At 36.6% G+C, this 139058-nt stretch overlaps 13 protein-coding genes and 2 long non-coding RNA genes across 24 annotated transcripts; 6 read left to right on the top strand and 9 right to left on the bottom strand.

The window, feature by feature from the left end:
* Nucleotides 1–3614: 3614 nt before the first annotated feature.
* LOC140773121 (probable histidine kinase 3) lies at nucleotides 3615–9897 on the top strand. The gene is made up of 11 exons (XM_073115506.1): nucleotides 3615–4865; nucleotides 5079–5360; nucleotides 5999–6168; nucleotides 6273–6479; nucleotides 6561–6747; nucleotides 6873–6924; nucleotides 7035–7264; nucleotides 7373–7471; nucleotides 7564–8651; nucleotides 8855–9213; nucleotides 9395–9897. Exons 1-10 carry the CDS (start codon nucleotides 4437–4439, stop codon nucleotides 9117–9119), a joined length of 3009 nt encoding a protein of 1002 aa, XP_072971607.1. The 5' UTR covers nucleotides 3615–4436; the 3' UTR covers nucleotides 9120–9213; nucleotides 9395–9897.
* Nucleotides 9898–11617: 1720 nt separating this feature from the next.
* Nucleotides 11618–19104, bottom strand: LOC140773872 (CBS domain-containing protein CBSCBSPB1-like). Its single transcript, XM_073116647.1, has 15 exons — nucleotides 18957–19104; nucleotides 18562–18832; nucleotides 17204–17366; nucleotides 16983–17115; nucleotides 16727–16897; nucleotides 16459–16537; nucleotides 16229–16342; nucleotides 16068–16134; nucleotides 14462–14567; nucleotides 14326–14384; nucleotides 13405–13514; nucleotides 13193–13326; nucleotides 13018–13103; nucleotides 12818–12907; nucleotides 11618–11981 (listed from the first exon to the last, which is right to left on the bottom strand). Exons 1-15 carry the CDS (start codon nucleotides 19087–19089, stop codon nucleotides 11802–11804), a joined length of 1896 nt encoding a protein of 631 aa, XP_072972748.1. The 5' UTR covers nucleotides 19090–19104; the 3' UTR covers nucleotides 11618–11801.
* Nucleotides 19105–19905: 801 nt separating this feature from the next.
* On the bottom strand, nucleotides 19906–22081 carry LOC140773753 (uncharacterized). 3 transcript variants are annotated; one of them, XM_073116473.1, is made up of 3 exons: nucleotides 21472–21995; nucleotides 21043–21146; nucleotides 19906–20216 (listed from the first exon to the last, which is right to left on the bottom strand). In XM_073116473.1, exons 1-3 carry the CDS (start codon nucleotides 21833–21835, stop codon nucleotides 20196–20198), a joined length of 489 nt encoding a protein of 162 aa, XP_072972574.1. In that variant the 5' UTR covers nucleotides 21836–21995; the 3' UTR covers nucleotides 19906–20195. The 3 variants fall into 3 exon arrangements, 2 of the variants coding, with proteins under 2 accessions (XP_072972574.1, XP_072972573.1); XM_073116472.1 differs by lacking the exon at nucleotides 19906–20216 and adding an exon at nucleotides 20234–20732 and having other exon boundaries at nucleotides 21472–22000; XR_012106518.1 differs by lacking the exon at nucleotides 21043–21146 and having other exon boundaries at nucleotides 21472–22081.
* A 343-nt stretch (nucleotides 22082–22424) lies between these two features.
* Nucleotides 22425–31782, bottom strand: LOC140774354 (MADS-box transcription factor 8-like). Of its 2 annotated transcripts, none has more exons than XM_073117317.1 (8): nucleotides 31518–31782; nucleotides 27356–27434; nucleotides 23953–24023; nucleotides 23763–23862; nucleotides 23335–23376; nucleotides 23222–23263; nucleotides 22892–23013; nucleotides 22425–22754 (listed from the first exon to the last, which is right to left on the bottom strand). In XM_073117317.1, exons 1-8 carry the CDS (start codon nucleotides 31700–31702, stop codon nucleotides 22691–22693), a joined length of 705 nt encoding a protein of 234 aa, XP_072973418.1. In that variant the 5' UTR covers nucleotides 31703–31782; the 3' UTR covers nucleotides 22425–22690. The 2 variants fall into 2 exon arrangements, with proteins under 2 accessions (XP_072973418.1, XP_072973419.1); XM_073117318.1 differs by having other exon boundaries at nucleotides 22901–23013; nucleotides 31518–31779.
* Nucleotides 31783–32482: 700 nt separating this feature from the next.
* LOC140772924 (squamosa promoter-binding-like protein 16) lies at nucleotides 32483–39608 on the bottom strand. Its single transcript, XM_073115186.1, has 4 exons — nucleotides 39412–39608; nucleotides 38542–39162; nucleotides 33719–33849; nucleotides 32483–33277 (listed from the first exon to the last, which is right to left on the bottom strand). Exons 2-4 carry the CDS (start codon nucleotides 38967–38969, stop codon nucleotides 32619–32621), a joined length of 1218 nt encoding a protein of 405 aa, XP_072971287.1. The 5' UTR covers nucleotides 38970–39162; nucleotides 39412–39608; the 3' UTR covers nucleotides 32483–32618.
* Nucleotides 39609–43420: 3812 nt separating this feature from the next.
* On the top strand, nucleotides 43421–44557 carry LOC140774379 (uncharacterized). The gene has a single exon (XM_073117357.1). It carries the CDS (start codon nucleotides 43563–43565, stop codon nucleotides 44478–44480), a length of 918 nt encoding a protein of 305 aa, XP_072973458.1. The 5' UTR covers nucleotides 43421–43562; the 3' UTR covers nucleotides 44481–44557.
* A 1267-nt stretch (nucleotides 44558–45824) lies between these two features.
* LOC140773200 (uncharacterized) lies at nucleotides 45825–52232 on the bottom strand. 2 transcript variants are annotated; one of them, XM_073115648.1, is made up of 5 exons: nucleotides 52093–52232; nucleotides 51839–51958; nucleotides 51542–51741; nucleotides 47498–47727; nucleotides 45825–46414 (listed from the first exon to the last, which is right to left on the bottom strand). In XM_073115648.1, exons 2-5 carry the CDS (start codon nucleotides 51928–51930, stop codon nucleotides 46136–46138), a joined length of 801 nt encoding a protein of 266 aa, XP_072971749.1. In that variant the 5' UTR covers nucleotides 51931–51958; nucleotides 52093–52232; the 3' UTR covers nucleotides 45825–46135. The 2 variants fall into 2 exon arrangements, with proteins under 2 accessions (XP_072971749.1, XP_072971748.1); XM_073115647.1 differs by lacking the exon at nucleotides 52093–52232 and having other exon boundaries at nucleotides 51839–52079.
* Nucleotides 52233–53584: 1352 nt separating this feature from the next.
* LOC140773199 (TITAN-like protein) lies at nucleotides 53585–58255 on the bottom strand. Of its 3 annotated transcripts, XM_073115645.1 has the most exons (8): nucleotides 57887–58244; nucleotides 57686–57812; nucleotides 56809–57154; nucleotides 56647–56714; nucleotides 56092–56128; nucleotides 55571–55983; nucleotides 55099–55174; nucleotides 53585–54195 (listed from the first exon to the last, which is right to left on the bottom strand). In XM_073115645.1, the coding sequence occupies exons 1-8, from the start codon at nucleotides 58171–58173 to the stop codon at nucleotides 54179–54181; spliced, it is 1371 nt and encodes a 456-aa protein (XP_072971746.1). In that variant the 5' UTR covers nucleotides 58174–58244; the 3' UTR covers nucleotides 53585–54178. The 3 variants fall into 3 exon arrangements, with proteins under 3 accessions (XP_072971746.1, XP_072971747.1, XP_072971745.1); XM_073115646.1 differs by lacking the exon at nucleotides 55099–55174 and having other exon boundaries at nucleotides 57887–58248; XM_073115644.1 differs by lacking the exons at nucleotides 53585–54195; nucleotides 55099–55174 and having other exon boundaries at nucleotides 55181–55983; nucleotides 57887–58255.
* Nucleotides 58256–58354: 99 nt separating this feature from the next.
* On the top strand, nucleotides 58355–65417 carry LOC140773198 (uncharacterized). Its single transcript, XM_073115643.1, has 13 exons — nucleotides 58355–58576; nucleotides 59616–59870; nucleotides 60002–60130; nucleotides 60937–61029; nucleotides 61309–61388; nucleotides 62069–62182; nucleotides 63010–63083; nucleotides 63301–63377; nucleotides 63890–63973; nucleotides 64067–64159; nucleotides 64237–64344; nucleotides 64488–64562; nucleotides 64858–65417. Exons 2-13 carry the CDS (start codon nucleotides 59649–59651, stop codon nucleotides 65308–65310), a joined length of 1602 nt encoding a protein of 533 aa, XP_072971744.1. The 5' UTR covers nucleotides 58355–58576; nucleotides 59616–59648; the 3' UTR covers nucleotides 65311–65417.
* A 429-nt stretch (nucleotides 65418–65846) lies between these two features.
* Nucleotides 65847–69009, bottom strand: LOC140773666 (mitochondrial import receptor subunit TOM20-like). The gene is made up of 6 exons (XM_073116351.1): nucleotides 68774–69009; nucleotides 68605–68683; nucleotides 68350–68519; nucleotides 68218–68265; nucleotides 67053–67136; nucleotides 65847–66370 (listed from the first exon to the last, which is right to left on the bottom strand). The coding sequence occupies exons 1-6, from the start codon at nucleotides 68870–68872 to the stop codon at nucleotides 66248–66250; spliced, it is 603 nt and encodes a 200-aa protein (XP_072972452.1). The 5' UTR covers nucleotides 68873–69009; the 3' UTR covers nucleotides 65847–66247.
* A 931-nt stretch (nucleotides 69010–69940) lies between these two features.
* On the top strand, nucleotides 69941–74653 carry LOC140773197 (probable inactive purple acid phosphatase 27). Of its 3 annotated transcripts, none has more exons than XM_073115640.1 (12): nucleotides 69941–70248; nucleotides 70490–70584; nucleotides 70685–70754; nucleotides 70851–70970; nucleotides 71138–71230; nucleotides 72254–72383; nucleotides 72507–72588; nucleotides 72659–72791; nucleotides 73002–73207; nucleotides 73307–73432; nucleotides 73578–73887; nucleotides 74140–74653. In XM_073115640.1, exons 1-12 carry the CDS (start codon nucleotides 70045–70047, stop codon nucleotides 74443–74445), a joined length of 1875 nt encoding a protein of 624 aa, XP_072971741.1. In that variant the 5' UTR covers nucleotides 69941–70044; the 3' UTR covers nucleotides 74446–74653. The 3 variants fall into 3 exon arrangements, with proteins under 3 accessions (XP_072971741.1, XP_072971742.1, XP_072971743.1); XM_073115641.1 differs by having other exon boundaries at nucleotides 69942–70248; nucleotides 70493–70584; XM_073115642.1 differs by lacking the exon at nucleotides 69941–70248 and having other exon boundaries at nucleotides 70493–70598.
* Nucleotides 74654–74878: 225 nt separating this feature from the next.
* On the bottom strand, nucleotides 74879–75918 carry LOC140773201 (uncharacterized). Of its 2 annotated transcripts, none has more exons than XM_073115649.1 (4): nucleotides 75678–75918; nucleotides 75546–75590; nucleotides 75389–75454; nucleotides 74879–75303 (listed from the first exon to the last, which is right to left on the bottom strand). In XM_073115649.1, the coding sequence occupies exons 1-4, from the start codon at nucleotides 75722–75724 to the stop codon at nucleotides 74982–74984; spliced, it is 480 nt and encodes a 159-aa protein (XP_072971750.1). In that variant the 5' UTR covers nucleotides 75725–75918; the 3' UTR covers nucleotides 74879–74981. The 2 variants fall into 2 exon arrangements, with proteins under 2 accessions (XP_072971750.1, XP_072971751.1); XM_073115650.1 differs by having other exon boundaries at nucleotides 75546–75575; nucleotides 75678–75916.
* A 266-nt stretch (nucleotides 75919–76184) lies between these two features.
* LOC140774459 (uncharacterized) lies at nucleotides 76185–77289 on the top strand. Its single transcript, XR_012106597.1, has 2 exons — nucleotides 76185–76276; nucleotides 76411–77289. It is a non-coding gene; the product is annotated as an uncharacterized lncRNA (long non-coding RNA).
* Nucleotides 77290–79278: 1989 nt separating this feature from the next.
* On the bottom strand, nucleotides 79279–80586 carry LOC140774382 (uncharacterized). The gene is made up of 5 exons (XM_073117360.1): nucleotides 80501–80586; nucleotides 80370–80399; nucleotides 80229–80297; nucleotides 80005–80164; nucleotides 79279–79931 (listed from the first exon to the last, which is right to left on the bottom strand). The coding sequence occupies exons 1-5, from the start codon at nucleotides 80545–80547 to the stop codon at nucleotides 79554–79556; spliced, it is 684 nt and encodes a 227-aa protein (XP_072973461.1). The 5' UTR covers nucleotides 80548–80586; the 3' UTR covers nucleotides 79279–79553.
* Nucleotides 80587–93146: 12560 nt separating this feature from the next.
* LOC140774651 (uncharacterized) lies at nucleotides 93147–94734 on the top strand. Its single transcript, XR_012106624.1, has 3 exons — nucleotides 93147–93474; nucleotides 93587–93726; nucleotides 94489–94734. It is a non-coding gene; the product is annotated as an uncharacterized lncRNA (long non-coding RNA).
* Nucleotides 94735–139058: the final 44324 nt, after the last annotated feature.

Below are 139058 nucleotides of genomic sequence, written 5' to 3' on the forward strand. Positions count from 1 at the left end.
GCTTCAAATACCTTCCTTGTAAACTATAAACTGCTTCTAACTCTCTGGTAGCCTGGAGGCCCTCTAGAGTTTTAAGAGTTAATCTAATTTCCCAACCGATTGTTCGAGCAAGAGCAATTAATACCCCTAGTCAAAAGTGTAGCAGTGGTGGCATCTCATTGGTTCGAACAAAGTTGGAGGGAATTATGGGCAACCATTCCTGTCATAAACTGCTATGAAGAACCTCCTTAAGGCTTCTCCAGTGGGGGAAAACAAACTTATTATTAATAAGGGATACAAGGTTTAGTGATCTATTAGATAATGAGCTGATTCAAAATTTTAAATAGTTAGACAGTGAATCAATATTTTACATCGTATTTGTATGATAAAATTTACTATTAAGTATTCTGTATGTCATTTTAACAGAATATATTGGTCAACTTATTGACAAAAACTAGACAGCTGATAGTGATGAAGAATTTAAAAGCTTAAATTGTTAGGTATTAGATATGTTATTTTAACGACATACATATACTAGTCTGACTAGGAAATAGTGAGATGTTATATTCAAAGTATAATAGCACCAATAACACACAATGCCAAACTAGTGCTACAGATAATTGACTTCATAGATACACTAACAAATAACCTACAAGAAAAAGAAAAATATTTACACGAATGGCCCAATAACTAGAGGAGTTCTTTCAACATCAGACCGTTCGTCTCTCGTGCCAACTTGCGTTGCGGTAAGCTCACCCGCGCAGTGCACGATAAGCGCCTCGCTTGCGTTGCGGTTGCGGTGAGCTCACCCGCGCGGTGCACGTGCCGGGAGGAGGGGGCGGGGGGCATTTACGTCATCCCGGGGGACACGCGCGAGGGAGTCGCGGGGAGCGCCACACGCGGCATTAGGCACGTGTCGTATTTGGATCACTGGTGCAGGAACACGTGGACGCGTTGGTAGCCGTCCAATGCCGTCGTTGTCGGCTTTGGAGGGGGTGGGGGGTGATGGGCGGCTAATCATAGAGGGGAAGGTTATGGGAAAGCCAACCCCTTTCACGTAATTGCCATTGGATCGCCACTTTATTCACGTAATTGCCATTGGGGACAATTGGATGATTGCAATAGTCTAATGACCAAATTGCCCCTTCGCTAGTCCAACTTGATTTTCACGTCAACAAGTCTAATATTTAAAAATTAAAAAAAAAATCAGTCATATAGAATAAACTTAAGAAAAAAAATTATTATTACATTTTACACTCTTAAGTTAATTTTAACCTAATTATAACTAACAAAAAAATATTAAAAAAAAAACCCTCTATAATTTAATTAATCTATATGGTAATAGACATCTATAGAAATCATCACCACAGCATCTTTGAGACATAAAATGAAGAAATTGGATAATAAACTCATACTGAGTTGGTGTGATTGATAACAAAGGGTGATGTTTAATAAATCTCTCTGAACAAAAGTAAGATAGTCTTGCGTAATATTTATTAAAATAATCAAGAAAAAATAAGAACTTTTAGACCATTATGCTGGTATCAGCCATAGGATATACTTTCTTTTTTTTTCTTTGGTTTACTTTGGAGTTTGGACATCTTGAGAAGAAAGCATGGTAGTAAAAGTAGAACAAAAAAAAATTAAAATGAAAGTACAAGGATTACCAGGTCCAAGAAATTAACAAGTCAAAACCAACCAAGGTTTGATTAATCTGAAGCAAGAATTCCTAAAAGAATTATATTATATTGTGGAGTATAGCTAATACATCATCTAGAACTTTATTCCTTTCAAATTAAGCAAAAGTTATTAACACATACCAAAAATGTGAGTGCCTATTAATATTGTGTGGGTACTACTACTTATTCATACTTGTACTAAAATAATAGTAATTCTTTAGCTCTGGAAATCCTCCTCTTTCAGAACATATTTGTGAGAGAATACATTGCTATCCTTTTTAGCTACATTTGCAAAAGAATATCTCTTTATATATATATATCATATTTGTAGAGAGAAAATTACTTGAAGACTAGTTTTATCAATGATCTCTGAAAACATATCTAATAAAATAGGAATCAATTTGATAATTATCCTTCTTTTAGTTTTGTAAGAAGAAGCTAAGGATAGAAGGAAGTGACAGGAGGAAGGCTAAAGGAGAAAAGTCAATAAGTACTATTTCAAAGCTTGGATTGACAAAAGAAAACAGGAGGTGGTCACCATCGTCACTTTTGATTTGGACAAGAAAAAGCCATCAAACTTTGAAAGATTGGCATTGGATTAGTACTAATGAAAGTGGGCTCTGTTTCATTTACCAAAGTAATGCAGAGGGTTATCAATACCTTTAAACCATGTGCACCAACCAGCCATATCAAATATAATGCTTGAGAATGAGACTAAAGGAAAGCCATAAATGCTCCTCAATGTGGGGAAGTGGTGGGGATATATATAAATCTATCTATACTTTTTCTATGATTGCAGGCAAAATTATCAGGGTAGACAATAGTTGGGAATTGCACATAATGATCAATTAATTAGTCCCATAGGGAGTAGAAGCTAAATTTGCTTAGTACTAATATAAGATAAATGAGTCTACAACCTAGAGGGTTTGCCTTCTTTTATGCCAAAGATTCAACTCTAGAAAAGTATTTAAAACCCAATTAGCTCCTCAAGGTGGCAGGCCTATGAAGGAAGGGTATTAATACCTTATTATTTATGTAGACTAAGATTTGGAGATATCTATCTATACAAATAGACAGAGGACAACAGTTTAGGGTGTGTAATTATTGATAAAGATTTACTAATGTTAACATGATGACTTGCAGATTCCACAAATGCATCCAAGAATACTAAAGTGTTCCACACTAGTTAAGAGAATATTCCTTACCACATAGAAATAGAACAAAGGTCTCTCTCTCTCTCTATATATAAAATATCTATATATATAAATATCTTTCTCTTTCTCTATCTCAGCTGCACTCATAATTGGATTGGATAGCCACCAGTCAGTCTCTCCCAAAGAGTCCCCCCCCTCCCTCCCATATTCTCCTCCTGTGATTTACTCCAGAAAACCATAAGCTGTCCCAAATGGTGGAGCTTTATGGAGGCCCCACACCTTATCAATCCTCATCATCTTTGCATACCTATCCAAATTTCAAAAAGCAACTAAAACCCAACCCCTTTCAAAGAACTCCTTTCTCTCTCATAACTCATCTCTTTCTCTCTCTAGAAACCCACCTACCCTTTTGGCCAACCTTCTCCAACCCTCTTAATAGAGAGAGAGAGAGAGAGAGAGAGAGAGAGAGAGAGAGAGAGGCCCACAGTCCCACAACCATGTCCCTGTGAACTGGAACAGGCCATCCTCTTTCTCCACAGACGGGGAGGTATATTAGAGCAAAATAATAATAATAATAATAATAAAAAGAGGAAAAATAAAAAGAAGGAGAGAAGAAAAAGAAAAGGAGGCATTTTGGTCTTTTTTGACACAAAGGCTCGAGTGCCCCCACAAGAACGCAGAACGCTTGCGTGTAGGGCTCGTCCACTGCTCGGATTGTGATGGAAGCACACGAAGGCAAGTGATTTGTGCCGAGTGGAGAAAGATGGAATGCCCATCCTGACCTTAAGTGCTGTAGAATTCCTCTGTTTGCTATCTATGGTCTTCTGTATTTTTTTTTCTTCTTCTTTTGTTTCGTCTAATCGGGTTTCCTTTGGGTAGATAAAGGACCGAGCGAGGGGATAACTTCCTCCACATTATTCCCCATCATTCGCTCTCAGGAATCTCCTTTCCCACGGCCCATGAATCGGGAGTGGCTTCCATCATCACCTGCTCCTATTCATCCCTATTCTCCTTCCTCCCCTGGCATGGTCTTTTCCCTGTTTGATTCCGGGAGGTTTGGTGCAGGATTTGGTTGTTGTTGTGCGAGATTCCTCGATGGGTCTTCTCTAGATTATATTTCCTTGTGCTCCTGACCTTGCTTTGAAGTTAAAGTTTGGATCTTTCTGGATTTTTGGTGCCTTCCTCATCTGGGTTTTGCCTGGGGAGCTGCATCTGCAGAGCTGGGGATATGAACAGGGAGGACGATACTTGAAAAGGTTATTCTTTTACTCTCCTGGTGGGTGTGTTGGGTCTGCTTCATGCTTTGTAGCAGTTATGTAAGGAAAAAAGGAGGATTTTTGATTACTTTTGATATGTGGTCTTGGATGCGAAGCTAGTGATCTCGCCAATTTCTCCCTTTTAACCTTGAAACAGTTTGGCTCTCATGACCTGTTTTGACTACATAGAAATATTTGAGAAGGCCTGAGGGAAAAGTTGCATCTTTTTTGCATTGAAGGCTACAGTTCTACCCACCTTTCTGTTCTCCACAATCTAGTGTAAGATTGGTTAAGTGCTTCTTTTCTGCTTTGAATGAGATCTCTGCATGAATTGAGTTCTGGATGCAGTTTTTCTGTGCCTAGTCTTGATGGTATGTTGGTGGGTGTTCTCTGAGATCCCCATGACTTGGTTCATTGATGCTGAGATAATGGAGCAAAAGACTATATTTCGTGGCAGTAAGAGCGAACTCTGGGTGGGATTACCAGACAGATTCTCACTGAAGTCTTGGAAGAGTCATCTCTACAACCACTACTTCGGGTCGAAAAAGGTCAGAAAAACATGTTGGAGGAAGATTCTCTTCTTGTGGATTGTCTGGTGGTTAGCGTGCTCCTTCTGGATTTATTGGTTTATGAACTCCCAAGCTGTTGAGAAGAGGAGGGAGACCCTTGCAAGTATGTGCGACGAGCGTTCAAGGATGCTTCAGGACCAGTTCAATGTGAGCATGAACCATCTTCAGGCCCTAGCTATCATGGTCTCAACATTTCACCATGCCAAAGAGCCATCTGCAATTGATCAGGCAAGGACTTCTTAGTTTCTGTTTCATTCATAACGTAATTGTTCACGTCTTCTTGTCTTGCTATCAGGATGTTGAATACTAGTCTTTTAGTTAGATGATAACTGCGACCCTACTTCTGATTGGGATAATACCTGCTCCCTTATGATAGCATTATGCTTTTTCTGCTTACTCTCAGGAAACTTAACAATGTGATTGCCAAAACCTTGGTTGCAGATGACTTTTGCAAGATATGCTGAAAGAACTACTTTTGAGAGGCCGCTGACCAGCGGAGTGGCATATGCTGTGAAGGTGCTGCATTCTGAGAGGGAGCAATTTGAGAAGCAACATGGCTGGACTATAAAGAAAATGTATTCCTCTAAACAATCCCCAGGCCGGGAGAATGATGAAGTCCCTGAGATCCAGGAGATATCACCTGTTGCAGAGGAATATGCCCCTGTTATCTTTGCGCAAGATTCGTACAATCATGTAATATCTCTCGATATGTTGACTGGAAAGGTGGGTCCCAAGAGTAATTTTCCAAGTCTATCTTGCCTTCATTTAACTTTCATTGTTGTCATAGAACCATCGATTCAATTATGGGAAATGGTGCGGTGTGGAAATTCAACTAGTTATTATAGTACCAAAATTCAGTAACATTTTTCCAGCCATGTCCTGTGATGATACTCATGGTCACTGTAATGATACTTCATGGTAATCTTTCTTGTCATGTTTACCAGGAAATTTATATGTTTTGTTGTTGATCTGAGGACAGTGTTAGTCAGCTGGTCGTCTTTCCTCATAGTAATTTATTGACCATTTGCGAACTATCAAATTAATTTGCAACATTGTTTATCTTAAATGGAAGTATAAATTTTCTTGGCCTGCTTAATTTAACTTTTATTTTCTCATTAGTTTTGGAATTAATTGCACTACTTGTAAATGATATGGTAGAATATCTGGGTTGTAGAGTAGGAATTTTTCTGACTTCGACATGTGACTGATCGTTTAGCTTATTGATGAAGCAGTTGGTTCTTTTAGTATCATTATTTGGACTTTTGGAGGCAACATTGGTGGATAATTTGAAACCGCGCAGTAGGATTTTCTCGTTATCTTGTCATGCTTGATTATTGCTTCATAGATCTCTACTTATGCAGGAAGATCGCGAGAATATATTACGGGCGAGGGAATCTGGGAAAGGGGTCCTAACTGCTCCTTTTCCACTAGTAAAATCAGGCCGCCTAGGGGTTATACTGACATATGCAGTATATAATTCAGAGCTTCTTCCAAGTGCAACTCCAGAAGAACGAATTCAAGCAGCTATAGGGTCAGTTATTAACATATTTAAATATTCTAAGATAAGATGATGACAAGTTACTTGGATAAATGAGACAAAGGCAAACATAAACTCTAGTTGATTGTCTTAAACAGGTATTTAGGTGGAATATTTGATATAGAGGCACTGGTCGATAAGCTACTCCACCAGCTTGCCTGTAATCAATCCATTATTGTCAATGTGTATGACACAACTAATGAGCCGATCAGCATGTATGGTTCAAATGAGACTGGTGGTGGTATATATCATATCAGTGCACTTAGCTTTGGTGATCCAGTAAGACAACATGAGATGCACTGCAGGTACTTGATAGGATCCTTCTGTACAAATTATTTTAGAAGAATGAGCATGTACCAAACTACATGAGAATTTTGTTTAACTAGGTTCAAGCAAAAGCCACCTCTGCCATGGTTAGCAATAACAACATCACTTGGAACTCTTGTGATTGCGTTACTTATTGGTCACATATTTTATGCTACGGTCAACCGCATTGCGAAAGTGGAAGATGATTATCAAGAGATGATGGAACTCAAAAAACGAGCAGAAGCAGCAGATGTTGCTAAGTCCCAGGTACTTAATTGATGTTAATCACACACTATATATTTAATTGGCAGAATCTTGGGGCTTTGATTTCCAGAACTCTATTATTTTTCTTTCATTTGTAGTATGACAGTAATTCTCTTTCATGTCTTTAGTTCTTGGCAACTGTTTCTCATGAGATCAGGACTCCTATGAATGGTGTTCTAGGTGAGGACTCGACTTCTTTGATGGCCAAAGTAATTTATAAGAGGACTCAACTTCTTTGATGGTCAAAGGAATCTATACTAGAAGATCTTACCAATTTGTTTATTTTCCAGGGATGCTACAAATGCTTATGGACACCGATTTGGATATTACGCAACAAGACTACGTCAGAACTGCCCAAGCCAGTGGGAAAGCACTGGTGTCACTTATAAACGAAGTTCTTGATCAGGCAAAAATTGAATCCGGTAAGCTCGAGCTTGAAGCCGTCTCATTTGATCTGCGAGCAGTTTTGGACGACATCTTGTCACTTTTCTATGGAAAAGCTCAAGAGAAACAATTAGAGGTACATGTGACATTTCAACACTTTTTATCAAAATTATTTTATTTCTTGATCTTCTGATTCCATTGGAAACTTTTTCTGCAACCATACTTCTATATGCTGGGAGAGTAGTTGGCCATGTATGTCTCAGATCAAGTTCCAGAAACTCTTAGTGGTGACCCTGGAAGAATAAGACAAATCATCACGAATCTCATCGGGAATTCAATAAAAGTAAGTATCTTTCCTTCATCTGAATGAGAAAGAAATGAAAGAGATCCCGAAATTTGGAGGAAAAAAAACTCATCCTCATTCTTTTTTGGCAGTTCACAGAAAAAGGGCATATTTACCTAACTGTTCATCTTGTTGAAGAGGTTATGAATTCATTAGAAGTGGAAACACAAGCTCAGTCGACAAACACCTTGAGTGGATTTCCAGTAGTAGATAGAAGGCATAGCTGGGAGAGATTTAAGATATTCAATCAAGAGTCAGCTACTATCTCTTCAGATCAAGTAAACCTAATCGTAACCGTCGAAGATACTGGGGTCGGGATCCCTCTGGATGCTCAATCTCGTGTGTTCACACCTTTTATGCAGGTGGGTCCATCGATTGCACGCATCCATGGGGGAACTGGGATTGGATTAAGCATCAGCAAATGCTTAGTTGGTCTCATGAAGGGAGAGATCGGATTTGTGAGCAAACCTCAAGTTGGTTCAGCTTTTACTTTTACTGCTGTCCTCATGAGAGCTAGCACTAGTTCAGGTGACTACAAGTCTTCTGAATTTCAAGGCATGACAGCGTTAGTGGTCGATCAGAGACCAATCCGTGCAAAAGTTACGAATTACCATCTGCAAAGGCTTGGAATTAATGCTGAACTAACTACGAGCCTTGGTCAAGTTGTTCCTAGAATAGCTAGTGGTACATTAGATGTAAAAATGGTGCTTGCTGACAATGAAACCTGGCTGAAGGAGTCTAATTTCTGGCCTCATTTGATTAGCAAGTTAAGATCTGGAGGTAGAACAGATATACCAAAACTTTTCTTATTGACGAATCCGACCAACTCTATTAAGAGTAACTCACCTAGTACTGATGAATATGATTCAACTATAATTATGAAGCCCCTTAGAGCAAGCATGCTACAGGTGTGTCTGCAACGAGCTTTAGGTAGTGGAGAGCGGGATAATTTACGAAATGGAGGGCTTGCATGCCCATCATTGCGAGGCCTTCTCCATGATAAGCAAGTTCTGGTTGTGGATGACAATCTTGTGAATCTCCGAGTAGCTGCTGGTGCTTTGAAGAAATATGGTGCTGGAGTAACTTGCGTGGATAGTGGGAAAAAGGCAATAGTGATGCTGAATCCACCACACAAGTTTGATGCTTGTTTCATGGACATTCAAATGCCTGAAATGGATGGGTATGTCTTATTTCCATTTTATTTCTGCAATCAGAGTTGCAAACTAATGATTAATTGTCTCTCTTTTGTTTTATGTATGTTTATACTTTATATGACTATGAATTATTATATTTAAAGTTTTTCATTGTCATGGACTTTTTAAGACTCGCATATATTTTTGCTTTTCAATTTGAGCTGATGTATAGCAAGTTATCTTCTCTCAGATTTGAAGCTACTAAGAGGATAAGGGAGATGGAAACCAATCTTAATGATCGTATAAAGCATGGAGAAGTAGCCTTAGAGGCTTGTGGATATATATTGCATTGGCATATTCCTATACTGGCCATGACAGCCGATGTTATCCAAGCAACATATGAGGAGTGCCTAAGGTGTGGAATGGATGGATATGTGTCGAAGCCATTTGAAGGAGAGCAGCTGTACAGAGAAGTAGCTCGTTTTCTCAAAGCCACAACAAAATCCAGTCAGTAGATCAGTTACGCACTGTATGATACTAGAGGATGTTCGTCTGAGGTTCATCATTACAGCATTGCTGATCTCATTGAATGTAGAGTTGTTTCATAAAGTAAGCAATCATTTTAACTTGTCGGTTTCCTCTACCAGATATGCTCGTTATTCAGCTTAGATTTCCTTATGCACACAAGACGTAAGAACTGCTATCTGGATTTGCTGACATTTGTTTGCCTGCGTACCATTTATCATTTCAATGCCGCTACAATGGTGTGATATTTTTATTCATCTCTCAGGGATGAATTCTGAAGATGATTCCATCATCTCTAGAGTTCAAATGGTCCTCAAAATCAAGGAATGCAAAGGCAACAATTGCAAGATTTACCATCAGCAGCATCTCAAGGAAGATGCATTTGGCGAACCCACATCACTCACTCTGCCTATATCCTTCACCTTGTAGAATAAACACAGTTTGAATGCTTTTCCTCACAATATATGGAGTGTACAGAGAACGGACGTTCGTATATTCCTTTATTTATTGAATTTGTGATAATACCTGTTCTTCAGCGACGGCAGAATTCATGGATGCAGATTACATGTTGGAATAAGATCAGATGAAATGAAATAGTAAAAGGTATCAATCCTTGTCATGCTTCTATGTATGTTCTCATTTTGATAGAAGCTGGTGCCTTAAGTCCAGGTGGTCTGTCGCCATGGATCTTTCAGTTTGAAGTTTTGTACATTAAGCAGAAAGTGCACCTTCTAAAATTGCACAATATTATCTTTGAGAGTTTGAACATTTTTACTCGTCTATCCACAAATTATAGTTTAGACTTTAGTTAAAGCAAAACAGTTGTAGGGGGTTATTATTTTCACTCAGCAAATCTGAATCATATATATCAAATACTGGTATGCCAATATCGAAAGAGATTAAATCCAGGTTAAACTATATTTTCCATGGCTCCAAGGCATGGAAGGAGTAAGAGGGAGTAGGAGATGGAAGCTGGATCAGGTGGTTGGAGTGAATTATTTTTGTTATTGGACTAGAAATACAATTGATCTAGTAATAATGGACTGACTTGGAATTTAAACAGGGAAACAACTGGGTTGCTCATTTTTTTTTAAAATTTTAAAATTTAATTAGTTATCCTTGATATTCAACTGTTCAGCCTATTTATCATAAGGATATTTTAGTCCTAAAAATTAAAAGTGTAACTAAGATATAGTTTTGTACAGAGTCATATGTTTTGATTTACTTAAACCTAAATATTAGTTAAAAAAGATGAAATAAAGGAAGCACTACATTAAGCCTTTTACTTAGTTACATTAGTTACAATAAAATATAAGATAAGATCTAGGACATAAAATAAAATATATTAAGAAACATAGTCCTATCAGATACACAGACGTAAAGAAACTAAAGGTTAAATCAACCAAAGATTAAAAAAAAGAAGGAAAGGAATCATCAACCAACAGAATTAACCAAAGAAACAGAAAGAGAAAGGAACAATACATAGACCGAAGAGTAAGTGTGGCTAAACACCCAAGATCACAACAGTGGTCCTTCTATCCTTGTGGCAATCTTATACGTTGGACTCATACCTTCTTCTTCTATTTCTTTTTTTTTTAATTCTTTATTTTGTTTGTCTTAATTTTTCCCAAAGATGCTATCACAGACGATATAAATTGAAGCCTGATTTTGTAAGATTTGTGGGTCTTTCAACACTACAACTAAAATTTGGGTTTATTCCAATAGAAACAGTATGAATTCAATGCAAGAAAATACAGTGGAACCATAAAAAAAGATGCAAATACGATGGATCATTGTTGCTACGGAAAACATGCGCAATGGTGGCAGTTTGCACTCAATTGTCATATTTGTTTTAATTTTATTTTGCAGTCCTGAAATTTTACCTGATTAACCTGACTGGCATTTGCAGATTAAATTTGTATGATTAAATCTTTTTTTATAAAAGAGAGAAGTTAATAGTGCCGCAGTTAAACCGTTAGATATGAATCTAGGTACACTCATTCAATATGAGCCATTTCAACCCTTCAAGCACTACTGCATTAGCTATATGACTCATCTGATGTACTTCTACTGTGGATTTAGGTATAATCCAGCTCTTGTATCTTCTGATGAACTTTAATAATGCCCCAGAAGTCACTTTAACTATGATTCATATCTCCTAGCCTTAATTAGACTTGCAAACCCCTTAAAAAAAAAGAGCGAAGGCAAAAGGATCAATGGATTGTAGACATCATTTTTGCTGGTGTTAATGGAATCATGTAATCTTTTCATGTTGTAGGAACAATAGTAAAACATGTACATGAAAATAATGCTGCATTATTTCTCATTAGTTGAACCCAGCTAATTTGGGGCTTTTGATATCATATAATTGTCCTGTTATGGCTTTCCTTTGTAGCTAAATGTAGCGATGCCCCATGCACATACTGACACTGAAACGGAAAGGTTGACATTTCTTCATACAATCTCTACTTTGAGGAAGAGGTAGAGATGGAAAAGAAGAAAAGAAAATTCTTGCATTGATAGCATCCAAAGTACTGTGTGATGTATAATTTCCAGTCCTTTTCGGTTGCACCATTATCACTTTCACTGTATTAATTATACATTGCTGGAATGTCTATAAAATTCTCGGAGAGTATCAATGATTGATTACATGGAAGAAAGCATTGAGCAATCTATGAACCGGATCTCTTCAGATAAGCCATTACGCCGAGGCCAGCAACAAGTGCTGCTCCAGCAGCTACTGAACTGTATGCAGATGCCCATGCATCCCGCCGGGCATACTCGAAACTTCCAGATCCGCCATTTTTCTTACTCTGGCCGGGCCCCAAGTAATCCAAATGTAGCCTTAAGCTCTGCAAGCAAATAAGAGAAGTTAACAGACTGCCCCAAGTAATTTGATTAAACCAGCATGTGTGCAGGATTTGGCAAAGGTAAACTTATGCAAGATTATCAAGAGAGCAAGACTAGATCCATTAATATGTTCCGGTGAGCTTCAGATACTGTCCCGCGATTCTTTCTAATAACTCATACCTCTGGTTTGTCAGCTAATTTAATCAAATCAATCCATATGAATTTTATTCAAGTTAAAATACCCTGATCGCACAACAAGTCTACCATTTTATATGGCAAAAAGTTGGGACTCGATTTAGCTTCCCTACTCAGCATTTGACTTAGTGTGAACTTACTAAACCTTGCAGTTGTTATATGCAAATATTAGGAGAATCAAACGAATCAATTTACATTAGTAAAATAGTTCCTATCACCGTAAGATATATCTATATCATTGCCAACTTATATGGATTGAATAAAGTATCAGACTCTAACTACACCAACACAAACAAACAAGAAATAATTCTAGTAGAAATAGGAATAGATATAAAATGTTGATTATTTCACAAATTGTTGATCTTTTAACTCATCTTAAAATTTTAGCTATAACCATTTGTTTCACTTGATCATGCTAGCAAGAATAAAGATAATTAAATAAAACCAGAGAGCATTCCTCAAGTGAGCCACAAGTTTAACACGGTCACATTTCCGTCATTTAAAGCTTTAGATGAACTGGATCAAATCATTTTTAGTGTTTTCTAATGTTCAAGAATAAAATCGCATCCAAAAGAAACATTTTGAAATTAGTCACCAACACCTATAGAGAAAATGCTATCTTAAGAAAGTCTTAAAATGCTACCTTCCAACCAATCTGTCTAGCATGGTCAACAGCTGCTGTGAGGTCATTATCTGATGAAAGAATGACCTTGTCATGATCCTCATCTTCGTACTATGAAACACAGTCAGGAACCAATATCATTATACAACTTATTGATAGTTTGATGTAATACTAGTAACTATTCTTTATATTTCCATGCATAAGGAAAGTCACTTAGGTACCAGAATTTGAGGTAGATGGTTCCTATCAATGTCGTCACCAACTCTCTGGAGGATGCAAGCTATCAAGTCTGCTAAACTATGTGTCTCTGAAACAGGCAATACCAGGGACATCAGTTATTGCAAAAGAGCCATATGAGCTTATTAATCTGCAAAATGTTCTGTCGGACAAGCATACCACAGTTAAATCTATGCATCCTTCCTTGCTTATCCTGAAGCTTAAACCCAAAGGTACTAGATAAACCTGAAGCTGGATAAAGAGCAGACCTTCCTGTCTCTGTTGCTTCAGATGCATATCTTGTAGATCCTTCACTGGAACATTATTAATTTACCGTCAATAAGGGGAATCCATATTTAAGTCCAGATAGATAGTAGATAAGAGAATTTCACCTTCGAGAATCGTCATCATCATCCAGAGGTCCTATGGCCAAAGCAGAATCCCAGAACTTCTGCATCATGGAACTTGTTTCCTGACTTCCAACTCCTCCACTGCTTCCCACCTTAAGACATAATAAACATAGAGAAAACCAGGATAATTAGCAGCAATTCCAGGTAACAGGACTATACACATCCTTAATATATGCCTTGGATGAAGTTGGGAAATCTACATGATGACATAGGTAAGACACTGGAGTGCACAAGGGAAATGCAATAATTACTTCATAATTCATTCGTATTCCTTATTTAATTGACTGAGTCTGTTCTATCAAGGAAACCTTACATTGATATAAGAGATACATTAATCAACAGCTAAATGATTCTCCTTAAAATTTAGAATGCCACACCCAGAAATATCTGGAATCAAACACAGCAAATCATGATATGGATGCTAACTTAAAGTTAGAATGACCTTATAGTTTGTCTCAGCGGCTTCATGTCCATGACATCATTTTATTGAACCTTAGGTACATTACTTCTCTGAACAGGCAATGTTGGTTGCATAAAGACCACCTAAGGTATAATAGTGTTAATCTGTTTGCATCCAGGAGACAATGGCATTATCAAGCTTAGTATCAAGGAACCAATGATATTAAAATGATTATCAGCTTCAACTCTTACTCCTTACAAATCAAGCAGTCAAGCATCTTTTGCCTTCTGAATTCCCAAAACATGACTTTATACTTTATAGAATAAGTTAGAAAATTGAAAGGGGGTTAGTAGAAGTATAAAACTAGATTCAGCATGCTATACTATATATCAAACTCATTAGTCATTAGAAATTGTTACACAGTTTAAAGGGTCTAGGAAGACCAGGCATAGCAAACCATGAAATATCTTGTCAAAAGACTCAAAACTACATTATTAACTTACAGTGGCTATTGCAGCATGAGTTATGTGAATAACATCAACAACTGTGACAATGTTCCCATCTGTATAAAGCACAAAAGTATATTAATGACCACAGGGAAAGAAACATAAAAAGAAAAGCCTGTATTATTAGACTTACCTCTACCGACAACAGGAAGATGTAAAAACTTTTTATCATGCATGGTTTGAAGTGCATCAAGGATTGGCATGTCAACTGTTCCACATTCTGGGTTTGGGGTCATCACCTGTATTATGTGTTCACGGTTTAAATGTTTCAGCAAAAGTATTAGTATACTTTTCGCATATTTGAAGGCAACAGCTGTGTATAATAAAGTGGAGAGCAACATTGTCCAGTATATGGCACTGTCACGTTTACAACACAAGTTATTTTGCAGGATAACCAAATGCCAATTAGCTTCTCATCAATAATGCACCCGTTCTGAAGTATACTATGGCAAAAATTGTCATATTTCTCTTTCATCTATTCTTTCATTAGATGACCTCTAAAGAGGCACTACTTACCTAATCTAGAGGCAAGGAGCAAGCCTCAATAGTCATACCAAGTGATGTCCTCTACTTAGAGATACCTTCAAAGATTACAATCTACAAGCCTATTTCATTGCTTTATCGACATTCCTCTCCTAGAAACAGGCCTTTTTCTGCCTCATGTTAGGATTCTCCCTGCCCTTTGTGATGTTGTCAATCTAATCCATCCGCCTCCTTGTTGGAGCATACTTCTCCAGCATAAGTGGACAATTTGCATGTCCATTATCTGGGCCCAAATGGTTGTGACCATTTTATCTCTTTTTTCTCCCTTCATCCATATCTCTTCAAGAACTCTAGCAACAGTCAGAACTCCCACAGGCGGGTGATCGTTTGCTCGCATTCATGCAGCCTTGCCCCATCTCTTTGGTGTCATCTGCCTTTAGCAGCTCGGATTTTTGGGCCTTTTTCCTCCAACTATATCACAAGACATGTCACAGCTTGGATATCCTTAGCAAAAGCTCACACCGATTGACAATGTATTGATCAATTAAGCATTGAATTATAGCTAGGTTAATTTCATGTGAGATCCCTCTCTTACATCTGACTATTCCCTGGTCAGCATTTTCTGACCAAACCAAGAAAATCAAAAGATTTATAAGGTTGGTTCTGTTTAATAAAAGTAGATAGAATGAGAGACATGATATTTCACATGCATGGGCCGAGTTTTCTTATGAAAGATAACTACTTAAATTGTTAAAACCAAACTAAATTATTCAACTATGGATAGTATAAAGATTACTGCATTCAAGGCATACAATGGAAAGATGTTCAAAAGTTCATTGCATGGACATATTGGAAATCCATTCTCAAATAGAAAACCCCATCTCCAATACACTCCTTTTCTGAATCTTTTTCTGAACAAGATAATCAGATCCAGTTCAGCCTCATATGACCTAAGGATCTGCTTCACTTCGGCCTAGTATACAAACTTCAATCTAAAATAACATGACCTAAATATTGCTCAAAAGCTATACATAACTATCAGAACTACAAATTGTACTGAAACTGCAAGCGGAAGTAGATGACATTATGGAGAACAAAAAAGTAGTTGTATTGCCCACAGGACTTTTAATATTTGTTCTTTTATTTTCTGAAGACAACAAATAAAGACTATAACACATCAATCTCCTATATCATTACCTACGACAGCACACATTATCATATTGCAAACAATTGCAAGCTATGTGGCAGTAATGTACCTTCTCAACAAGTGTAGACTCAGGAGAAAGATTTTGTGCTACTACACGCATCAATATATCTCTGGGACTGAGGGAAAAAAAATAAGGTAAAAAAAAAGGACAGGACAATGGTTAAACCAACTGATATATGTAGTGCTTATCTATGAAATGAGGATCCTTACGTTATTATCCCTGTAGGTTTATTTTCAACTGTTACGATTGCTGAACTAATCTTGAATTCAAGCATTTTCTTTGTTGCAGTTAAGACAGAGTCTGCTGGTGAGACTGTAACAACCCTGGGAGAAGATGTAACCATCAAAAGATTAGTATATGACTATATTCTCAATATTCTATTCTCCTTTATAATAGAATTGAACTAACTATATATTACTTTAAATAGGATATTACCTACTTTGAATTCTCTGGAATAATGGTAGACAAAGATGGCCTAAACATCCTTTCTCGAAGAGTTTCAATAAATGTATTAGGACCTGGAAATAAGTTAAACTAGGTTTAGAGATAATTAAACAGATTTTAGAGACAAGTAATTCCACCAGTTATGAAACTAGGAGATACATAAGTAAAAGTCAAGTAAAGGTACAGCGAAAAGGGTCAAACTGTATTAGGTCAAGAAAAAAATGATTATAAGGGAATCATTTAACTAATATATGTCTACTAACCAGAAATTGATGTTCCCCAGTTCTTCTCCACCCCTTCAACAGCAGCTGCAATGGCTTTTCCCTTCTCAGCTGCTCTTTCCATCCGAGCAATAGCATCATAAAGGCACTTTGCTATGTCCAATAAAGCAATGACTTCACCATGTTCTACCACAGGTAAATGTCTGAACTTCCCTGAAACAGAAAAAATGATGGTAAAATGTTATTCGACTTTATCTAGACAATAGGGATATGCCCAAGTATTTGGATTCTTACAAACCTTGCACCATTTTCTGCAGTGCTTCTACAGCTAATGTGTCCGAGAGAACAAATACAGGATTCCTGGTCATGACCTTGGAAACTGGTGTTTCATCAAGCTTTAATTCACGAGCAATAACTCTTGTTGTTATATCCTTCAAGATAGGAGAACGTACAATCATCACTATGAACTCCACAACTAATACTAGTTCTTGTTAAGTAGCACAAATAGATGATATTCACCTTATCAGTCAGGATTCCGCAGAGTAATGCATTTGAGTCTGTTAACAACACGGCGTCAACTCTTCGAGCAGCCATCCTGCGGCAAGCCTCATATACTGTTGTACTCTCGGGTATTGTTAAAGCCTTGGATAATCGTAGTCTTTTTACAGTTCTCTCACCAGTCCTGCTTTCCAGAATGGACAAAGTAAATCACATAAGGGAATTGCAAACATAGTATCCAAAAATTTAATCATAGCCATAGGTATATTGATATGGATGTCAAAAATGGTCCACCAACTAAAAAATTTTCCCATTTAGAAGGATAAGAACTAATGACAAGTCAGTCAATAAAATACTTATTACTTATTAACTTAGTTCTACAAGTCTAGTATTATTCGACTAATGCTCCCAGCTGTGTGCATTTGGGGATAATTCACAGCAGTAAACAATCAATCAATCACATGAAAACAATCAAATGATTATAAAGTTATCAATAAGGTAAATGATCTAATATGTTAGGAGCTGTGAAGGAGAGTTTGCTAGAAATCTTTAACTTAATGTTGGCATTGGTACAGGAGAGCGGTTATGAAAGAGATCAGCATTCTGTCCTTCAACCAAAATAAGTAAGCAAAACATCAGTATACCTATCACATATCTGCATCAATAAGACTTCTACAGCAGAGGATGCCGATAAGCATGATATGGAACACTTGAAATGTAAAATAAAAAAATAAAAAAACAAGAACTAATGAACTCTTAGTAACCTTTTCCCATACCTTAATGAACACAAAATGGATGCTAACAATTGAGCAAGAATGTAAATATATTGCACTAGATTCTTTTGTCGAGCATCAAACTACTGATCTTAATATACTACCATTCAAAAGCATAAATATTAAATAACAACTCGGCCAATTTGATGCTAAGGAAGTCCCTTTATCCCATAATTAAATTTTCACTTAGAGAATTAAGGCCTCAAGCATAAAACACTAAACAAGATCAGAGCACTATCTATTGCCAACAAAAAAAAAATGTCCAACAAGAGGTCGGAAATTTGCTATTTCTCACCCTAGGCCATTCAGGAAGCCATCCTTAGAGGAATTAACCAAAAGAAATGGAAGTACACGAAAACCTCATCCACAAAGTAGAAAGAAAAAAAGAGTACATAAAGTCTTTTATTTGCAACATTCCTGGAGAATATAACGCATGGGCAAAAATGATAATTTAGAACAATCCCAAAAATGGAACCTAAATAGAAGAGATGTACAAATCTCCTCCTCATATTGTGAAAAGTACCAGCTTCAATAGGCTAATTAGGTAGAAAAGTAATGTAAAATAATTCAAATCAAGAAAAAAAAAAGTAGAATAGAGTATCATACGGAAGGCGAGACACAGTTGTCCTCCGTCTGGCATCGGAGCTCCCGTTCTCCGCCGTATTCCTCCGCCCCGCGACGCCGACACCCGATATGCTATTCCTCCTCGCTGCTCCCCCGCCGTCCATCTCCGATCCGACAGTCGAGAATTCCGCCGCCTCCGAGAGAATCGCAAAGATCGCCGGCGATGGAAGCGAACGATTGGAGGGTTGAGCTTTCTCTCTCTTTATCTCTTTCTCTCTCTGGGAGACACCATTTATATGGGAATCGAAGCCTCCTTAAACCGCAAAAATTGCCCATAATTTAGAAGGAAGATAATTTAAATTACCAGTCAGTCAGGACTCCGATTTTGACTCTCAAGGTAACAGCGAGACACGTCAGCCAGACAAGGTGGGCTCTACCTTTCCGGTCTGCGCGTGTTACTATTCGGGTTTGCAAAAAAGGTGCGTTGCTTGTTCGGCGAGTCCAACTAGAAGGGAGAGAGGACTCTCTGCAAAACTTGTGCAGGAATTTATTATGTCCACTACTTGGCATCACAAGGTTGGTGATCAGACGTTGTTAAGCTAAAGCTTTATGCAGTCCAGGGTGCAGAGGACCTCGTATATCTTGTAGAAGGGCAGTCTCGGGAAAAGGCCCTTTTGCGATGCCTTGTCGGAGATGTCCACACGTCCGCATATAAGGTTGTATAGAAGAAGCATTAGTTTCGGATGGGGCATCTGCCATCGTTCCAATTCTTTATAAGCAATTATTGACTAATTAAGTCATTAGTCGATTTAATAAAATAGGAGTAAGTCAACGAGGAAGAGAGTGATATACTAGAGAACTACTAATTTCTTTTGTGAATATGGGACCTAGAAGGTTGCTTCGTCCGCTATATTATTATCTGTTCAGAAACCCAATTCACAAAATTAAATGGGCTCTTGACTCCACTAATATCAGTTTCATTGCCTAATGCATATAATCAAGTAATCAACTATATCCTATTGAATTGATTTGGGAGAATTTGATGCCAGATTATAGAAATTGAAAGACTAAAAATTTTCAGAAATTCTGCACATAAGAGAAGCACCAGCTATAGTCTCTTGGATCCTCTCTTGCTGATTGTTCATCCTACTTCAAATTCACATCTAAGTTTAATGAGCGTAGCGAAGTTAAGAAGGTTCAAGACAATCAAACCTGCAACTGCATAAAGCCAAGAGATTGCTAATATTTGGATAATTTTTCCAACAGATCAGAGAAAGTTGGCTGATAGCAATTTAAATACTAACATGTGAGGACTACACAACACTACAATACTACAAATAATTTACCCCTTTACAGTACAGATATACAACAATAAGATTGATCACATTCCCGCAATCTGATTGGAGCAATTTCACTTTCGATATATGTAAATATGAGTTCCTTTTAGCAAATAAACTGCATATATACACAGCAAATTGTGAACAAAAGACGAGATCCTGTAAGGCAGTATAATACTGAGACCTGGTACAGTGTGTAATATAAGGAGGTAGATTAAAGATATAAAGTTATAAGCGAGTATCGGTTGAAGCAAAACTCCTGGCGTGCTAATAATAGAGCCTCGCAGTAAGCTTCTGTTGCTACATCTTCATTTGTTTAACTTCTCATTTAAATGTTTGTTAGCTTGGAAAAGAGCTGTTCTGCAGAAAAGCAATCAAGGATAGTCAAGTAAGCATGTGTTCAGAATAGCAGGAGGCATTCTATTGTTATTCCTATATAATTTCTGTCACCATACAGGGAAAATTGTACATGATTTTTGGAAACAAATCATAGCAAAACCTTTAACTCTGATAACAAAAGGAATTGGATAGATTATATTTAACTTTGAGATAAAATTGCATCATTGCCTCTGATGAAAACCCATATCCAAAAGGAATATTGTCGTTTGTCCCTATATAATTTCTGTCACCATATAGGGAAAACTGTACATGATTACTGGAAACAAATCATAGCAAAACCTTTAACTCTGATTCACAAAGGAATCTAAATAGATTGTCTTTAACTAGTCTAAAGGTGAAATGAAATTGCATCAAGCAAAGCACGTAAATTTATGATTAAACCTGTATGCCTATGCTGAAAACATGGATCACACAGCTAAACAGGACGGTCAAGGATTTCTTACTTCCGTCCTATGGCAAGACCAGTAATCTAACGTCCTGCCGACAAATGTTATAATTTACCAATAAGTCCATAATTTAAATTGTTGCAATGAGACGTAAAGTAACATCAATGATGATCCAACAATTCCAAGAATGAGGACAAGGATGCAAATATCACTAGAAATGATATTTTGTTTGCATTTCAATATGTCCCCATCAATAAAGAAAAATTCCACATAACTAGGAAATGCATGTTTCAACCCTCAAGAATAAGGCAACTAAAGCAAAACTTTCCGCATACAATTTTAGAAAGTTTTAGCTAACGTAACAAATAAAGTTTGGCAAAACAGAGAAATGAAAGACAAACCTTCATGACCTCCCAAGGAAAAATTACTTGATAGATTGACCCAATAAACATATCTCCTTTCCCACATACCCTACGGTGAGAGCTAGAGCTCATATAATCCATGTCTACACAATACCATATGTACTCAGCATAAATGAATACAAAAGAAATTTATATGGATATAATCCCCAACTCCCAAAGATATATTACGGATAATGAATGTTGAGGTCTAATGTAATAAAATCAAAGATTACCGGTGCGCAATTCATATGCAATCAAGAAAAAAAAACATAAAAAAACACTTAATTGCAAAACTAAACAAAAAAACGAACAAACAAAAGATCAATATGTAAACAATTATCCACATTCAACAACACAAAAAGTAGGGAATTGGACCAAAGTTTTAAAATTTAAGTGTAATTCGAAAAAAAGAAGAGAAAAAAAACTGACCTGAGGTTTCTTTTTCTTTAGGGGAGGAAGGGGGACTAGGGCAAAGGAACGCCCTCCCCATCCCGGAAAGGTACGAGACGATCCCGACAAAGTAGAAGAACATTACGAGGCCGATCACCCAAGGCATCAGTATGAATCCGACAACGAACGTCACCGATCCGCACAGCATCAGAGCCAGCGACACACCGAGGAGTAGGGACGCGAACCCCGCCGGAGACACGTGCGAGGCACGCATGGAGGACCGTGACCTCCTCCCCGGCGGCGGCGGCAGCGGAGGAGGAGACTCGGTTGGGGAGCGGAGGATGGTGAAGAGGAGCGCACAGAGCTCGTAGATGAGCCTCGATTGCTGGCCCTCGCTCCTCATCTCGGCGTCGAGATCTCAAATCCTAACCCTATCCCCCGAGAGAGAGAGAGAGAGAGAAGAAGCGGTGAAAGCGGAGGAAGGGAGGAGAAAGGAAAGAAGAGGTGGGTTTGGAAAATAAAATATTATACTTACCGGATAAGCAATACTATCCTACACGACAACGTACCCCAGAATACTATTTGCACGAGACTTATTTTGTGAATTTTTCGAAGCAAACCGCGGCTGCACGGGGAAATTCTATTCATCCATTATGTTTTAGGGAGAATTCGGAACGACGCGACGACAAAGAACTATTAATATACCTAGATGCTGTAGCCGTGGGTCCGGTGGATGGAGAGGAGGAACGAGAGATCGCGTGACGTGTAAGAATATATTTTACAGGTTCCAATGTCCGCATCTGGCCAGTGATCGAATTCTATTAGTTTACTTTATGACAAGGAATTATTAGAATATATTTTTGGGAGACTTTTTTTCCCCATAAATATATTTCATAACTCATTATTCTGCTGAAAAGATTAACCAAACAAAATTGATATTAATAACAATGAAACGGTGAGCATCCTAGACAAGCATAAATTATTGAAGCTAGTTTTAACTAAAGTAATCTTTGATGCGAGAGAATTAAGAAGATTTTGGAAGTATTAAGCCAAGCATTGAACTAAAATATTGCATATGAATAACGAGGTACATTTATTTAGCAGTCATGAGTCATGCTATCAGTACCATTAATTTTATATACTCAAAGATAGCTAGACATCAGTCAGTTAGAGGACGAAGTATAGTTGCACATGCGTTACAGAAGGAAAGCTGGGCACATCAAACAAACAGGTTGCAATTTCCTACATGCTTTTTGTCTCATGGTAACCATGCAGGCATGTAGGTGGTCACACTTGAGCCAGGCATTTGATCAGGCTGATACCTGCAAACCCAAATTAGTTGATCCAAATTAAACATGCTGACTTGGACCGAGTATACGTAGATAGGAGGACGTATGAAACTGGTAGTCTACAATGCAATATCCAGTAGATAAGAAGGTTTAGTGTATAAGAAACAAACATAGGATACCCAATCTGCAGAGTTGGTTCACACTCCAATGGGTGGAAGAATCCATTTCCATGTGGTGAATTATTACTTGGTTCCCAGACTTGCTGCCGAGGAACCGGATTGCTCTCATCAAGCTGCATTTTCAACATTAACATTGATTAATTGGTGAACTCAAACCTGTCAAAGCTTGCACATTGTGAAGCTCTAACAAGATTGAATCAATTAAAGAAATATGTTAGACAAAGGGAAACTGTCAACATTAGTAACTGGCTATCAACTATCACTTGCAATGGTTTTATTTAGAATATATAAAGGAAAGGAACAGCTAGCTGAACTTCTTACTCTTCTTTTAAGGCATTTGTTTGCTTCACTTAGCATTTGTTCCTGTTAAAATGAGCATGATCAAGTAGGCATGACAAGAGAGGATTACAATGAAGTTCGTGTTAGGATCATACCTTCCTCTGGAGATCTGCTAGTTCATCAAGCATGTGTTGCGTCTGCAATAAGATTGAAATTTACACAAGCACAGTATCAAATAGTCTTTTAGAGATGAATAGTGGTGTAAAGTAAAAAATGTGAACATCTATAGTTATAGCAGTAGTACTAAGACCATCATGCCAGCAGCTAAATGTTTTTTTTTTCCAATATTTGAAGTTTATCTATTCATGTAGTTAACCATATCAATTTAGTGCCAAGGTTGATACAAATCATAGGATGACAACTAGAGGTTTGCAATTGAATTGTCATTTCAGATCAAGTAGCTTCTTTTGCAGCAGGAACTTAAATATTTTACAAGACAGACATGGGGACCAGACAACAAGATCTCATGCCAACCAATATAAACTAGAACTCTTGGTTATGATATGAGGAAACTATTTATTACCCTTGTTGACCTAGTATATCTCAATGATGTATCAAGTTGTTTCTCAAGCTGCTCAAGCTCCTTTAGGCTCAATGATCCCAGATCATCACCGAGAAGGTTCCTGTAGTTATCAAAGATTAGTTATCGTGGATTACGATCAGTAATTTCTTTCTTCACGTTCTAGGTCCAGATATTTAAAAGTAGAATGTACCGTTGAGTTCGCTGTAACTGCTCCACACGAGCTTTTAGTTTCAGGTACTCTTGACGACTACTCTGAACCAACTGAAGAGCAAAGATACATTAATTTCTAAGCATCAGGTGTAAATATCAAACAATAAGAAATATTGGTAAGTGCCAACCAACTCAGATAACAATCGTAGTAGTTCTTTGTGGCTTATATTGTTATATATATACAAGCTCATTGCACTCGAAGGCAAACACAATTGCGGTGCCTATTTTGCTTCAAACATGCTGTTAGTTTCGGAAATGGAACTATCAAAATAGATTTCATGCAATAGTACACATTTTTTAATTACTAAAGGATGTTTGCTGAATGTAGTTGCACGATTTATAGTATGTATTATGAAGTTCAAAGTAAACCATCATATATCCCGTCTGGCTATAACAGTTTATTTCTGTGATACTACGTGGACTCAAAAGGAGTTTGTTATGATCATGCATGCTTGAAAGCTATCTATATCTTTCAATCAGAAAAGAGGAGATACATAAGTGAAGGGCTACGGGCTACCCCATAGATTCAAAGAAAGAGTTTTTGAAATGGATTCATCTCTTTATTTGGTATTTTCTTTACCAAATGTTATCCCCTTTTGTTTTAAATATTGTGATGGGATCATCTTGATTTTATTCTTCCTATTTGAATAATATCTTTTAATTTTAGAGTAAGATTATTGTTGATTTACGATTAGATTTGAGTGATTATTATGAGAATTGAGAAAAAGAAATATTGGGAGAAGAGAGGGTGGTACACGTGCAACCCGCTCCCCTCTCCCTCTTCGGTACTCGACAAGACGGCCGTCGAAATCTCGACGAATCCAAATTTAATTTAAATTTTGATTTTTGCTCTCGTGTCCTGTCGTGGACCTAGCCTAATTCAGTTAACTAAATTGGATTGGGCTTTTCATTTAAGTGCGTGGCTGGGTGGGCTGTGGGCCAACAGCCTAGCCCAACCGATTTGGTTTATTTTGGCTCGAATATGTAATAATTTTAGTTTTAAAATTTTAAAATCTTAATATCATTTAATTTAAAATTTTATTATTATTTATTATTAAAGGTGGTGACTTTAACACATGGACTAGAGATTAAAGATTTCAATTGTTTTACTTAGATAAGTGGGTTCACTCACATATTTATTTATATTATATTTCATCCTTTTATCAGGCCATGTAATTAATTGTGTGCAAAATTTATTTATTTCATTCTTTGTGTGTAAATTTATTTATTATCTTTTCTATGTGGATTTAATTATTATATTTAGTACATCACTATACTTCGTACAAATTACAAATTTTAGTATGAAAAAATATAATTAGTATTGGTATGACTTAGATAACTATCTCGGTATAAATCGCTTGCGACTTTTTATGTGACTCAAGTCTAATTAGAAGTCCAAGGGAAAGTTTTATTTCAGAACACTAAGGTGACTTTCTTAGGTGACTTTGGTGGAGTTAGAGAACAGTCTCAAGATATATCGAAAGACTTTCTGAGGTGACTCTAATCTCTCTCAATGGTTAGTAGAAAAAATAGGATGTGTTTATCATATAGTAACACATCTTGATGACTCTAACCGGATCAACTATAAGTAAAAGACCCTAACATCATCTCGAGATGACTTTTAGTTGATGTGGATTCACAAGGTAAAGACCCAATTGAGACAAATGATATTATTTTATTGAGAAAATTTTGGTACGTTGAAACTGAGCATGTTACGAGTTATAACTTTGTGTTATTATTATTGTCGTTATTATTATTATTATTATTTTAAGGACATGCTTAGTAGAATTGTTATTTCATATCGCTGAATTTGGATTTTCTTTTTAATGCTATAAATTCTAGATTTATTTGGCTTTTGAGTGGATTTCATTCACTGAGCTATAGTTGTTAGCTCATGAATTTTTTCTTTTCTAATATTTCAAGTAATAAACAGTATGCCGACTGAGCGAGATGCACCGGGACTCTACCTCTACTTAGAACTGATCCACGATTGACTTAAATTATATAAATCAAATTCTTTCTTTTATTTATTCTTGTCATTGTGTACTTAGAAAATATTAATAAGGCTTAGTGTATCTCAAGTATATTGAGATACATGACTAGTCATAATTTCGATTTTGGATCGTGACAATATTAGTATCAGAGTCTAAATTTTAGTCATCCTAAGTCACCCTATGGAAGAGAAGCTCAAGCCCTTCTTGATACCTCAAACTGATTCATGCTCACATTCTTTCGAATTAGGTGCTACTTTTATCAGATTGCCAAACAGTGGTGATGCTTTTTCCTCTAATTCAATTAATGATATTCAATAGGTCATTAGGTCTTGGATTAAAGAGCATCATAGCTTTAGTATTTTACTACTATTTTGTATACTAGCAGGGTTAATAATTCTTATGCCCATAATCTTGCTTGTTTGGCCCTCTCCACCCACACTTCTCCACTTGAGTTGGGTGCATCCTGTAATGCTTGACTCAATGAATCCTATGATTACAGTCTCTCTCTCTCTCTCAAAAAAAAAAAAAAAACAAAAAAAACAAAAAAAACAAAAAACAAAAAAAACAAAAAAAAGCCTAGAGAATCTATGTTAAAATTAAATTTTCCATATGAACTATGATTGAATTGAACCTGTTTTGACTTTTATAAATTGTTAATTAGTTTCATGACTGATCAAAATTGTTAGGGAATAACATGACAAAGTGATTAAAGTTGTGAAAATAATATGATTGATTACAATGGGCACATTATAAGCCAATTATCAATTATCAAATTATTTCCTATATATAACTATATACTCGGATGTGTTAATAAAATAAATAAAGAGTTGTATGGACCTCTTTTTTTGGTTGAGAGAAGTAAAAACCTAATAGTGTCCAGTTAAATTGATGGTGTTGGGATTCAAAACCGAGAACACTCATATAATATGAGCCAACCCTTTAACCATCGGAGCATCATTCAATTGGTGAGTTGCATGAACCCATTACAACTCCTAAAGATACAAAATCATACAAACTAAAGATATCCATGATTTTAGAGTTTTTGTTAGTCAGGGGACGCTGGATGCAGATATCGAATGGTCAAATCTTAAACAGAATACTAAAATTGTGGCCCTTAGTGCAAATTATAATATTAGAATATTAATCTTCACTGTAGTTTACTTGAAAATAGAATAAATATATATTAAACAATTTTTAGGAGTTGGTGACATTTAACAATATCTGATCTGAAGATAAATCTTCAAATAGATTGCCCATTTGAGAATACTGATGTGAACTAGAAGATGAGGTAACAATGTGCATGACAACAAAAGACTACAATTGGAAAGAGTAGTGTTGAAAGTGACAGTTAAAAGAATAGTAATATGCAACCAAGAAAAGTTCTTTTACCTGACTTTCTTTTGTTTGTGAAGTTGTATCTGGTGCTCCATAACTGCATTTTTGATACCTCTCAAGTGTTTTCAACATGCTACAAGTTTAAAGAGTAAAATTATACTTTAGAAATGCCAGAATATGTAAAAGCCTGCAAAGATACAAATAAAACTCCATAGGACACTTTAATAGTCGAAGAAAAGAAAAGGATGATAGACAATGGGAAAAAATGTAAGATTGCATAAAAGGATTCTTGGATTGCTTCTACTCTCTGGTAGATAAACTGAAAATTTAAGTGATAATAGACGATGGGAAAAATATGCTTCTTCACGGTTCTCATGCAACAAAATAAGAAGAAAGAATAAAAGACTTACCTTTAAGCATCAATTCGTTCCATACAACTAGAGACAAAGGTACTTCAAATCAATAAGTTCAACATACCAAAAGAACTATCTTGGAATAGAGAATGTTGTGCTACATAGTAGTTAACATTATAGAACTGTTTTATTATATTACAACAACGTTTCTCTTCTTAAATTCTACTATTAGGTTTTAGGTGTCAATTATGCACCACTAAGAGACCAGAAGAAGTTGCAATTTATTATTTTTCCAATTGCCACGTTGTAATATTAAGGATAACTAAAGTATTTTAGAAATACTAGTGAGTATATATAGGCATGAAACTGTGTAATTAACGCAACAAATATTTGTGATTCTTCGATATAAGCTGACCTGAGTGATACTACTAACTTTAAGGTTTCTCTCCATACTGTTGTTGGGACTGAGAATTTTATAAACTTCTTTATTAAACTACATGAAGAGTCTTTTGATTATCATAACTAAACTAGTTAAGCTTATGCTACCCATCTTTGCCTCGTAAGATAGAAACTGAACGTTGAGAGCTAAAAATTTCCAGAATTTGCACCACTAGGAATCTTGCAATGATTGGATTTTTAACCTTTGAACTATGGATGATTGCCGCATCATTGCACTTGAGAGGTTGAAAATATATAGATAAAAGCTGCTCCATTACACACACACAAACTGCTAATAATTGTAAATAGATCTTCATGGATGCAGTCTGAATTTGTAGTTATTGAATACTTATATATTTTTTTTATTTCCTAATTTTGTTATGTAATTCACAGTTATTGAATACAAGCATTTTTCTATTTCACAACTTTATTACTTAATTTACAGTTATTGAACATTTGTATTTTTCTAAAATTTGTAATTATTTTTCTTAATTCATAGTTTGTAGTATTGTTTGCCATGGTTAATTTACAAAATTTATAGTTTCACTTATATTATAGTGAATAGTTATTACTACGTGTGTTTTCCTGAGGCAAAAGTGTCATAATAGTATATTTTAGAAAAGTCAAACTAATCACAAAACATAAGTCACAATTATTTTATATTATTTATAGTTCTTTTATATATTATATAAATATTTGTGTGAAAGAGAGAACATATATTTATTACTATCTGTCCCTTTCTCAGGCAAAATAATAGAATAGTACAATTTACTAAAAAAAATTATGCTGTATTAAATATGTATATAGCAAACTTCTCTTTCTTCACAACTCAATAAAGGCAAAGTTGAACAAAGAAATATTAAAAAAAAAAACTGACATGCAAAAAAAAAAGTAATGTAAAATAGGCCGGAGACATGAAATTAAACGTGCACAGTATTTTTTTTCTGCAAATCACTTTAACTGTTAGAAATCATAAATCACTTTTTAGACATTGTAGCAGAATTACTTCACGCCCTATCATTTTAATATTCTATTCACACCCACGTTTCTACTTTGTATAAAAGCAAGATATATCTTTTGACCTTTTGATTAAAAAAAACACAAGTCTAGTCCAATTCAATACTATTGATACAAAAAAATTAGTAATATATTCTGTTTGCTTCAAATTTGTTTGCCTATTGTTGAAAATGCCACCTTTGGATTAGGTCTGCATTTATGAGTTGTCTCTCTAGGGGTTCATCCAATTCTATGAAGAAATTCTGTCTAATAGTTTTACCAGAAAATATATTCAGGAGAAAAACTTGAAAAATATGTCTCGACTGTAGAATATTGATAAAAAAAATGTAGGGTCTGAAGCATAATTACTCGACTCTCTCTTTCATGTGTATTGACTACTGATACAGTGATACTATTGGACTGATCTATGTTGATTTATAAATTAAATAGGCAAGAATTTTAGCATTAAATGACAGGAGTTCTATTACCCTCCCAAATGTACTGTGTCCTCAATTTGTTTCATTTTCTCAATCAGGTAACCTTTGAACTTCTCAAAAAGAAAAAGAAAAAATTACTGCAGAAGAATGTCGTATATACTGATCTGATATAACGTTTAAAAAAGGACGTCCTCAAGTGTAACTTAGAATTAATGCACTGTAATCTTTTCATTCTAACAGCCATGACCTCTCTTTCCTTCCTTGCATTCAAGAATATATATATCCATGCATATGCATGCATGTGAGGTATGTGCATACTTGTGAGTGAGAGAGAGAGAGAGAGAGAGGTATATATGCATTTGAATGGTCCATAAACAATTTTTCCAAGGACTGTTAAGGGCAATCAGTCTCAAAAATTTAAACTAAAGTTTAACAACTAGGGCATACCCGGACTTTCTGCCAGAGGGGATTGGTTTAGAAGTCATACTGTCATAGCTACCTAAAGCAAGCAACTGGAAGGCTGATCATATATACCATATGGCCTCTTCAATTTCTTCGATGTATCTTTCTTTATTCTTTTCTTAGAAAAGCGAGAGGATAAGAGAGCAGTTTCATAAGTGGGGAAACTCCAACTGATATTGTAAAAGAAAAAGAAATTCCATCTGACACTCTCAAGTATTAGGTTGGTACATCCTGACAAGACATTCTACCTGATAGGGCTTATCATGCTCAAGCTTAAGTTCGCAGCACAGCAAAACTAAAGGACAAGTTTGATGGAAAAGAACAAAGAGATACGATGATGGAGAGAGTACTTCAAGACGTTCGGAGCTGTCAGTGATTGTACCTTAATCTTATGCGTCCTTATATGATTGGACTTATTTTAAGATCAGAGTAACTTTTCTCCGTCAAGAAATAGTTTTTGAGACCAAAAGGTAAAGGAAAGAAAGTTCAAAGAACAAGATGTAACTTAAAGATAAACTCACCCAAAGTAAAGGAGAAGCAGAGGGTCATTCGATTCTCAAGATACAGTGATAGAAACTAAAAGCGATCAATTTTAGTTATATATCTACCTGGATAAAGTTAAAAGTAAACCGGAACTTATTTATAGTAGCAGTGGAGATGATATCACTTTGGTTTGAAATTTTGGTTCAGATCTTGGAAAGGGCTCAAATATTTTTCCGATTAAGTCATTCAAGGAACAAACTCCAACCTCATAAAACTAACTAAGCTATATAATTTTTTGAAAGATCATGCTATGATGATCGCAAAGAAATGGCCAAATGCGTATCTTTCTCAAATGAGCAGAAGAAGTCATTGATCGTAGAGTTTATCTCATATCAATACAAACAAAAGGAAAACCTTAAAAGTCAAAACAAAGCAAAGCCAAGTAAGATCTACAGCTTTTTGAAAGTTTTAGATCAGAGAAGTTGTTACAAATATAAACAGGTAATGGAATTGCCAAAAACTAAAACAGATTTGAAATATGCAAACCTAAAACTTGTATAAATCACATCACTCATCAAAACAGTTCCTCGAGACTATAATCTTCTTCTACCGTCGTTTCCAACATAGAAACCCTAACCCTAACCCTAAAACTATCTAAGCTCCATACTTTTTCGAAAGATCACCTACGACGACCGCAAAGTTGTTGTTTTTACCTGGTTATAGCAAATGAATCGTATACTACTTTCTGATTAATCACAAAAGGAACCCAAAGATCGATCTTTTAAAGAAAGAAAGAGGGGGAGTTTCTTCTTTTTTATATCACAGACTTCCTCCACTCACAACTAATCCAGGAAACAAAGGAAAAGCTACGAAATCCCCCAAAATAGTCGTCTCCTAGTCCACTGTATAAGATAGTTCTCTCTCACACAATCTTGTCAAAGATCCACCCATATATCTAAGAATTCTATATAGATCTCTCATCTTTCTGCAGATCGATCAATAGACAGACAGACAGACAGACATAGAGGAGATCAAACGAGGGCTCACCTGGAGCTGCTGCAGAACTCGTAGAGCTTCCCACGGTTGGAGAAGACGATGAGCGCCACCTCCGCATCGCAGAGCACTGAGAGCTCGTACGCCTTCTTCAGCAATCCATTTCTCCGCTTCGCGAACGTTACCTGCCGGTTTATCTTGTTCTCGATCCGCTTCAACTCCACTCTTCCTCTCCCCATCTCTCTCTCTCACCCTCTCTCTCTCTCTCTCTCTCTCTCTCTCTCTCTCTCTCTCTCTCTCTCTCTCTCTCTCTCTCTTTTTCTCAAGAAAAAATAAGTAATAATAGTGGGAGAGATCAAGATGAACAAGAAGACTCCTTTCATTGCCACTTTTAGTGTCCAAAGATGGAAACCCTAGAAGACACCAAGCTCTCCTACTTTTTCCTTTTTCCTCCTCCGGACAATTTAACTCCAGCAGTTGTTCATGTCGACGACTCTCTGTACAGTAACTACTATGCGGGAGACATGATCCGTCGTTGTTGCTAGAGAATTTACGGTGGGATTTCGATTTCGCATAGCTCTAGTGTGGCTTACTTGGAGAGAAGTTGAACGCGGAAATGTCCGGGACTCGGTGATTGGTGGAGGTTGGGTTTTGTATTTAAGACAGCGGGTCCCATCTGGGCACGTGTCGGACGCAGAGGAGGGAGTAGACGAGGATCGATGGTGACGTGCGGGTTCGCGCTACAAGACCGAACCTGGGACCGCGGTCGTACAATTCGGGAGTTACAGCTGTCGAAAGATTTATTTTCAAATCACACTTAGCTACGTGTTACCTAGTGATTTGCTGGTGGGATATATATTCGGCAATTAAATATAATTTTCGTTAGCACCCATAATAATATAAATAACACCATATATTTTAATTTTATTATCGTTTCCACCAACCTTATCTTCAATATGGAATTTTAGAAGAAAAAAAAGAAAAAGAAACGATTCTACATAGAGATTCTTCATGTAACTCATGTTAAATGACTGGAAGAAATAGAGCATAAAAAAAGGAACAGAATACTAGGAGCATTGCAAGATCCACAAGGTCTCTACAATAAAAGGAGTACAATAATTCATCTGAAAGGAAGCTCACAAGAGCAATGTTTAACTACTGCCATGAAAAGGGAAGAGCTTGGGAGGTCCCGCCTGAGTACCCTTCACCCCCAACAGGGAATATATCATGGTAATGGAGCTCGGCATTGTTAGCATTAGAGACCAAAATTGTATTCGTGCGGTCGTCTTCCACCTTCAAACATGAAAACTCAGTTGCTGAGACCCCATTAGAAGCTTGAGCGTGCGAGAAATGAGCTAGATTTCCATATCGCAGATTTGATACTACGGGCTGGCTAATTGGAATCTGTTCAGATGGTTGTACCATTTGAGCTATGGTGATGGCCGAAGTCTGAGTCGGAGATGACAGAAGAGAGAGAGCACAATCGGAATCAAGGACTGGAGTTAACCCATTGGAGAACATCTTGCTGGTACTACTGCTCTCAGAGGGAATGACGGTCTTGAGAAGCGATTGGCGTGCTGTAGCTTGGAGCGTTACTCCACAACTAAAGGTGGCATCAGTGTCCTGCAAAAAGGGAAATCTCCTTTCTTTGCTGTAACTGGATGTGGAGTTCCCAAGATGGTGTTGCCTGTCATTAAGGCGAAGAGGTCCAGCATTTATACTAAAAGAACAGTCTTCGGATTTGATGATCTCAGACCAGTTGGGTTCCAGTGTGGTGGCTGGGTAAGTCTGACCATATGATGAGAATCTTGCTCCTGTAACAAGAATAAGATTATGAAGAGGTTAGCATTAACAGCTGACTGACTGACGGAAACAATAAGACAATAAAAGGCACAAAGAAAATATTTTCAAACCAAGGAACTTATCCAAAATATCATTTGAGATATTGAACAACCACAATAGTGAACTTGATACCTAAGCAATAGATATCGAAGATTATCACAGGTGAATCCAGGACCTATAGAAGTTCATAATGACTAAATAATAATAAAAACTATGCTAGGGCCATTATTCGCAGAAGTATTTAGGTGAGTTAATCAACAACTGACATGGTTTTTAGCAAAGTGAAGAAAAACAACTACAAACTTCAAATTGTCTAATTAGGGAACTAAGCTCAGTTTACAAAAAACATTACCATACCCTAGCAACTTCTAAAACAAGCTTCAGTACGAAAAATGTTATATGAAAATAAAGACCTTGGTGATTTGTATTGAAGCTCCTAGAATTTATAGTATCTGGCTGTGGCTTCCTTCGCCGTCTGTTGTGCCCATCAAGACGTTTCCGGCAGCTTCGTTTGACTTCATCGAATTCCACAAGCAAGTGAAATCTGTACAAATATATGAATTCTGTGTAAATTTTGTCTACAAAAGCATTAACTCACGATTTCCAAAAGGGTCAACAGTGTTGTGCTCAGGAAACAAAAGTCTCACTGTCCTAAGGTGAAAGCACTAAATGGAAAATTGTCAAGTACTGATGATCATTGGGAAAATAACAAAAGCCATTTCATATGTTACAAAGTAACCACTAAGTGTTTTCTGTAGAATTGAGTAAATCATAAAAGAGAATTATAAAAAGGAAGATGAAAAGATTGCAAATCAATGTTCTTGTCATCAGAGATGCCCGCAGTTCCAACATTTTGGCTCAGCTGCTTAAGTCATTCATTGCCATCTAGTCTATTTAAGACCATACTATTTGTTCATATTCCTTATTAAAGCTTTTATCCAAAACATTTTGGTCTTATGTCTCCTTTTGAAACCTTAACTCTTACTAAATCAATACTCTATGCACATTAACAACATGATTACTATTTAAAGTAATTGCTATGCATAAGAAGTTCTGTAGCTGAACTCATAAAGTCATCAAAGATAGATAAATATATAGAAAAGTCACAAGCCAAATAAACAGGATTTTTTTTTGACAAATTAAGACCAAAGGCTGATATAACATCTCAAAACAAACAAATAACTGAGGGAATCCTATTGTTGAACACTTTATGGACATCGCCTTTACGTGATCGCTGCAAGGCTTCCTTAGCTAAACCATCCACCCTCTCATTAGAATCTCTTGGGATAAATAAAAAGGATACCTTTCCAACTAAGACCACCAAATCTCCTGCATAACAAACCGGTACATCGCCAGACATGGTGAAATACCATTCAAATTATCAACAATCATCTTTACATCAGACTCAATAACTACCTGCCACAATAACTTATTGTGAGCCCCTTTTACTCCTAACAAAATAGCAAGGAGATCTCCCTCAATAATCAACAAGGTACATCGTTGTCCCATATCTTGCCATAGCAAACTCCCCTCCCGATTGAGCGCACATGTCCCGGATTGCAATCAATAGCTGCATCAGTTTGCCCATACACACCCATGCACTGTCCTTGGTCTCTCCTAGACTCCTACTCTCGCTAAGACGACTATTAGTATCCCACAACCAGCACAATTCAAATCCCTTGCCTTCACGTAATCAGTCTCACGAAGTCCATCATTTCATGTCTCACACCTTCATAAACAAGATCTCACCTACTCTTCCAAACCCACCGCCAATGCATATGAAACCTTCGATTGCCATCACAACATCCATTTACTAGATGATGATTTTCAAAGCAAATTGCATACTCCACCAATGTTCTAACTCTCCAGTTCACAACTCCATCATGTGGAGATGGAGCATCAGAAATTGCATTTGCACTAAACAATGACTACCTAGTCGCCACCTTGCCATTTAATCATGGTTCCTAGTTTCGACCGATCCCAAGTGGGAGAAAAGGGGAGAAATAAAAATTAAGAAAATAGTATTTAATTTTTAGTTTTTAGACTTTATATATGAATAATTTATATTTATATCTTATTACTATTTTTCTAAAAAATTTAAAAAAAAATTATATTTTAAAATACAGGTCGATACGGACGGCCGATACCGCCGATAAGGCCGATACGTATAGTTTTTTTCAGACGACCGATCCCAATCCCAATTCCGATACTTGAAACCTTGCATGTAATAATCGTCATAAAGAACTCCTCACCCACAACTCGCATGAGGCTCGCCACACACTTGTCCAATCTATTGCATTTACCTGCTGCCAATCATAAATTGACGCCAATGATACGTCACCATTTTTCCCAAACATCCAAATTGGTATTTCACCATCTATACTCAATGACACTTGCATAATCATTTCTACTAAATCTGAACTACAAGATTGCTTGATCAAGTGTTTATTCCAACCACTTAAACAAACACCCCAATTGCCTGACATGACTTTTAGTGGGCAAGGTGTTCAGTTGAGGGGATCCTAGCCAACCCAAACATCCTTGAGTAAACTCAAATTACTTCATTCACCAAGTTGCCATAAAAAACCACTATGCAACACCTTTGAGATCGTACAAATTCATCGCCACATGTCTGAGCACACTCAGAGGGATGTAGCCCGCATATAAATATGGATTATTATGTTATGTTTCCACTTCATATGTTAGTGTAGATTTCAGTCTAAATCAATCAAAGCATATATTATAAAGAGTGGAAAAGGACCACTGCTATAAATTAAGATATTGTTAATTGTCTCTATCCTAGTGTTTCCTAATCTAATGTTATTGCCAGCTAACAAATAGTACTCTGCTATACCCTAGGGTTCTTGCAAAAACTAGAACCCATATTCAGAACATTGACATTTCAACCTGCAGCAGTTATATCATGTTGATCCACAGTAATTAAACTGCTTTAAAATCTTCTAATAACATATTGAAACTGCTTTAAAATCTACTGGAAACCTCACTCATCTACATATTTCCTAGGAACTTCTCCAACTTTTTCAGAGCTCCATACCTTCATCTGTTCCTGCATCTCCAACCACTCTTGCTCCCAATCCACCAACTAATGATGATTCAACAAGACATAAGATGACACAGTTTCAGGCATGACCAGATAAAAGTATTTGGTGAAACTAGCCAAAGTTAATAAGTCAATAGGTTAATCATTAAATTGATGTTAGATAGGGTTCATTTGATTAAAAGAAGAAACAGAAGATAAGTATCAGAACAATCTGAAACAACTCCACAAGATATTTCTACCCTTGGATTATCTTGGAAGCCATTTGACATTATGGAACAAATAAAGATTTGAAAGTTTTCAGCAACTTTTCATAGTTCATACAATTACGAGTCATTAAGGAATCTTTTCTGCATAGACATGGTTGAAAAGGAATTGGAAAACATGATTAACTTAACACTCATGTTTGAATAAGTTCTAGTCATGCTAGGACTATAGGGACCATATTACATTAAAAATTTTCAGCTCAGCACTCTTTCATGTTCCTCAATTGGGTTATTGACAGATGCTTCTATGTTGGAATCACTGAGGCTGACCAAGAGGACCCTTTCCTCCATTTCTCCAGTGAAGATAAATATAATACATCTTTACTACATGTTTGCAGATGAAACAAGATGTCACTATGGATATCTGTAACTGACAAATACAGCTATTACGGTTTCAAATTTGCAATAGCATTTAGAAACAAAGAAGGAAAAAGCTATGAAAATGAATTGACAATTGAAGTACTTCTATATATGGCAAAGGGACAAATTCTAGGAATAAGACAGATATACACATGCTCAAAAGGTAAAAAGGCAGAAAGTCCATTTCTTTCTACAGAGGGGAATGATAGATGGAGAGTTACGGCAGAGGAGTGAAAGAAAAAGACAGATGGACAAAAAAGAATTGGCTGCTTAAGATCAAGAAGCGAAGGAAAATAAATTACTGATGGAGGAGGGAAAACCCTGCACTAGACATTTTTCCCTCACAGATAAACTGTTTCCACAAAAGTCAAAAGTAATCCTATTTTCAACTTCAAGATGTAGAACAAAGTAAATATAAGTATTACATATGACATACCTTTATTGTTGCCATACAGAACTAAAGAAAAATAATTATTTTACTTGGATGCATGATCTTTTTCCAGTTGATAATTCTACAGATATTGCAAAAGATAGCTTGTTAAGTACAGGGTGATTAACTGAATAGCAGCTAAGGTACTCAATGGACCACATAAAGTGAAAAGCACCAGCAAGCATCTATAGAGTGATATCATTTATTGACTCATCGCTATCAAAGCTTTTCTCCAACAAAATGGGGTCCGCTCGAGCACAACTCAAAGATAAAAATGCTCCAAAAGAACTGATAACTTTTACCACCGACCATCAACCAAATATCAACCCTCTAGCATTTGGTGCTGCATTCCCAGCCAAAATAAAATCATGCAATCAAGGGACTTTGTAATAACAGCTACAGTTTAATTTTTTAGTTGCAGTTTGGCTAATGAAACAGATAAGTAAGGAAGTTCTCCAGACATGGAATTAATTGAGATGAGGGAAAAAATGGCAGGTCTCCTTCTATGAACTTGTCTTCATCACTAAAGCATAACTAAGCCAAAGAACAAAACAGAAATTAACCCCACTACCATTTACTGAATGCTGAAATAAATTCAATGAACGAAATACCTAATTTCACTCCAAACGAGTGGAAATAAGACAAAAGAATGACCAAAGGCAAATCATGTACACCACAAGAATTCTGAAGTTAAATTTAAATCTGCAGGTCGGGAGAGGGGAACAAAATCCAGAACCAGTACCAAGATAACTACATAAGAATTTCTTACATGACCTACTGCCCTTATCTAGCACCCTAATAGTTACAAAAAGGCATAACAATATCTAAATCGCAGAGCAGAAAAGAACAATCTTTCAAATGGAAGAAATATATAAGCAGAGTAAGGAATAACAAAGATGTCAGACATTTATTATCTACAATAATGCATTGTTTAATCTAGAGCAGTTAGACAGCAATCACAAAACCAGAGGACAACAAGGTTAATCCTGCCATAATGAGCACTTGAGATATAAACATACAATTGAACAAGAAGAGAGAAAAAAAAAAAAAAACCATTGCTAATTTGCTATACTACAATATGAGCAAGAAAGTATGCCAAATTCTTAAGAACTGTTCCATTACCTGCTGCACTGCTGGCAGAAACGCTGCTCTCGGCCGCCAACCATCACGATCGGCGTCTTTGAGTGGACCTCGCAAACCTTATGCCGCCTGTGATAATCCCTGCACTTACTCAGATCAGCCCTGCAGCCATCAACCAAGCAAGAAGCTTTCTGATTGCCATTGTTCAGGGCTCTAGGCCTCCTCGACGGGGCAGACGACGACACCAAAGTCCCCGTCATTGTCGAACCCTTCAATTGGCTTTTCCAGTCATTGGCCGGGCCGAAATCCCCCAAACCACCTAGCTTCAGATCAACTGAGCAATCTAGCTCATTATGCCGGCTACCACCGCCGCCGCCGCTGCTCGATCCAACCAACGAACCCATGCTGGAACCTGCCTCGTGTTCCAGTTCAACCAAACCCCAATGAGGCATCTTTAGATCCCACTCCATTGAAAGCAACCCTTTTCGGCTCTGCTGCTCCTCTATTAAACTATCTGTCTCTCTCTCTCTCTCTTCTAATCGCTTCACTATTATTGTCCTTCCCCTTTCCTCTTTGCCTCACCTCTCTCTATCAATCTTAGGTGTTTTTTTTTTCTTCTCAATAGCCCATACAACTACCGCCTCGCTTTCCCCCAACAAGTTCCTATAAGAAATTTAACCGTATAAAAGAACCAAAACAAGCACGACAGCTACTAACTATCAAAGGAAAGGGACATCAGAATGGGAGGCATTAAAGAACCAAGAAACCACCAAATTTAATACCCCCATTTTAAGATAAATCTCCTATTGCTAAGCCTTAAGGAAACAAAACACCCAAAACCAAAAAGAGAAAAATAATACCCTACAAGATGCAAGAAAGAAAAATGATAAAAAAGAAGAAATGGGCACCTACCTACATCATAAAAATCCCATCTTGATGAGCCCCGAGCATTTCAACTAGCAGTGAAGCATTGGAGAAATCAAAAGAAGAAAAAAAAAATAAAGCAAAAGATAAATCTGCGTAAAGAACAGGGGATGAACTCCTGAAATGGTTTAAGGGAGAAAAAAAACCAACCAACCCAAAAGGTTAGGAACTGAAACCAGTCAGTACTTCCAGTGAGCAGCAGCAGCAAGAAATTATTAATTGGTCTTTGGGGTTCCAATCATTCAATTCCTGACAAGGATACCAAGGAGAACAACACATGTGAAGGAGACTGTGGGGGCTAACAAGGGCCCCTCACACCACTGTTCACCTTTATCACAATAGTTGCATAACTTGGAAAAATAGGTGCGAATGACTTGGGCTACAATTATTGGAACAACTCCTATTAATAGTCGAGCTAGATCACAAAAGAGATCTTAGGGAGAGAGAGAGAGAGAGAGAGAAGAGTGTGGTTTATGGAAGGAAAGATAAAAGCAAGCTAGTCCTTTGAGTGAGATATGGATGAGAAAATGGGAAGTTACACCAAAAGTGCAAGAAGGTGTGGTTGCTTTCAAACTTTTCAAGAGGAAGAAAAGTACAAGAAAGAGAGAAGAAAAAAAATAAAGGGAGAGAGAAAAGAGAGGTGAGAAGAGGTGGAAGGATGGATGAGAATTAGATGAAACTTCGAAGGCTATATAGCCCACCTTTACAGCTTTGTGTTGCATATTCCAACATTTATAGGATCTGCACTTATACTTTTCTTATCAGGATTGACTCTTGGTCAACACCCACAATCTAGTTTATTCATTGATAAGTTTTGCTGACTACCAAAGATTCCATGTATACCGTGCAACGAGTACATCAGTAATTTCATCCATAATTTTTTATTTTTATTATTTAAGAGTCTAAAAGTTAAGTTAAATATAGACCGAGAGTAAAACCTTTTCTATTTGAATATTTTGACTTTTACTGAGTTCAGTTCTAACTGACATATTAAATCGTCGATCAAACTGAGTTCATAACTAAATATGCTATGTTGCTCGTCTAAATTATCAGTCGAGCCGAATCATTAAATCAAACTATTAAATAATTATTTTTATAATAAATATTTGAAATTAGAATCCACATGCAACCTCCTTAACAGTTGGGGCTAATTCTATAAGAATTTGGTGCTTTTCGATCACTTTACTCTGCCATCAAATAATTAATTGTAGTCCAAGTTCAAAATTTTCGAGAAGAAAATGTTAGAGTTTTTGACCAAATTTTCTTTCTCAAGTAGCTTCAAAACGTAAACATAAAATGAAATGTGTTTTATCACGTAAGCAAAACAGTGGCTGACGATTTATATAAAAATTTAAAAATTACTATAAAAAAAATATAAAACCTTAGGAAAGAAATTTACATCTAAGTCTCAGGTTTAGTAACTTTTAATATGAATCGCTTGATCTCAGTTAGCGATTTTACAACTCGTCCAATGTTTGATAAGAATTAGGCACGTTTTAAAAAGTTTAATAGACTTAAAATAATTTAAAAAAGGTTCTATTTCGAAACAGCTGGTCTGACTAACTGCTGCTGTTTGCATGGAACTTGATCACGTAGTCCATAGTGCTCTATTTTTAAAGTCCTGTAAAAGGTTATAAGCCCCACCATGGCAAAAAAATTAAAAGCCCTAACAGAAGGCAATATAAAAGAGATCCCACCTCACACACACACACACACACACACACACACACACACACACACACACACACACACACACACACAAGGAATCTTTTCCCATACACTCTCTCTATCTCTCTCAAACCCTCAACCACAAGTAAATGAATCCAATCCTTCTGCGGTTCTGCATTCCTTCTCTTGCGACAATATAGACTCCTCAGGAAAAACAATCAAGAAGAGAGCACTGTATAAGCCTGACAGAATGGTTAAACATTGATCAAAGTCTGCAATGATGTAAGCCGGCAAGATGAGTGACTTGTGACTCGTTAACTTCTTATTACAATTCATCTTGGCAAAAGTCCCCATGACTACATGATGCATCAAAATGGTTCCTTAAAGCAATGGCATCCTTGAGGGTTAAACAAAGCATAGGCAGCATCTTTGACATTAGAGCCATGCAATCTACAACATCCATGCAGTTAGAATAGTCATCTGAACTCACCACAGTTTCAGACAATTTTGGAGCAAATTAATGACCATGTACCACTCTCCTATGTATTGTGGTCCAACCTCTCTCATTGTGGTCCTCCAAGCTAGGCATTCATGCATCTGGTCCTTATTATTTTTTTTTTTTCTTAAGTAGATCCAAACTTTGTCTCCTTTATTTCTTTTTCTTTTCTGGTTGGTATCATAAACAATAGTATAAGAGGGGAAGTTTCTTAGTGTTAAAGAAATCATTCTCTTGGATCAAAATTTAGGTTTTAGTACCCCTTGTTTAATCCCTTCAACAAGGTTTAAGGTGTACCTATGTATGTCAAAGTACAAATTGCTGATTAAGATGCTTTGGTTTCTTCTTGCTTAAGGGTTAACATGATACATGTGTACTTAGGAATTGTAGGACCACAATGCACCAAGAGACAAGTGAAAAATAAGGAAAAGGACCAAAGAGAAAGACCCTGTTTTATATATAGGACCACATTGTGCTATGGAATGTTTTGATTATTAATTACTTTAAATTTTGGATAGATTAAAATGGTATATTAATAATCTATCCTCTCTTTTTCTTTTCTTTTCTTTTTTACTTTTTAACTAGGAGAAGAATCCAAAATTTCAAATTGGAAGAACTCGAGGGGAAGAAGAGTCAAAATCTTTATTGTCTACTTTGGATTCTTCTCCTAGTATACTTTATATACTAAAATTCTTTTCATATACTCCTTGTTTCCAAATAAATAGCATTTTCCTCTGGATGTGTTATCTCCTCCTTTTATATATACATTAATATTTGCAATTAGATTTTAATCTTTTGACGAGTGCAGAATTCTTGGCTCTCACCCTTGATGTGACATATAGATGATTATGTTGGCACACATTAAGAGAGAGTAAGATATACGCAACCTTATATTCTTTCATACATTAATGAAGTGATTATTTTACATAATCAAATCCCATGACCCAAGTGCACATGCTTTGGTTTGGAAGAAGATAATTCAAATTCGATTAATTGCACCATTTATTGAGTAGAGATTATAACAATTTCGTGTGTCCTCCAACTCAAAGCATTCATGGCTACTCCTCTTCTCTCTTAAAAACAACTTTAGGTACAATATGAGATGTTTAATATTTGGCTCAACTATCACCACAATAAACAGCCTGCTCATAGGCTTTAAGATTTGAGAATGAATTAAAACATTTGACCCATGATTAGGCTTATTAAAGCCCGGCCCGGCCCAATCCGTCTAAGCTCTAAGATGGATAAATGGGCCTTCGGTTGTTTAGGCCCATGATTGCTGCCCACTAGTCTAGCTTCATGGGCCAGCTTTAATTATCATTGTATACTATTATTGTATAGATATTTATCGACCAATTTACGATAAAATCAATCCGAACACCGAGCCTTATAAGATTAATGAGTTCAAAACAATTGTTATTAATTTAGTCTATGTCGCATTAGATAAAAGAAAGTAGGGAGCAATTTAAGAAATATAAAATTAGAATCTAAGATGGATGAAATATTCCATTTATTAATTTTATGAATTTTAAAAAAGAGAACAGTTTTCTAGACTTATTTATGGCTAAAATATATGGTGATAATAAGGATGATTGCCAGTGCATAAAAATAAAAAAAATAAAAATAAATAAATGCAAGGTGGTGGTTTCTCACGATAATCTAAAAATGCAGGCACTTACATGCAAAAGAAAACAATATAAAAGGAAAGGTAAGTCAAGAGACTAAGACTCAAGATAACAATTCTTGGATCCCAAACTAAATCTAACCCAAATAATTAGCTCTCGAATTATATATCGTTACAGATAGAGAGTAGTAGACAAGCTTGTCAGCAAAGCCACCACCACTACTGGATCTATCATCTACCCTTCTCTCTCTCTCTCTACATCCACGTGCAGCAAAGCATCAGTTCACCACCTTCTTATTCCTCAATACTTCTTCCATCCATTTCCTCTCTCTCTTAATTTCTCTCCTCCAAATGGATGAGTTAGCAATCGAAGAATCCCCACGAAAAAGTATCACTTTCTCCTCCTCCTCGCCGGAGTTTGAGTTCTGGATGGTCGGTAACAACCCCTCCTCCTTCCCCCCTCCACCTCAGCTCCTCACCGCCGACGAGCTCTTCGTCGATGGCCTACTCCTCCCTCTTCACCACCTCTCACTCTCCCTCTCCCAACCCAACCCTCCTCCTCATCCACCCGAACACGACTCCGACTCCCCGCCGCCTCCGGAAGACTCCACTCCAACTCTTCCTGCTCCTCCTCCTCCTCCGCCTCCTCCTCCTTCTTCTCCTCCTCCTTCTCTAACCTTCTACAAGAAGTTGAAAGACATCTACAAGGTAGGAGAGAGGAGAAGAGAGAGAAAAGAGAGAAGGGGAAGCGTGGGAAGCAACGCCGAGCTCAACATAAACATCTGGCCCTTCTCGAGGAGCCGCTCCGCCGGCAACGGCGGCGGCATCGGCTCGTGGAGCCGGGCTAAGTCGGCTGCGATCGCCGGACGAAAAGCTAGCAGCGCGCCGTGTTCTCGGAGTAACTCGCACGGGGAGTCTGGTAAGACGGCGGCCTCCGCCGCAGCCACGTCATCGACGATACTGAGGAGGTGGGCCGGCGGCCACCCGGGCCGTCTAGGGTTTAACGGCGGCGGCATCCACCTCGGGCGGGCCGGGCCGGTGTGGCGACTTAGGAGAGGTACCAAGAGCTTGGAGAATAAGGAGAAAAGAGATGATGGAAATGGCGGCGAGGCGAAGAAAGGCAGCAGCGGTGGCGGTGGCGGTGGCGGTGGCGGGGTCGGAGTTAGGCTGCTGAGTTTAAGGGTGAATACATGCAGTGGTGGTGGTGGCGGCGGTGGAAATGGGAGAGTTTTTAGTCTGAGGACTATGTTCTCTAAGAAGGTGTATTAGTTGATGTAAATTATTCATGTGTATATTGTTAATCTTCTTGGGTCTTCCATGAATCTTAACCTTAATTATGTCAAAAACTCAATTCTACACTTTTACATCCTGTTTTGATTTGATAGAGAGAAGACACAAAAAAAAGGATAAGAGAGAAAAAAAAGAAAAAGTGAGGGGATTAAATATTTTTTTACAGAGAACGAAGAACAAAGTAAAAAAAGAAGAAAAAAAAAAGACCTCTAATTCTAACTCTAACCATCATTTTTTTTTTCATCTCTCTATAAATTAATGGAGAAAAAACTAAAATTTTCTTTTCTTTTCTTTTTCTCCCATATTCTCTTTATCCAAACAAACCTTGAAAGCGAAACCAGCAGTAGTAGTTAACATTGGGTAGTTCTTTTTTCTGAGTTTGTATCAGGTGACTGTTCTAACAGCATTCTAACTTAGGATAGTACTAGGAACAAATAAAAAAAGAAAAGAAAAGAAATCAAGAAGAAGGGGGGGAAACAAGGTGGTCGTTTTCCAAGTGTTTGATAGTAGAAGCATCTATTCCCTTCAGATTAGTACTAATTAATCTCACTCTTTGCTGCAAAGAAATGATCAGATTGTGGTGATGAGTGAATGATCTGGGTATGTAACAAGTGAATTATATCATGGATGTTGTAAGGTAGCTGTAAGTGAAGGGTACTACTACTACTACTACTACTACTAGTAGTTGTGGCCTGGAATTGTGTGGTGGCTGGAAGTGGTGGGTTTGAGGATAGCAGAGGATCACATGGGAATGCCCAAAGATTCCAACCTAAATTTCTCCATCTATGCAGCCGTACTGTTCCATGTGCTACCTCACACATCTGACTGCCCAAACAACTATGCCACCTAATTCTTCAGACCCTCCTTTTCTTTCTTGGGAATTGTGAAGGGGACATATGTCCACTCACCCATCACTCTATTCAGAACTTTCATCCCATAAATCTATCTAGTTTTTGAACCATATAGCCCGTAGCAAATAGTCAATATGAAAGACATAGAGATATATAAAATAGAATCTTTTTTTTTAAATAAAATAAAATAAAATAAAATAATGAGAATCTTGCTGACAAACAGAGTGAGCATTTTTATATTTAAAATCATTGAATCATTCACGGGGATTAGAAGTCGCCCAGCTACTTGTTTAAATAAATTTGAAACTCACTCGTTTGATTATATTTTGTTTTGGTTGCGAGTAGAATTACGTTGGTAAAAAGACTTATCGTTTGGATAAAGTGCCGAGACCAATAATTTATATGAAAGTAAAGATGTGTAGTCAAAAGATACCAAAATATATCAGGACTGTACTCCATGCATCGTGGGTCATTCTGCAGTACCTAAATAAACCTGTAATTATTAGATTATGATTACCAACAAAAGTCTATTTCTTGAATGAGATTAGGCTTCATGCCTATAACTTGTTGTGTGGAATAAACAACTTTGATCGACAAGCTTTATTTACAATAAAAACATAATGAAATATAAGCAGTAGGCTTGATACTGTGTTGTTCCACTTTATCACCTGACTATTAAACGTTTCTGTTGCTTCAACTCTTAGAATAGTAATAAGATTAGCTAGACTCCCAAGTTCTTTCCCACTTGGTAGCATAAAGGAAGAACAAGGCTGAGTGATCCCCTCACATGTAAGACCGCATGCGGGGCCTAACGATGGATTGAGCACCGTCGACGAAGATGGTAGTGCCGGTCATGTAACGGGACTCATTTCCGATCAAGTAGAGCACAGTGGAGGCGAGGTCGTTTTTTGGGTCGAGCCACCTCTTCAGTGGCATCATGTTGCCTGTAGACTTCTCTGCCTTCTCCCTCCCCACTGAGAGGGGATAATTGTCACCCAAGTGCAAGCCACGGGCAACCCCATTAACCCTAATCTTGTACTTACCAATTTCCATTGCTGAAAGCTGTAAATGCAATAGTTTAAGGTTGGAGAAGAGCGTAAGCATATAAAGGCAAAGGTAGTGAAATTTGAGTCAGGAATCATTACCATGAGATGCACGATCTTCCGCTTAATGGATGCATTAAAATGAAAATCAGAAGTAAATAAGCATGATTCAAGAGCAAATTTCTGATAGAAACCATTTTGAGCTACAAGTAATTTTTTCAATGCTCTGTTTCTGATCCTACCTAGACAGAAAGCCTTCACAAAATGTTCTACTAAAAGCATCTAGCTGTCAGAGAGATTCTTTTACTCTTATTAAGAATTTTAAGCCTGAGATGGGAAAAGAAGATAAAAGAATTGGTTCTTGATATAGAATTTGTCCCTACAAAGTTACCAATCTAGCAATTTGTTTTCCTTCACATCTCTCCCATTTAAACAGTAAAATGATCGCCTCAGTAAGCAACTCTTTTGAAATTAGTCATTGTAGTATGAATAGCTCACACCTATGACACAGATCAAATCTAAGAGTCAGTTTTTTGTAGCCTTACTTGCCAAGCAATATGAGGGATTGTTGAATTAACATGTTTAGCGATTATTCCTGCCGTACCACTTTATGTTACTAGACCTGGCGCAGGAACTGAATTAACTTGGCTTTCCTCAAACTTTTGACCAATATAATGAATTCATGGAGAAATATAAGATGCAAAGGGTACAAGGTGACTAGGCCAGAAGTTCCGTTACAAATGAATTTCAAGCCTAATATCTAAGATCAGTTTCAGAATGAACAACCTGCTGAAAAGGAGCTTAATTAAGTTGTCAACCTTATCCATAGCTCATTCCCTCCATAGTCCACACTAATAAGAAATTGAGAAATAACCAATTATGCTGAACGTAGTGGTAATCTTGTACATTATTAATAGTTCAATGTGTAGTTAAAAATACATTCTCCCTTTCCCTCAATCAATTATTTATCAAGTTACAGCACACAAACAGACTTCTATATGCTAATGCAAGACATATTTTCTATTACCTAATTAACAACTGAAGAGTGATAAGGTCTGCCATAAAGGAAATAGGTGTAGATATCCAGTTACAACAAGCTTACCCGAACCAACTGTTGAATAGCAGCCAAACTTAAGCCATATGCAGCAGCTCCAGGGTATAACCCTCTTTCGGCTCCTATGATCTGGGTCAAGAATATGACAGACCCTCCTGATTTGAAATCCCGCACTCGCTTAGCGAAAGCCTTTAGAAGAAACCATGGTGCCGTCACATTAACTTTTATTGTCTTTTTATACTCTTGTTCACTTATATCAAGACAATCTTGCATCATCCCTGCTCAAATATTTCAACCATGAGGAAAGTATACAAGTTATAAACATTGAGACAAACCTCAATGATGCCAAACGAATTACCTTGTCGACATGTATTGCAAATAGTCAAAAACTTTCAACATGGACATCTTACAACGTACTAACTAGTCTGCACTTTCTACTTTGCAGATAGATGCTATGTTAGGATATAGAGATACTATCATGATCATCTTCATCTTCATCAATATTTCTATAACATCTGCTCTTAAGAATAAGAGTAAGGCAATAACTATTTAAAGTTGATACGGCACTTCTGGTTCTCCAAACAACTTTTTCAACAAATGAAAATTCACATTGCAAGCTTGCTCAAGCAACTCAGCCAGCTAGATGGTAAAATAATCTATTTTGTTGGTTGCAGGTCAGGTTCCTTTTATGAAGGATCAGCATCTCTTCAAACATTCCTTAGACATTCATTGGCAGTATCAGCACAAACAAGTCAGCATGCCACAAAAAAGGAATCCATTAGAGATGAGAAATGATCCTATTACATGGCTGGCACATGCCCATCATGCTAACTACCAATTGGTGCACCGCATACCTTAATGTTGTGGCTACTAAGTCTATTCAAGATAAGATAACAGATTTAAACTTAACCCATCTGATTTCATAATGTCAGATATCCAATTCCTCTTCAATATGGTGAATCACACTCTAACAACGGGCACTATGTCGATGCAAGTGATACTTATTCTAGGCACTTAAGTGTGGAATGCTAGTATACAGATTTCTATAAGAGTATTTCTTGTATTGCAGCAATGCCTGTTACATTCCAACAAAATACTGCAGAAGATCCCTCAAAACAAATCATGAGGGATATGAAGCTTGAAGCAAGACTATGACATGAGACAATCATAATAAACTAAAATATCTTATTTGAGCTAATAGGTTGCACAAGCCAAACAGCAACTAGAAAGGTAAACTACTCTTCTTGTCAATAGCGTTTATGGAAGTCCCTATATTGCTACTCTCAGGTCAATAATCAGGTTCTGAAGTCTTAAGGGTTGTTGTCAAAACCAGCTGCATATTGTTGGAAAATTACTCAGATGACCTTAAAGGCAAAATAGAGAAATAGAATTTTCATTATTCATATGATCTCGATTATGCACAGCCAGAAGGGTTAAAATTAGATACCAGTTTTTAAGCTTTCTACCTCCTAGTGTCTGAAAAGGATGAGAAACAAAATGGAGCTTCTGATTAGTATATGAACTATGAAAGCAGTTTCTGACTCTAGGAAGCCTGATGATAAATAATCAAGGTTTGATGCACTAATTAGAATAAGTTTAGCATTCTGTCCTTATAAATTAACTAATAAACCTAGAGGAAAATTCTATATTTACTACATTTCCAGTATCTTAGTCCAAAACTCTACCAAGTAATAATTTGGACATGTTGCCACTTGTCTCCTTTTACATAAATTGTAACTATGAAACGACAAAATGTCATGGCACTAAAACACTTTTCATGTACTTGTTATTACAGATGCTTTTTTCCCTTTCTGGTTCTTTCCGCTCAAACCCATTAACAACTATAATGACTCAATATCTAAAAGAGATAGTCCTTAGAATTCAAGTTGAAAAGTCAGGAAGCAGTGCCTCAGCCAACATTGTCAGCTTCAGCACTAAGAAATCAATATGAACCTTGGGGCAAGCTAGGTGCTTCACAGATTTGGATCAAATTCAGCACACCATGAAAAGGTTACTTCACTCTTTTCAATCAACTTGCTAGGTAAAGCACTTCAACAAATTGACTATGCATCATTGGCCATAATGCACGTAAACCTGCAGCAGCACCTATGTACACCAGAACTATTTTGGTGAGTTTGTCATCGTAAGTGTGAGTGTGTAGCCACAGTATAGTACCTTAATCTGTAGCAGCTATACAGTTATGCCATGCACCAGATACATAATATATTCACGATGCTGCAATTTACACCTGGTGCACGATTTATACACAAGTACTGCCACCAACATATGAGTTTCTCTATATACCAGCATAGGATTGCAAACTCCCACAACTTGATCCGTAGGTAATCAGGGTTCAGGTGGATAATTATTGAGATCATTCAAATAGACCAATCTCAATTTGAATATAACCAGCTTACTGGTATATACAAGGGAAACGAATGAATGCACTTGATATCTATTTTTCCTGAATGAAAATGAAAATATTCTAGAAAAAGACAGAGGCACCATATATATATGTGTGTGTGTGTGTGTGTGTGTGTGTGTGTGTGTGTGTGTGTGTGTGTGTACCATACAGGAATCACACATACGTGTACATAAATGGAAATATTAGGGCTCTCTCATCCTCCAAAGACAATCCATTACTAACTAAAAATGTCTTAAGTTGTCCACTTTCTTTCTCCAACTAAATAAAGGAGATGGACTTCTTTGATTTCTCATTCTCCAAGGCATCCAATAGGAAAAGAGCAGTGAAGAATAGTTTTCTTTTCTTTATTTTTAAACATTTTCTGATCTTTCGGTTCACCAAGATCAACCCTGAGTATTAGCTTTATATCTGAATACCAGGCCTAATTTATCACACTTCTGACAGACCTTTAAATTCAAACAGATTTAAATAAATCATGTATACCCAGCCCCTATGGAGCACATTGTCCATTAGCTGCTGTATACTGCAGCGGATTGCCATCTCACATACATCTCCTTTACCGTTGCATGTCAATGCATACATAAGCAGTGGTATTGTTATGTACTCCTACCCTTGGATATCTGTACCTATTAATATATGTTGGAATCAGGATGCTAATAATCAAAGAATGAAAGTTTTCCATTTCAAAGTTCGATATTCCCTTAGGCACGAAAAAAATAGTATTTTTTCCAAGACTCGAAAATTCGATATCTAGATCGAAATCGATAGCTAGAAAAAATAATACGTATTGATCGTATTGGCTGAATCAGCCGTATTGGCCACCCATATCAAATCAGATTATGTTTTAAAATACATAAAATTCTAAAATATTATTTAAAAATATTGAAAAATTTCTAAAAAAAAATCCTCTGAAATAGTGCCCTTATGAGTGGGATCTTGTCCTGTGCAGTAAATAAAATTAATTATCTCTTAGCTAAAGCATCAATAATTAGATCATTTATCGATCCACTATCAACATTCAGCTGAGATTACATATTGGATTTGTCCTGCTGCTGTATTTTGCCAAGTTCTTGTACATGAAATGCTTCCTTGTTTATTATTGTGGCCATCTTTCAAGCAATGGATCAAAAAGCTTAATTTGATCTATTGGTAATGTGATACATAATTCCTATTTATTGGATTTGTCAATTGCAGGAGGATAACTTGTAAAGCCTCTTCTGATTTTATGCTCTATAAAGCTAAGAATTGTACAAGTTAACAGCTCTCAAGACAAAGAAATCTGAAAATACAGGTAATCTTTCTTATTAGCTAATCCCACATATAGTACTATAGAGGATATCAGTTATAGCAGTAATTTAATACTAACTTTGTTTATAGAGTAATTAAAAAATGATCCTCTACTACCTATGCACTAAATATAAACTTGAAAATTTGCTTACTTTTTTCCCATTGCACTACAAAATCCAATAGTTCTCAGCCTTCCAAAATAAACAGAACTTTTGTCACGATCAAGGATGCAGCATGTTTCCATGATTATCAAATACAATCATATCTAAAGCAAGACAATAACTAAAAAGTTTTAAACCACTAATAAATCACAAGGGTACGTAATAGCACATCTTTATCTACTTTTTTCCCGAAAAGAAAAACACAGTAAAGGGTTTTACCTTCATAGGCATAACAGTTAACAAATGCATCGAATGATTCTGCGAGCTTCCACGCTTTACCAACCGCCTCATCAAAAGCCACCTCCGCCTCTTCTTCGAAATCTAAGCCCACTACACTAATAAATCCAACTCGCTCCAAAGAATTCATGATCTCCTCTGCCATTCTTCTTAGGGCATTCTCATCGCCCATCAAAACTACCCTATGATTAAAATACCAACATAAAATTGTTAACAAAACAATCACAGCCACGCGAGAAATTAGAAAAATGCAATAGATGCAGCGAAAGAGGTGAATACCTGCATCCAGACTTAACCAGATGGTAAGCGAGGCCCTTTGAGATATCGTCGCCATTGGAGGTGAGCAGAACCTTCTTTGCAGAACTCGCCATCCTTGAATCCGATCGAATCGGTCCAATTCTGGAAGACCCAAAGAGAATTAATAGGTAACCTGGACGCGTAATAAAAGAACAAGTGGAGAACTCCCCACAGATCTCGCAATGAGAGAGAAAGAGAGGAGGAAAAAAGGAAATTGGCTAGTAACGACACCGCACTTGGTTGGTAATCTCGTATGGGAATCGAAGACGAAGACGAAGACGAAGACGATGACGACGACGACTGGAGTCTCTTATTCTAATTTATAATCGCAGAACACATTGAGAGTGACGCAGCGTGGGCTGTGAAGTACTTAAGATATGACGAACGGGATGACATAATTATTCTTCTTCTAGGGAAATTTTGCACCCTGTTTTAAAAACCCGCCCGCTGTTAAGTGAGTATTAATTTCAATTGGTTTCATCGAATTTAGATGGATTTCAGTATACGTTATAAAATTAATGATTTGAGGTTGAATTTGGATAATATTTATGTGATATTTTACATGACTAATTAGTTATTAAAATAAGGGTATATAAGATATTTTACATGACTAAATTTATTGATAAAAAAGTAAATATTTAAATATTTTCTTATTGCTTATCTTTATAACTGTTTCCTTAATGATAGGGATATTAACTTCTACAAATATATTATTATTATTATTTTTTATATAAAAATATGGTTAGTTAAAAGAGAGAAATAAAATATGACTAATTTATTCTTATAATTTAGAAAAGTGATCGACACTTCTAGTTAATTTTATTTAATATTATTCAATTTTAATCGTTCGATTAGATAGGAGAAATTAATAATTCTTATTTAATCATGTCCACTACAAATTGAGGAGTTCATTAAGGAAATGGTTGGTCGAGGAGAAGGGTGAAGTTCTATTCTCTTTGTGTACTAAGCAGCAACGATTAAGTAAAGCTACGAACTGGTGTGGTCACGACGGCGATGGTGGCGGAGTAGCCAAGTGGATCTCGTGTTTTTCTTCTGTTGGACAGGGCAGACTGAGAGACCGAAACTCCAAAAGGGATCGTAGATTGGTAGGGTTAGTGACTCAGTGTGGGTGCTAGTGAGGTGGTTGAGTGACAGCAAGTAGGTTTGCTGGGTTGAGTATTAACTTAGTTAATTATATTCTATAGTTAATTCCTACTTTATTCTAAACATTAAAATTAGATAATTTTATTTCACTCTTATTATATTCTAAATAGTAAAGTCATTTCGAAACGAAACTAATTTGTTCAAACATACACTTTGTGAGAGAAAATAGTGTTGGAATGCAACGTGACTGTAAAACTTATGTCAAAGTGTCACTATTCTATCTTTTCTTTATTAAGTGTATCACTCTATCTTATTGTAATATCTGAATATGCTTTTCCTATATAAACAAAGAATTAAGAAATATGTTACTTAACGCTCTAACTTTTGATAATAAAAAACTATTGATGTTCTAAGTTCCTGGATTATAACTTGTGTCTGCAAAATTTTGCTCAACAAATATACTAATCAGACCACCATCAACCCAGACCAAAAGTATTATTTCACTGATCTTTCTTTTTAATTTCTAATAATAGAAACAATAAAATTTAACCAGGGGTTCGTGTCCCCTATCCTCTAAAAAAAATTCTCAAGTAATAATATATTGAATCAGACCCAACAGCTATATACATCAACTAGTATCTTTACCAGCAGAAAATACCAAATCAAGCAAGTTTCGCGAGAGAGCAACTATGAAACAACTGTACAGATTTCGGTATGAAATTCTGAATCAACAAAAGAATACTTGCCATTCACAACTACCCTGAATGAACATACAAGACGTTTACAGAAACAATTTCTTTGCGTCAGTTGATATAGGTATCTCATAAATGAGTTGCCATAATCACTGATAAGCTTTGCAGGCATCTATAATAAATGTAGTAGCAGCTCCGCAAACAAGAGGGATGGGCACATGAAAGTTAATGAGGCTCAGGCAGGACCTGTCACATGATGACACATGAAGCACGTCTATTGGCATATGATTCTGTACATGGGTAAAAGTTCTTCTGGTATACACAATGTGCTTTGGAATTTTGGAAATGAAGTTATAGAAGGTGTACGGATGCTGATAGCGAGGCATCATGGACTTCCAGAAATCAGGTTGGGTATAGTAATCCGGCATCCATCAGTTTTTCTGGTTCGAGCACCATGATCTTTCTTTCCAACATTGGATGTGGAGAAGGCCCAAGAGAGTATTGAACTTAGAATGAGCGATCGTGATTATGTTATGGACTTCTCTGCACAATTTTGGCATTGAATAAGCAAATAGATCATAAGATTTCTACGATATCAGCAAAACTAATGACCAATAAAATTTCTGAGGGAAAATTATGATTGAAGTACTGTACATACTTATTCTCAGGTTGAAGAAAAAGACAATTAGGAAATACTTCAAATCTTCAGAAGGTTGTCTCATCTTAAATGATATATGTTTAATCAGAACAATTGCAAATAGTAATACCATAGAACTCTTCACTCTAACTGTTCTAGAATTTTAAGCGATGTAGTGCATTATTAGTGGACTGTACATCTCATAATTAGATCTCAGGTATAAAGCATCAACAACTACATATAGATAATCAGATACTAGACCAAAGACAATCCAATGAGCAGGCAGAAGGATTTCTCTAATTTTATTTCAGTGCTGCGTAACTTTCAAAGAGATATAGAGGAAGAAAAACTAGTAGGAAAAGAGTAGAAGAAAGAAAATAGTGCTATGTAACATTCAAAAAAATGTAGTACTAAATGCTAATATTCAACAGGTAGATACAGTTTATACCAGAAAACTCTTTATATTAATTGTTCTAGAAAATAGAAATAGCAAAAGAATCTTGACACTTGGTGTAAACACCGCTATTGGAACTTTAATCTTCTAGTGCAATCTCATTATCAACTCTTACTCAGTAATTGTGAGTTAAAACCTTGGATGGTCTCATGATGACACCTTTCTCTGATGAGGACTATGATTGATTAATGGATCTTTAAGATGGTCATTTTCGACTGTTATTTGACTAGATCTTCAACATAGAGGTAATCAACAATTTATGATTCCTCTTTTCAATTCTCAAGAAAGAATCCACTTGTTTATTTTGTACAAAAAAACGTTTAACACTGTACAGGAAGATAAATTAACATCGTACCGGAGATCGTGAAGTTTTCTTCACTGCTATAAGTTTTAGATTCAACATGGTCTTGAAGTTCATCAGAACCTAAACGCTGTAAACAAAATGAGAGCCAAGCATGCAAGATCAGTATCCAAATACAATATATTATCGACTTCTAATGATTAATTATCAACATCATAAATCATTAGAAGTGTGTAAGCATGATAGTAAAACAGTACCGCCAGCAAATTTAAAATCAGGATTGTCAAAACTTGAAAAAAGCAGATATAATTTATTGCTTAACAGAGGCAACAGAAGAAAATCAAGACAAGAACAAGAAGATTAGGACAATTTATAAATGACAAATCTCTAACACATGGAAGCAGGAATAAAATGTTTCAGCAAATTGCCAACAAGAACAATAAAATTTATCAGCTGAAGCGACCTGTTTAGAAGATCTGATACAGTATAGGACTACAAACATGAAGATTAGGAAATAATAAGTTACCATCCGTTTGCTTATATATGGTTGCATCTGGAATGATAATTCAGGACAATTGCTATTCTCATGGAGCTCATTTTTCTCTTTCTCAAACTCTTTCCTTGATTCTTTTCTAGTGCCTGATTGCCAAACTCGGCCAAAATTTGGAAGCCAATTAGCATCACAATTTTTTGTCACAATCTCTCCTCTCTTTTCCATCTCAAGTTCAGCTCGCCTTTTTTCTGCCCATGCAGCTCCCACACGTTTGGGATTTAATTTTCTTGACTTCCCTTTCTGAGCCGAGGAAAGGTGTGATATATTCTTAGATAAACTTCTAACATTTTCTTCATTTGCTTCTAACCATGGAGGGGGAGCACCAGTATGCACATTCGCTCTCAAGCCATCAGAGGGCAATGATATTGAAGTCAAATTCTTCACAACTAAAAACGGTAAATACAAAAAACAAAATTCCTTTGTCAAATGCAACTGGGACGCTGGAAGGAAGCTAACTATGATAAGTAAATTTGGAAGCTAAAGGAGTACTCTACCCCCATTGTAGTCCCTTCCAGAATCACTTCTTTGATCCTGCAAAACAAACATTAAAAAGCTTGCTGCATTGAGGACTCATCAGCTATTCAGAAGTACCCTTTCAAACAAAACGAGCATCAACAATGTGACAAAAAAGACAGAATGATGCCCATCAAAGTGCCACTTTAAATACTATGCATAGAATGTATCCTCTTATATTATCTCCGTAAAAGAATTTTTCCTCACAAAGACTATAAATATTATATTGCTGAGCTCCTAGAAATTTGAATATTTCCTTCACAGTCCTAATTTTTATACATTAAGAGCCACTATCTTATGTTGAACATTTTCAACCACTTGTAACTTCTGGTTCTGGAGATATGTATCTCGCAGACAAAACAAATAGAATTACATTAATGGCTAATGCACATATTCTCAAAAGAGCAATTGAACCAAGAGAAGGCCAATTCTGTCACAATTCTTAGGGGTGTTGTCCACTTGATCTTTGAGAAAGAAAAGCCAAAATCAAATGATAACCAAATAAAGAACAATTTCTGCAAACCAAAAGATATTACCATTCCATTACTTAATGACAAACGAGTCAACACTTTCCGATTATCGTGACAACTAGCAGATCGACAACCTGAATAAGTTAGAGAACATAGGAAAAGATTATCATAAAAATTACCTACTTGACCAAATCATCAGCATGAGAAACATAGATAGCTTACACTTACCATTGAAATGCTCAGAATTACTTTGTGAAACATGTGTATTCTGAAGATCTTTATATTCTTGTATGCCAGTTCTGAAAGGAGAACAAAAGGGAACCCATCCAGCAGTAAAAGTTCCACTAAACTCTGAATGGGTAACCCAGTGCTCCTCATTTGTAGGACTTTGTAAAGGCATAACACTATCAGAAACATTTAAACTAAAAGACTGCATATAAGTTTCAGCATAATTATCCATATTGTTAGTGGTAAGTTCAGTTTGGATATCTTTTGATGGCCCAACGGACGGTCCTATGGATCCTTCACCAGAAGACCGACCTGCACTCTTCAGTGACTCACACCCTTTCTCCCACTGAAATTCAGCATTAGCAAGTCACATTAATATTGGCATCCAACACATAAGAAATTAAAGATGTTCAATTTACCAAACTTGTATATAAAACCTAGATATTTAATATTTCTTACAACATAGAACAGTGATTTATTTACTGATTATAAAAAGTCTGTATCAGCATGCCTTTTTTTTGTTTAAAAAAAAACGAAACTCCCAAAATATTGCAATAATATCTAACAAGGAAAAGAGACACTTCATCAGCAAAAGTGTTTGTTATTCTTTCAAGAAGTATCATGATTAACAATAACTTTCATTGAAAATAAAATGAACAATCTATATTAAAATTCTTCTCCTAATAAAATGCCAACAAGTCTAAGCAAATACATGCACACAATCCATAAAAACTGCAGCATTCAAGACGCAAAGCTATAACAATGTATTCGACTAGCATTAATTATTATAGCTAGCATCTTCCTCAAATATTTTAGAGATCAGAATCCTAAAGCAGTTCTTTCTAGTAAACGCTAGCTTCTAGAATCAGGCAATCACCTTGAGGAGATCAGCCTCGGAGAACCCAAAGGATTCGGCCCGATCCATCCCTCCCCCGTGCTTCCATATGAAATCCCTCACGTTCTTCATATGTTCCGCGCTCGCCAAATGATAGATCGCGGTGCTACTGCAAACAAGAAGCAGAAACCACCAGATTAGCCCTTACAAACCTCCGAAATCGCCTAAACCCTAGAGATTTACCATGCGAAGGAGCTGCCGATCTCTTGGAGGTCGAGGGCACAGAAGGGGCACCAGAGGCGGTTACGATGGGAGTGCTCGGGGCGGAGAAGGGAAGGGTTGCGGAGGAAGAAGCGGAGGTCGGAGAGCTTCTTGTGGAAGCGGGAGAGGAGGGAGGAGAGGGCGCGTAGATGGGAGGAAGAGTACTTGTGGCGGCGGCCTTGGTCGTGGTTTATCTTGCATACCTCGCAGAAGGAGAAGCTGCCAGAGGACGATGGCTGCTTCTTCTCCTCCGACTTCGCAGACTCCATGGTTGCCGGGTTGAGTCAATCTGAACCGATCCTAACAATATGGGTTTGGTCAGCCGCTATAATTTGAAAAGAGTTGAAACTTAAACCTCATCTAATACGATTTGGGCTCGGGCGCGCTCGGCGTAGCGGTTCGCGGTCTACCCACGTACTTGTAATTAGTGACTCCCTCAGTTGTTCGCTCGCCCCGCCCTAATTTCCCAACAGCCATCGGCCCGCCTCCTCCTCCTCCTTATCCACCGTCGGCCCGCCTCCTCCTCAAGCCACCGCCTCGTCCTCGCCCTCGTCATCGTCATCCTCCACCATCGGGAAGCCTCCTCCTCCTCCAATCAGCCTCCTCCGTCGGGACCCTCAAACCTCCTCCTCCGCCGGCAAACCTCATCCAGTCATCCTCCGTCAGCAAGAGGTTTTTTGAAGCATTAAATAATATTATTGTTTTACATCTTAATGTGCTCACTGATTTGTAACATTATTGTAGCTAATCATTTATTTAGATCATTATGTAAACTCATGTGAGAAAGGAGCATGCTCTCAAGAATCCTTGAGATAAAAATTGAATATGGTTGTAGTTTTCGGTTTCAGTTAAACATTGGTGAGCAATCAAGTTCTTGGAGAGTGAAGAATTGATATCTAGCACTATTTTTCATTGAACCATACTTAGTCTGGGAGATGATTTGAGTGTGTTATTAGACCATAGCATCTATTAATTAATATATGTTTCTTGAAAAGGGTCTTAGAGTGTCTTAACAAACTGACATCAATAGCTGTAGGGAAACAAGTCAGCTATTTATCTCACTAGTTTCTTCTTTCTAAATTTTCTGTGCCTTTTATAATTCTGAAAGATTGGAACGTTATTGAAAAGCCTTAACCCCTTACATACTTCTATGGAAACAGTATACACACTGATTGCAATATGAAATGATAGGCTTAAAGATTTAATCTTTATGCTTATTTCAAACTGACATTATTTTGTTTAATCTGAATAACAGATTAGAAGGTCGATAGGGAAAACTATTATGAGGCAACATTAGAATGTCTACTTTTACTACATAGAAGTGCTTTCAAGTTCTTTCAATCTAGCCCTCTCATTTTCTCTTTTAAACACTTACACTAATTTTAATTTTTTAGATATTTCTCAGAAAGTTAAGCTTTTCATTAGGAGTTTATGACTATATTTTATTTGCTTGGTAAATATGTCTTTTTCTTTATTGTTGCATGTGAAGACTTGTGTTTCAAATGGCAATTTTCTAATTTTGTATTTGGTCTGTCCATCTCGGATAACTTGGTCTTCTACTTTTTTGTATTAAATTAAATATTGCAACCCCTGCAATACTTCTCAATATAAAACCACATCACAATAATCCAGTTTGTGCAAAAGCATGTGTTTATGTGCGTCTCTGTGTGCCTATACAAGTCAACTCGGTGACTCGGTTAAATTTTATAAGGTTTTAGCTCTCCACTCTGGGAGAAACGCATCCATGGAAGACCATGAGGAGTGGTCATCAGACTCCGAGGTGGGTGATGCCTTGGATTGGTTGGATGCGAGGGAAGGCCTTGATGGTGATGCTTTGTCCGCCACCTTCTCCACTGCAGCAGCACGGCGCCCCAATGCGCACGGCGGTGTGTTATCTCGACCCCTCCAGCCCCTTTCAAATCGTAACCAGAAGTACACGTCTCATATTCGTGCCAATCCATTAGAGGTGATCTTCCTCTTGCTTGCTCTCTCTAGAGTTTCATTTGCTTCATTTGTACGCTTTATTTGTGGAAAATCCAAAACTTTTATATGAGCTACCTCGTGATTCTAACTATGAGGGTTCCATTTTGCTTGCAGGAGTGGGAAGGGAGATTGAATGTGGGAATGTCGAATTCCGTGACAACTGCAATACGTGATAGTGTTCGAGAGATGTCCATCGGGAGGACGAGGCATTCAGAGAAAGCAGATCGGGCAACAGTCGAGCAGGTTTTGTGATCTTCTATCTTTTTTCCATCTTTGGTGGTGCTGTAATTGGCAGAACATGGTTGAAAAGTATTTAGATTTCTTCCGGTCATGGTTATTATTTAACTTGTATGTTTTGTTGCAAATATTTTGTTGATCGCAGAACAGGATGCAAGTGCTCTCAATTAAGCATCTCATTGCTCTCTCTCTCTCTCTCTCTCTCTCTCTCTCTCTCTCTCTCTCTCTCTCTATATATATATATATATATATTGTGCATTTGAGGACTTTGATTATTATTTAGCTTTTATGATTGAAGCTAGGTATTTGCAAGTTATGTTACTTTTCATTTTGCTTGTGCTGTTGATAGGAAGTAAATTTAACCAGTCTTCAAGATTCGAAGTTATGCAAGGGAACAAATTTTTAGCATGTGTGGTTATTAGCTGCCTTTTGACAACCAAATTTACTCTTTCTAATATTGTCTCTTATATAATATTCTTCATGATGGGAATGCTGAAATGATCCCTCCATCAATAGTTCTACTTATCATTTTGTCACACACACAAAAAAAATCTACTTATTATTTGATGTCTAGTATTAACCTTGTGGAGTGTGCTCCTCTTTTATCTTCAATTCCAGCCTTAAATTTGACCTAGGCCAGCCATGAGTTGAACTGCTCTCTTTTTTAATTATCTCTGACATGGAATCCTAGTGTGGAACACCTAGTCACTCACAATTATTCTAATAATCAAGTCAAGTTATTCTGAACTTTGGTTCATATTTGGGGGTTTACATGTCTGGCACAATTATAAGGAAATCTTAATATGTTGCAGGCAATTGACCCCAGAACTCGGATGGTTTTGTTCAAAATGCTTAATCGTGGTGTTTTTAATGACATAAATGGTTGCATTTCTACTGGGAAAGAGGTATCCTTTTGTTTTTCTGCACTTAGTAAAACCTAAATTTTTCCTTCTACCTTGATAGTTTTTTTTTTTCTTTCTTTCATTTGTTCTCGCATCTCACTAATTTTCTGAACTCCATTTGTAAAGAAATAAAGAGATGTTGATAGAGATATGTTATCAATTTCTAGAAGAGATGGCAACTTATATTACTATATTAGTTTGTTAGCCTGATAAGCACACAATCATGTTTCCAGTTTAGTCTAGTTATAGGATTGATAAGATGAGTTAATTCTGTCTGCACAGGCTAATGTTTATCATGCAACAAAATCTGATGGCCAGGAATTAGCAATCAAAGTGTACAAAACTTCTGTTCTTGTTTTCAAGTAAGTATTATGTTACTGTACTATATTCAAAGCTTGGACAAAAACTTGTTCTTAAGTATGGTGTGAGAGAATATTGTTTTGAATTATGTTGTACGGAGACATCTTTGTAGATGTATCTAATTATAGTACTCTCGGCCAGACAGACGTGAGATGCCTTTCCTTGGCCTTACAGGACTTAGTGGAGCCTTAGAATTATTGTCTTTTTAGCTAGAATTCTGCAGTTTAGTAAAGTTATATGCCCTCATATATAAGTAAACATTGACCTTCCGAATTTCTTCCAATTTAATTTATTATAGTTTCTACTTCTTGTTTTGTTGTATTTATGACTTCCAACTTCTAAGTTTTTTAAGTATGCCTCACTAGATGCACCTACCTAATTCATTTGCATTATGTGGTCTGCTCACCGCTTCTATAAGGATAGAAGGTTTATAACTTTTAAGTATTGAGTAGTTACTTTCTTTTGTTATCTTACGTGCATTCATGACCCTTCATTCTATTTTTCCCTTTCGGCTTTGCTTATATTCAATCACCTTTCACAAGTTACTTTTTTCAATAGCTACCGAATATCTATTAGTCATCTTGGTTTAGCTATGCATGTCTACTGTTAACTTTATTAGAGTGGAACTTCTAATAATGCCTTCTCACAAAGTGAGTAATAACCATTTGTTACCTTGTTTCAGGGATAGAGACCGATATGTACAAGGAGATTATCGTTTCAGACATGGCTATTGCAAGCACAATCCTCGGAAAATGGTAAAAACATGGGCAGAGAAAGAAATGAGAAACCTTTTGCGGTGAGAGAAAGTTCTCTTGGTATATGATTTTATGCTTTCGTTTTTTGTTTCTTAAGCATATTGATTGTCAGGGATTTTGTCTATTGTTCATGAGTGACATTCTCAAGCAGTACTGATTTATCCGTAGGTCATCTAGCATTTGACACAACAGGGTATTCTCTCCTAGTTAGAGCAGAACACAAAATCACTTGTGTTGCATTTTTCTATAAGTTGTAGATGTAGATATCCTGAAGTAGAAGAAGGTGATATTTGTCTCTACTTTCTTTTAAAGATGATATCATCATTTTTATTTTATTTCTCTTATTTCATTATTATTCTTTTCTTTTCAAACTTGTTATGCAATTAATGAGCGTGGTTCTACCCCCCAGAAAAGTATATAGGGGTGAAGGAGAAAATGATAATAGTATATTTGTAAGACGTTATCTATGGTTAACTTTGTCTCCTCATTTTAGTTTCCAAGGCAATCTCTTCTAGGATTAGCTTCACTTCTCTTTTTAGGTGTTATTTTTCAACCAGTCTCATATTTTGGGAGAAGGCTTGATGGTAAGGGATGTCTAGATCTGGTGGATTCTTCTTGTATTTTATTGTCAAAATGGGATTTGTTGATTCATCATTTCCACTGCCACAGTGATGCCCATTTACATAAAAAATGTTCTCTCATATTAGAAGGAATTCTCTATTGCCTTGTCTCATTAGTAACTATGGAGTATACAAAACTTGTTTTGTTACTTAAATATCTAGAAACAGTGTATTTAATTAATTCTTATAGACAAGTTATCTACTGAACTTCTTCATTGTTCTACTCATGATTCTTTCTTTGCTTGCAGAGTAAAAGCTTCTGGGATTAGGTGTCCAATGCCGTTGCTCTTAAGGCTTCATGTTCTGGTCATGGAATTTATAGGTACTTGTTTGTTCTAGGTATCTGAGATGTGAAGGTTTAGTTGCACAATTATGGTTTTTGTTCGGAGTTTCTTTTTTTCTTATAAATGTTACATGTACTTCAACAGTGTTGTCTAATTATTCTTTGTTTTTCTTGGACATGGTATGTGGAATTAGAGACTAAGTTTACAGGGAATTCTCTTTAGCTTAGTTAGACTTATTTATGGTTCTTATTTCAGGAAAAGCAGGGTGGGCTGCTCCTCGCCTTAAGGATGCTGCTCTATCAGAAGACAAGTTGCGTGAATGTTATGTGGAGGTACAGTCAAACTTCTCTACTATCAGCGTACTTGGTTGTAGCCGGCAACTACTGAGTTGGAGGTGAAACTCTTTTATAGACTTAGCAGAGTTAGTAATAGAGAGATAAGGGAGGTAGATGGTTTTTAAGGTATAAATTAGATGGATGATAGGGTCTAAAAGACTGAATTAGAACACAATCAAGCCTAACAAGCTGTTTTTTAATTGAGGGGTGGCTTCAAAGTCCACATCCCCCTCAATTGCCCTCGGATCAAATCATTAATTGAATAATAATATCATGCAGCAACCCAGAAATCAGGTCTCTCTTTTTTTTCCCTACTGTCATATGCATGAAGCATCAAATTTAGACAAACTAGTATCTGGCTTTCTTGATTTTTTTATTCTCTTCATGCTGGTAAATTTTGTATGGTTGGCTATGAATAATATTTGATTATCCAAATTGTTATGCTTCCTTACCTCGTAATTTTCTGCAATGTCCACAAATCTTACATGATTGTAATTGTCCCTTCTTAGATTATTACAACAATGCGAACCTTATACCAAAAGTGCAAGTTGGTACATGGTGATTTGAGTGAATACAACATACTTTATTTTGAGGTGAGCTATTAACTTTATTTGTATACGAAGTATTATTCTTCTTGCATGACAAGCAAATCTCATGTGTTTTACCTTCTTCTTGTTGCACTGCAGGGTCACTTATACATCATTGATGTTTCTCAATCTGTGGACCTTGATCACCCATCTGCACTAGATTTCCTAAAGGAAGACTGCTTGCATGTTACTGTAAGTAGATTTTCTTGTCATGGTCAACTAAATTCTTATTTACTTAAGTTACAACTGTTGGCACATGCTGCGTGCAGGATTTCTTTAAAAAGCATGGGGTTGCTGTAATGACTGTTAAGGAATTATTTGATTTTGTTATTGATCTGTCTATTGCTGATGAAGATGTCGATGATTATCTAGAAAAGGTAGCTATTTGTGCAGCGCACATCCAATTGCCTCTTCATATTGCTTTCTCTATCATGCTTTTGTTATCTTCAGACTTTTGGTCTCTTCTATTTTTATGCTTTCCGCCGAAACATTCTCATACAAGATCATTGAATTACTTCAGGTGCAGCAAAAAGTTTTGGATAGAGGAGATACAGTTGACAATGATGATGAAATTGCACCAACTGTTTTTGTCCAGGTAAAAATATGAAATCATGCAGCAGAGTTAGTTACTCAGCTTCTTTTTCATTCATCAGATGTACATTCATAAGTAAAAAAATGGAATATTTTATTCGGCGTTTGGTCATTACTCATTGCCAGTGGATCTGCTCCATTGTGATTCTGAGAAATATGATACATTATGGAAAATCAAATAGTATTTACCTGCTATAAGGACTTATACACTTGATAATTTAATCGTGCAAGTGTGCTAACCCTTGATGTGTTGCTGTTTTTTTGTGTTTGATCATGTTATGCACGGTTTACTCTTGAAGACAGTGGACTATATAAAGCAATGTGAGTCGGATCTTGTTCAGATGGCAATGCTTTCACGCCCTTCATTCGCCTATGAGCCAACTGCAGATAAAATATATGACCAGCCTCTGTTAGGATTTATACGTACTAGAACTGAAGGCTCTGAACAGCAGGAGGAAGTAGCAATACAATCAAATCTGCAGAATAAGTGTTCTTTGGTGGATAAAACTGACACTGACACAGACACAGACACAGACACAGACACAGAGGACGATGAATCTTCTGCCGACACTGATGAAGAAGGTTCAGGCTACAAGGTTGAGCCCAAGCTGGATCCTGAAGAAAAAAGAGCAGCTCGGAAAGAGAATAAGAAGAAAGTAAAAGAAGAAAAAAGAGAGTCTCGCAAGACTAAAATCCCAAAGGCTGAGAAGAAAAAGAGGAAAAAACTGGCAAAAGCCAAGTGTAAGAGGTAGTAGCTTTCTTTTACTGTCCGCAAGGAAGATTTTGTAATGTTAAAATAAATTTCAAGTGGGAATTGTTGCTTTATGCTTTGAGGCCCTTTATGTGAAATTCTTGTTAACTAGTGTTAGTCTCTTGTTAGCGTCTGGGGTCTACCTGATGTGTGGCCGTGTGGGATATGTTAAAAAAGGAATAGTATTTTCCATAATTGGGTTGTATCCTGTCACGCTAAGCATTTCTAATTTCATCCTATAACTTGTAATAGAGCTCTTTGGATCATTCACCTAGTTAAAAGAAATTTGAGAAATGAATAATTTTCCAGAAAATCATTGATAATTTCAGTTTACTACGTGGATTTCAGCATCCTACAAATGGGACCCCGTTGAAGTAAATATACAGATAAGCTGGTAAAGAGAAACAAGTAGAGCGACGCGAAGAATGCTTCATGGTGACATGAATAATTTTCCTACAAGTCCCACTACAGGACGAGTAATTTGATGTACATTACTGAGACTGAAATGATGTCATATGTTATATGGTGCAATGCTGGTAAGTGGTAACATACATTTCGATACCAATCAAATATAACAAATCCATCCATTTCATAGACAGATACTAAGAAATGGTTTGCATCCATTTCAAAGTCAAAATAGACAATTTTAAATGCCATAAAGTTCCAACATAAACTAAGATAACCAAAAGAGTAATTGCAGACAAGGAAGAACTTAAAATGTCGTAACAATAAAAACTTTTATATGTTAACTCAAAACAGCATTCTTTGGCACAATGCCACGCTTAAAAGATAAATATATCATGCGACTGCAATATGAAGACCCGCAACACTTTCTCTGCCCTCAGTGAATCATCATAATTCCAGTCAATCAAATGTGAGACACAAAGTATTGAAAGGCAGCATCTTGATCTGTGAGAGTTAAGTTGAAGTTTGCTTGTTCACCTAGAAGGTGGAGGAACCTGAGATTTTGCCATCCCCACCCATACAACAATGCCAACTGCAAGAATCACCCACCCCAGTATGTCGTATGTCAGATCACTGCTTTTGTTCTTCTTTGACACCTGGACAGCATAAGGATGAAAAGATGATTAGATTTTCATAATCACCAAACTGTGGAATGGATTAGGGTACTATATAGATGACATCAGAACCCTAAGACGACTTCAAGAAAAACATACACAAGTTTTAATACACACTCATCTGATTCACTTTGTCAAATCTATCGAAAATACTCTCAAAATAATGAAATCATAGTCAACATTACGGGCCCTCATTTACAGAAATTGATCAGAAATTTAGGTCGGCAATATAAAGAGACTGATCTTATAGATGAATGGTACCAAATACGGATTCAAACTAATATAAAAACTAGAAAGTACAGATAAGTGTTGTGATCTCTCACTATATCAAACAAGTGCATCGCAAATCTAGTCATTGACGTCTACAGAAAATGGTTCCTACAAAATTAATTCTTTCTCTTCTTTGGCTTGTATTAAGCAAACAGCTTGGGTTAGAACACTGATAACTTGTTACCAAAATAATTCTAAGCATTCCAGAAATGGTTCTTCCATAACAGTACATCAGAACACTGATAAACTTTTAGCCAAAACCCTGAGAACAAACGAAATCCAAAGCATTCAAATTAAAAATAAAAACTAAAAAAGCATGTCGCCTAGTGTCTGCTTATTAGCTATTTGTAACTATTGTAATTAATCTTAATGAAAAAAAAGATACACATAATACCTTAACATTTGAGGCAGAGGATGCTCCTTGTGAAACCTGTTGACTGGCCATCTGCCTATGGAGCTCTAAATGCAGTTCGGGTGCCTAACAAAGTTAGCTTCTATAAGTTGAAAATAACATTTACGTAAAGAAATGCGGAAGTAAGCCACATAAATATGCGAGTATATATATATTCACATATGTATATATACATGATATACAATTGTCTCATTTTGAAATGATAATATAAGTATAAAGATGCTTCAGAGATATGAATCAACATTCTTCAATTGCAGTGTATTACAATTTTTTTTCGAAAATAGTAAGGATACAGAACTTAAATATATATAACACATAACATCAAGTGCTACATTGGTGGCCAAAAGCATTACGTAGAAAAAAATGAGAGTAATATCAGGTGTCAATACACAGAATAAACCGAGTTGTGAATGCTACCGGATGCTAATGAGTGCAACATGAAAGTCTCCCAAGACCGGACAGTCTGCATAAAATTGCAGTTCCCTGTGTCATTACTCCTAGTTCAGCGCCCCGAGATTCCCAGAGGGCATGGGATGCTGCTTAATCCAACATCCTTCTACAGGCATTTGCTGCTGTGCAAACTGAACCACCACTGTGTAGGGTCAAGGTTTAAAGTAGAAATCCAAAAAATTCAACCTAGGAAATAACTCTCCAGGACCACTCATCGATAACAAGCACCAACAAGATTTCCTTTATCTAACTTTGCCTACTTAGACATTCAAGATCTCCACTAGTCATAATGTACTAAAAGGTGGAATTGGCATATAAGTGACTGAGGTACTGCACAGTAACTATGCAATAGGCAGGTCACTAAGCAGTAGCATATACGGACTTCCAAGTCAGATGATAAGGAAACATATAATAAGAAAAATAAGCGAAGTTAGTTTACAAATATCCACCTGTAAAATTTGACAGGCAAATATTTAAATGGTAAGTCATGAACATTTCATGTTTATCCTTCTTATATCTGCTTATGCTTGATTAAGAACTACACAGGCGCATTTGACACGGGATATTCAAGGGACAAAGAAAATTGAACAAAACTTTAACAGATTAAATGACTAATTTAACTGCAAAGCAAGTTGGGCAGTATTATGATATTATCATATCCTACACTTCAATGACGAAATAGAAAGATGGGGACTACCTTGGCTGATAGACTCAATGACTTCATATAAAGCTCGTTTCCAGGATCCTGAAAGAAAACTAACCATCAATTCACCATGATTATCTTATAGAACTATATGGAAGGCAGATACATAACAAAGAAGAAAAATACCTCCTCAATGGCCTTCTCGAAACACTGCGTTGCCTTTGCAAAATAAACATTTGCCATCTCGTGGTCAGAAATGAAGAAGGCATGGGACGTGTGAGCATTCCCTAAGCACCAGAGGGTGTCGTGCTTCCTTGGATTCACCTCCAACGCTTCCTCCAGCTTGGACACAGCATCTATATAACTAAAACTATCAAATAAGATTGCAACTTTGGCAACAGCCCACCTAAAAATTAGTCCTTTCTTGACGCAGATCCATACCTTGGACATACTTCACAGAATCAGGCCCATTTTGGAACTGCGACAACTCAAGAAGCGCTCCTCCCCATCTCGTCAGATTCTACACAAAGAGCAATCTATGTTTTAGCGTTTCCGACCAATCAAGACCACAAACAAGAAGCGAACGGAAGGGAGATGAGAGAAATCGCACGTCGGCATCGAGGGGATCCTTGGAGTAGGCGGCCTCGGCGGTCTGGCGCGCGTGCTCGAAGAAGACAAGGCGGTCGATATCGTTCTGAGGCATCTCCATGGATTCCAAAGATCGAAAATGGACGAAGGAAGAACCCTAACGACCTCCGTCTCGATCGAATGAGAGAAGAAAAGTTAGGGTTTTGGACGAGGACGGGGGAGGCAAAAAAATAAATAAAACCGGAGGTTTAAGTAATTACGATAAATTTAAGTTCGGGTATGGCCGTATGGGTATGTCTAAGGACTCTTTTTAGGGACATTTGCATCAAAGCCTCTTTAAATTTTAATAATAGTAATCTTGACCTTTTAGAAACTGAGTGAATTTATTTTCTAAATTCGATGCACATATTTTTATACGGAATCTATATAATATAATTTATATACAAGATTACAAAAAAGTACTTAATTTTCTTATTATTAACATTTAAGAGGTTTTCTAATACAAATAATTCAACTAATGCTGCCTGCTACTCTCATTCTTGATGCTAGCATCCATATGCGAATTATTCGCCGACCTTACCCGAACTCAGGGGTGGGATCTTTGAGCCTTCACTCGATCAACCTGGGAGAAGACTTGGCCCTTTTTGTATTGTCTATTCTATAATGTGAGTTTACTACTATTGCATTCTCTTTAACAAATCTGGTAGTATTTTTATCCAGTGAGGTGAGTGGGGTGTTTGTTTTCTCTCTTTGGTAGCAGAGAAATGATCTAATAAAAGATCCTGACAGCTTGTGATTGTTCTTTCTACATTATCTTTTTGTACTAGCGAAGTGATTACTCTGCCACGATCCATGTCGGGGTGTGTGGACTTGTCGGACTTTGCGGTTTATCTTAGGGTTACGGATTCCGTCAAGTAAATTTTGCGTTCAACCAATCCTATCTTCTTAGAATTTAAAGGGTCCTGTTCATATTAAGATTAAATGTAGGTGGTTATATGCACAGAAATTGCTCATAGCCAAGAATGATGCGCATCAGCTGTCGGTCAACTTCTTAGGGGCAATTTTAGTACCGAGATAAGCGGAAAGCCAGGCTGACTTTTGGTTGCCGTCCACTGGGCGGCAGTGCGTATCCAACCGTTCAAATTAAGTTTATCCTCCATTAATAAGAATAAGAACAAGAATAACTCCGTAAAGAGTCTTCTCCCAACTACCTCTCTCAAAACACAAACCTCGAATAAACCGAAGAATATAGTTGGTTCCTCTAGGGCTTGGGTAAGGGATCCGGGTTTAAAGATGGGAGGCGAGATAAGGGTCGCCTCAGCGTTCGTGCTGGCGGCTTTGGTGGCGGCGGCAATTGGCAGCGCCGCCGCCGCCGCCGGGGGTCGCCGGGAGGTCGAGGGAGTGCAGCCGCTGTCGCAGATCGCGATACATAGGGCGAGGATTGCGATCGATAAGTCGGCGTTCGTCAAGGTGTCGCCGCTGGTCTTGGGAGCTCAGGTACTTGCCGGAGCTCAGGAAATATATTGGTTTCCCCACGTTTCCACCGTGGTCGAAAAGCTTGGGAAACGTGGCTCTTGAACAAAGATTTACGCTTTATGCAGAAGATAAGCTTATGCAATTTTCACAATTCATAGGGTTCTATCTGTAAAGAATGAAAGTGTTCTCCCTAATAAGACATATAAATAGTTTCCCTGTGGGATGTACGTGCAAACTTTTGCTAAACGTAACACATGGATAGCAGGGAGAAGATACTGCATGGGTAACCGTGGAGTTCGCATGTCCTCATGCGACTTCGGATGATTGGATTGGAGTCTTCTCTCCCGCAAGAATCAAGTATTCTCACATTTGTACTAAATACTAATCATTTGACTCTGTAATTTCTCGTTAGTACATTTACTTTACTCACAACCACTGTGTTTTCTTCTAATCTCAGTTCTTCGAGCTGTCCTGATGATGGAACTAACAAAGAGCAAAAGCCGATGATATGCTCGGCTCCAATAAAGGTTGGTGAAATTTCTTATATGCTGGACTGCTAGTGGATTAAAATGTTGTTTATTATGATAATTCAACTAATGTTACTATTGTGATATTGATTATAGTATCAATACGCAAATTATTCCTCGAATTACATAAACTCGGGGAAGGGATCTTTGAAGCTTCAATTGATCAATCAGAGAGCAGACTTTTCCCTTGCATTGTTTAGTGGCGGTCTTTCTAATGTAAGTTCAGTTAAACCTGTTCATCTATTGCATTATGGTTCAAAAAGTGCTGATTTTATCATTTCTTGTGTCTGCTAGTCATCCTACTACTAAAACTATCATTTGCATGTAATTACTGAATTCTTAATTCTTGCATGTAAGGATTAATTTGCATATGATTACCGCAGCCGAAACTTATCGCAGTATCAAATACAATTTCTTTTGCAAATCCAAAAGCTCCAGTTTATCCACGTCTCGCACAGGGAAAAGCTTGGAATGAGGTTAGCTGGTCGTTCTTTAATGTATCCTGGCATTATGATTCTTGTAACTAATCTTTCTTATTCATGCTGTCTTGTTTTAAGCTGCTGTCTTCTATTTGCAATGTGTTACTAAAGTTATACATCCAGTGCCCTTGGAGGAAAAGATTGGTGAAGAACCTAAAATTTTGACTATGTAGCAATTTCAAAGTCGTATCCTGTGATTTGATGAATTAATAACAAAAATAGTTGTTTGAGGTTTGGAAATACCCAGCCAAACCAGTGAAAACTAAGATACACGCAGTTTCACAAGTTTGATTCCTCCTTTACATGGTGACCTATTACTTCTGTCTACCTGTGTGAAAGTTTTCTATCATGATACTATTGTCTTCTGTATCTCGATGCAATATGAGTGAGCTGTGTAGCTTGGGACTGTGAAACTTGGCAATAGTCAGATTGTTAAAATCTCTCTGTTTCTCACAATATGTTAAGCCCAGTTGGCTGTAATGTAACTATTTCAGTTTTTTTATGCAACTGTTCCTCTTACGAATACTTGAGTAAAATCTTAAAAGGCATAAGTCTCTTGCTTTTTCCTTGAACTGCCAGATAAAAGTCACCATCTGCAAGCAGGTAGCTTATCTGCTATCTGTTTACTAAGCTTGATTGATTTGAGTAGTATTTAACTCCACAAACTTATAGTAAACACAACAGAATCCAGAATTTGCTTCATATTAATCGATTATACATTGGAAGGAGGAAATTGGCAAAAACTTGAGTAGACAGTAATCTGTACTTTTGTTGAAAAATTCAGCTGCAGCTCTGGAAACGTTTTTAACATTAACATTTGTCCTTATTAGTTGATTTTGTTATATCACAGTGATAAGCCACTAGTAGTATAATTTACATCAATTTTAAACAAATACTGTGAAAACAGACTTCAAGTTTTACAAAATTGATATATTTGTTCTACCTATATAATCCGTGAAGATCCTCCATGTTACTTTCCAGAGTTTAAAATTCTGTCTTACTCATTGCCTTTATCTTCAGATGACTGTGACCTGGACAAGTGGGTACAACATCAATGAGGCACTTCCATTTGTCAAATGGGGTATGAAGCAGGGACCTCCAACTCGCTCACCAGCCGGGACACTCACATTCAGTCGTGGAAGCATGTGTGGTATGACTCTGTCACTGACATGATTAATATTGCTAGTTTGATACAATGGTAGCATACCAGACAAAATTTAATTCTGTTGTAAACCATGTGCTAATTTTTTCTTACTGTTGGGGACTTATGCAGGTTCACCAGCACGAACAGTTGGATGGAGAGATCCTGGGTTTATCCACACAAGTTTCTTAAAGGATCTGTGGCCAAATGTCGAGTATGAATTCAAGACATGACTAGAAAGTTAGCTCCTTTGAATGCTAAATATTTTCTATTTTAAATTTTAGGTACTATTACAAGGTCGGTCACCGTCTTTCCAATGGATCTTACGTTTGGGGCAAGCCTTATTCTTTCCGAGCATCCCCTTATCCTGGTCAAAACTCACTACAGCGAGTTATTATTTTTGGTGACATGGGAAAGGTGCACTCCTGTTTTCCATTTCAAATGGACCTAAATTTTTATATATGCCATTAATAAGATTAACAAGCTGAGATGGGCATGATAATGTCACGTTTTACTTCCTTCTGTAAATTTTGGAACTTGAGAGTATGGAAGTTTCTTACTTTATCGGTGACGAGCATTGATCAAGGAGGTAGATCTCTAACACCTTCTTGGTGCTTTTGTTCTCAGGCAGAAAGGGATGGATCCAATGAGTACAGTAATTACCAGCCTGGATCACTGAATACTACAGATACAATTGTCAAGGACATGGACAACATAGACATTGTTTTCCATATAGGAGATATCGCATACGCAAATGGGTATATTTCACAATGGGATCAGTTTACATCTCAGGTGGAGCCAATTGCTTCAAGGGTGCCATATATGATTGCAAGGTTTCCCTTTACTCTTCATCCTTAAAGCCTTTATGTGGTTGGTCAAATTACTCACTGAGTCTTAGGTTATCTTGTAATAGTTGTATATGTGTGATGCAGTGGTAATCATGAAAGAGATTGGACTGGGACAGGATCATTCTATGACACGAAAGATTCTGGAGGGGAATGTGGTGTATTAGCTGAGACCATGTTTTATGTGCCAGCAGAGAATAGAGCAAACTTTTGGTGAGCAAAATACCATCTGTCTATATCATTATGATTAGGAGTAATAATTTGGTTGAACTAGCAAAATTAAGACCAAAATTCTGGACTTTTCACTAAAATAATGTCATTTATAGCAAAACTATCTCGTATGATTTCTATTCAACAGGTACTCTACAGACTTTGGTATGTTCCGCTTCTGTATAGCAGACACTGAGCATGATTGGAGACCAGGATCCGAGCAGTATAAGTTTATAGAAAACTGCCTGGCATCAGTAGATAGGAAGCAGCAGCCATGGTTGATATTTGCTGCCCATCGTGTTCTTGGCTATTCTTCTAATTCATATTATGCCTTGGAGGGTTCATTTGAAGAACCCATGGGAAGGGATAGCCTTCAGAATCTCTGGCAAAAGTACAGGGTCGATATTGCATTTTATGGTCATGTGCACAACTATGAGAGGACTTGCCCAATCTACCAGGTTAACAGATCTTTTCTTCTGCTCTTAAATAGTCAGAGTTAGAATTTAGCATCTTTAGATATTTTTTGAGGCAGTAAAAGCAAAAGGTAGTGTCGTGTGTGTGTGTGTGTATATATATAAATTTATATGATAGGATTTTAATGATAATGAGAGTGAAATATAGATGCCGTAAATTTTGAAGTTTCTTCTCTTTTTTCTACATCTGTTCATAGCTTTGCCAGTCCACATAACATGTATATTTTGTCTCAACAGAACCAGTGCATGGACAATGAAAAATCTCATTACTCTGGCACGATGAACGGGACCGTCCACATTGTTGTAGGGGGCGGAGGCAGCCATTTGTCAGACTTCACAACTGCAGTTCCAAATTGGAGTATCTACCGAGACTTTGATTATGGCTTCGTCAAATTAACTGCGTTCAACCATTCTTCACTCCTTGTTGAGTACAAGAGAAGCAGTGATGGCAATGTATACGACTCCTTCACCATCTCCAGAGATTATAGGGATGTCTTGGCCTGTGTACCAGGTAGTTGTTCACCAAAGACATTGGCCTCTTAAGAGGTGAGGATCTTCATATATGGCTTAAAATTTTGGAGCTTGTTTCATGGCTTTGATCCATTGCTACCCAAATTTGTAAAGGCCCCCCATTGCAGCTGAAATGGGTACTTTTATTATTTGACAGATAGGTAGTTATTATCAGTTACGTGCTGTGAGAATAAGAATGTTATAACTTCAGATAACATTGAATAAATAATTTTTTCATGAAGTCTCTTATTGGAGAGGTTGTGACACTAAATGTCTTGACAAGGTTGAATAAGTACGTTTTATTTTTTGCATGAAATGTTCAAATTGGAACGTTCGTAATTAGGCTAATTCACTGAAAGTGGTCTGTAGTTGGAAGTACTTCTTGGAATTAACTTAGTGGTAGTAAATCCTCTAATAACCTGTGTATGGCCATAATGGTTCAATGTATTAATTGAAAGATGTAATCTTTGGCTCAAATGCAAACTTAAAATAAGAAATCAGTTGCTGAATACAAATCACAGGACATAACAACATCTCATGTAAACTTTGGCTAGAAAGACCCTTTTCAACTACAGATGAAAGGTTTGACTTATCGATCCTCCTTGTGCAGTATTTGTGTTGTTGTTGTTGATTTGCTTAATGCCTCCAGCGTTGTTAATGTATCCAATCCCTGTTAAAGCGAAAGGCTCGACTTCGTCGGCATGACCACCTTCTGCTGTGCAACTTTGATGATGATCAGATTTGCCTTCCTTGTACTCCTCCTCCACTCTCTGCAGAGCCTTTTCTACTTTCTTGCCGAATAATATCCCAAAGCTGGGACCGCTGCAGAAGTAGCTGCGTCCGTTCTCGTGCTCTCCGTGGCTCGCATTCTTGAAGAGAAGTATATCCGTCCTGAGAAAGATCAATGGTTAGCTCTGTTCGGATCCAAGCGAGAGATACATAGAAGGAATAAAGAAAAAGAGAAAGAAGAACGTACTTGTCAACCTTCCTTTCCTTTGCCGATGGTTTACTAGACTCGGCCACAGCGAGTGATAGATATCTCCTAAAGATTAAACATATGCAGAGTCTGGTGAATTCGTCGCGGATTTTAATTAATGGATCGAATTGATACGTGAAGCGATTAACTAACTTACCCACGCTTGGCTGGGAAATTTAGATCCGTCCTGAGAAGGAGATAACTGAGGCGTTTTTATCATCACAGTTTTTTTTTTTTTAATTAAGGATTTGTAAAAAAAAATGGCATGTAGAAAAATTAAGAAACTTACGCACGATGGCAGTTGCTAATCAGTAGTCTTCCAACTGCTCCCGCCATCCTGGGAACTAATAAAGGTGGTCAGATTAATTTCTCCCTGTCACTTAAATGAGTGCGATCAACAGAGAGAAGAGGATTAACGAGAAGAAGAGAGATCTAAGCTTTGGAATAGATGGAAGGTGATGAGGAAATGAATTAAGCTGCTCCACTTATCCACTAGCTCTACTTCTTATTTGTAGCAAGCTCGGAAGATGTTGATCAGGGAACTGTGTATTATTGACTTGGGAAAGTTCCTTGTAGTTCTTGTAATGAATGCTCTACTATATTAATTAAAGAATAGTAAACATTGAAATCAATATCTTATGCAGTTGGTAGATTCTGACTAATTAGAAGAAAGTCAATACATAAAAACAAATGGCTTCAACCGCGTCTGCCGATTTTTCCGATCTTAGATATTGACAAAGTATAGTTTTATTTGAATCCAGTCCTATCTGTTCACATTTCAGAATAAATTAACCATTTTGCGTGTGAAGATGCCGGAAGGAGATGGTTAATTTGCAAGGTTACTTGGCAGCTCAAACTGGATGCATGCCAACTCGGTTACTTCTTCTTGTAAGTTTTCTTTTTTTTTTTTTTTTTGTTTCAACTTTGGCAACCAATTTGCCAAGTCCCAAGTATTGCCAGTTCCAAATTTTGGTCTCGTACTTTTGGTCAAGCTAATTATGATTCCTTGCTGCTGAGTACAGGAGAAGCAATGAATGCAAATGTCTATGACTCTATCATCATCGATCTCCAGAGATTATAGGGATGTCTTAGCCTGACGATCTTCGATCGTTAAATGATCTTTTCGCTAAAAGTGGAGTCTAAGCTCTTTGGAAGCCAGCTGAGTTCAGTCAAGCAGGTTGGGTTACTTTAATGAACTCTATGCATGTTCCTATGGCCGTCGTTGAGAGAAGCTATTCGGGGCAAGTTCCTCTTGCTAGAGGCATTAGAATAAAATTTTGAGTTAATTGTCTATTCCATCTGGTATTTAAGCTAGTTTTTCTGAAGTTCATGAGTTTAAAGCTCGTCGGTCCTTTTTTATGTCATTGAATACATACATGAAAGAAACATTATTTATTACTCTCTACTTGACAACAAGTCAGCAGTTACAGTATTAAAAGCCCCATCTTCCATATAACGAGGAAATGCAAATTAATCGACATCGAGCATCAATTCGTCAGATAAGCAATTTTGTGAACACCATCGACCCAATCGATTCATTACATATATCTTCAAGAAAGCATGTAGTAGAGACAGGAAGGTACTGCTTTCTTCTACCTTACAGAGAGTAGTTACAAGAACAAAACTTATATTATTTCAGCACAACAAAGAAAGAAAGAGAGAAAGAAAATATGTCGCGATCGACATAACATATCTCACACTGCATGCATGTATGTGGCTGCGACAACCTTTGATTTCAGCTACAGATGAAAGGTCTGATTTATATGTCCTCCTGTTCCATGGTTTGTGTTTTGGTTGTTGACTTGCGTGATACGTCCTCCTGCAACTGTGCCATTGATCTCTATCTTTGGTTTCCTGGCATGATCATCAGCTTTCCCCTGTGGGTCGTTTCCTGACCCCCCTTCTATCTTCAACCTCCTCACTGTTTCCAGAGCCTCGTTTACTTTCCCGGTGAGTGATGCAGAGCTGCAGCTCCAGCAGCAGCAGAAAGAACGGCAGCATCTCTGATCGTACTCTTCGAGGATCTTCTTCACGTCATTCTCCACGGCGTCTACCTCCCCTTGCCACCTCTCTGACTTTTTGACACCGTTGCCTTTCACGGCTTGCAGATCTTTCATCGCTTTCTTCAACTCTTCCACCTTTGCACCGATAGTACTTCCCGGGAGCTGCATGCACTGCGAAATCAAGCCCACTACCTTGCTTAGGAGATTCGCGACCGCCGTCACCGGATCCATGGCCGTCCGGCTACTGAGTTGCTACGGAGAGTAGTTTGATCGATCGAGCACAAAGGACAAAAAAAACGGGAGCAAGGCGTCACCTCACTTGTTTACATACTAACTAAGCGGAAAAATTCAAGTGTATAAATAGCAATTGGTTGCTTATCTGGTTGGCCAGCCTCCACCAATTGCATGATGTTATGTATAAAAATTCCTTGGGAATTTTGTTCTTTTTGCTTAATTACATTTGGAACCTTATTTGTAGCCTAATCTTGGATCCTTTCATTTATTGACAACTAATTATCTAATATCTTTCATCTCGGTGTTATCAGAAAAAATTAAATAATTATTTTACCCTCAACTTTCTTCTCAGGTTTTCAGGTAACGTAGCTTCGAGAGGGCTTAAATTTAATCATGTGGCAATATACTTTTTAATAAAAATTCTAATGAAAGATTTTATACATATAGTTAAATTCCCAAAAGAATTTCTTTCGAGTTATTTGGTTTCTCGGGAATTATGTAATAAAGATTGACTAGGAAAAAAGTGGGCATTTTTCCCAATCTTTATTAGATTGAGTCAAGTGCTGGTGCTGCAAAATAGTTCTCTGTGCCAAAGACTTAGAATAAACAAATTGGTCTCCATAGTTCACACTGCCATAAAGATTGGCCAAATGAATCGAGGGTTGTTCCAAGTCTTTAATTAGGTTAAGTGGTGTTGTCAAAGACTGCATACATACGGAACTCCATAGTGCAATAAAGATTGACCGAGTCATGCAAACCAAAAAATAATAATAGTAATAAAGAATGACCGAGGAAAAAAGAGGGTCTGTTTCTAAGTCTTTAATTAGATTAAGAAATGAAGTGCCCATAGTAACTGCTTGATTTGCTAGATGATGGAGGGGCATTGTAGAATTAGTGTGAATTTTGATGTAGTACAATTGATTTTTAAGTGCAAATAGGATGTGATCATATTTTGAGAAGAGGAAACTTAACGACATTAGAATAAACTAATGTAGCTGGAATTAGAACTCTGAATTGAAACACTCATACAACACAAGCCCTTTTGTAATACTATCATAGTGCACGATTAGTTTCTACTATATACACGCACAACTGGCATTGTGTCGACATAGTGTCCGGAGGGGAGTTGGGTCACAGCACCCAATCCATCCTGTTTAACTCTCATTTTCTTCCCACTTAATACACTCAATGTTTTACTGCAGAACTTCTTAGACGAGTGAGAACCCAGAAATAGATTGAGTTTAAACTAGAGTCTTTGTATCAAAGCAAGTGGGCTATTTTTCTTGCTAATAAATTATGATTTTGAATAGTTCATAAGAAATAATGACCCTATGTATACTGCGGTAGGATTATTGGATGATGGCACATCATTGACATAGCATAACAATTGTCACTACATTTGCTTGTCTAGATGATTTTATATCTATTGTAGCATGATTATTATAACACAATTTTGTTTCACGATGAGAATCTCCCTTATGTGGGTGAATTGCCAAGTTGATCTCGCATATACAATAGTGTGTTTAATATATATCACATAACGATTCCATTATAATGATGTTTGTAATTATATTTATTAATCTTTATATTGATATCCTACTTATCTAATAATACGATACTAATACACATACACACCATAAGAGGTGTGATCTCTATGTCTCAACGATATCAAATATTTTTCTATCCAGGATAAAGGGTAGAAGAATTATATAATAGAGTTTACACTTGAGGTCTCAGTACATAGATTATGAAAATCGGTTAGGGTATTAAAGTGATGGTAGAAGTCTCACAGGGTATGGATCTAGGGATACTTTTAGCTTAGCCACGTGAGCATTAATGGTAGGTAGACTTCATTCTTTGCTCCTCTCAGAACTCACTCAGAATATAAAATTGAGGAAAAAAAAACTAACACAAAGTCATTATGGAGCCTAATTCTCCATAGTTTGCCGAAGTATGGTTTCATGATTTCCAGAACAGTAAATGTTGATCTGCTTGATGTATCGGACGGTCCCAATGCTTCCAATGCCTACCATGCTGGACTTACTCTGCATCTTCTCTGACGAATCTCCATCTTCTTCTTCGTCGTCGTCGTCTTCTTCTTCGAACGCGGGCATGCCAATCCCCTGCTGGTACAGGTTACGCACTCTCTCCGCGCACCGCGAGGTTTTCTCGCACATCTCCGCTTCCCAGCGGAGCACCGCGTCCGACGGCGCGCGGATGCCTCCTCCTCTCCGATCGTACTCGCTCACCACTGAGCTGACTTCAACTTCAACTGATTCCACCTCTTCCATCCAGTTCTTCACGACCTGAGATGAGAGGATATGAAGGACTAAAATTAACCATCATATAAAGGGTCTAAAGCCAACTTATCCATTCCACCTCTTCCAGGAATTTCTTGACGCCCGCCTTCTTTCGCTTCAACTTCTCTAAAGATGATTCCAGGTCTCTGAGGGGTCTATCCACCGTGCAATAGCGGTGTTGCTCTTCGGGAACGACGACTTTAGCTGGGACTTGCTCCATTGACGGCGGTAGCTCCATCCTGAGAAAAATGGTTAGCTCTCTGTTTCACAAGCAACTGATTAATCTAAGGAAAACAAACGTACTTGTTGTCGACCTTCTTTTTATTTTCCCATGGTTTACGCAACTCGGCCACAGCGAACGGTAGAGAGGCCCTGAGGATTGAATAATGGATCAGGAGATAACCAGGTGGATGCGCGAACTAAGAGGGATTAAAAGAAACTTACGCGCGCCTGGCTTGCAATTTTAGATCCACACTGAGAAGTCTCAGCCGATAATTGAGGCGTGTTTGTTTGTCATCAGAGATCCATCAATGATTTGTTAAAATGGAATGTAGAAAAGAAATTAAGAAACTTACGCTCCATGGCAGTTAATAATAAGTCGTCTTCCAATTGCTCCTGCCATCCTGACAATTAAAAATGGTCGGATTAATTTCTCCCAGTCACTTAAATGAGTGTGATCAACAGAGAGAAAAGAATTAACAAGAAGTAGCGAGATCTAAGCTTTGGAATTTATATACACTGGATAAGGGAAGGAGATGAGGAAATGAAGCTGCTTCACTTATCCAATAAGACGTTGATCAGGGGAGCGTGCATCAACGACTTGGGAGAGTTCCTTGTAGTTTCATGTCTACTAGAAGACGAGAAAACGAGAAGACGATATAAATGAATGCACCTACTAGCTATTAATTAAAGGAAATTAAATAGTGGGATCAGTATCTGTCCGGATAGATAATCTATGCAGTTTGGGATCAATATCTGTACGGATAGACAATCTATGCGGTTTTCACACACTATTTCGTGTAACTTACTTCTAGTTGAGCATAGTTGAATTGATGGAATCTATTGCTTGTTTCATCGTATTATATAAAAGTTTATAGGTTAATTTTTAAATTCCTAGAGAAGTCAAATCTGTCTCTTAATTAACTTCTTGTTGGTGGTAACAATCTTCAGACACGAGGAATACATGAGAATAGTTAGATTTGGTCACGAATAAATGTCTTTACTCATAAAATAGGTATTCTTTTAAGACCCAAAGTCCATAAGAAGCTTGACATTTATGTTATATTAATATTTCTTAAATATTTAATATGATACTAAACTTATTTCTCTTTATTTTTTATTGTCATGATACCCATTATAAACTAATTTTTATTCACTTATCTTTATGAATTTGAATAAGTAAATATATGAGATTAAAGTACTCTTTGAGTTCTTTTAATTTCACTATTAATCCATCATTAATAATGTGTGGACCTCATTTAAATTTGAGCTCAAAATTAATAAAATATTCATGACAAATACATGATATTTTTAATAATCCTCTACATGAATGAACTGGCAGTAATTACACATGAAATATAGACTTGATTGAGAGTACAACAAAAAGTTACCGTATCAGGATAAGTAGCTTTTAGCTTTAATCTTCCCTAGTGAAATATTATTGAAATTATTTGCTAATACGTGAACATAATGTCTTGAACTATTCAGCTTTTATTTAAACCAAGACAATAATACTTACACAGCTTCTTTTCAACATAGTTGGTTCTATAATATTACGTTTATCTCGGCCCTAGATGTGCCTAGTAATTTTTTGAGTGTTTTGGAGATTTAGTCTAGTCATCTCATAGAAGCGGCCCACTTTACACTCACATAGGTGACCTCTTATTAAGAGTATCCTATCATACTCCACTTGGATTTTCAATGTATAAGAGTAATTAAAAGTATTGTTTATCGTAACATACTGTATAAGTTTATCACTATGTCATCATAGGAAAAGACGGAGAAAATAATTTCTTAGTGATTTTAGAGAACGACCCCATAATTTGGTTGTCCTTTTGAACCAGATCTTTGTATCTTTAGTTAACTAGGTTGGGTTGCCGTTGAGTCGTTATTCTAGGTGATAGGCTTTAAACTCATTTCTTTCAATGAACAAATATCTAAATTCACAATAATATATACTAGACCACTACATAATCTGATGGGGCCCACACGAGCCACGATAAACCATCAAGATATAACTTATAACCACTGACACATGAGTACATTAAAGCTCGACTTGTATTATACAAATCATCGTCTAATACAATGGAATATTAATATCAAATAATGGTACAATTCAATTTCTATATAAACTATCATCTACACCATCTCGTATCTATTGCTCACCTCATCATCGCTCTAAATGTCTTCTCATGATAACTCAAGTCGATATCACGTACCATATATCTGGGGGGTTAGAAAAAAAAATAAAAAGAGTCATGAGCTAAACGCTTAGTGAATGGACTTTACCGCAAATCAGTGATGCCAAACAGATAATAAATCATATACTAGATAATATAAATCAGAAAGAGCATCATGTTATGAATGAGTATATAAATATATCCTTAATAATATATAATGGAAGGTAGATATTATGTCATAATTGATAAAAGTATATAATTCTCGATAATGAATAAACAAATCTCCATGTTATACCATTATCATAATTTTCTCAATATGACACATATGATGCATGTCGACCATGACCATGTTATGATACTAAATGCACTCACATATGATACATAATGGCCACTCGAAAATCAGGTATATTAGATAATAATGAAATCATATGCATTTCTTAACATCACAATCATTACTGATATCTCGGTATAATATCATCATACTAAACCACTATGCATAGTCAACACCCGGTACCCGATCTCATTATCCAGCTCGTAGGCTCAAAACATATTCTGTCATATGCTAAGGGTATTTTAGTCATAATCATACCATGCTATATACTAAGGGTATCTCAGTTATAATCATACCTTGCCATACGCTAAGGGTATATCAAAATCCATCCAGATCAGGTACCCCACTAGTTAATAAAAATCATATGAGGGTAACTCGCCACATGCATGCCCTAGCGAACGGCAGGTGTCCAGTTGTCTGTGCGCACAGACTCAACTGACCTCGAACATAGGCCATGAGATATCGCATATCAACGACCATAATCATCACTCTAGGCACTCCTAACCCTAGCGCCTACTTAGGTATCCTTATGTTTTTTCTATCAATTTTTCTACTAATAAAATTTATATATGAAAGATCATGTGCATATATTCGATACTATAATCAAGTCAATGCAAAACAGGAATTTAGGTGGAAGAAGAGTCAAAAGAGATAGGATGCTATGCCATTTCCAACCATTAATGCATCTATCACATGCATACTCATGCTAGTCTACCACATGTATACTCATACTAAAGAGCATCTCGATATAAAGTCATAATAATATAGTCATTTTCAATCATCTCTATATATATTATTAATATACTCATATCTCAGATCAGTCTAATCAAATGTATGATAAAATATGCTCAACTGAAATCATCCCTAGATAAGGTTATATAATCATGTGATACACTTAGTTAAGATCGCATTCGAACGCCCTTGCGAATGCCTACATCAGGTTCGCAAATACAAAGAACGCATATTGTGCGTTTGAACGCGGTGGGGCGAGTTCAAACGCCCGCGTTCGAACGTCTGCACCGCGTTCGCACAGACAGAGATGGAGCGTTTTGGGTGCGTTCGAACGTGATCGGACGCGTTCGAACGCGATCGATGAAAATCCTCTAGAATTAGGATTCATATTGTTTTAGGACTTGTTGGCTAGCCTCTATAAATATGTGGATGGTAGCCAACTTTATTATGTTATTGGATTATTGATTTCTTGCCTCCTATCTTCTTTCTAGACTCTCTCCCTCCTCCCTCTTCACCATTCTTCCACCTCTATAGTTGGCAAGGTTTATTCTAACTTCTAATCTCCCTCGACTATCGAGCCAACCCTCTTCTTTGGGATCTCGACCACTTCGTTCCATTTGTCTACTTCCCTTAATCACTTCTACAATCCACCCTCATCTCCATACCCATCCATAACCCTAAAATCCACTTCACCTGTCACCACCACCATCACCCACGTTATTCTGTATTTTTGTCCCTGCTACAGTTCGAATCTATAAAGGGAGTAAATACAAAAGTTGTAGATCAGGAAGTTAAGGATCCAACCCAATTTGTTTTATAATTTTATGACTACCAAAGAATATATGATGAATATTTTCCCACGGTTGCGTGAACTGATTCCTATAATACATTCAGATCTTGAACGAATCATTATGTAGCCTATCTTTAGTTTCAGAACTTATCAATTGGTATCAGAGTTTATCAATTTGGTATCAAAGCTTATCAATTTGGTATTAGAGCTTATCAATTTGGTATTAGAGCTTAAGAATTTGATATCAAAGCAAGCGAATCTTAGACCTCTATTAAAGGTTGAAACAATGAAAATGACATTAACAAGGAGATTATGGAGAGCACACCGACAAGGGAAGACTCAATGCACGATGATCCTAACCGTGAGGCCGATTCCTTTGGAGTGACCATGGCAGGACTGAGTTAACCAACGGCCAAGAGTTCGAATATGGATGAACTTAGGGGCATGTTCCAAACATTGTTGCATAGAGTTGACAACATGCAAAAAGATTACAATGAATTCAAAGAATATATTGTGAACCGATTGTGTTCGTCATCTCCTCGACGATGAACAGAGTTTCAAGAAAGACCAGCGGTGGGACCTCATCGAACCGATACCCCATAGGTCCAGGTGCGCCATATGAGTGTCAATGATCCCCTCCTTTCTATGCCTTCACAACATCCCCTGCCTCCGTTACAAAATGCAAGACCGATGATGGTGGAACTCGAGAGGCGTGCGGCACCGGTGCGCTTCGTCGATGAGGAGGATTGGCACTATGAGGATGAGGTTGATCCCTATGGAGATGGTGATGAACGTGCTCGAGGATTTAGAGAAGGTGATCAACATGCACAACTGTTTAAACCTGAACCAAGGATCTTTCACAAACCCGACAACGCTATTCAGGGGAGAACCACATGCTTGGATTTTCTAAAATTCAAAGGTGGTGATCCAACGAATTGAGTGTTTCAAGTTAAACAATATTTTGATTATCAAGGTACAGCGGAAGATGCAAAAGTCCAAATGACAAGCTTTCATCTCCAAGGAACGGCATTGCATTGGTATAGATCGATTATTTGTGGTGGTGGATTTATCGGATGGGCTGATTTTTGTATGAGAATTACACACAGATTTGAGACAACGACATATGAAGATTTTGCTGCCACATTAAGCAAGATAGTTTAGAGGATGACCGTATCGAAGTATCAAGTTGAGTTTGAAAGAGTTAGTAGTCGTTATGAGCCACCTTGGCCCGAACAGACATTGATAAGCACAACTGCGGAAGGAGATACAAGCGGATGTGCGTGCTCTATGTCCTACTACTCTTGAGAAGGCCGTGAGAATGGAATAAAAGCATAGGTATCTAAGGATGGCAGCGAAAAATAATTGGGGCAACTGAGATGGGCGAAAAATAATTGGGGCATTCGGATCCGCAACTTAAGTTTTAACCGATAAACCCTCTCTTTCTCTCTCTCGATCCGGATCTACAACTTGTTTTAACTAATAAACCCTCTCTCTCTCTCTCTCTCTCTCTCTCTCTCTCTCTCCCTTCCTCGGCTAGGGCATCCGACGCGAGCTCGGGCGAGCGGCGACGACGAGCTTGATGACGAGGTCGATGGTGAAGCTATTAGGAGGGGTGCCGTGCGGCACCCCTCGGGCTATGTGCCGGTACGCCGCCGGCATGGCACGGCCATCCATGGTTCACTCAAATTATAATTTAACTAGACTAGAATGTCATTGATTCATTGCTCCGTGCGAATGGCTAGGGCCTTGTTACCGTCCTCAAGTTATCTCTTGAAATTTGTCTGATATTTGCTTCAACGAGTTTCAAACACTTCAACAGCTTTGCTGTTGAGTGAGATAACATTCAAAGTCTATTCAAATGGGCTTCGAACACTTTGCACACTTCAAGTTCTATTGAAAACATGCGACCAACATTTAAACTGCTTCAAACCTATCTTTGTCAGAAATATTAATTCTATGATGTTATTTTAAAATAAATAAATAATTTTGTGAATCGTTCTTTAAATAAGATACATTTTCATGGTTATAACTAATTATTAATTATTTAACTAGCATCTTTTCAATTGCATTTTTTTAACAACAATAACTACTTTTAGTTATCTAACTACTTGTACCTTTCGGGTTGTGTCTTTATCCATAAATAGAAGATGGTTATTGGTTTGAATTATTCAAAAGACCTTGGTGCTGCATTACAATTAACTCTTGTTCATATTAAGGTTCAATTTTGCGAGTTATCCATTGATATGTGGCAATTTTGTATCCTGAGAATATATTATTTTTATAATTTCTAATCACAATAAGTAGACGATAAATTTACTCAAAAGATAGATTTACCTTCGCCTGACCGCTGTAAGAGTCTAACCATTTGATTTTATTTATCTCCACTGTATTCTAGTTTTCCAACAATTTTTGAATAAATTTTCTTCTTTGATAATTTTAAATGACTACCTCGAGTGCTACACTTCCATCCATATTACTGTATAATTTAACAGATTGCTTTTAGTATTAGAGAGTAGAGACATATCATTGGCAAAATTGTTGTCCAAAAAGTTGGTATTTTTCACTCGGTTAATATGCAATATTATTAACAAGATCCGAAAGAATCATGTAACAGTTTCTTCAGATATGATTAGCATAATTTTATCTAATAATGTTATTTCAATCCCAATGTAGTAGTAAAGATCAATTTGGATCGTGATCTGTGCTCAGATTGATGCACGAGAATGTACACTTAATGTGGATTAAAGTTGTAGATTGAGGGGCAGGAGTGCAAATATTTTTTGTGCATTTTGTTTCAGACTCTGCTGGAGTACTGCACTAGATATATTGTGCTGTTCTCAAGTTATTGCTCTCTTGAGTCAAATTATTATCCACCACGCTAAATCTCAATTAGAGCTAATTCTTTACAATAAGACACTCTCAGGCCATAATCTAATTTATTAAAATTAATTTATAACAACTATTATAATTAACCAAGCCATCTTCTAAAAATAATAACTAATTAGAGTTCAAGTTGACATGATTAGTTAAATAAAAAGATTAGAGAACAATTAACCTATTTGGGTTAACCCAAGGCCCAAGTAATGGGCTAGGTTGCAACTAATCCAAAACCACAATTTAAACCCATCAACACTGGGCCTAAGACCCAAACGTAACAAAGAAAATCATTTGGATTGGGGCGCAGCCAAGCTCACCAGCCTATGGGGTGGGCTGCACCTAGCTCAAATCCCATACCACTTGGGTTGGTCCGCAGCCCAACCCACAACCCACATGGGCTGGGTCACAGCCCAACCTAGGGGTGTAAACAAGCCAAGCCTGAGTGAGTCGGCTCTAGCTCAGGTACGACTCGAAATTAAATTTTGAGCCTAATTTAATATTTAGGCTGGCTCAACTCAAATCGAGCTCGAGCCAAGTCAGCCCGAGCCCAAGTCAAGCCTAAGCCCAAGCTCAAGCCTAATTGGAGGAGGAGGTGAAGGCGGCACCGGCTTGCTAAAGGAGGAGGAGGTTGAAGGAGTAGGAGGAGGCCGGAGGAGATTTTGTTAGGCACGTCTCAGTTCTTCGTCTCCCCATTGTTCTCTCTCTCTAAAGTGGTGATGCAAAGTTTGCTCATTGCTCCAAAATTGGAATTTTCAGCCCCTGTCGGAGTTTAAGGGCACTTACATAAATATGGCAAGGGGGCGATTAAAATGGGAAACCATGAGATTGCAAATCGAGCTTGAGCCAAGTCAGCCCGAGCCCAAGTCAAGCTTGAGCCCAAGCTCGAGCCTGATTGGAGAAGGAGGTGACGACGACAATGGCTTGCCAAAGGAGGAGGTCGAAGGAGTAGGAGGAGGCCGGAGGAGATTTTGTTAGGCACGTCTCAGTTCTTCGTCTCCCCATTGTTCTCTCTCTCTCTAAAGTGGTGATGCAAAGTTTGCTCGTTACTCCAAAATTGGAATTTTCAACCCCTGTCGGAGTTTAAGGGCACTTACATAAATATGGCAAGGGGGAGATTAAAATGGGAAACAATGAGATTGGTATTACTAATAAATACTTTCTCTTTTAAATTACTCATCGAAATAAATAGGAATTGTTAGCTCCTTAGCTCCATAAGCAACTTCTCTTTTGACTTGACAAGCCTAGACCTTTACTGAGATGTCGGCTTGAGAAGAGACCATTTATTGCTGCTCTTTGCACTATCATATAATGTATATGTACATACATGGGCATAGGCATATATTGCTCTCTCGATCTTATTAGTCTTCAAGTATATATATATATATATATATATATATATATATATATATATATATATATATATATATATATATGCATACAGCTAGCAGTCGGCTGCCTTCTAGCCGGGCAAAAGGTTGCAACATCTAAGAAAGCATGGTGGTAGTAGACTGCAGTATCCTCCGAGTACTCTAGAACTATTTGTAGTGCGGAACAAGGTTGTAAACGAGCCCATTGAGCCAAGCCTAAGCGAGCCGGCTTCAGCTTAGGCTCGGCTCAAATTCAAATCGAGCTTTAAAAATAAACTCAGGCTCAGCTCAGTATGAACTGAGCCAAGTCGAGCTCGAGCTTCAGCTGAGCCCGAGCTGCTTGTTTATTGACACCCCTAGCCTAACCCCTAGACAACATGGGTTGGCCGCAGCCCACTCCACCAAACTGGGTTGGGCCGCACCCAACCTAGCTCACCACATGTTGGGTTGGCTGGCAACCTAACCCAGCCAACAACTTGGGTTGGGCGCAGCCCAACACACTAGCAACATAGGTTGGACCATAGTCCAACCTATCCCTACCTTGGGTTGGGCTGCACCTAGCCCAAGCCAACTTGTGTTGGGCTCAACCCAACCCAAGCCCCACAAGGGCTAGGTTGCTGCCCACCCCCAAGCAACCCAAGGATGGGCTCGGCCCAGCCAACACCCGTCTCCTCCCTCCTCAACCCAGCCAAGCCAAGGAGGAGGGAAGGGGGCTGCCGGCGAGCACCACTATCGGGCAGCCAGGCCAGCAATTTAGCCAACACCGCGCCGGCCAAGAAAGGCATCCACGGTGCTAACTAACTAGCGGAGGGGCCAACAGGCACTCACAACCCACCAAACTACTCATTGTTGTGACAAATTAAGTAACACTCGTAAATGCACTAATCTATGGAGTAGATCAGCAAGCAAAGTATCGATCCCACGATGACTTATTTGAAAATTTGAAGTATTTGAAAATCTTAAAATTAATTTTAACATAGTTGGAAAATAGGTTTAGGAGATTTATAGAAAAAGAAAAACTTTTTATAGATTTTTTTAATTAAGTGCGAGAGAAATAAGGTCTTGAAATCCACTTGTAGATAACACGTCTCTATTAGATAACATAAATCTCTTTTTTTTTTTCTACGATTCACTAAGAAATCAATCACCGGTGGATCGAAAGATTATTTTTGAATGAACAATTTAATTTTCATAAAAATTAAGTTCTTCCTTTATTTTTAGAGAATATGGAGTAAGAATTTAAAATCATTAAGAGCACATAATTAGAAATTCTAAGAATACTTCTTTCAATCTTAAGAAAATTAGAAATTCATTTAGTAGTTAATAACACAACTTGAATAAAAATAAATATGAGATTTAGCACTAGAGAGTTGCAGAATACTTCTTTCAAAAACAAAATTCAAATCCAAAAATAAGAGATTACGCTAAAAGAAAATCAAAATATGAACTTTGCTGACTTACAAAGATTGAAATTTCTTCAAATATGCTCTATTGTTGCCAATTGAATTGAAACAATTGTAAGTTTATACGTTAAAATTTAAACTACAACTCCTCAAAAGAAAAACTTAACAGTAAGTATACCAGGAAAAATATTTTTCTCTAACTCTCAACCCCTCTATTTATAGACTTCTTGGAGCATAAAAATATGTCGGAAATTTGTTGTGATTATGTTTGAAATCTATTAAAAATGTGCATGAAATCTGGTGAAAATATGTATGAAATATGCTAAAAATATGTCGCATTAGGTGGGTAATTTGCTTGGCTGGAATTGCTACTCAAATAGGAATTTGAAATTTGTTTACTACTGCAGTTATTGCTAAAATTTTGTCTGAATTGGAGCTGAAAATCTACTGCATTAGATGAAGATTCTTTACTAAAATTCTACTACTTGATAGAGATTTGATTGTTGAAAATCTTTTGTTCAATGAAAAAAAAGAAAGGATGTTGACTCATTATAATTTAGATAAAAAAGAAAATGATTAGTGGATCATAGTTTGACTTAAACATGACTTGAAAGATGAGAGGTAGATTGAGTTGGTTAGTAGTGGCTAAGCCTAAATTTGGCTTGAGCCCAAATTTGATCATTTTTAGTGATTAAATGAGATTCAATTGATTAAAGGTCTACATATAACTAAAATACATTAATTAGTTAAAATAAAATATTAATATTTAATAATTTAGGCATAACAAATATTATAATTATGAATTTAACACTTATCGGTGGGGTGAGGGAGTTGCTGATGGTACCAACCACCGGCAGTCCCAAGGGGAAGCCCACTCGCTAGGGGCGATCGACGATGAGAATCATCCTCGCCAAGGTTGTGGCAAGGCGAGGGCCGCCCAATAGCTCTGGCCATAGGGCCTCAAATGTCGAGGCCCACGGTCCTCGCAAAAGGAAGCTAACCCGCTAGTCGGGTGGCTAAGTCAGTGATGGAGGTGGTCGGAAATCCACTTGAAACCCGACATGGGGAGGCTACCACGTGTAGCCTCCACCAGGGGCAAGAATGGCCCACTAAAGGCCCTATCGAAAAAGAAGAAGACAAGGGGAAGCTCAACGGACTGACGCAGTGAGGCTTGAGGCCACTAGCTAGCTGGATTTCCAACAAAACCGAGAGAAAGAAGACACTAGTGTAAAAACTCAAATTAAATAATGAATTTTAAATCAAACTTACTTGGAGAATGAAGGAGCTCCAATGTTTTGATCTAGGAGGTTGGCGGGTCCAGTGGCACTCCGACGCGGCGAAAAGAAGAAACAGGGAAACCAAGTTGCGAGCAGGGAGGAAGAAAGAAAAGAAGAAAATGAAGAAAAGAGAGAGAAGTAAAGAGGGAGGGAAGGAAAGAAAATTTCTTCCTCGAAATTGAAAGATAACTCACAACCGGAGCAAGATTGATTGACAGATTCAAAATAAAAGTCTTAAAAGCTAACATTCTGAGTGAAAGGCTTTAATCCAACTTACTAAGATTAATCTTTGATTAGGAGGAACATTGACGACAAAATTAAATATACTAAAACTTAACTCTTGCCGTATAGGCTACTACAAAGATACACCACATAAAATAGAACTCCCCAACTTGAGATACTACACCCTTAGTCAACTTTATTTAAAAGGTCCAACTATATATCACAAGGAATCGCAGTCGGTATCAACCAAAACTAAAGGTCATCAAACTCATCCCGACAAGATCAAAATATACACCTCTCCTAGAATGAAGTGATCCAAATTTGCAAACCTTCATTTCCACTTTCTAGCCTGATTCCATCTATCTGTCTGCCAACATATTAATTTACTAACATGTCATCAATAATGTAAAACTTTCAAATAACTATATACTAGGCTTTCTGCCAACGGAAAATTCACACTAACTACCAAAGAATTGATGAGAAGGGCACACATACTGACAATAAAAATAATGATCTTACGATAAGACAACAACATAAAATGAACACTTAGACCAAAAAGTGTCACTTCACTCAAGATAAAGACTTCCATATATCATCACTTGCATCATTTCTAAACTCTCATTCTTCCACATAATAATACTATGAATTTCTAAAAGTGAGAAATCTAAAAACATACGGACGCCACTAATTAATAACTTTCCTATTAATGATTATCACAACTATTAACACAAAGCCATCTCCTCTAACATCCTTATTAGCTTATAACACAAACATAATTTTAATTAAGAAAAAGAGACATTAACTATAAGTTTGAATTGTGCTCCCTTATAATTTATTTTGCAGAAGTTCTAACATTTCAATTATTTAAATAGAACAAATACCAACTAATGGTTGAACTACTCCGATAACCAATCAATATTTTTACTTCTATTTCCTCGAAGCCTCCTAATTCCTATATTAGCAGTATAAAAGTACCCAACATCATGATGCAATTACTAGAAATTTCACTTGAGGTAACAATCAAGAGTTCAAATACCAAGTAACAAGAGAGGTAAAATCATCCACAAGTCTGAATTAATCACAAACCAGCTTCCACTTATTAGTAGAATTTATGCAATCCAAATTTAATACTAGGCATCTTAAAATCAACTCCTTTAACATTCTTATTAGTAAATAAAGATAAGTAAAAGAAATTTTATTAACATCTAGACATTTATCAACTCACGACTAAACCTTTTACAACTAGGGTAATGAACACACACTCATTAAAGGATATATGATTGGTACATAGGAAAAGACTTATGTCAAAATGACCTCTAACTAGACATCAACAACTCAACCTCAATTCACCCTCAACTGATATCTAACTAAGTTTCGGTAAACTTGATACACGCACTTAGTCACTTATCATAAAAGTTGATCAGTAAGAATAAAAATATTTTTTTTTTGAAAAACGAAAGGAAATAAAATAAAAACCAAACAACTTTGAAAGCATCGCCAAAACAAATATGGTACACTCTGAAATATCAAACAAGTGACAATCATGCTGGTAGTTAGGGGTGGCAAAAATTGACTCGACCCGATAATCTAACACAATAACCCGACTCTTAATCGGGTTTGAGTTTAGTCTAATTGGGTTCGAATCATAAACGGGTTAACCTGCCTAACATATTTAATAATCGGATTGTGTTTGGGTTTATCACTAACCCTTTGACCCATTTGACTCATTTAAGTATTTGAATCGGGTCAGGCCAACCCGCTATGTATATATATTCTTATAACTAACCCTAAGCCACTCATGATCTCACACTCTCACTTGTCAATCTCCAACCGCCTCCGAAAGCCCGAAGCAGCAAAACCCCAAAGCCTCGTCTCCAGCCGCTTACCCCCTTTCCTTATAGAAACACCTTTCGAAACTCGTCTTATCTCCTCACGCTTGTCGCCTACTACGGCGCTGCCCTCACCGAAAGCCCTCGTCATCTCCTACGCGCTCGGCATCTACGTCCTCAACATCTTCATCGCCTTCCTCTCGCCCCAGGTCGATCCCGATATCCATGGCGCGTTTGGTGGTAATGGTGGCGCCGTCCTTCCCATCCGCTCGTGTGATGAGTTTCGCCCTTTCGTTCGCCGCCTCCCCGAGTTCAAGTTCTGGTGCGATTTCTCTCCTTTTTGTGTCTTTTCAGTGATAATTGTGTTGTTATGTGATCTATTTGTTGCGTTATTAATTTCTTTCTGCTGGGCATTGGTTAATTTGGGTTAAAAGCGAGGTCTGGTTAGTTTTTGTATGGAACGTTGGGATTTTGATGTGAGAATCGATGGCATTCTAGATCGGTGGCTCTGTTGACAGGAGAAAGCTTTGGAAGCTGGTCCAGAAGGCACGAAAATGCAAACCAAATCTCGCAGGTGATGGACATTCAGTGATTTAATGTAAATAACTAAATATCACCTGCTAATGCTATTTTTGTTTTTAGATATGTGTTTGAGATATATTTGCTGCACAATTTCTATTAGATATTGATAATTGTGGGTCAAAAGGACGGTTTAGTTAATTTTAGATGAAAAGTTGGGTTCTGATACGAGAGATGAGGGTGTTCTGTTATATTCTATGTTTTATCTCATGCTAATGCTGATTCTTAGAGATATAGTTGTCAGAATTAAAAGGTCGGCCTGCTTTGATGCCTTTTGGATAGTTGGTTTGGAATTAAACTCCAGGTGTGGGAGAGAGTCTTGTTCTATGAGTTAGCCTTCATTGAATTGATCTCTTGTGTGAAATGGTGCTGCAACTCATGAGATATATTATACTTGTCAGGTACACAATCAGTTTAATAAATAAAATAACCAAAATCATGCAACTTTGCAGCTCCTCTGTCAGTTTTATTAAGATCTTGCAGGCTGTTAATTCCTGCCATGACTGGTAGAAGTTAGGATACTGGGGTAAATTGGCCTTCCAATTTGATGTGCCAAACTTTTTACCATTCACCGTTGCACTTAGTTTAATAAAAAGCAGCTGAACCAACTTTGGGATGCCAACAAAACCCAGCTATAACACCCGGCACTGTCTATATCTTATATATTTAATATTAATGTTTGGTATGAAAATCTCAATTTTGTCTCTCTCTATCTTTTATCTTAACTATTTACGTTTTTTTTTGTTCTTTTTGATAGGGTCATGATCTTTGGACAATGAAATGGAGAGCTTAATATTATTGTTTACTTATTTCAAACTATTTGTAATTTGTAATAGATTGTAAATTTTAAACTTTATTCTAATTGTCATGGGATTTAGATTTGAGAATTGGAATTAAAACTTATTGTATGGATTTGTTCTAAACTTTGTTCCATATAATTTGTTGTATGGATTTGGGTTTAAAAGTTGAAACTTGTTCTAAATTCTAAATTTTATTGGATGGATTTGTGTTATGGTGAATTATTAGAATTGTAATTTTTATGTTGTATGAGTTTTGAGTTGAAAATAAGTTATTTTGTTTGTTTAATACATTATTTATATATGATAAATTAATTATTTTTGAATTTTATATAGGGTAAACGAGTTAGACGGGTCATGTTATGTGTCATACTAACACGACCCATTTATTAAACATGTTAGACGGGTTGTGCTATTGTGTCGTATCAACCGACCCGTTTATTAAACGAGTTAGACGAGTCATGTCGTGTTATCCGTTTAATAATCGGGTCGTGTTTGTGTCTATCAAATGCAACACATTTAATAATTGGGTCGTGTTTGTGTTAGGATGAAGTTGAATGACCCAAATTTGACCCGATCGGAACCTACTTAGCCTGACCCGATTGCCACCCCTATCGGTAGTCAATCTACCACCTAAATTTTGCTCTGACCAACTCGTCTCACAACGAATGATTTGCACAACTCAATAATTGAGATACTAAACCTCCAAATTAAAGAAGTAAATGCATAATAAGGGTCAATAACCGATACCGACAAGAATAATTAACAAAAATATCAAAACTTAAGAATCTAAATGCTAAACTACTCATCAAACCACAATCACTCACTAAAAACAGAATAGGGTCTATACTCATCGAGGAACCCCTCATAACGACACATATGTAGTTTAGTAAATCTAAAATTGTTAATTCCTTTTAACAACGATTAGACCTCAGCATTCAACTTTCCGTGATTTCCTACATGAGTCACCACACATGAAGGGAGAATGGCAAAACGTCAAACTCTATCATTCTACACAGCTGCACGTCTATTTCCACAACACTAAAAAATAATTAGCTAGTAAAATATTCGATTTGACAATGTAGCTCCACCGTAAGAACTTATCTGTTGCCATTTTCTAAGTTATTCAATTATTTTATGAATGTCGCTAATGTAAATCACATTCAATTATCCCTAGTCTTTAGGTTTTTCCACACACAACTTGCATAGATAGTATTTTGGAAAGCTTGCCAGATTATTTAAGAAAACCTAGGCTCTAATACCATGTTGTAACACTTTCCACAAAAAATACACGTGGGTGGAATCCACGTGACATGTTGGTCAAGGTTTCAACACAATAAATACGAGAAAAACCCATATTTTCACATAGAATACAAAACACTAACTCATAGCACCATAAGCCACCACAAGCTCTAAAATACATAATTATAGACAAATCTTAATGCCCAAGCAAGAGCTACAAGCCATCTAGCTTACTTTATAAGAATAACTAAATAACATAATTATAAGCAAATCTTCTCTACCTCCTTCGCAAACTCGAAGGTCATCTACAAACTTGAAGAAAATTTCACCAAACGATGGTGAGCGTAAAACCTAGCAAGTATCTACTTCTAAATATAAATATGCACATCATAATCAAATCAATGCATTATTATCCCATAACTATCATGTTCATCTAATGCGCACACGCATTAGCAATCAATAACCTATCATGTATCAATTTAGACTATTAAATCCTCAAACTCGAGCTCACACCAAGCTCCACCCATAGGCCATGCCATCATTACACCATATGATATACATCATCTCAAAGTATCAAGTCTATAACTCAGGCTCATTGAGAGCTTAGTTCATAGGCCACATCAACACTCACAAGTCACAATGGACCACATAATACCCATAAGGGAGGGTAGATCCTAACGCTAACTCACCATCCTATCACTCAACGAATAGCATGACCAATTATTCACCACCGTAGACTAAGGACCTAAGCCTATCACATAGATTAGTATTGCACATTAATATTATCATCCCAGCCCTAGGCTCCATATCATGGCACTACTGTGCGGAAATTATGAGTCGTCGCTCACAAATGCCCTCATCTTACATTATCGGGTACCGCTAGGTCTATGACATCCTAACTTTTGCTTTCTAACTTAAATACTCTAAAGGGTTTGACTCTCATTAATCGATAGTAAATTGCTTATCGTCTAGCGAAATGACTATCTGATTGTCTGCGATCAACAAATTAAGACCTTAAGCATGAGCCATAATATATAAGTATAATAATAATTTCCGCTCCTAAACCTAGCTAGGGAGGTGTTGGATACTGTCGAGATACAGAAGCCACTCCCTTTATGGTCATGCATGTCTACAAGTGACATAATATTATACAACACAATAAGCCTGGCGCATTATTAAATGTAATTAAAAAAATAATCTACCTCTAGTTCGTTTATATCATTATTATCAATTTAAGGTGAATCACAAAGGCAATATTTAATTAATCTGTTCATTAAATAAGACAATTTACTTAATATAATTTTCCAATGGTAATCTGTATTAATTATCCGACATCAGCAATTAATACAGCTATCTCCAGATCAATGACACATTTGCTAAAATTAATTTAACCAAATTATAATTGACCACGCTAAATTTCAATTAGAGCTAATTTTCTCTGTGAGTTATTAGTAACGACACTCTCTCGCCACATCTAATTTATTTAAATTGATTTATAACAATTATTATAATGAACCAAGCCATCTTCTAAAACTAATTAATAATTAGAGTTCAAGTTGACATGATTAATTAAATAAAAAGATTAGAGAACAATTAACCCATTTAGGTTAGCCCAAGGCCCAAGTAATGGGCTGGGCTATAAGCAACCCAAAACCGTTATATAAACCCATCAACACTAAGCCCAAGGCCCAAACTTAACAAAGAAAACCATTTGGTTGGGATGCAGCCCAAACCCCAAACCACTTGCGGCCCAACCCACAACCCACATGGGCTGGGCCGCATCCCAACCTCTAATTAACTTTGATTTTATATAAAGTGAAGGTAGAAAGAGAAAAAATTACTAAAATATCATTTGATATAAAGTAGATTAATGGGATTGATGGAACTTAAATCACTATACTCTATGTAATTCTAGGGTGGGGAGTTAGGTATGCAATGCAAGGTGGGATTTTAGGTATGCTATGCTACAACATACCTATGTAATGTTACAGAATTACTTATGTAATGCTCCGACTACCTATGCAATGCTACAACATTACCTATGTAATGCTATTAAGCATGCAATACTAGGGTGCTTCGTATGCAAAGCTAGAGCGATAGGTCTGCCATGTTATGACGCTACCTATGCAATTTTACGACGTTAACTATGTAATATTATTAGGTATAAAGTGCTAGTGTAATAACATATATCTAAAAAAAAGTAATAAAAATTAAATTATTACATGGCACGATGTGGCCGACCATAGTGTGGTTGACCTCATGCAATGCAGTGGCGGGTGGGCTGAGGGCGCGCGCCACCAGCTGCTAGCCTGCCAACCTGGTTGGACCACCGTTAACCCCCCCTCCATCGCCTCTCTCTCTCTCTCTCTCCATATTACTTTCTCTCTTTTAGTCTCTCTCTCTCCCTCTTGTCGATGTCGACCTACCACCGCTGTCGTCGAGGTGAGCACCTCTCTTTACTTCTTTTCTCTTCCTCTCTCCCTCTCTCTCTCTCTCACTAGTGTGATCTCTGATCCATCGGACTCGAGCCGTTGACAAGAGGTCGACTGTTGGCTAGCTAGTAGTGACCGAGCCCCTCCCCACTGGCTCGACCTTCCCTCTATCCCCTCCTTTTTCTCTCTTCTTCTTCCTTTCTTTGTTTCTTTCTTTCATGTCTTCTTCCTTTCTTCATCTTCTCTCTTCTTAGTTCCTCCTCCTTGTCTTGCTGCAATAGTGTTGGGCTCAGCCTAGCACTATAGCAAAGAGGATTATTATTATTTTCTTTTCTATTAAATTATAGAATTATTTTCTAATGTTAGGTAAATTAGTTTATTTAGATAATTAATTATGTTGATAATTTACACTCACTAATATATATTTAGCTAAGTATTTTTAGTATAATAATTTATTAATTATAATTATAAATATTGCCTATAAATTTATTTATGGTTTAGTTATTATTTATTAGATTAATACATGTCGCCGTATTAATAATATTTTATATAGCTATTTTTAGCATCTTATTATTGTCTACTATTTTGTATAAAATAAAATACTAAGCTTGCATATTATTTTTGTATAATAGGATAATGGCTATTTTCTTATAATTTATGATTAATTACATATGAGTAAGTATCACAAAATAATTATTAATAAGATTACATTTATAATTATATTTTTATAAATCATATATGTGTCATTAATTATATACAAAAAGAGATAAACTACTATATTACTTACTCTATAATTTGCAAATTAGGATTCTTATTAATAAATATAAATTATGGTATTAGCATATTAATATTATTATAATTAAATTTATCGTATGAATCTAATTAATTTTTAAACCTAATAAATTATCATATTTTTACTCGAATGGATTATGACCGGATAAATGACTAATTTCATACTACTTAAATATTTTCAGAATCCGAACCCCATTATTTGAGATCTCGGAGACCTTATTAGCGATGAGTGACGGTTTATTGATGGACGTGAGGGATATGTGTGTTGGGTCTTCTTATCAAATGGTGAGTAGTCTTATCCCCTAGACACCTTTCTCAAATTAGGATATATTATATTATTATATATATGCATATTTTGTCTCTAACATGATTATATGATCTTATCTAGATATAATTTCAGTTGAGCATATTTTATCATTCATTTGATTAAATTAATCTAGGATATGAGTATACTGGTGATATATAGAGATGATTGGAGATGATTATATTGTTATGACTTTATGTCGATGTGATTTTTAACATGAGTATGTATGTGATAAACTAACATTAGTATGCATGCAATAAATGTATGATTTAAGATTACATCGCATTATATCTCTTTTAACTCCTCTTCCACCTAAATTTGTGATATGCATGACTTATTATAATACTAGATAAAATACATATGATCTGTCATTTAGAAAAAAAAATATGAAGTCTGTTTGATAGGATAATTGATAGAAAATATGAGGATACTCGAGTAGACGCAAGAGTTACGACATGCTTGATAAATGATTGATCATTCGACATAGTCGCAATCCCATGACCTTACGTTCGAGGTCATTAGTCTATGTGCATAGCAGACATTTGGACACATGTTATTCGCTAAGGCATATATGACGAGTTATCCTCATGTAATTTCTATCAGCTAGAAGGGTGCCCGATTTAGATGGATATTGATACTCTTAGCGAATGACAGGGTATGATTATGATTGAGATACCCTTTGCAGACGACGAAGTATGCTCTGAACCTTTGAGCATATTGATGAGATCGGGTATCGGGTGTTAACTATGCACAATGGTCTAGTATAATAATGATATTTAGAGATAACATTGATGATTGAGATATTAAGAAATGCATATAATTTTATTATCATTTGATATACTTGATTATCGAGTGGTCAATATGCATCATATATGATTGCATTTAATATCATAGCATGGTTATGATCGGTATGCATCATATATGTCATATTTGAGAGAGAGTTATGATGATGTTATGACATGGAGATATTATTTATATATTCTTGAGAATTATATATATTGGTTATTTATGAAATGATATTTACCACACATATATATTTTATTAAGAGTACATTCATATACTCATTCATGACATAATACTCCTATGTAATTCATATTATCTAGGACATGAATTACTCTTTGCTTGGAATCACTAATTTGGAGAAAGGTCTAATCACTAAGTCTTTTGCTCATGACTTTCTTTATTTTTTTTCTACCCCTCTCAGATATGTGGTATGTAATAGCGACTTGAGATATTCTTAGAAGATATTTATAACAATGATGATGTGAGCTATAGGAGCGAGATGGTATAGATGATAGCTTATCTAAAAACTGAGATGGTATAGAAGATATTTATAACAATGATGATGTGAGCTATAGGAGCGAGATGTTAGATCATGTGTTGTATAATAGAAAATATTGTACATGTTGGACGTTATTGTATTAGTTGTATTTGTTTTATCTTTGATGATTTGTTGGGATATATTTATGCGTGGCAGTCTTGCCCATCCTATTGCGTGCGTCGCGCGTAACGTATGGGCACATAGGCGAGCATGTGCTCGAGCCACGCGAGGGCATTACAGCCAGAGTCCTTGTTATGCAAAGCTAAAGTGATAGGTATACAATGCAAGGGCATAAGGTCTACATATGTAATGGTAGGGCACTAGCGCTAGGTATGCATTTCTTTATATTTCATTTATACATATGCAATGACTATATAAAAAATATTATAATCGATAATAAAATTTTTCTTCTATATGGTTATATCTTAAAACATGAGATTATTAATAATAAAATATTTACACTTTCATATTTATTTTTCCTTTTTTTATTATTTAAATAAAGAAAGGTTTGATTAGATTAATACATAGTTTAAATAGTAAATGTATTATTTTATCTTTACATAAATATTTAACTCGATAACATATTAGTTTATTAATATTATGCTTTTAATATTATGAGTTCATAGAAAAATTATTTTAATATAAATATAATTTACGATTATATTTTTTTACTATATCAAATTAAATATTATATTATTAAGAATTTTTTAACATTAATATTTGTATGTATATATATTCAATAATATTTAATAATAATAATAATGATAATAATAATAATAACAATAACTTTTTAAATTGTACTTGTTTTCATGCAATATTAAATTATCGAAATTTGTACCTTTTAAGTTGAATTTTATTTATTTTACACTTTTTACTATGTCCAGTTAATATTATAATAAGATTTAATAATAATAGTATTGTTATTATTATATGAGATGGTATTATGCTTTATATATAGATTTTTTAGAAAGAGAAGTATTGAATTATGGAAAGAAATTGATAAGATGTTTGAAAGTGAGAAAGAGAATAGTAACGAATTATGATAAAACATTTGAGAGAAATTATAGTCAAATCGAGGGTAGATTAGTAATTGGATTAGTTGGTAGTATAAGATATAGGTTTAATAAATAATATTGGTATTATGGAATAGAGCTATTTTGATATTTAGTTATTATTTTAAAATAAGAAGTTATATTTGGGAATTAGGAAAAAGATATTCTCAAAGTGGATAGGCTTAGCATTTTGTGTTAGTTGTCCAAGTAAAAGGTCATCGTGTAATCATATTAAAAAATTAGTCACATGTTTTTTTCCTTTGTAATATTAATGGCATGATCGTGAGCATCGAATGATGTGTATAAACAACCAAATATTTTGCATTTTTTTAATTTTTATATTTGACAAAAAGACTGCAGCTCTATTTTACTGAAACACAATCTTCATCAATCAAATATGCAAACAAGGAACTACAACATAATATCAACTATCATAGCACATCGACCCTAAAAAAACAGAAAATAGGGTCTACCCAGTACAACAAGATTACGCGACCATAACATGCCTGTACGCCACAAAAGACCACCCAACAGTTCACCAAAACATGCAACAACAACCCTTAAAACATTTCACAAACCCTAAACTGCATTCTGATTCCGAGTATTTCCAGCATATTCAATGTTAGTTTGCTTAAAGTTTCTTACATTTTCGATAATTCCAACGCCTGTAAAGCTAATCACATTAAGAGGTCTTTCATAAGCTCGGTGGCTTCTCTGTGGCTCCTCCACATTTATCTCGGGCTGCGCACACGGCGGGGCCGGGGCAGGAGGAGCTGCTGCGGTGGAACTTTGAGGTGATACCCGAGTCGAGTTGTTAAAATTCCCTCGCTCGAGCAATACCTTTGCCCTTTTCTGCAATTTCGCGGCTTTCTTGCTGACGCGGCAGTTGGAACAGCATCTACAAGGATAGCATTTCTTACCGCCTTCATAGTCTCTTACGATTGCGTTCTCTTCCTTTTCAATTTCTTCAACTCTCCTCAGCCAATCCTGCACTTCATTGGATGGCTCGCATCCTGCTATATTCTTCTGGACATCAGCTTTCTTGGCGTGCAAAGCTGACATGTCATCTCTCAGCCCGTCCACGTTCTCGCCAGCCGTTGCCGGATATCGTATGCACCTCACCACTGGGTTCCAGAAGAAGTTTATTATTATGTCGGATATTGATTCGATCAGGGATAGCACCATGGCGGCCTCCATGCATAACAAGTAAAAAGATAACGAAGGGGAGGTATTTATCAGGTATGTTTGTTAAGATTTAATTGTAGATAGTTGTTTCAGACGTACTTCTATATTACTTTGTTATTATGTAGCTGTTTCAATAATATATACTTTATCAGCGCAACAGTTGGGTACCATTTATATACTTGTATTTTATCTTCAAGATAGCGTGAAACGGGAAATAGTTGCCTTTATAAAATTGTGACGAAAGTTTGCAGAACGGGTAAAGCCAACCCAAATAGAGAAGCTACATCGCTTCAACAGAAAACAGCCAGCAAAGAAACTCGCAATAATTAGAAAACAACTTGATCGAAGTCGTCGTTACAATAAGCTTAATGTAATGTTTTTAAAACACATAAAAGGAACAACAAAGAGGAGGGGACGAGGAGGAAGGGGAGACCATTAAGAACTCGTCAAAGCTTGCCATCACTATATTACATTATTAGTATGTAGCTGTTTCCCGATTACATAATTTATGAGCACAACAACTCGGTACCATTTCTATACTTGTATTTTAGCTATGCGCAAGGTAGCGTGACGGGAGGTAGGTTTTTTTAAGAGAAGTGGCCCACTTGTGGAACGGATGATAGTTTTTTTTTTTTTAATAAACAGTAACGGATGATAGTTGCTGTTATACAATTGTGACGACTGTTTAGAACGCAGAATTGGTTTTAGAAAATTGTAAGAAGCGTCTGAAGCTTCATGGCGTCCAAACAAAACAGGCAGTAAAGAGCTCGCAATAATAATTTTTTTTAAGCAAAAGAATGTGCATAATTAACTGCTGCGTGGCAAAAACAAATTGCTGACGGACAAAATACGTACTAGCGAATATTCATGAAGGAAGAGAGATTTTCCCAGATAACTAGCCAATCCGCGTCTGAAGCTTCAATAACAACATATATAAATTATTAGTCAAAATCTTCAAGTACCCTCTAAAATTTATAACTCTAACTTAATACCCAGTTTTTATATTCAACACAACATTACATAGAAAATGGGCACATTAGTCATTTAAGAACATTAGATTAAGTACGGCTAACTTTTGACTTATACATACTTTTCTTATGATCTTAGTACTAGACATCTAAATTTGCTTTTTTTACTTTTAAAGAGATAGGCTTTAATTTAAATTTGATTCTCTGTTACAAATTTTAGGCTAAATAAAATCTTAAACTAATGAGAGATATATATAATAATTAAAAATAATTGAGGACATAGAATTTAACTGAACTTTCATTAAATTAACTATAAAAAGATATCAACACCCTTATTATGATATATTTACATTACTTTGAAGGTATATATTTCTTTTATTTGATAAATTACTAAGATAATATAATTATAAAAAAACAACATGAATGGTATATATATAAGTATGAAATTTAAAAGTATATATTTATAAATAATTTGTTTTAGGGTTTACATGCAAAAATACTCGTTAAATAGTTAGAATAGTATACAATCTGAAAAATACCTAGACACACGTATGTATCTAAACCCTAGGCAATAATATCACCCTTTTGCTTATGTAAAAGCAGAATAAATATTAAAAAAATAAAAGTAAAAGATGAACAGTAATATTTTAACGTGAAAAAAACTCAAACGAGAAGAAAACCACAGATCAAAACTCGGATCAAAACCAATCACTAAAATAGTAGCAGTTACAAGACTGACTCACAAAACAACCCGTCGATCCCCACGATTTTGTTTCTCTCAGTCTTGCTCGCTAGAACCCACAATTCACCGCTTCCCGTAATTGATATCCAATCTCAGTAGCCCTTGAGATTGATCCTTTGTCTAGATGACTCTTAAGACGAAAGCTTAATGCATTGTAGAAGAGACGGGCCTTGTTGGTTGAAGAAACGATGTAGCCTCAAGAACTCTCTTTTTAATTGCATTCACCAACCACCCTATAGTTAGGGCATCACAATGCTTATATATGTAATTAAGATAGAGCTAAATCCAAGTCATATCCAAACTCATGAAAATCCAAAATTTGCATATCATGTAGCTGCAATCGAACGCGGCCCGAGTGCATTTGAATGGGCTAACTTGTTCTCACGTGCGTTTGAACGGGCCTAAGTGCGTTCGAACGCAATGACTTGATTTTCACTGGTTGAGTTTGAACGCGCAAATACACTCCTCTGTATGTATGAACGTGCTGTGAACGATATGCAGGGTGCGTTCGAACGGTCCTTGACTGCGTTTGAACGGCAGAAAAACGTTTTCTGTATATGCGAACACCTGTACATGCGTTCGAACAGTCTGAGCACGTTCTCTGTATGTGCGAATGCATGTGCTCGTGTTTGAACTGCCTAAACGCGTTCTTTGTATGTGTAAACTTCTGAGAGCGCGTTCAAATATCGCGTTCGAATGCGGTGCGAACACAGTGCCAATGCAGAAACCTTTCTCCTTTGATCTTAAAACTCTTCAATCCAAATACTTTCAAAACTTGTACAAATGCTCATATACATGTATAAAAATACTTAGAATATTTTGTACACAATTGCCAACACTAACAAACCTAACAATCTTTCCCTTTAGCAATTTGTGATAAAATATCTAGTTTACAAAAATTACAAAGAGTCCTAAATGAGCATTCAACAAGTCTAAAAGATATAACACTTCAATCCCTGCAGCTAAAAATATACCAATCCAAGATCAAGTAAAAATAGCTTGAAGTAAGATCATACAAAATTAAAAACAGTAAACACATGTGATCTAAACTTCAATTATCATAATCGCAAAGCAACACATTTTCATTTTAAACTAAGCATTCGACACATTATACAGAATAATGCAAATAAAATAGGTGCTAATGCAACTCACTCCTTACTCCCCTAAACTCAATTCCCTACTCCCCCTAAATTTGATCTCTCACTCACTCTCCCCCTTTTTGACACAAATTTTCAAAGGCTAAGCACTAGGAGGAAAGTGGCAATGGAGGATAAACTCTGACGAGCTTGCTCATCCCATATCTCTGTAGCAGTAGCAAAAAACCTATCAACTATCAACTGTAAGTCATGAACCTGAATGCTAAGCTGATCAAACCATTCAGTTAAAAACTAAAAGTCTCCCTCAGGTTTATATAATTTATTATCGGAGCTATCCTCGGAAGAGATTTCCTAGTGTGATCGTCGTTCAGCGACAGAAGAGGAAGTTGGTTTATAAGGAGATGGAGGATCATGAGCTTGACTCCTCTTAATGGTGATCCAATCCCAAGGTTTTTGAGCCTTAATCGAAGCTTCTGAGGAATCAACTCTCACACAACTCTGCATGCATAGTTTGGTGATGAAGATTCCAAATGGCAAACCTTCACGGCGGGCCTCTTTTTGTGTAGCTGACACAATGGTATCATAAATAACAGTGGCAATGTTAATGGATATGTCTGAAAGCATCACGTGAAAGAGAAACGTCTATTCCTGATTAATACTGATTGATGCTGAGTTTTTAGGGTGACATTGTAGAGACAAATAAGGTGTAACATGTGAGCCACATATGTCAATTTGATATGAGGCATCATATTGCCTATCCACTCTTCCCCCTGTACTAAAATGTCACTAGCAAAATTCTGAACAGAAGGAAGAAGCTCAGAGGAAGGATACTCAAAATCGCCAGTAGGAGATGAAACTTTGCTCGAATGACATCAGAGGCCAGATAGACAGGCACACCATGGATTGTTGACCATATACACTGATCCAAAATTATAGCATTGCTAAAAAATTCACGGACAACCTCCACATAAGCTGTCCCGTCCATCTTACATACTAATATCCACCATCGCTTAGTAAACAACTTTTCAATCCCCAGATGCAAAATTTGATATGACTACAGGCCTCTCACATATTATAGGGTGCATTCCAAAGTTATGCTTATATCTTTCTACAGCAGTTGATAATGAAAATTTTGGGGTAGATGACGGTGAAGAAGGCGACCTTGGCCTCTTGGAAATGGTTGGTTTTTTAGGCATTCTATAGAGAAAACACATCTTAACATCCAACACATACCCAAAACATAAAAAATAAAAAAAAATCTATGGCACCACGAAAACCCTAAGTGAAAATCATATTTCACTTGAAAAAGCAAGTTTGTTACGTTCAATCGCTCAAGAAACATCAAGATGAAAACTCTATCGTGATCAAAACTTGAAAACACATGAAATCAACCAAGATCAAGAGGCTAATTTGAATAAAAAAATAAGAAAGTATTCACAAATCATACCTCACAAAAAATGATGAAGAACTTAAAGATTCAACTCAAAAGCACTAGATCGGGAGGAGAAATAGCCTTTGAGAGAATGTAGAGTGAAAGATTTAGTAAAAACCGTGAAGATCTTGATGATTTGGGGGAGTGGAAGAGAAAGGGTTTTAGTGTTTGATGATGGGGAAGATGAAACCCTAGGTTCGGACACAAATATAAAGAACCCCCGAGTGCGTTCGAACGCACCAGTCCGCACGTTCGAACGCGCCAGTCCCTGCGTTCGAACTCAAAAATCCTGTGTTCGAATGCAATTTTTTTTAAATCAGAAAATTCTAAAATATTTTTTTAGAGATACACTTCTAAAAATTCAAAATAGATTTAAGACATAAATTTGACAATCAAATAAGATAAGACATACACATATCAATCAAATCATCAAGAGCATATTATGATCATCTCTAATGCATCACTCAAATTATAAATTACTCTTAATTGATCATAACAAAATGCATATACAAGCTGAGTATAGACAACATGAAACAATCTTCTTAAATAAACTTTCCTATTTAAACAATAATGCAACACAATAGTCAAACCGACTCAGCATATAATTATGCACTATTTGACTTATTCTCCAAAACTTGACAAGAATTTTTCCTATATTTTTTTTCACTGAAACCATATAAGCGCAATGATGACTTTCACACATGAGTAGGTAGCCATTTTCTTATAGTACATAATGAAAACAAATATATATATATATATTTTTTTTCTTTTAAAAATTTTCAAGCAATGTATTGAGTGAAACTTGACTCTAAACAAGATGGCTTCACACTAACTCATTGTAGCCCTTTTCATCGATCTTTTATGAACACGTTATTGATGACTAAGTATAAAGTCAAACTGTGCAAATCAAAGTTCATAGTGAACTATCTAAGAAAATATTTCACGATGTCATGCTCACTCAAGAATATATGCACGTTATGAGTGCATTAAATTTAATTTAATTATTACATAAATCGAGAGAGTGAATAAATTAGAAATGATACAATATACTATAAGATGACAAAATTGACTATAATAACTCATAATCAAGAGAAGGTCATATTTATATATCAAGAACATATTTTTGAATCTAGAAGTGCACCAATTTTTTTTTAAAAAAAACTCTCAACAAATAACTCTTATACAATCTAGAACTAGAAACAAAAAAAAATCAAAAGATTTTCAGAGTAAAAAAGAAAACTAAAACCCCCAAAAAATAAAAGTATGCAATCCGAACAAAAAAGAAATCAGTCTAAAGCACGAATCCCTAAAAAAGTACGAAGATACTCAAATCTCTGTACATCCAAAGGTTTTCTAAACAAATCCCCTAACTGTTTTTTCATCTCAACATGTTCGAGTGCTATTACTCTGTCTTCAACTAACTCTCGTATAAAATGATATCGGATATGGATGTGTTTTGTATGTGAGTGATGAACAAGATTTTTCGATATATTAATAGCACGCATATTGTCACAATAAAGCACCATAATATCTTATTCAATGCCATAATCCTTCATCATCTGTTTTATTCATAATAACTGAGAGCAACAACTGTCCACTATAATGTACTCGGCCTCTGCAGTACATAAAGATATCGAGTTCTGTTTCTTACTGTGCCAAGCAACTAGATTATTTCCAACATAAAAACAGCCACCTGAGGTACTTTTTATGTCATCACATTAACCTGCCCAATCAGAATCTGTGTATCCCGATATGATAGCACCCGAGTCATAAGTAAACCAGATACCCAAATCAACTATGCCACTGACATATTTTATGATACATTTTACGGCAAATAAATGTGTCTCCTTAGATTCAGACTGAAACCTAGCACACACATCAACACTAAATGTAATGTTTGGTCTACTAGTAGTTAAGTACAAAAGACTACCAATCATGCTCCTATATAGTGTCTGATCAACACTTTTCCTGAAATGTCCTTTTCTAGTTTGGTAGTTGTACTCATAGGAGTTCTAACACGTTTTGCATTTTCTCTTCCGAATTTTGTCACTAGATTGTTAGCATACTTGGTTTGAGCAATAAAATTCCCTCTCCAATTGAGTAATTTGAAGTTCCAAAAAGAACTTCAACTCACCCATCATGCTCATTTCAAAATGATGATACATAAGATCTGCAAACTCTTTAGCTAAAAATTGACTCGTTGCCTCGAAGATAATATCATTCACATAGATTTGTGCCACAACTAAACTCTTGTTCTTACGTCTAATGAACAAAGTCTTGTCCACTCCCTCTCGAGTGAACCCCGCATCCACAAAAGAAGAGGTCAATTAGCTTGTGAAGAGCCTTTTTCAATTTAAACATATGAGTAAAAAATTTATGATCTTCAAAACCCTTAGGTTGTTTCACATATACATCTTCATTCAAAATACCATTCAAGAAAGCACTTTTAATATCCATTTGAAACAATTTAAATTTTAAATAACAAGCAATGACAAGAAGTATACGAATAGACTCTAGTCTAGTAATATGTACAAATGTCTCATCAAAATCTATACCCTCAACCTGAGTATATCCCTGTGCTATTAGTCTGGCTTTATTTCTAACTATATTGTCATGTTCATCACTTTTATTCTTATATATCTATTTTGTTTCTATTACATTCACATTCTTAGGTCTATTAACTAAATACCAAATATCATTTCTAGAAAATTGCTCTAGTTCCTCATACATAGCATTGACCTACAAAATTATCTAACAATGCTTCGTTGACATTTTTAGGTTCAAACGTAGATGTATAGCAAGTAAATGATACCTCACTTCGGATTTATCATCTTGTTTTCATTGGTTCATTCACATCTCCGATCACTTGTGACAGTGGATGATTTAGTTTCACTCTGGCTGAGGGTTCTAGTACACTATAGCCATCTTTGTTCATTTCAACCTTGTCCTCGTCTTTTTTCTCAATTGATAGATCAAGCTCCTTTTCCATATCTTCGTCATGTGTACCTGCAAGAACAAGAATAGGAATAACTTTAGTTTTCTGAGCAATGATTTTATCTATAATAACATTAGCAGATTCCATAATAGTAAAAGTGTCAAGATTGAATACTCTATATGCTCTACTATTATTAGAATACTTTAAGAAAATACCCTCACTACTCCTAGTGTCAAAATTTAGTCAAATGTTCTCGATCACACAAGATATAGCATTTGCTACCAAATACTCAAAAATATTTAAAACTAGGTTTCTTACCTTTTCAGATTTCATATGCAGTAATTTTTACCTAGTCTTAGATAAACACGATTTATCACATGTACCACTGTATTTACAGCTTCCGCCCAAAACTTTTGAGGAACCTTTTTAGCATGAAACATAACCCTTCCCATTTTCTGCACAACGCGGTTTTTTCTTTCCACAATCCCATTCTGTTGTGAAGTTTTAAGAGCTAAAAATTCATACTGAATACCAAGAGAATCACAAAATATGGAATAACTTTTATTTTCAAATTCTCTACCATGATCAGAACGAATTTTAACTAAGATAGTAGATTTTTCATTCTGCAGTTTCAAGCATAGTGAATTAAAAACTTCAAAGGTTTTAGACTTCTCACCTAAAAAGGCAACCTAGGTATATCTAGAGTAATCATCAACCATTAAGAATATATATATTGTTTACCTCCAAGACTTTCCATTTTTGTTGGTCGCATTAAGTCCATATGGACTAATTATAAAACGCGGTCAATTGTTTATCTCTACTATGATCAAAACAAATCTTAACTAAGGTAGTAGATTTTTCATTCTGTAGTTTCAGGCATAGTGATTTAAAAACTTCAAAGGTTTTAGGCTTCTCACGTAAAAAGGCAACATAGGTATATCTAGAGTAATCATCAACCGTTAAGAATATATATTGTTTACCTCCAAGACTTATCCATTTTTGTTGGTCCCATTAAGTCCATATGTACTAATTATAAAACATGGTCAGTGGTAGTTGCATTTATTTTTTTGTGTGAGATCCTAATTTATTTTTCAATTTAACATGGACCGCACACACCTTTTGATATTTCCTTCATCTTAGATATTCTCCTTATCACTTATTGTTTATACAGATTAAACATTTTCTTGTGATTCACATGTCCAAAATGTTGATGCCAAAGATCTGTAATGTCAAAAGAAGCACTATTACATTTCAGATTATATGAAGTTCCAACAATTTAATAATTCTCAGATGTTTAAGATCCATAACATATAACATTACCTTCATGATCTAGAATAATACATTATTTTTGAAGAATTTTACCTTATAATCTTCATCACGAAATTGACTGATGCTTAGTAGATTTGCTTTCAAGCCTTTAATATACAGGACATTTTTCAAGAATAGGAACATCTAGAGTACTTACCTTTCCCTTACCTATTATCTTAAATGAATTATCATCTCCATATGTCACAACTCCCCCTTTATGTTCTTCGAGATTAGAAAATAAGAATTTGTCACTTAATATATATCTTAAACAGTCATTGTCTAAATATCATAAGTCAGAATTTAAAGCTTTCAAAGCAGTATGTACAACATAACATTTTAAATCGTTTTTCTTAACCCATATGGCCTTCGTTTTCACCCCATAAAAAAAGGCACTCCTAGGTTTTCATAGAAATTTGCAATAAGGTTGAAGATGCCCTAGAATGCCACAATAAAAGCATGTGGGAATAAACCCTTTTTTACTCACCTTTTGTTTAGGAGTATGTTTAAAGTTTACCTTAGGTGCCGTTGAAGATTCACTAGTTTATTGATTCAACTTCAATTTAAAGACATTCATCCAGGATTGCTTTGTAGATTTGATTGATGGTCTCAAGTTTTCTTTCTTTTATAGACCTGCAGAAACAAAGACAGTCTTTTTATTATTTGAATTACTAGTGTGTCCAACTCACTACCTGTCTTTTCCAAAAATCTTAGCGTTTAAAATCTCATCAAATTTGTTCTTCCCTTTTAGAAATATCACTTCTGTAATCGCTGTAGTTCGATTTCATCATACTTCATCTTATCTTTAGCTTCTTTGAGTTATTGAGTAAGGTTTTTGACACGTTCAAGTTCCAATTTGTACTTCTCATCAAATTGATTTATTTCTGGTTCAATTATCTTGAGTCTCTGAAGTAGTCTAAAGTTACTTTTCTTGAGTTTGAATGACTCCAAGTACACATCATTATATGCTTTTTGTATTTCTGATTCTTCTTCTTCAAGTGATAACACTTCCTATTCATCTGTACTATCAGAATCAACAATAGAGTTAGTATTAAAAAGAGAAGAGACGAAAGTTATAAAGTTCTCTTGGTGTTTCTCAGAATTATCATCAGATTCATTTGAGTCATCTCAAGTGACTTTCATAGCTTTACCCTTCCTCTTAAGACGATTAGGATATTCCTATGCAATGTGTCCAAAACCAGAATATTCAAAGCATCAAATTTTATGATCAGAATTCTTATTTTTCTATGTAACATTGTTGTTATTCACCCTAGCATTCAAACTCACAGGATTCTTATTTTTCACAAAGATTTTATTTTTCTCAAGTTTCTTAGCATTTAACTTATTTGGCTTCTAAAAAATTTATTGAACTTTTTAACAAACAAGGCCAACATCTTAACATCTAAATCACCTTCATCATCAGACTCCTTTAAATTTTGTTCAACAATGGTTAGGGCCATATCTTTGGACTTCCTAGGTTTAGAAAGATTGGACTCAAACGTTTATAGATTTCTTACCAATTGTTCAACCTTCATAAAATCCATGTCCTTACTTTCCTCAATAGATGTAACTTTCGCCGAAAACCTTTCTAGGAGAGACCTAAGGATCTTACGAATAATTCTATTTTTAAAAACTTTTTTAATTAGGTTGAAACTGAAGTTGACTATAATACTTAGCTTTGGATAGAACTCATCAAAGGTCTCATTCTCCTCCATACGGAGAGTTTCAAAACTAGTAGTCAACATTTGAGGTTTTGAAAGTTTTACAGCTTTGGTTCCTTCATTAGTAGTTTCTAATATCGTCCAAACATCTTTTGCTATCTCACAAATAGAAATTGTTCTAAATTCATCTGAGGAAACACAATTAAAAATTGCATTTATTGCCTTGCTGTTCCAGCCAACTTTTTCATTATCTGCCCTATCCTAAGACTCAATAGGTTTCTCAATAAGCTTATCATTCACCATGTACATCGGTGCCCTCCAACCATTCACAATGGCAATCCATACTCACTCATTTATAGACTTTAAGTATGCTCTCATCCTAGCTTTCCAATATCCATAGTTTGATCCATGTAGAATAGGAGGTCTAATAGACGATTATCCATCTCTATAAGAATCCATGCCTAGCTGATCTCTCTCTATGGGTAAAAGAACCTGCTTTGATACCAATTAAAAAATACCTAGACATACGTATATATCTAAACCCTAGGCAATAATATCACCCCTTTGCTTAAGTAAAAGCGGAATAAATATTTAAAAACAAAACAAAAATGAACACCAAGATTTTAACGTGGAAAAATCCAAACGGGGAAAAAATCATAGATCCAAACTCGAATCAAAATCAATCACTAAAATAGTAGCAGTTACAAGACTGACTCACAAAACAACCCGTCGATCCCTACAACTTTCTTCCTCTCAATCTTGCTCGCTAGAAATCACGATTCACTACTTCCCTTGATTAATATCCAACCTCAATAGCTCTTGAGATAATCATTTATCTATATGACCCTTAAGACGAAAGCTTAATGCGTTGTAGAAGAGACGGACCTTATTGGTTAAAGAAATAATGTAGCCTCAAGAACTCTCTTTTTAATTGCCTTCACCAACCACTCTAGAGTTAGGACATCACAATGCTTATATATGTAATTAAGATAGAGCCAAATCCACGTCATATCTGAACTCACGAAAGTCCAAAATTTGCAGATTACGTAGGAGCGTTCGAATGCGACCTGAGTGTGTTCTAATGGGCTAACTTGTTCTCAAGTGCATTCAAACGAGCATAAGTGCATTCGAACGCGATGACTTAATTTTTAGTGGTTGAGTTTGAACGCGCAAATACACTCCTCTATATGTGTGAATATGCTGTGAACGATTTGCACGGTGCGTTTGCACGACCCCTAACTGCATTCGAATGGCTTGAACACGTTCTTTATATGTGTGAACTCCTGAGAGCGTATTCGATTGCGGTGCAAATGCAGAAACCTTTCTCCTTTGATCTTGAAATTATTCAATTCAAATATTTTCAAAGCTTGTATAAATGCTCATGTACATGTATAAAAACACTTAGATTATTTTGTACATAATTGTCAATACTAAAAAATTTAACACAATCAAATATTAGATTATGTATATATGCAAAAAAGATATTTTAGAAGAGTATGGACTTTAGAAGAGTATATATGGAAATAATATATTTTTAGAAGGATATGCATGCAAAAAAAATTTTAAGCTGAAATTATAATTTAGAAACAAGTAGTCACCTATTGAACCGAATATAATATTTAAATTTTAGTATTCCTATTGTACCCTTTACTATTAACCATTAGACCTCCTTTCACGAAAGATAGATAGAAAGAGTAAGTAAGAAAAGCTCAAATTATTACCACAAACTTCATGTTAATTATTTTTAAAACATATTTTGCAGCTTTGGGAAAATCTCAATACTAAATATTTTAATGAACGATTAAAGGTACAATATAATTGTATTAATATTAATGGGATTGTGCCGGCTCTTGCAATGGGCGGAGTAACTTAATGTAAACTATTTTAGAACAAATTTCTCAGCAATATATCTCAGAACTTAAAAAAAAACAAAAAAGAAGAAAAAGAAACTAATCCTAGAGTCAGTCTAAACAGCCAAAGGAACTTACATATTTTAAATGAACAATTAGGGGTACATCAACCTTAATGGGATCGTGCAAGCACTTGTGAACAATTAGAAGTAGTAGTAGGGCATAATATCGAACTTTTCCACACCTCAGACCAACCAACTGGTTGTTGTTAATCTAAGTCGTGTTGTCCTTCGAGAATTGAATGGAAAGCTACTATGGCACGAAAACTTGTTATTTAAAGCTAGCAAAAATTGGTCTTGCACCTTATATATGCACATCACCTTGCAAGCATAATCCCCTGTCCAACCAATAACCACCATCCGAGGTCGTCCTAGAGAAAGAACGTTCATCTCTCTTTGCTCGTGCATTGTTACAACGGCTACTGCTCTATTACGTCGACATGCTTCGTTTCTTGTTAAAACTACTGCTGGACCCTTATCTCCACATGATCATTCATTTCGTACTATCACAAATAAGGCCGTACATCTCTCCAGCTCATGGAAATGTAGAAAAGTTAAGAAACATCATGCGGAGGCTAATTCGTAAGAAGCTTAGTGTCGAGCGCAGGCTTGGGGATTCAATGCCTACATACCAAGTCGAAGATTGGTTTGAGAGAGTAAATGACATTGAACTTGAAGCCGGTGAAGTCTTTCTCCAGTTTCATAATTACGAACTCAACCTCCGGCAACCCTTTCGAACCATCCGTCTCCAATTGATTGGTTCCAAGGCCCTGGCCCATCTTGCAATAGCGCAGGAGTTGTACGGGGAACCTGATTTTGATGTCGTGACAATAGAACCATTGCAGGGAGATGTGAGAGTTTCTGGTATTGAAAGTGTAGGCACAGCCGAAAATATTACCCAAATCAATGTGACACTAGTAAGGAATCCACTGATGAAGATTCGGCGACGACTACGCGTAAGGATTCGAATGAATCAAAGTAAAAATTCTTGATAGGATCCTCCAGGAAATACTTACCTCTATATAAATCCGAGACGTGTAATAATTGCACGTATATCATTTCATTTTCAGTTTTCTCTAAATATTCCTTTCATTCTTCCTTAATTAGCCTTATCTGTCCTTTCGAGTCATGAGTACGTTTCAAAATATTTAATTTGAACAATATATTGTATGAAATATGTGCAAATTCTTCAATCTTCCTCCTTCCCAGATCATCAAAATTAGTGACTCAATTGGTTCATTGCATGACTTCGTTGCCCCCGATTGCTAAATTTTTCACCCTCTCTTTCTATGAAAATTTTATATCCGATCTAGAATATAGTTTTCCAAGTGACGAATAAAAAGTAAACACCATAAACATTTTATGTAGAAAAATCTCTTACCAACTAAAGGTAAAAAATTACAAATCCCTTCTCTAGAATCAAATTAAGTACTATAAAATTAATGATATTACAAACATACTTATGGACCATCAGTTGTTATGCACAATTGTCTCTAAAATCATTTGTTTGACTCCCCTTTCAAGTCACTGCTTCGAGTACTTGGTTCATAACTCAATAACACCCCCGGATGAACACTTGCTTCTTTGACCCTAGAGATAATAATAGTTGCAAGACTAGTCTCTTGGAACTCCAACAAAGACGAAATAATCATCAAGGCAACCTCGGGTCTCACGGACGATCAAGCCTCATCTTTTGATCTCTACCAAAACATGCAACGACCTCAGAAAACTTGTCCACCTCGTCAGACGTACCTTCTCTTCATAGATCCCAAAAGAAAAGAAGTTCACTCTAATGGTAATTTAACTAGACTGGAATGTCATTGATCCATTGCTACGTGCGAATGGCTAGGGCCTTGTTACCTTCCTCGAGTTTTCTATTGAAATTTGTCTGATATTTGTTTCAACGAGTTTCGAACACTTCAACAACTTTGCTTTGCTGTTGAGTGAGATAACATTCAAAGTCCATTCAAATGGGCTTCGAACACTTTGCACACTTCAGGTTCTATTGAAAACATGCGACCAGCATTTAAACTGCTTCAAACCTATCTTTGTTAGAAATATTAATTCTATGATGTTATTTTAAAAAAAATAAATAATTTTGTGAATCGATCTTTAAATAAGATACATTTTCATGATTATAACTAGTTGTTAGTTATTTAACTAGCATCTCTTTGATTGCATTTTTTTAACAACCATAACTACTTTTTAGTTATCTAACTATTAGTACCTTTCCGTTGATATCTTTTTCCATAATAGAAGATTGTGCTATTGTTTTAAATGATTCAAAAGACCTTTGTGCTTGCTATTATAATTAACTCTTGTTCATATCAAGGTTCAATTTGCGAGTTGCACATTGATTCATGACGGTCTTGTATCTCGAGAATATATTATCTTTATATTTTCTAATCACAATAAGTAGATGACAAATTTGTTCAAAAGATAGATTTACCTTCGTCTGACTGCTTAGCCATTTAATTTTATTTATCTCCACTATATTCTAGTTTTCCAACTATTCTTGAATAAATTTTCTTTCTTAGTAATTTCAAATAGCTACTTCAAGTGCTGCACTTTCATCCATATTATTATTACATGACAAACACGATCGCTTTAATAAAAATAACTATAAGCAATAAAAGGAGAAAGTAGAGTTTCTCTTTAAGATGATGAAGACGCATTATGTGATGGAAAAGGAATGCCCCATTTCGATCGAAAAGTCTACTAGAGAAGACTCTAGTAACAAAAGCTATCTTATCTCTAATTATTTAAATTTTAAAATGGTTGACAGTAAGCCTATTTTTTCTCAAGTCTATGATTTACAACTTATTGTACAATAACCTATAGAGGAGAAATTTCAAGTTGTCATCGCCAAATTACTGCTAAATTGGAAAGATTATCGCAAGTCTCTTAAGAGAAAGGGTGATAATTCCACTCCTAAGACTCTTCAACGCCAACTTAGAATTGAGAAAGAGTCAAGACTTCGAGATAATATCGAGGAAACAGCAGAAATGACAAAAATTGCACATATTGTTGAAATAGACAATTAGAAAGCAAAGAAATCCCGATTTAAAAATCATTCTAGTGAGAATAATAACAACAATACAAAGAATGTAATATGTCATTACTATAAGAAGAAATGACACTACAAAAATTATTGTTGCATATTTAAGAAGAAGCAACAATAATCCAACAAAGTGAAAAAAATCTTATTGTTGTTGTATCCGAGGTAAATTTGGTAGTCTCTAGAACAAATTGGTGGGTGGACACAGGCGCAAATATTTATTTGGAGAAAAATCTTTTAAAGAAAATATAAACTTGTCAATGACACTGTTTTGCTCTATATGGGTAACTTTTCCTTTACTAAAGTAGTAATACCCACCGTCAAACACGTGCCCCTCACGTGGATAGAACCCATGTGATTACCACGTGACCTACTGGTCAATGTCTCAACACAATATATAAGCCAAAAACCCGCATTTCTACAAATAATACATACAAGAAGCCCATAACACTAAGGGCACAAAAAGCCCAAAATACATATCCATAACTAAACATATGAAAAAGCCCACGTAGGAGCTACAAACCATTTAACTTAATTTACATGAATGAACTAAAAATAAGAATAAGAATTAGAAAAAAAGAAGAAGACTCAAGACAATCTTCGCCAAATCCGCCACGAACTCTGGCTCATCTACTATCTGAAAATATTTCCACCAAAAGGTGGTGAAATAAAGCCCAGCAAGTTTTTACATTTATAGTTTAAAAGTAGTGCGAAGAATGATGCAATAATAAATAAATATAAATATAGGCATCATGATCAAATCAATGTATCAACAATCCATAACATACCATGTAATCAATCCGGTCTATCAAGTCCTCAAACTCAAGCTCACACTGAGCTCTGCCCATAGGTCATGTTAACACCACACCATATAATATGCATCATCTCAGACTAACAAGTCTGCAACATAGGCTCATATAGAGCTTTGCCCGAAGGCAACATCAATCCTCACACTCGACCACACACATACCCTAAGGGAGGATAGACCTTAGTGATAGAATCGTCAGCCCATCACCCAACGAACAACATGACTGATTATCCTTCACCGCAGACCAAGGACCTCAATCGGAAGCCCATCACAAAAGTCAGTATCGTATATCGATATTACCATCCAAACCCTCAGCTCCACATCATCGCACCATTGTGCGAAAATCATAAGCCGTCACTCACAGACGCCCTCACCCTGTGTCATCAGATACCGCTAGGTCTACGTCATCCTAACCTTCTCTTTCGATTTTAAATATCCTAAAGGGTATGACTCTCGTCGATCGACAGTAAATCATCCATTACCCGACGAAACGGCTGCCTGATTATCTGGGATCAATAGACTAGGACCTCAGGCATGGGCCATAATATATATTAGTATAAGAATATCCCTCGCCCCTAACCTTAGCAGGGAATATGTCGGGTACTGTCGAGACGCAACAGTCACCCTCTTTATTATTATGCACGTGTACAAGTGGCATGATACTATCCAACACAGTAAGTATAATGTGACACCCATCATTATCATATTTTGCATGCTAAACACATGATCATGCCCAATAAGTATGCGAAGGCATCATAATATGTGAAATCTTATCGAACCACAAAATATAATTACCATACATGACGTGCAATAATAATGGTAAGAAAAATATATGCATATGCATGATATAGGTGTGATGATTTATAAAGTATGATATTTTATTCTTTACACTACTCTAGATTATAGAAGTTTCACTTGCCTGAACTACTTTCTTGACACTACCTGTAACTGCGCCACGAGATCATCCTCATAGGGTACAGAGTCCACCTTGATAAGAAAAGTAAATAAAAAGTATGAGCACAATAATCCTATCACTAATTAGTTAAATAATCTTATGGACGTTCAATACCGGCTTAGGTAGATCCATCTCGTAATTCCTACCTCTATTAATCAAGTAGAGCTGACACAGCTGTACCAATGTCTGACGCATTATTAAGCGTAATAAAAATATTGTTTTCAAACTATCGCCCAAATCACTATTATCAAAATTACGGGAGATAGCATAGACAATATAATTAATAAGCTTTTAAAAGAAATTGCAACTTGCTTAATATCATTTCCCTACATTTATCTATATTAATTCTCCGATATGAGCAATTAATACAGGTACACCCGAACCACCGACTCTTTTGACAAATTTGAATTAGACCAAAATTATAATCAGCAAAAGTTCATATCCAATTGGAGCTAGTTCTTGCTACGTGTTATTTGTAACGGCACTCTCAAGCCATGGTCTAGCTTATTAAGATTTATTTATAAAACGCCGAGCCTGATATGTAGGCTCCAGGCTAGGCCAGAATGCGGGCCCCCTGGGCTGGGCCACACCCGACCAGGCCCAGAATGCGAGCCCCCTAGGCTGGGCCACGCCCAGCCGGGCCCAAAATATGGGCCCCTCGGGCTGGGCCGCACCGAGTTGGGCCACCAGCCCGACTCGGAATGCAGGCCCCCTCCTTTCTCACCTCGACCGAAGGGAGGGGGAAGGCAGGCTGCCGGCTAACCCAACCATCGGCAACCTGGGGGAATGCACTTACACATTTATCTTGGCAAGCAAAAGCCAGCCGAAGGGAAGTCGAGCAGCCAGAGGTGGCTGGCAGTGAGCACCCACCTCGCCTTGGCCGCCGACCAAAGCGAGGGGCCACCCGACGGCACAGGCCACGAGGGCGCCAAAAAGAGCCACCGGGGGCATCCTCGCAAGGAGGGGTAGCTCATCGGACAGACATGGCAAGGCACAAAGCCGCTGGCCGGCCGAATCACGGCGAGGCCGAGAGGGGAAGATTTTGGAGAGAAAACTCAAAATAGATATTTAATTATATATTCGACTTACCGGGAGGGGGAGGCAGCTTCGACACTTTGATCCATGGGGTCGACAGTGCCGGCGGCGCTCCAGTACGGTAGGAAGGAGATGGATGAAGAGTGAGCTAGCGGGGAGAAAAAGGAAGGAAGAAAGAAAGAAAAGGAAAAGAAAAAAAGGAGAAAAAGAAAAGAGACGGGAAAGGGGCAGACGTGCCCGACATGTGCGCACGCTTAAGTCAGCGCACATGCGTGCCATTTTTTTTCTGATTGTTAAAAAGTAGTTAAAAAAGGTTCTGTGGAATTAATGTTCACATTGAAAAAAATTTATACTCCTACTTGTCACCATTGTTGTGTTAAGGGTCATATCAAATATATATCCTTTTAAATTTCATATTTATATATACACTTCATGTTTTTTTTATAATTGTATTATCTTAGTAATTTATTAAATAAAAGAAATATATACCTTCAACTACGTGATACGACTCAGTCCATATTGGTTCTACTCGTGACATTGAGTTTATTGGGATGAGCCTATTTATCTAATTAATTTTTATTTAAAAAAATAAAAAGATTTTTGCTGGGAGGCATTCGAACACAGCAACCACATTCAAACGGGCAATGTGAACGCCTGCACATGTTAACAAAAACAGAGAACGTGATTTACACGTTTGAATAGGCTCAGGCCATTCGAACGTGCAACGATAAGGAACTAATTCCGTGTTCGAACGCGATCAGGCTTGTTCAAACGCACCTGATAAGCTCTGATACCAAATTGATGCACTCTAATACTAATTTGATGGGTTCTTGTACCAAAAGATTGGATACGAAACAATTCCTTAAGATCTAATTTATTACAGGAAGCAGTCCATGCAATTGTGAGAAAATATTCGTCAGATATTCTCTATTAGTCAGAAAATTACTAAACTAATTGGTTTAGATTTGTAACTTCCTTATCTACAACTTTCGTATTTATGCCATTCGTAGATTCGAACTGTAACAGGGACGAAAATACGGAATAACGTGGGTGATGGTGGTGGTGACAGGTGGAGTGGATGTTAGAGTTATGGATGGGTATGGAAATGAGGGTGGATTGTGGATGTGATTAAAGGAAGTAAACGAAGGGAACGAAGTGGTTGAGATCCTAAAGAAGAGGGGTGGCTCAACTGTCGAGTGAGATTAGAAGTTAGGAGAAACCTTGCCAACGGTAGAGGTGGAAGGATGATGAAGAGGGAAAAGGGAGAAGTCTAGAGAGAAGGTAGGAGACAAGAAGTCAATAATCCAATTTCATAATGAAGTTGGCTACCATCCACATATTTAGAGAGGCTAGCCAACAAGTCCTAAAACAATATGAAACCCTAATTCCAGAATTTCCCGTCGATCGTGTTAGAACACGTCCAATCGTGTTCGAACGCACTCAAAAAGCTCCATCTCTAGATGTGCCAATGCGATACAGGCATTCGAACTCGTCCGACCGTGTTCGAACGCACAATATGCATTCTCTGTAATTGCGAACCTAATGTAGGTGTTCACAAGGGCATTCGAACACAACCCCTCTTGCGTTCGAACGCGACCTACAAGAATTTTATTTTAATGAAAATAAACACCTAATGCAATAAGAAAAGATCCTAACTAAGTGTATCAGCTTCCTAAATAAGAAAAATCCTTCATCCAAAAGGAGGCTATAAAGAAGATGGTCCAAGAGATGTCCAACGGGGTGATAAGACCAAGTCGAAGTGTCTATTTTTTACCGATCTTACTCGTGCAGAAAAAGGACAGATCATGGCAGTTTTGCGTGGACTATCAAGCTCTCAATTCCATCACCGTCAAAGACCGATATCCCATACCGGTGATCGAAATGTTGCTAGATGAATTGGCAAGTCCATGCTATTTCTCAAAGATGAATTTAAGGGCGAGGTACCATCAAATCAGAGTAGAACCATCCGATATGCATAAGACGTTATTTAGAACTCGTAATAGGCACTACGAGTTCCTTGTTATGCCCTTTGGTCTTACCAATACTCCCACCACCTTTTAAAGCTTAATGAATGATATCTTTAGACCTCATTTGAGGCAATATGTGTTAATATTCTATGATGATATATTGGTATACAGCCGCACATGCGAACGATACTTGGCCTATTGCGACAACACAAATTGAAGGCCAAGGACTCCAAGTGTTCATGGGAATAGCAAAGAGTCAACTACCTAGGCCACATCAGATCTAAAGATGGCTTGGAAGCTAACCCTAAGAAGATCCAAAGCATGGTGGAATGGCCGCTGCCCAAGACTACCAAAAAGCTGCGCTGCTTCCTCGGCTTAACTGACTACTATCGTCAGTTTGTGGCGAATTATGGCAAGGTTGCGACTCCCCTCACGGCTTTGCTGTGGAAGAGTGCATTTACATGGACGGACAAAGCAATGAAAGTATTTGAAGCCTTGAAGAAGGCGATGATCTCATCACCGGTCCTTGCTTTAGCCAATTTCACCAAACCGTTCACCATTGAGTGACGCATCCGGAGTCAGCATTTAGGCAATTTTGATGCAAGAGGGCAGACTCATGGCTTACATGAGCAAGGCTCTTTCCGAACGTTCACAGCTACTGTCCACTTATGAAAGGAAAATGCTCACCATCATCCATGCTATCACCAAGTGGAGGCCTTATCTTATCGGGCAACGCTTCACGGTCCGCACCGATCAAAAGAGTTTGCAATACTTCCTTAGGCAGCGCATACACACACCAACCCAGCAAAGGTGGGTGTCCAAGCTATTTGGATACGACTATGAGTTGGTGTACAAGAAAGGGACCAAAAACAGCACTGTCAATGCATTATCAAGGTGCCCAAATTCAGCCGAGTTGGCCATGAGGATGTTGGATGACCTTGCTGCATATCCCAGCTGTATGCAAGGAGTTGTGGTGAAGGACGTACTCTTGGTGGACAAAGGCAAGATAATTGTTCCAATTGACTGCCATTTGCGCTTGGAGTTAGTGCGCCACTTCTTTGACACCCCTATGGTTGGACCTGAGGAAGTGTTGCGCACCTATAAACGGCTGAGCCAGAGTTGCACATAGGCTGGAATGAAAAAGGATGTACAAGCCTATATCAAGGCTTGCGAGGAGTGTCAAAGAGCAAAGACTTCAGTAAAACCTGCCAGCTTGCTACAACTGCTTCCGATTCTAATGAAAGTTTAGGAGGATGTTGCCATGGATTTCATCGACGATCTACCCAAGGCTAGAGGACATTCCATGATCATGGTGGTGGTAGATCGCCTCAACAAGTATGCACATTTTTTAATCTTGGCGCATCCCTACACGGTAAGGAAGGTCGTAGAGGTTTATGTACGCAACGTGGTCAAGATGCATGGTATGCCAAAGTCGATTGTTCTAGATTGTGATCCTATATTTGTGAGTCAATTTTGGCATGAATTCTTTGCTCTCCAAGGGAAGACTACATTTCGTATGAGTTCAGCTTATCACCCTCAAACGGACAGCCAATCCGAGGTGATGAACTGATATTTAGAGCAATACTTGCGATGCTTTATCAGCGAGCAACCGCGATAGTGGCTATCTTATTTGCCATGGGCAAATTGGTCATACAACACGCCCTTTCACTCGGCCATTGGCATAACCCCGTTTGAGGCCGTCTAAGGTCAGCAGCCTCCGACCTTGCATATATACTTGCCATTGGCTCGAATCGTCCAAACTAAGGTGGATGCGGTTTTGTGAGATCATGATGAGGTGTTGAGGAGACTCAAGATACACCTAATGGCTACCCAAATATGAATGAAGCAAGTTTATGACCAGCGACACCCAGAGAGGTCATTGGGGATTGGGTCTACATCAAGCTCCAACTATATCGACAAAGCTCGATTTGGCCCATTCCTAATCAAAAGTTGGCTCCAAAATTTTATAGACCTTGTCAGGTGACCGAGAATATTGGACCCGTGGATACATTCAGTTTTTCATGTCTCAAGCCGAAACGCTCGAGTTCTCCCTACTGAGCCGATTGGAGCTGTTCCACTGAGCCAAGAGCCGAACCGAGTACTCCTATTCCAGTTTAGATCCTAGCCAAATGACACTCGAGTTCAAGACGAGTGGGTGATTGAGATTGTGGTAGAGTGGCGAGGACGCACAATTGACAAGGTGACTTGGATGCCTGAATCTGACTTCATGGACCTCTATCCAGAGCAGACACCTTAAGGGCAAGGTGAACGGAAGTGTGGTGGAGTGATACAACTTGGTCCATATTGTCTCCACATGCAATATTGGATTCACTAAGATGAGTCTATTTATCTAGTTGATTTTTGTTTAGAGAAATAAAAAGATTTTTGCCGAGGACGTTCGAACGTAAGGACTGCATGCAAACGAGCCATGCGAATACCTACACGCGTTCACAAAAATAGAGAATGTGATTTGCTCATTCAAATAGGCTCGGGTCGTTCGAACGCGATCGTTCACAATAACAGAGAACTGTAATTTTACGTTTGAACACAATCAAACAGGTTTGAATGCACCGTAAAGAAAAATTGTTGGTTTGTTAGGGTTTATTAACTTAGTTGATGCCTCCCTAAAGTGACCCTCTATAAATATATGGAGAAAACACTAATTGGAGTTTATCTGATAATTAAAAACGGTATTATGCCTTTATCTCCTTCTTTTCTTGCTCTAACCATTGGCGCGCTCTCCTACCTCCTTCCTTCCACCGCCTAAGCCTTTGATCGGCTTCCTCTAACTCCTAATCCCCCGCTTCTATAATAACTTCTCTCTCTTCATACCAAGGAATTAACCTAGCACCAATTTAGCCAATGAAGGGCTATCAAGCTAAGGTTTACCTAACCTTTAGCCACTGTTCGATCGATATCTCAAGATCTAACCATCCAAACCCCATAATCTTGGATTTGTTGGAAAGATATTTTCAAGAGCAACAATATATCCCAAATTTAGGAAGATCCATCGAGTCCAAAACCGTTTCGGATCGAATCAAGCTGGTTCGTAACAATAAGAGTGTTATGTTTCATTTGTAGTAATATAATTGGCAAATTGTGTTTCAAAATATAACTTTTATTTATGTAATGTGTCTAGATTTTATGTATGAGCATATACACAAATTATTATAAGTTATGAAATGTTTGAAGTGGATTTAAAGTCAAAGTACTTGAAACGCTTTTAGAATTGTTATTGAAGTGCTCAAATGGTATCGTGATGGTCAAGGAAATATGAAATTTTTTGTAATGTCACAGGAATAGCCACTCTACATTCAACTGTCTAGTATGCTGTTTGAATAGGGCATTTGAACGCACTATAGGCCTGTTCGAACGGATCCTGCAGTCGTTCACACTAGGTTCGCACATACATAGTGCTTATCTTGATCGTTCAAACACATCTTGCATACGTTCAGACATATAGAGATGGCGTTCACATGTACAAAGGTTCATATTTAGCCATTCACAGTGCGTTCACACTTTAAGTCACCGTGTTTAAATACACTCGGACCGCGTTCGAACGCACCCACGTAATTTTCAATTTCTGGAGTTTTGTGAGAACTAATTTGACTTGAATTTGGCTTTATCTCTAAGAGGTATTTATCTTATCTATAAGAGAATCCGTAAAGAATCTTTGAAGAGATATTTATCTTATCTCTAAGAGATACTTATTAAGTACAAACTATCTATTTAGGTCAAAGGGCTGATTAGCAGGATAATTGAGATGAGACGACCCTTCTGTCCCTGAATGATATAAGTTTCTTCCCGCCTTCGTAGTCTCTTATGATTGCGTTCTCTTCCTTGTCAATTTCTTCAACTCTCTTCAGCCAATTATGCACTTCATTAGATGGCTCGAATCCTGCTAGATTCTTCTGGACATCAGCTTTCTTGGCGTGCAAAGCTAACATGTCATCTCTCAGCCCGTCCACGTCCCCGCTAGCCGTTGCCGGATATCGTATGCACCTCACCACTGGATTCCAGAAGAAGTTTATTATTACGCCGGATATTGATCTGATCAGGGGTGGCACAATGGCGGCCTCCATGCATAAGTAAAAAGATAATGGAGGGGAGGTATTGATCAGGTATGTTTGTTAAGATTTAATTGTAGATAGTTGTTTCTGTTGATGATTTGGGTCAAATTCAGAATTCAGCATTTTTCAGACTAGTTATGTCGGTGCATTCGAACGGGCCCTTGAGGCATTTGAACGCAATAACTCAAGAGTAATTGTATCTATAGGCATTCGAACGAGCTCTTGGGGCGTTCAAATACAAAGTCCCGAAAGCATTCACACTCCGTAGGCATTCAAACGGGCCCCACAAGTATTCGAACGCCATTCTACATTCTGGATTTGAATTTCAGGGGTGTTCAAACGGGCCTGTGGGCGTTCGAATGCTCCGCGGGATTTCCTCAACTTAAGTCTGCCCTATAAATTCCGATTTGGGATTTTTAGGGGTGAGATGCTTGAGGGAAAATTAAGAGGCTAGCCACCATTGTATTGAGGGAAATTAGAGTTGTTAAACTCTTTATAATTAGGAGATTTGCATAGTAAAAAGGATTGTTTCATCCGTGGATATAGGCACATCGTCGAACCATATAAATCTGGTCTCTCCCTCTTTATTGTCGATATTGCTTCTATTTTGTGATTACTTGCATTAGGGTGTCTAATACGTGATTAGAAGTTGTTTATTGTTATTCCATCACTATTAGCACCATAGTAAAGTTTTCCCCAAACTTGCTTGGTTTGGCTATTATTATTTGAAAAAACACCTAGACACACGTATGTATCTAAACCCTAGGAAATGATATCACTCGTTCGCTTAAGTAAAAGTTGGAAGAAATATTAAAAAATGAAAGCAGAGATGAACGCCAAGATTTTAATATAAAAAAACCCAAACGGGGAAAAAAACCACGGATCCAAACTCGGATCAAAACCAATCACTAGAATATTAGCAGTTACAAAACTGACTCACAAGACAAACCATCGAACCTCACGACTTTGTTCTTCTCAGTCTTGCTCACTAGAACTCATGATTCACTGCTTCTCGTGATTAATATCCAACCTCAGTAGCCCTCGAGATTGATCTTTCGTTTAAATAGCCCTTAAGACGAAAGATTAAGCTTTGCAGAAGAGTAGGACCTTGTTAGTTGAAGAACCGATGTAGCCTCAAGAAGTCTCCTTCAAAATTGCTTCTTCAACCACCCTAGAGTTAGGGTATCATAATACTTATATATGATCTCAACGATAGAACCAAATCCAAGTTTTATCCGAACTCACGAAAGTCCAAAAAATTACAAACTTCATAGGTGTATTCGAACGCGACCCGAGTGAGTTTGAACGACCTGACTTAATCTCAGGTGCGTTCGAATGGGCCATGACTGCGTTCGAACGTGCGTAGAAATAGTACTTTCTGTCTATACGAATGCATGTACCCACATTCGAACGCTCTTGTGAACGCGGTGTTTCTGTCTGTGCGAACGCCTGTACCCGCTTTCGAACGCGCTTGTGAATGCGATGTTATTGTCTGTGCGAACGCATGAGCCCACGTTCGAACGCGCGAGCCCACGTTCGAACGCGCTTGTGAACGTGATGTTACTGTCTGTGCGAACGCATGTGCCCACGTTCGAACGCGCTTGTGAACGCTGCTCTCTGTGTGAACACCCTGTGAACGCGATGTGAACTCGTAACCTTTTCACCATTAATCTTGCAATCCATCAAAACAAATACTTTCTAGACTTGTATAAAAGCTCATGTACATGTATAAAAACACATAGAATATTTTGTACACAATTGCCAACAATAAAAACCTAACACTATTCCATTGGTAACATTTGGGGGTGAAAGTTTGGCTTCCGCTTCGCTCATCCATTGGGCATTTAGCACAACAAATTGGTATCAAAGCTTCAATGTTTCAAACCTAGGCTTTTGGATTGGGAATAATGTGGATTTGGAAAATTTTGCTAAAATGTCATAATCATCCAAATCGGGGAAAATTGTCTCAAATGCAAAATTTGAAGTAGAGAAGTTTGACGGCACAAATAACTTTAGAATGTGGTGATGTGAAGTGAGGGACATCTTGTTCCAACAAGAATTGGACATTTTTTTAGAAGAGAAGCCCAAAAAGTATCGAAAAAGAATGGGAGAAATGAACCGACAAGCATGTAGCATATTCGGCTTTGTCTAGCAGAAGATCAAAAGTACTTTGTAATAAAGAAAAATTCAACGAAGAACTTGCGGAAGAAACTGGAGGACAAATTCATGACTAAGAGCATTGAAAACTAGCTCTATTTAAAGAAGTTTTTTAGGTTTCAATACAAGATTGGAACACCTATGGCTGAGCATTTGAACTCCTTTAACAAAATAATTGCGGATTTGCAAATTTTGATGTGGAGATCTCAGATAAAGATAAAACAGTGGTACTTTTGAATTCTTTACCGGATACCTATGACCATCTTACTACTACCTCGCTATATGGAAATGACTCTATCCATTATGATGATGTTGCAAATGCATTTATCAACAATGAGTATCGAAAATTAGATAAGCAAGCCACTCATGAGTCATCATCAGATGCTTTGGTGGCAAGGGGTAGATTGAAGAATAGAAAATTTGTGGAGAGAGGTAAATCTTTCTCAAAATCAACGAGTGCTTCTTTAGACAGGAGAATTCTTGCAAGAGACCAATGCTCTTGTAAGGCTCTACAGATATTGGGAGTATAGCAGCGGCTTCAAGCAATTCAGTTAATGCGGCTAACACTATTAGATTATGGCACATGAGGTTAAGCCATCCAGGAGAAAAAGCATTGCAAGGCTTGTCAAGTCAAGGATTGCACGGTCTGATTTAGCACACCAATTTCATATGTACTTCTCGTTCTTTGGCGATCGAAATATACTCGCTTTCTTAAAATACAGAAATTTGTATAATAGTTGAGAGTCTGCTTGTAGGTTGGTAGCTCATAGCTATATTACTTTGTTATTATGTAGCTGTTTCAAGAATTTATACTTTATCAGCGCAACAGTTGGGTACCATTTATATACTTGTATTTTATCTTCAAGATAGCGTGAAACGTGAAATAGTTGCTTTTATAAAAATTGTGACGAAAATTTGCAGAACGGGTAAAGCCAACCCAAATAGAGAAGCTACATCGCTTCAACAGAAAACAACCAGCAAAGAAACTCGCAATAATTAGAAAACAACTTATCGAAGTCGTCGTTACAATAAACTTAATGTAATGTTTTTAAAACACATAAAAGGAATAACAAAGAGGAGGAGAAGAGGAGGAAGGGGAGACCATTAAGAACTCGTCAAAGCTTGTCATCACCATATTGTAATGTAGCTGTTTCCCGATTACATAATTTATCAGCACAACGACTCGGTACCATTTCTATACTTGTATTTTAGTTATGCGCAAGGTAGCGAGCGTGAGGGGAGGTAGGTGTTTTTTTAAGAGAAAAGTGGCCCACTTATACTTGTGGTACGGATGATAGTTTTTTTTTTTTTTTTTTAATAAACAATAACGGATGAAAGTTGCTGTTATACAAATGTGACGACTGTTTAGAAAGCGTCCAAACAAAACAGGCAGTAAAGAGCACGCAATAATTAGAAAACTACTTGATCGAAGTCGTCGTTACGATAAACTTAATGTAATGCTTTTAAAACACATATTTCTTAGCATTGAAAATATCCCAGGGCTAAAATAAACCACCGAATCCTAGAGTCAGTCTAAACAACCACAAAGGAACTTATATATTTTAAATGAACAATTAGAGGTACATTAATATTAATGGGAGAGATCGGCGAGGAAGTAGATGCAGAGCATATAATCGACTTTTTCTAAAACAGCAGACCAATCAAATAGGGGGTGCTAATTTAGCTCGCAAGCTGCTCAAGCTTGATCGGCTCCTTTGGATCCAACTCGAACTCAACTTTCAGTTCTGAACAAGCCGAGCACAAGCTGGTCTTTACTCGCTTGAGCTCGACATATATATATAGTTCAAATATATTACTGAAACAAACTTTGGGAAATTTGTACAAAAATCACAGTAAGTTTCTATTTTTGTTAGTGAGCCCCGTCTGTTATTTTTTGCACATGAGACAAACTTTCTTTTCCTTTCAACTTTATCTTTCTGGTACTCCAGTGTCTCACTAAATGCTGCAGGAAGAGAAATCAATACTTTCTACGTAAGGTTGAAATGATCTGACGTCGTAGGAACTGAGAGAGCTAGCTACTTCTTGTTCTTGTTTCATGTCTATTTTATCTTCTTCTTCCTTATATCTATTATTCCAAGTTAGGATTTATCTTTTTTATTTTGTCCCACCCTCGTTCATTCATTATATTAATAAAAATAGAACATCTATGTAACCGTAATGTGATGATTTCATTTCACTATAACTGTGCTATTATTTTGAACAATAAGAAAAGATTTTTACAGTACAAGGGCAATAATATCATTCACAGAAATATACGCATACAATACAACTTGTTTGAGTTTAAGTCCAAATTGTCTGAAGTAATGTGAATCTCTCAACGTGAGTTTCAAGTCAATTTGATATACCTACTCCCCTTTAGATAACCACGTTATATTTGTCGATGTATTCAAAGATAGTGATGTATGATTTGCTATTGTAATTCTATCCTGCTATATAAATATTTGGAACGAGGAAACACAAGGATCTATTAGAGTCAGTAAAGGTAACATATTGTATTCGTAGTTCGTAATTGCATTGAACATATGCAGCAAAATACTTTGCTAATTCATAATAAAATTCTTTATGGATTAACGTATTTTGTATCTTAAAGACAAAATTTGTAATTTGAGAACCTATATAAAATAGTTTAATTATATCGAACTTCATAATTTAACTATGTATTTTGTTAAAGAAAGGCGAAATACACAAATATTTGACATAAAAAGGAAAAATGTAAATAATTTATATATCTTCTTTATTGACTAAGAGTAATTATTCTTATTTTAGGACAATGGTGGGCAAAATTTGATGCATGAACGTCCTATTATTTCACATCTTCGAAATTCTTATAATATTAACTTGAATCATTTAGGGATAGAAAGGTCATCTTATCTCAATTATCCTACTAATCAGCCCTTTGACCTAAATTGATAGTTTGTATCTAATAGTGAGGTTGATTCTCATGTACGTGATCCTCGTAATAATATTATAGCAAGTATTATTGATTCCCATGACGATAATGACAAACCCGATGACAATCTTAATGAAAATTTTTCCATCATTGATTTTATAGATCCATCTTTAAATGATGTAATAGATCCGAACCTTCATGTAAATTTCTTTGTCTTTGATTCTATTGATCCTTCTCTAATTGATGAAGGTGAAGTGATGACAAACTCGTGCATCGAGCCTTATGATGAGCATGAGTAGAATTCAAGTCATCCACTTTTAAATATGTCCATATCAACTAATGAGGTACGTAAACTTGCTTTACAAAGTAATAGTGCTGATGATACTGTAGAATATTATGTACATCATTTAGAAGTCTATACTTCTTATAAGGTTCTACAAGTATTGGGAGTGTAGCAGCGACTTCAAGCAATTCAGTTAATGTGGCTAACACTACTAGATTATGGCACATGAAGTTAGGGCATCTAGGAGAAAAATCATTGCAAGGCTTGTCAAGTCAAGGATTGCTAAAAGGTGTGAAGAGTCTCAAATTAAAATTTTACAAATATTGTGTTTTGGGCAAGCAAATAAGAGTCAAGTTGGCTACTATAGTGTATAACCAAGGGAATTTTGGATTATATTCATACAAATATTTGGGGACCTACTCGAAAGGCTTTTTCGGGCAGAAAGCATTGGTTTGTGACCTTTGTAGATGACTATTCTAGAAGGTCTTGGGTGTACACCATGCACCATAAGCATCAAGTGCTAGAAATATTTTAGAATTAGAAAGGGATGATTGAAAATCAAACTAGCAAGAAGATCAAAAAGTTTAGATCAGATAACGGTAGAGAGTACACTTCATATCCTTTTATAAAGTTATGCAAAACAAAAGGAATTGAATGGCACTTCACTATTAGTGAAACATGTCAACAAAATGACGTGGTTGAGCGTTTAAACCATACCCTATTAGAGAAGGTGCGATGTATGTTGTCTAATGCTATCTTGGGCAAAGAGTTTTGGGCTGAGACTGTGAATTATGCATGTCATCTCATCAACATGCTACCTTTATCTACAAACAATAGGAAGAGCCTATTGGATGTATGATCTGGCAAACCCATTTCAGATTATAATTCTTTACATATTTTTTGTTGTCCTGCATATTATCATGTCAAGGAGAGCAAGTTGGATCCTAGAGTCAAGAAGGGCATCTTCTTGGACTTTAGCACCGGGGTGAATTTGGAGGTCGGAATTGAGAAAATTGATTATCAACAAGGATATTACATTTGATTAATCATCTATGCTGAAGCAGAGTCAATAGTCAAATAGCTCAGTTGGAGATAGTGCTGGATATGTTCCACAGCAGGTGGAGTTTGAGGCAAATTCAAGTCCACTACAAAATATATCTTCAGAAAAAGCAAATGAAGAAGAGGAATCAAATTTGCAAGAGAATGACACTTTAGAGCCAAACATAGATGAGAAATACTCCATAGCAATTAGAAGGCCAAGAAAAGAAACTAGATGACCGACACGCTATTCTGATATGCTGGCCTATGCACTTCCAGTGATTGATGAAGATTTTTCCACTACCTTTAAAGAGGCCATGAGGAACATCGAAAGGGTAAATTGGAAAGTGGCAATGAATGATGAAATAAAAGCTCTTAATAAGAACAAGACTTGGAATTTGGAGGAGCTCCCTAAAAGAAAGAGAACAATTGGATGCAAATGGATATATGCTAAGAAGGAATTGATTATATTTGAGGATATGTGATTGGTTATAAAAGGATATATGAGGAATTGATTATAATGAAGTGTTTCCTCCGGTGGTGAAACATTCCTCTATTCAGATTTTACTAGCTTTAGTAGCTTAATTTGATCTAGATCTATCTCATATGGACGTGAAGACCGTTTTCTTGCATAGTAATTTGGAGGAGGACATCTATATGACCCAATCAGAAGGATTCAAATTTGGTTGGAAAGAGAATTTGGTTTACAAATTAAAGAAAAGGCTTATATGGCCTGAAGCAGTCTCCAAGGCAATGGTATAAATGCTTGGATTAGTTTATGGGGAGGCAAAATACAAGAGAAGCCACTATGAATATTGTGTCTATTTTAGAAAGCTTCAAGATGGATCATTTATCTATTTGCTCTTATATGTAAATGATATATTGATAGCATCTAAGAGCAAGGCAGAGATTGATAAATTGAAGCTCCAATTGCACGAAGAATTTGAAATAAAGAATTTAGAAGAAGCTAAGAATATTCTCAGCATGGAAATCAGAAGAGATAGAAAAAAAGGGGACAGTATGCTTGACAAAGGAGTAGTATTTGAAGAATGTATTACAGCGGTTTGGTGTTGACAGCAAACTAAAATTAGTGAGTACACGGTTGGCACCCCATTTCAGACTTAGTGCAGCTATGTCACCAAGTATAGATGTCAAAAGAGATTTCATATCCAAGGTACTATATGCAAACACAGTTGGAAGCTTGATGCATATAATAATGTGCAAGAGGCCAGATATTTCACAAGCAATCGGCATTGTTAGTAGATACATACATGCTCCAAAAAAGAGCATTGGTAGATGGTGAAATGGATTTTGAGATATATTCATGGTATTTCGGGAGTAGGATTGAAATTTATAAAAGATAATAGACTTGGTCTACATTTTATTGGATATGTGGATTCAGATTATGCAGGTGATTTGGACAAACTAGATCTACTACATGATATGTTTTTACACTTGCTAGAGGGTTACCTTATAATCACTAGTTTCTCTATCTACCAGAGAGGCTGAGTATATGGCAATGATAGAGGCTATAAAGGAGACTATTTGGTTTATCGGCTTGACGAATGACTTGGGCGTATACGAAGAGCAGGTGGAGGTACATTGTGATAATCAAAGCGTAATTTGCTTAGCAAAGAATCAAGTTCATCACACTAGGACAAAGCACATCAATGTCCGTTTTTATATTGTGTAAAAAATTTTGAAGGAAAAAAATATTTCACTTTGCAAGATTAGGACCGCAGATAATCTTGCAGATATGTTGATGAAACTAGATATGTTGATAAAACTAGTGACCAAAATTAAATTCCAATATTGTTTGAATTTGATCAATGTAACTCATTATTGACCAAGGTTGGTTTTGGCGTCTTAAGACGCAAATTTGCTAGTGAAGCACTTTGAAAAGCTTAAGTCACATTGCGGTGGTAGAGAGTAATTTGTTAAAATCGTGAGTTTTCACCAAGGTGGAGATTTGTTGAAAATTTACCTCAAATTCATATTTTAGTATTTTTTAGACCTGTTGTGCCAAGGCATTCGAACGAGCCCTTAAAGCGTTCGAATGCAATAACCCGAGAGTAATTGTATCTACAGGCGTTTGAACGGACCTTTGGGGCGTTCGAACGCAAAGTCCTAAGAGTATTCGCACATTACAAACATTTGAACAGCCACACAGGCGTTCGAACGCCATTATGCGTTCTGGATTTGAATTTCGAGGGCATTCGAACGGACCAACGGGTGTTTGAATGCCTCACGGGATTTCCCCAACTTAAGTCAGCCTTATAAATTCTAATTTGGGGTTTTAAGGGCTGAGATGCTTGAGGGGAAATTAAGAGGGCTAGCCACCATTGTATTGATGCTAATTATAGTTGTTAAACTTTTTATAATTAAGAGATTTATATCGCTTTCTTAAAATACAGAAATTTGTATAATAGTTGAGAGTCTGCTTGTAGGTTGGTAGCTCATAGCTATATTACTTTGTTATTATGTAGCTGTTTCAAGAATTTATACTTTATCAGCGCAACAGTTGGGTACCATTTATATACTTGTATTTTATCTTCAAGATAGCGTGAAACGTGAAATAGTTGCTTTTATAAAAATTGTGACGAAAATTTGCAGAACGGGTAAAGCCAACCCAAATAGAGAAGCTACATCGCTTCAACAGAAAACAACCAGCAAAGAAACTCGCAATAATTAGAAAACAACTTATCGAAGTCGTCGTTACAATAAACTTAATGTAATGTTTTTAAAACACATAAAAGGAATAACAAAGAGGAGGAGAAGAGGAGGAAGGGGAGACCATTAAGAACTCGTCAAAGCTTGTCATCACCATATTGTAATGTAGCTGTTTCCCGATTACATAATTTATCAGCACAACGACTCGGTACCATTTCTATACTTGTATTTTAGTTATGCGCAAGGTAGCGAGCGTGAGGGGAGGTAGGTGTTTTTTTAAGAGAAAAGTGGCCCACTTATACTTGTGGTACGGATGATAGTTTTTTTTTTTTTTTTTTAATAAACAATAACGGATGAAAGTTGCTGTTATACAAATGTGACGACTGTTTAGAAAGCGTCCAAACAAAACAGGCAGTAAAGAGCACGCAATAATTAGAATTTTAAGCAAAAGAATGTGCGTAATTAACTGCTGCGTGGCAAAAAAAAATTGCTGATGGACAAAATACGTACTAGCCAATCCTCATGAAGGAAGAGAGATTTTCCCAGTTAACTAGCCAATCCGCGTCACCGTTGACTTTTCAAGAAAATATGAGAAATTACTAACGCGATAGAATTCATCTTCAATAACAACATATATAAATTATTAGTCAAAAACTTCAAATACCCTCTAAAATTTATAACTCTAACTTAATGGCTATAATACTCAGTTTTTATATTCAATACAACATTACATAAAAAATGGGCACATTAGATTAAGTACGGCTAACTTTTGAGTTATACATTCTTTTTTTAGGTTAGATTTCTCTTTCCTAGATAGATATGATTAAACGTTGAGTATACAAGATATCACTTAGTACTAGACATCTAAATTTGCTTCTTTACTTTTACAGCCATAGGCTTTAATTTAAATTTGATTCTCTGTTACAAATTTTAGGTTAAATAGAATCTTAAACTAAAGAGAGAGAGAGATATATATATATATATATATATAATAATTAAAAATAATTGAGGACATAGAATTTAACTGAACTTTCATCAAATTAACTATTAAAAGATATCAACGCTCTTATTATGATATATTTACATTACTTTAAAGGTATATATTTCTTTTGTTTGATAAATTACTAAGATAATATAATTGTCAAAAAAAATAACATGAATGGTATATATATAAATATGAAATTTAAAAGTATATATTTATAAACAATTTTTTTAAGGGTTTACATGCAAACCAATTAGTTAAATAGTTAGAATGGTATACAATCAAATATTAGAATTGTTTATATATGCAAATAAGATATTTTAGAAAGATATTCATGCGAAAAATAAAATTTAAGCTGAAATTATAATTTAGAAATAAGTAGTCACTATTGAACCGAATATAATATTTAAAATTTTAATATTCCTATTGTACCCTTTAGTATATTAACCATTAGATCTCCTTTCACCTTAGAAAGATAGATAGATAGAAAGAGTATGTAAGAAAAGCTCAAATTATTATCATAAACTTCATGTTAATTATTTTTAAAACATATTTTGCGGCATTAAAATAATCTCAAGACTAAATATTTTAAATGAACGATTAAAGGTACAATATAATTGTATTAATATCAATGGGATTGTGCCGGCTCTTGCAATGGGTGGATAAATTGAAGCGATATTTTTTTTTTTGTTACATCAAGATAAATTATTAAATGGAATCATTAAAAAAATGAAAAGTGGCATGGCACACATAATCGGATTTAAATAAAATTCTTTCTATAAAACTGGCCTTCGTCTTTTCTCTATTTTCCTACAGCTTCTATATTCCTTCCTACACAGGTTCTTTCTTCTCTCTTTGCTCGTTTCGATCATCTCGACCTTCCTAGACCATGAATTGTATGGCAGAACAATTTTCACTACATACCATGGTGCCAATGTGCAATTGTTTCCATGGAATGATCTTTGCTCCTGCTCGTCGAAATGTGAGAGAGTTGCAGATCATCATGCAGAAGCTCACATTTAAGAAGGATGTCGTGAAGAAAACAGTACCGAGTTGCGTACGACTCCAAAAGTGGTTTAACGAAGTTGAAGCGATGGAACTTGAAGCCGCCTTAGCTTTTAGTGAGTTTGATATTATTCTCAACTTCTCGTCCTTCTTTCGAAGAACACTAGGTCTCCAAATGATAGGTTACAAGGTCGCCGGCCATCTTCCAAGAGCGAGGAAGTTGTACGACGAAGTGAATTTTGATGGCGAAGTAGGGGAAAATCTAGAGTCAGATTTTGTGCCGCACAAAGATGTGTCCGGAGCTTCGGTCAAAAATATAAAAGATGTGTCCGGAGCTTCGGTCAAAAATATAAAAGATGTGTCAGGAGCCCATCACAAAAAACAAAAAGATGTGGCAAGAGGTGGAGGCTGCTTTACAGGTATCTTAACAGTACATGGATCGAAATATTACCGAATCAACGTAGGACGAAGATTCCGCGACAAAAGTTCACGCTGAATAAAATATCTTCTAAACTATTATCGTATGTGGAAGGGGCACACACATGAAATAAGGCATTGTAAGTTATTTTGTGCCATTTATGTTGTTTTCTCTAAATATTTGGTGTCTCGAGCTGTAAAAGTTGTCGTACCAATAAAGGATTATTTTGGTGCGACCTTTAATATGGATTGATGTCGTGTAAGGCTAAGGTTTTAAACTATGTAATGTTGGTAATTTAATTAGTGTGCTCTTAAACTATGTAATGTTGGTAATTTAATTAGTGTGCTATGATAAAATGTATAATGTCATTGTCATTTATGTTAAGTGATCTATAAATTTAGATTTATTTTAGACTTTAAAAATATAATTAAGTTAATATAGTTCTAAATGTATAGAAGCTCATATCGTAATTAATGGGCTTGTGACGATAAAGCTTATTGGGTTAGCATAGCCCCACTCGTCAAGTTGAGCCTTTTAGAGTTTTGTTTCATTAATTTTTGGACTGAGCCAAGTTTTCTATTTCCTCCTCCTCTACCTCCTAAATTTAGGAATTGGTGATTACTATTGATTTTGTCGTAGTGCACCGTAGGACCAGCACTTACCCCGGAGACGGCCGTGATTAAGTGGGGACTACTCATCGCTAGAAATATTAGTGAATCTAGGCAAGTAGTTTATTAACTCTTGGATTATTGCTTAATGTGATGAATAACAACATGAGCATCTATGACATGCTAAT

The sequence above is a fragment of the Typha angustifolia genome, chromosome 13 (genome assembly GCF_048772165.1).
Source record: "Typha angustifolia cultivar Huaian chromosome 13, ASM4877216v1, whole genome shotgun sequence".
Taxonomy (NCBI): domain Eukaryota; kingdom Viridiplantae; phylum Streptophyta; class Magnoliopsida; order Poales; family Typhaceae; genus Typha; species Typha angustifolia.

Excerpts from the sequence above, each read along its gene's own strand:
- LOC140773121 (XM_073115506.1), top strand. The coding sequence starts at position 4,437 with ATGGTATGTTGGTGGGTGTTCTCTGAGATCCCCATGACTTGGTTCATT. Across the intron at positions 6,480-6,560 it reads CAACATGAGATGCACTGCAG|GTTCAAGCAAAAGCCACCTC; the intron begins GTACTTGATAGG and ends TTGTTTAACTAG. Across the intron at positions 6,925-7,034 it reads TCCTATGAATGGTGTTCTAG|GGATGCTACAAATGCTTATG; the intron begins GTGAGGACTCGA and ends TTTATTTTCCAG.
- LOC140774354 (XM_073117317.1), bottom strand. The coding sequence starts at position 31,702 with ATGGGGAGAGGAAGAGTGGAGTTGAAGCGGATCGAGAACAAGATAAAC. Across the intron at positions 23,377-23,762 it reads GATATACTAGGTCAACAAGG|ACGCAACACATGCTTGATGA; the intron begins GTAATAAATAGT and ends ATCTTATTGCAG. Across the intron at positions 23,264-23,334 it reads TAGCAGATCTCCAGAGGAAG|GAACAAATGCTAAGTGAAGC; the intron begins GTATGATCCTAA and ends TCATTTTAACAG.
- LOC140773197 (XM_073115640.1), top strand. The coding sequence starts at position 70,045 with ATGGGAGGCGAGATAAGGGTCGCCTCAGCGTTCGTGCTGGCGGCTTTG. Across the intron at positions 70,585-70,684 it reads TTCTCTCCCGCAAGAATCAA|TTCTTCGAGCTGTCCTGATG; the intron begins GTATTCTCACAT and ends TTCTAATCTCAG. Across the intron at positions 72,792-73,001 it reads TTTTTGGTGACATGGGAAAG|GCAGAAAGGGATGGATCCAA; the intron begins GTGCACTCCTGT and ends TTTTGTTCTCAG.
- LOC140773666 (XM_073116351.1), bottom strand. The coding sequence starts at position 68,872 with ATGGAGATGCCTCAGAACGATATCGACCGCCTTGTCTTCTTCGAGCAC. Across the intron at positions 68,266-68,349 it reads TCGAGAAGGCCATTGAGGAG|GATCCTGGAAACGAGCTTTA; the intron begins GTATTTTTCTTC and ends GTTTTCTTTCAG. Across the intron at positions 67,137-68,217 it reads CATTGAGTCTATCAGCCAAG|GCACCCGAACTGCATTTAGA; the intron begins GTAGTCCCCATC and ends TAACTTTGTTAG.
- LOC140773200 (XM_073115648.1), bottom strand. The coding sequence starts at position 51,930 with ATGGCGAGTTCTGCAAAGAAGGTTCTGCTCACCTCCAATGGCGACGAT. Across the intron at positions 51,742-51,838 it reads CTGGTTAAGTCTGGATGCAG|GGTAGTTTTGATGGGCGATG; the intron begins GTATTCACCTCT and ends TTTTAATCATAG. Across the intron at positions 46,415-47,497 it reads CTATTCAACAGTTGGTTCGG|CTTTCAGCAATGGAAATTGG; the intron begins GTAAGCTTGTTG and ends TTGCATTTACAG.
- LOC140774379 (XM_073117357.1), top strand. The coding sequence starts at position 43,563 with ATGGATGAGTTAGCAATCGAAGAATCCCCACGAAAAAGTATCACTTTC.
- LOC140774382 (XM_073117360.1), bottom strand. The coding sequence starts at position 80,547 with ATGGCAGGAGCAATTGGAAGACGACTTATTATTAACTGCCATGGAGC. Across the intron at positions 80,400-80,500 it reads ATTATTAACTGCCATGGAGC|TGTGGATCTAAAATTGCAAG; the intron begins GTAAGTTTCTTA and ends GAGACTTCTCAG. Across the intron at positions 80,165-80,228 it reads AAAAAGAAGGTCGACAACAA|GATGGAGCTACCGCCGTCAA; the intron begins GTACGTTTGTTT and ends CATTTTTCTCAG.
- LOC140773753 (XM_073116472.1), bottom strand. The coding sequence starts at position 21,835 with ATGAGGAGCGAGGGCCAGCAATCGAGGCTCATCTACGAGCTCTGTGCG. Across the intron at positions 21,147-21,471 it reads TAAAGAAAAAGAAACCTCAG|ACATGGATTATATGAGCTCT; the intron begins GTCAGTTTTTTT and ends GGTATTGTGTAG. Across the intron at positions 20,733-21,042 it reads TTCCTTGGGAGGTCATGAAG|GACGTTAGATTACTGGTCTT; the intron begins GTTTGTCTTTCA and ends ATTTGTCGGCAG.
- LOC140773872 (XM_073116647.1), bottom strand. The coding sequence starts at position 19,089 with ATGCCAAGTAGTGGACATAATAAATTCCTGCACAAGTTTTGCAGAGAG. Across the intron at positions 16,538-16,726 it reads CTGGGGAACATCAATTTCTG|GTCCTAATACATTTATTGAA; the intron begins GTTAGTAGACAT and ends ACTTATTTCCAG. Across the intron at positions 11,982-12,817 it reads CTAGACAGATTGGTTGGAAG|AGCTTAAGGCTACATTTGGA; the intron begins GTAGCATTTTAA and ends ATTTGCTTGCAG.
- LOC140773199 (XM_073115644.1), bottom strand. The coding sequence starts at position 58,173 with ATGGAGTCTGCGAAGTCGGAGGAGAAGAAGCAGCCATCGTCCTCTGGC. Across the intron at positions 57,155-57,685 it reads CCGAGGCTGATCTCCTCAAG|TGGGAGAAAGGGTGTGAGTC; the intron begins GTGATTGCCTGA and ends GCTGAATTTCAG. Across the intron at positions 56,715-56,808 it reads TAATTCTGAGCATTTCAATG|GTTGTCGATCTGCTAGTTGT; the intron begins GTAAGTGTAAGC and ends TAACTTATTCAG.
- LOC140773198 (XM_073115643.1), top strand. The coding sequence starts at position 59,649 with ATGGAAGACCATGAGGAGTGGTCATCAGACTCCGAGGTGGGTGATGCC. Across the intron at positions 60,131-60,936 it reads ATCGGGCAACAGTCGAGCAG|GCAATTGACCCCAGAACTCG; the intron begins GTTTTGTGATCT and ends AATATGTTGCAG. Across the intron at positions 63,974-64,066 it reads ACAACATACTTTATTTTGAG|GGTCACTTATACATCATTGA; the intron begins GTGAGCTATTAA and ends GTTGCACTGCAG.
- LOC140772924 (XM_073115186.1), bottom strand. The coding sequence starts at position 38,969 with ATGGAGTGGGATCTAAAGATGCCTCATTGGGGTTTGGTTGAACTGGAA. Across the intron at positions 33,850-38,541 it reads TTCTGCCAGCAGTGCAGCAG|ATTTCACTTGCTTGTGGAAT; the intron begins GTAATGGAACAG and ends ATATTTGTACAG. Across the intron at positions 33,278-33,718 it reads CTTCAATACAAATCACCAAG|GAGCAAGATTCTCATCATAT; the intron begins GTCTTTATTTTC and ends TTCTTGTTACAG.
- LOC140773201 (XM_073115649.1), bottom strand. The coding sequence starts at position 75,724 with ATGGCGGGAGCAGTTGGAAGACTACTGATTAGCAACTGCCATCGTGC. Across the intron at positions 75,591-75,677 it reads ATTAGCAACTGCCATCGTGC|TTATCTCCTTCTCAGGACGG; the intron begins GTAAGTTTCTTA and ends AAAACGCCTCAG. Across the intron at positions 75,455-75,545 it reads AATTTCCCAGCCAAGCGTGG|GAGATATCTATCACTCGCTG; the intron begins GTAAGTTAGTTA and ends TTTAATCTTTAG.